This window comes from Paroedura picta, chromosome 1 (assembly GCF_049243985.1).
Source record: "Paroedura picta isolate Pp20150507F chromosome 1, Ppicta_v3.0, whole genome shotgun sequence".
Classification (NCBI taxonomy): Eukaryota; Metazoa; Chordata; class Lepidosauria; order Squamata; family Gekkonidae; genus Paroedura; species Paroedura picta.
This window is the reverse complement of record NC_135369.1, coordinates 139,500,703-139,643,158: the sequence shown is the minus strand read 5'-3', so window position 1 is coordinate 139,643,158 and position 142,456 is coordinate 139,500,703. Positions and strand designations below refer to the sequence as shown.

General features: G+C 41.3%; 1 protein-coding gene across 4 annotated transcripts; it reads left to right on the top strand.

Annotated features, from left to right (window-relative positions):
* Positions 1-20,979: 20,979 nt before the first annotated feature.
* BCKDHB (branched chain keto acid dehydrogenase E1 subunit beta) lies at positions 20,980-93,454 on the top strand. 4 transcript variants are annotated; one of them, XM_077305988.1, is made up of 11 exons: positions 20,980-21,192; positions 22,481-22,558; positions 32,087-32,155; positions 33,711-33,844; positions 36,429-36,584; positions 39,725-39,833; positions 46,237-46,334; positions 47,246-47,356; positions 58,267-58,353; positions 85,184-85,332; positions 93,172-93,454. In XM_077305988.1, the coding sequence occupies exons 1-10, from the start codon at positions 21,036-21,038 to the stop codon at positions 85,322-85,324; spliced, it is 1,140 nt and encodes a 379-aa protein (XP_077162103.1). In that variant the 5' UTR covers positions 20,980-21,035; the 3' UTR covers positions 85,325-85,332; positions 93,172-93,454. The 4 variants fall into 4 exon arrangements, with proteins under 4 accessions (XP_077162103.1, XP_077162095.1, XP_077162123.1 ...); XM_077305980.1 differs by lacking the exon at positions 93,172-93,454 and adding an exon at positions 86,729-88,213; XM_077305997.1 differs by lacking the exon at positions 93,172-93,454 and adding an exon at positions 86,729-88,213 and having other exon boundaries at positions 21,060-21,286.
* Positions 93,455-142,456: the final 49,002 nt, after the last annotated feature.

Here is a 142,456-nt window from a genome sequence, read left to right as displayed (position 1 = left end):
GCCAGGATGGGTTGCGACGACTATACTCTTTTCACTAGCTACAACTTACATACTCCTGACTCTGAGATTTTAACTTCACTACATAGAAAATCCTTCAAAGATAGAAAGCATAACCTCTCAGGTCTTAAGTTGGCCCAATTGGTATATAGATTGGACCTAATTATTCTGAATGGTTCAGTAATAACAAATTACCCAGCAGAATTTACCTTCTGGTCGGGAGACAGAATGAGTACCATTGACTATATAATAATATCTAAAAACATGATGCAGAGCTCAGTAGAATTTGAGGTATCCTTTTTCTATGACAGTGACCATTTTCTACTTATAGTGTGCTGTCCCATCCCTACTAAACAACTCCGCTTATTACATCGATATGAAGGCATGTCTAACCAGGAAAACTGCATTCCTAAAATTAAGTGGAATATGAAGACAGATAAATTTATCAGCAATCTGTTAGGTTCTCAGTCCTTCATTAACAGGACAGAAGAGTCCCTATTAAGCAAGGAAATTTCATGTCCGTAGGTGCCTTTGATACCCTTGTAGAGAGCATTCAGTAGACTCTAAGAGGCATAAAAACAGAATTAAGCAAGCACGCACATGGCCATTCTAAAATCTGGTTTGATCAGGAGTGCAGGTCCCTCAAAAAAACACTGAGAGGTCTTCTCAACTGTTATAGGGTTAACCCTACAGGGACTCTAATAACAGAGATCAAACAACTGAAACAAATATACAAAAATATTATACTTATCAAAAAGAAAAAGGCCATGGTGGAAACCTGGGAGCAAATTAGACAAGCGGTTCTTCATAGGGATCCCTCTCAGTTTTGGAAATTGGTGGCAGATTGTCCAAAAAAACCTTATATAGTCTCAACAATCCCATCTGAAATATGGGAAGAACACTATAGGTCACTATACTCTGCGCTGGAATTGAATATTCCTCAGTCAATGGATATTGAAGTGGAAGCCAATCTGCCTGACTGGCCACAAGTTGGCCAGTCAGAAATAATGAAGCTGATAGGAACTTTGAAATCAGGTAAAGCTCCTGGCTATGATCTAGTACCCCCTGATTTAATAAAGAGAAACACTGATTGGTGGACACCAGTACTAGCCAAGCTCTTCACAGTAATTGACAGATCAGGCAGAATTCCTAAAGGGTGGGTGGTCGCAGTGGTGGTTCCAATCTACAAAAAAGGTGACAGGAATGACCCACAGAACTATAGGCCTATAAGTTTATTGAGTACTGTAAGCAAATTATATGCAAGGCATTTAAGTTGGAAATTCCAAGACTGGCTAGAGGAAGAAAACCTGCTCATAGTCCAAAAGACAAGGAGGCTTTAGAAAAGGAAGGTCAACGCTGGGCCACTGTATGTTAGTTGACCACCTGATAGCTAAATATTCATCTAAAACAGTGTCCTCCCTTTATATTGCCTTCATTGATTTTAAATCTGCATTTGATTCTATCTCTAGAAATTTGCTATGGGCCGAATTAGAAAGGACATCCATTGACAGACGTCTACTTTTCTTAATTAAAACCTTATACAAAAACACAGCTATTAGAGTTAAGTGTACTCCCCAAGGTCATCTAACTAATATAATTAACTCTGGAAAGGGAGTTAAGCAGGGCTGTATGTTAGCCCTTCTCCTTTTCAATTTCTTTATAAACGATATTGGCCACTCTCTGAAGAAACCAAATTTCCACCCACCAAAAGTTGCGGATGACTTATACGCTGATGACTTAGCCATATTTCCAGAACCCCTGTAGGACTGAGAAGAGCCTTAAGAGCACTAAACTCCTACTGTCAATTGAATAGCCTGGTAATTAACCAGGTAATTAAGACCAAGATCATGGTATGTGGTAAGAGACCCAAATCTCATATCTGGAGACTAAATGGCGCCTTAATAGAACAAGACCAACATTACAAATATCTTGGCGTTATTTTCCAGGCAACCTATTCAGGATCTGCCCATATTAATAACATCTCTTTAAATGCACAGAAAAGTGCAGGTGCAATTAAAAAATTCTTCTGGCAGAAAGGAGGCCGCTACATTCCAGCAGCAATCAACATCTTCAAGGCTAAGGCTCTTGCTCAGCTAACATATGCGGCTCCAATTAGTTTAACAGGCAGATTGGGCAGTCTAGAAAAGGTCCAGTCTAAATTTCTGAGGGCAATTCTGGCTATACCAAACAACATCTCAAATGTAGCAATTAGGATTGAGACAGATATGGTCAATGGTCAGTCCAGGCTATGGATAGCTACCTTTAAAGGTAAAGGTAAAGGTATCCCCTGTGCAAGCACCGGGTCATGTCTGACCCTTGGGGTGACACCCTCTAGCGTTTTCTTGGCAGACTCAATACAGGGTGGTTTGCCAGTGCCTTCCCCAGTCATTACCGTTTACCCCCCAGCAAGCTGGGTACTCATTTTACCGACCTCGGAAGAATGGAAGGCTGAGTCAACCTTGATCCGGCTGCTAGGATTGAACTCCCAGCCTCATAGGCAGAGCTTTCAGACTGCATGTCTGCTGCCTTACCACTCTGCGCCACAAGAGGCTCTTAGCTACCTTTACATTCTGGCTAAAACTACTTTTCCAGCAGGGTCTTGCAAGTCTAATAGTGATCGACACATTCGTTGCACCTTGGCAAATTGCACTCACTAAAAAGTTGTGCTACTATGGTCTCACATATCAATTGTTTTTTTCTATGGGTTATGACAAGGCTATAGATCTTGTTAAGACAAGAGTGATAGAAGTAGAGAGGCAACATGATCTCAACAATATTCAGGACCCACTCTTTAGGAAAGATCTCCTAAACAGGAACACCCAGATGCAATATCTATGAAAAGTGGTAAACCCTGAGCAAAGGAGATCCTTTACCCTCCTTCGTCACAATGCCCTACCCTCTTACTTGAGTGGGAAATTTGATGGACTCCCTCTCAAGGAGCGACTGTATCTGCAATGAGGGTCAAGTAGAGAACACAGAACACATCTTATTTGAGTGCAAGCTGTATAATCATATTCGCACAGGTGTATTAGTACCAATGCTTATAGAATGCCCTCACGACCTGAGAAAGCATCACCTGCAATTATTGCTATCAGATACAGATATTTTGTTAACTAGCCAAGTAGCAAAATGTGCATGGCTAGCTTTAAGAATTAGGAAAGATGTATAGCCATAATAGGTTCACAGAACTTCTTATGTTCTTTGGTTAGTAGATATATCGCACGTCTCTTAATCTTGTCTTTTGTTTTATATTTTAACAGCTTTATCAGTTTTATTGCTTTTATGGCTCATTTTATCCTTGAAAAATAGTTAACGACATTTAATGCTTCTAAATGTTGGCTTTTATGGTGGAGAAGTTTTAAGTTTTATCGTTGATGCATTTTTAACCTTTTAATGTATTACCTTCCACTTTACAAACTGCTTCTAAAATTTTGGTCTAAATGACCGTAAATAAATGAGCAGAGCACCTATATTTCCAAGAACTTTAACAAGATCAATAGGAACTGGGACATCTTGAAGCGGCAGCAATACAGTTAGCCTTATCTACCTGGCGGCACTGGCTGGAGGGGTCTCCTGTTTTTAATCTGTTGACGTTTGGCTTATGGTGAGGCTTAGAGGCTGTGACTGGGTGGATCCAATAGAACCTCCTAAAGCTTAACCCTGTGAAGCAACCTTTCTCAACTTTTTTACCATTGAGTAGCCCCTGAAACATTCTTCAGGCTTTGAGAACCTCCAGAAGTCATGCAATTATGCAGAATATGGTTGGGAAGCATAGCTGTATACAAATCCATCCGGGGCCCCTAACTGGCTACTTTGGAAGGGTTGGGCAGGTCAACATGACTATATATGGTATTGTCATCCAACAAATCTTTAACACATTTTTTAAAAATATAAAAAAAAATTAACTTCCAACCATTTAGAAAACCCTTCCAGGACAATCAAGAAACCCCAGGGTTTCACAAATTCCTGGCTGAAAATGCCTGTTGTGAAGACAGAGGCTCTGTGGCTACGGAAGAAAGGACTGGATGAGGAAGTGCATCTCCCCTGTCTTGGCAGTGTGCAGTTAAAAACTTTGCTCACCATCAGGTGTGACCTTCAATGCCTCTATTTCTACTTAGTATAGGTCACCAGGCACATTGCCATCTTGACCAGATGAAGCTACTAGCACCCTATCTAGCCACAGTTATCCATGCAACAGTCACCTCCAGATTTGAGTATTGTAACTTGCTCTATGCAAGTGTCACAGCCCGCCCCCCACCAGTGATGACAGTTCATCTAATGAAGTTGTTAAGCTCCCCTTTCAGGAAGCTGAAAGAGCTTTGAGCTTTGATGAAGGAATGCAATCTCAGCCAGCTTTATTAACAAAGGTTGAGCTGTCACAGCCCCAGCCAGAAACAGAGCCAGTTAGTTGACAAAAACTAAGGGTCATGTTGCATGAGAGGAGATGCTCGACATGCTTATTGACACACCGGTGTGCAAAAGATCCTGATGACAGTGAGTGATTACAGGATGACTTCCATGCAGACTGCTAAACCTAATTTAAGCAACTGCCATAAGGAATGCAGTGTGGGTATAATGTGCTTAGTTTCTGATGAAGCCTGACTCCATACTCCTCCTGTACTTCCTGATGACCCTGGACTGGTATCCCAACCTCAACACTGGACATTTTCTGTTGGCATCTTGACTTCTCAGCTTTGACTCTCTGGTTTGTTTTGGACTTTCTTTGATCTTGTAACTCTGTCTTTTGACTCTTGGTTTGTTTATGACCATGACCTTGGCCATTCCTTTCAGTGCAGACCCCTAGGCTGCACTCCAGCTTCAGTTCAGACTGTGTTGATCTCCAGGCTTCCTTTCTCTCCACTAATTCCTCACAAGCACCCAGCTTCTTGTTCTTGTTTGTATTTTATATCTAGAATTACTTTTAAGAAAGGATTACAGGAACACATTTCCAAGGCTATTTGTACTTCCAAGTCTATTGTAATTCTCTGGCTTGCTTCAGACATTTCTCCATCCTTATTTTCTTGGTAACCAAATTTTGTTTCCTACACATTAAAAATTTTTTTTGTTCATGGGGAAATCTATGCAAATGTCTCAGGTCTAGGCATCGCTCCAGTATTTTGACACCTTTATATCTTGTCTTTTGTACAAATCTTCAGTATCCTTCTGTGACCTGTATTTGACATGGTGAAGTCAACTCGAGTAGTAAACTGTTCATTGGCTGTTTCACCATGACACAAAATTGCCAACAAAGATTATGTGTTAACACACCACTTGGAGATGTGATGAAACAACCTCACACTCCATTTGTCATGTGACTTTGCCCTATTCAAAGTTAACTAAAAATGATCATTCAACTCTGACCTCAATTTACCTACATTGGGCAAATTTATTAATCCTCTCTCCAGCCTCAGTGGGAATCCATGGACCATTTCACAGATGTGACTCTAAAAATACAATTAGGTGCTTGTCCACTCTGAAGTTAGTCCCAAAAGAAGAAGAAGAGTTGGTCTTATAAGCCACTTTTCTCTACATGAAGGATGGTCAAAGTGGCTTACAGTCGCCTTTCCTTTCACAACAGACACCAGCTTTATCAGTGCTGTGGTGAGCCCAAGGTCACCCAGCTGGCTGCATGTGGGGGAGTGCAGAATTGAACCCAGCTTGCCAGATTAGAAGTCTGCAATCCTAACCACTACACCAAACTTGCTCTCCTTCTGTATAGGAAGCTTTCACCTTCTGTCTAATGGTTGACTGACAGGGAGGCTACAGGAACAGCCCTTCTCACTTACAATACTGCAGTACCTGGTCTTGCTACTGGAGGGGAGACACAGCCATACCATGCATGTCACTTCTCTACCACTCTATGAATGTTTGAGGCCTACCATACAGGGTTGTTGTGCAGATGAAATTGGATTATGTTGCAGGGTTTCTCTACCCCCCCCCCCCGTTTCATCTGCACAACAACCCTGTGCAATAGGTCTCAAGTGTTTCTTCTCCACAACAACCTGTATGGGTGGCCTTAAATGTTTCATCTGCACAACAACCTTGTCCACCTTCCAAAGCAGCTGATCTTTATAGTCTGGAGATGAGCTGTAATTCCAGATTTCCAGGCCCCACTTGGAGATTAGCTATCCATGGGTTGGTAATATTTCTTGAGGTTTGAAGGTGAAGCTTCAAAATGGTACAATGCCTCAGAGTTCGTCCTCCAAAGCAGCCATTTTCGCCCAGGGAGCTGATCTTTATAGTTTATTTATTTATCTATCTATCTATTTATTTATTTATTTATAGTTGGATTCATATACCGCCGTTCGCCAAAAGGTCTCACGACGGTTCACAATAAAATATAAAATCACAGTAAAATCACATAAAACCCCATAAATACCCCATTATTAAAATTAAAAGATGGCATTCTATTCTATAACTCTCCCCACTTTGCCCGCTTGTTCAGAGAGAGGTCAGATGTTAATTCTGTAAGAGAGAGAGGAGAGAAAAACTGGCTGATTGATTAGGGGTCTTGGATGGAATCCGGGCTCTGCCCTGGCCTCAACCATACGCCTGACGGAAGAGCTCTGTCTTACAGGCCATGCGCAAAGATGGTAGTTCCGACAGGGCCCTTAGCTCCTCCGGGAGCTCATTCCACCAGGTTAGGGCCAGGACCGAAAAGGCCCTGGCCCTGGTCGAGGCCAGGCAAATGTCCTGGGGGCCCAGGACAGTAGATTCATACCTGCAGAGCGGACAGCCCTGAGGGGGGCATAAGCAACCAAACGGTCCTGCAGGTAAGTCGGACCCAAGCCGCATATGGCCTTAAAGGTTAATACCAACACCTTAAACTTGATCCAGAAACAGACTGGTAACCAATGGAGATGACAGAGTACCAGCTGAATATGGGCCCTCCAAGGTGCCCTAGCTGCCACATTTTGTACCAGCTGTAACTTCTGGATCAGAGTCAAGGGTAGGCCTGCATAGAGTGTGTTGCAGTAGTCTAGTCTGGAAGTGACTGTTGCATGGATCACAGTGGCTAGGTTTTCCGAGGACAGGTAGGGTGCTAGTAGCCGGGCCTGGTGAAGATGAAAAAAAGCCGTCTGGGCTACTTTCGTGACCTGATCCTCCATAGACAGGAAGGCATCAAAAGTCACTCCCAAGTTCCTGACCACTGGTGTAGATGTTAATTGTACACCATACAGGCATGGGAGGCATACTTCCTGGTCCTGCCCTCTTCTGCCCAGCCACAGGACCTCCGTCTTGGAGGGGTTCAGTTTCAGGCGACTCTGCCTGAACCATCCAGCTACTGCTTCCAAACAACTAGCGAATGTATCTGGGGGGGAGTCCGGCCGGCCGTCCTTTAGGAGATAGAGCTGGGTGTCATCCGCATATTGGTGGCACCCTAGCCCATAACCCCGAACCAACTGGGCCAGAGGGCGCATGTAGATGTTGAACAATGTGGGGGAAAGTACTGCCCCCTGCGGAACCCCTCAGGGGAGCTCGCTTTATCAGATAGTTCACCGCCCACTGCCCCCTCTGTGTCCGGTTCTGGAGGAAGGAGGCCAGCCATTGGAGCATAGTCCCCCTAATTCTGGTCCCAGAGAGGTGGTGAACCAATAGCTCGTGTTTGACCACATCAAATGCATCCAACAGATCTAATAACAAAGAGAATGGCAGACCCGCCTCGTTTTAGCTGGCGTCAGACCAGCGCGGTCTCCATCCCATGGCCAGGATGGAAACCAGAATATTCCTCCAAGAAAACTAGGAGCTGGTCTGTTGTGGCCCGCTCTACTACCTTCCCTAAAAATGCAAGATGCGAGACAGTGCGGTAGCTGACGGGGTCCCGCATGTCCAGTGATGTTTTTTTTCAGCAGAGAGCGAACCACGGCTTCCTTAAGCTCCTCGGGGTACTCTCCAGACATCAAAGAGAGGTTAATAATCTCCCTCAAGGGGCCTCCTATCTGTTGGTCACCCTGTTTAAGCAACCAGGACGGACAGGGGTCCAAGGGGCACGTGGTAGCCCTCACTGATCCTAGTAATTTGCCTAAAGCCATCAAACACTAACCCCCTCGGTGGCCACGGAGCTCCCAGTTCGCTAACTGTGTCAGTAGTGGCAGGTAGGTCGCGGCAGAGTGACAGAACCCTATCAGCAAAATAGCTCGAAAATGCCACACAGCTCAGATCCAATTCCCTTAATTTTTGGCGCCCTTATTCGAGGGCGGTAAGTGACCTAATCACTCTAAACAGTTGTGCCAGGCAGGAGCTTGTGGACGTGATTTCTGCAGCATAGAAGTCTCGTTTTGCCGCTTTCACCGCGTTCTCATACGCCTTCATAAGTGTGCGATGAGTTGTCCTTGTCACTTCATCGCGAGTCTTCCTCCACACTCGCTTGAGCCATCTCACTTTCTTCTTCCTCTCCCGGAGCTCCTGGGAAAACCACAGAGCCTGTTTGAGGTGAAGGCGGAGAGGGCGCCTAGGAACAATCTTGTTGATAGCGGCCATCAGGCGGGACTGCCAGTCCTCCACCAAAGCTGACAACGAGTTGCCGGAGGGCATCGAGTCCTGCAGGGCATTTAGGAATCTCTGGGATTCCATAAGTCTCTGCGAGGATGTTGAAGTCCCCCAGGACCAGAAGTCTTGGGTACTGCAACGTCCAGTCAGCCACCGCCTCCAGCAGGTCTGACAAGGGAGTCCAGCGGGGCAGTGGGTGCTCGGTACACCAACCGGATCGCCACGTTCTCGACCGATTCCCACTCTAGGCTGATACACTCAATCCCCGAGATGGAAGGAGCAGGGAGGGCCCTGAAGGAGAAGGACTCTCTGACCAAGATTGCCACCCCCCATCCCCTCCCATGGAGTTGGGGTTGATGTAGGACCGAAAAGCCGGGTGGCGTGAGTTCTTTCAAGGTGACTGTCTCGCCTTTGTGCACCCAGCTTTCGGTCACACAAGCCAGGTCCGCCTCATGCTTTGCAAAATATTCCTGCAAGGTAGAGGACTTGTTAATTGACCTGGCATTGCATAAGATCAACACCGGTTCCACCCTAGCCCTCTCCCCCACAAACCTGCGGATGGGATGGAGATTTGAAGGGCAGTGTCCGTATCGACCAGGCCAATGGCCTTTGTGGACTTACATACGTCGCTGCCCCCCTTTTATTGAATCTGCTCCCACCACTTTGGTTGCCTTGGCCCAGAATCACTGGAATCCTAGTCCCGGACTGGATCCCTGGCTCAGCATCCCCTCTCTCTTCCATAGATCTCATCTCGGTAGAGCAGCTCCTAGCTAGACTGACTAATAACCCTAGCTGACTATATTACCCTCCCAACCACATCCCACCCAACTCCAAAAAGAAAAGAATCCCACCTTCAACCCACCCCTAACTATAGCTAATACCATCCCAAGGGAGTAGGGATTATGCTGAAGATCCAGCTGGGTCCTCCAGCTGCTCTTTCAGCTCTTCCTCCTCCCTATCTAACTATTAAAAATCTTTAAAATCCCCCTCTCTGGCTAATAGTCCTGCGAGAGATGTTCTCTCTTTGGCCTGGAGGTGGCGCTGGGTGGCAATATCTTCCACTCACAACAGAGCTCCAATACCTGGAAGCTGTGCTTAGTCTTAACGGGAATGCTAGCACCATTCAATCGGCACAGGATAAATGTGCCAACTCCAGTCCACCTGGCTCCACTGTTGCCAACGTGAACTGGGTCAGTCACATAAGATCTTAAGGAGACTGTTGAGCTTCCAGCCCTTTGAGCCAGAAAAGGGCTGCTTTTAAACCTCCGTGTGCTCGTCTGACAAAATAGACAAGCACAGTTGGCAGGGTAAGAGCTCGGCTGTGCATTCCCGTGCCAAGTCCGGCAGAGAAAAGAAAGAGGGGGGGAGGAGGGGGAAAGGAAGTCAAATCGTGCTGCAGTGATCCAGCTGCAGAGCATTCTCCCGTCGCAGGTGTGATTGAGCTGGTGCTATCTCCGTAGCTCACAGCCGCTGATTCCCCACACCTGGATCTCAGCTAGCTGTTAGTCTTTGCTTAGTCTTCACCAGGGGTGATCACTGTTCCAGTCAGTGACCCACGGAGCATTTTCAGGCACCAAGCCCCTCGAGATTAGTGCTTTACTCAGTTCAGAATTTCACTTTCAGTTGCTTTACTCTCCCCGTGTATCTCTGCCGGGCTCTGCTCACCGCTCTGGTCTTCTCTCGCCTCCGTTGTTTAACTTCTATTGTTCAGCTTCTCCTTTCTCTCCGTTCTCACACATGCCTCATTCCACTCCAGCTCCAATATTTCACAGTCCAGATCAAATGGACTCCCCACTGCAAGGTAGTTTGTCAGGAGGGAAATCTCTGCTCTACCCCTGTTGAGTATTTGGGTTGAACAAGCACTATTTCTCTAGCCTTTTTCAGGTCATGAAAACATTGCAGAGTGGAGGTAAGTTTGCCAGATAGTTGTAGGTCCGTGTTCTAGAATTTCACGTTTTCTAGTTGTGCATGAACCTGACTTAGAAAATCATAGAATTATAAGTTGGAAGGGGCCATACAGGCCATCTAGTCCTACCCCCTGCTCAACGCAGGATCAGCCCTAAGCATCCTAAAGCATCCAAGAAAAGTGTGTATCCAACCTTTGCTTGAAGACTGCCAGTGAGGGGGAGTTCACCACCTCCTTAGGCAGCCTATTCCACTGCTAAACTACTCTGACTGTGAAAATGTTTTTCCAGATATCTAGCCTTCTTGTGTGAATTAGGCCACAGACACCAAAATGTCCCCCTGCCCTAATACACATGGGGTAGTCACAGTACACAGATGTCCACCCTGCTCCCTTCTGTCTCCATTTTTTCACTGTTGATAAAATGTTATGTACCCACATGCTTCTTTCATGGTTGCTCCTTAGAAGAATGGATTTTTGTACACTGTTTACTACCCAAAGGAGTCTCAAAGCAGTTTACAAACACCTTTTCCATTCGTCTACCCACAATAGTCAACCTGTGAGGTATGTGGGGCTGTGAGAAGTCTGAGAGAACTGGGAATGGGCTGAAGTGACCCAGCAGGCCTTAGGTGTCTCAAAGCATTTTCCAATCATCTTCCCTTTCTCTCCCCATAGCAGACTCCCCATGAGGGAGGTGGGGTAGAGAACCTCACAGGGAAGCTGGCAACCCTAAGAGGAAGACTCTCTGTGCACAGCAGTCTTGACCTTAGTAAGGTTTTTTATACTGTTTTTTTACTTGCCAGGCCAAGCTTGAAAAAAATCACGTGTCTTCAGCCATTTACTTGTTCACTATTTACAGTTTCAGGCTGTAAATATTTATTTAGATCTTCCTGCACTTTCCAGACTCACAGGACTGATGCTGGTCTGCCTGTCTGCCCCCCAGAATATAAACAGTTGCTGGTAAGGACTGGCCATAACCCATAGGCCAGGAGGGACACACCTGCACCACTTCCTCCCAACTGCAGGCAGAAATTGCTCCTTTGAAGGCTGGACTCTGACGCATTGTACGATTATGAAGTCCCACCCCTAAATATCCAGGATTATTTCCAACCCAGGGGTAGCCAACCTCCAGGTGGGGCCTGGAGAGCTCCTGGAATTACAGCTCATCTTCATAGTATAAAGATCAGCTTCCCAGGCAGAGAGGGCTACTTTGGACAGGGTTGTGGTAGAGAAGAAACATTTAAGGCCTTCCACACAGGTTGTTGTTGAATTGAAAGACTTGAGGCCTACTGCACAGGGTTGATGTACAGATAAAACAGAAGACAAAAAAAAAGTTTCATCTGTAGAATAATGCTATGAAGTAGGCCTCAAATCTGTAGAGAGTTGCAAAGAAGAAAGACACATGGCTTGGCTGTGTCTAACCCCTGGCCAGAGCAGTATTTTAAGTGAGAAGGGGCTTTTCTGTGGCCTCCCTGTCAGCCAACTGTTTGGCAGAAGGGGAAAGTTCCCTGCCCTCAAAAGGAAGGCCCTCAGGCTCCCCTGCGCTACTCTTGGAAACGCCTCCCTCCCCTCAGTCTGGGCCTGTCACCAGCAGGCGTGAAGGGAGGGAGGGGGAGGGAGCTCCTGCCAGCTCTGTCAGGGTTCTGAGGCAATTTGCAGTTGGACATGACAGTTAGGACAGCCTTGGGGCAAAAAGGGCTGGCACAGCCTGTCCAAGCCTCTGTTCTCATCCCCCTTGGCAGCCCCACTGACCTCCTCTCCCTGCGGTGGTCAGGAGCAGACTGGCAGCCGTGTCTCCTGACTCCCTCTGGCTGGGCTGACTGGATGGAATTTTAGTGTGTGCTTTGCACCTTCCAATTAGCCCCTCCGCTTGTCAGTCCAGGGGCATGGGACCAATTGCTGCCCTCCCCCCATCCCGGACTGAGCCCACCCCAACACCCCTTACTGTTTTATTAACAGGGAACAGATTTTTATCTGACTGAGGGAAAGCATTGTTTGTTTGGCTTTTCTTCTTGGGGTCGTGTTGCTTTTTACAGTTGATTTTTAAAATTCTTTCAGTGTTGTTTTTGCAGTGGGGGTAACCTACCTTGGGGCAGGTAGCCTGCTGCCCTGCTGTTGTCGTTGCTGCTGTTGTGGTCTTGGATGGTTGTTGTGGATGGTTCTGTGGTGCTTCTGTTGTTAGAGTTTTAATCCATTATCCCAGTTTGGTTGCTGTTGTAGTTGCTGATGTTGTGGGTCGCCCTTTAGTGGTTAAAGCCTCTGACCTGTAGAGCCAGGTTTGATTCTTCCTAAGCCAAGGAGATCTGAAGTGGCTTCTTCCAAAGCCGAAGCAGTCCAGATGTTTTGCTTAGTGCACATGCCTATCTACTCTCCACAGCAGATATTTCTGGCTGTAGATCTGATCTTTATAGTCTAGAGATAAGCTGTAATTTCAGGCGATCTCCAGGATCTACCTGGAGGTTGGATACCTGGGTTGGATATATTCCTTGAGGTTTGGAGGTGGGGCCTCAGAGGCCATCCTCAAAATCAGCAATTTTTACCTGTAGAGCTGATCTTTATAGTCTAGAGATGAGCAGCAATAGTACAGATAATTCTTGAAGTATCTTTTCCCAGTAACAGTTTGTATTTTTGGTGCAAACACAGACAGACCAACTGGATAGTAGAGACAATGCAGAGGCTTGCAGGTTGAGGTAGAGTGGTGCAGGTGTATCCTACCTGGGCTATGGGCCCTGGCCAGCTCTTACCAGCAACAGTTTTTATTTTTTGGCACAAACTGACAGACAGACCAGCAATGGTCCTGTGAGTCTGGAAAATGCAGGATGATCTAAGGAAGTTCACATACAAAGGGTTTACAGGAAAGTAAACAGTGAAACTTTGTGGGAACTAGGTTTTTCAGTTTTATTAGGCAACAATTTGGCTTTGCGTACAACAGAAACTGCAGTTGCAGTTGCCAATAGTATGCTTCAGGCTTCAGAAAGGCAGACATCACCAGCCAAGCTACAGACTATGCTAGCTAAGCCCAGTGAAAGCGAGGTTTGCAACTGGGGCTTTGTAAAAGTACAATGCCCGAGTCCACCCTCCAGAGTAGCCATTTCTGCCTGCGGAGCTGATCTTTATAGTCTGGAGATGAGCTGTAATTTCAGGAGATCTCCAGGCCCCACCTGGAGGTTGGCTACCCCTAGGATGGATATATTCCTTGAGGTTTGAAAGTGGGGCCTCAAAGGGGTATAATGCCTCTGCAGCCACTCAACCAACCATATAGTGCCCCTGGCCTATTTCAGGTCAAGAAAACATTGCAGAGAGGAGGTAAGGTCGCCAGATAGATGTAGATTCATGTTCTAGAATTCCACACTTCCTAGGTGTGCTTGAACCTGACTTAGGTCAGGACTGTTGTGCACAGAGAGACCACCTCTTAGGGTTGCCAGGTTCCAAGTGAGGTACAAAACTCGCACCAAACCATGAACTAGTGCCCATCGCATTACAGCACACAATGGGCTTTACTGCTAGTCTTACATAAACTCAGTCTAATTATAGTTTTTGTCTTCCTTTCTATAGCACAAGAAACTATTCTATTTGAAACAATGGCAGCTAAATTGATGTACCTGCCAATAAGAGATTCGGCACTTAGTGGGGGTTTTTAGACTATGCCTTTATCGTGTTTGTTGAACTAGCCCGAGAAGACATTTTTCACAACAGAAATCTGAATAAGATTTGCCAGAGGGTGGAGTAGTCATGACTGTTAGGAAGTACTTTTCCTTCTAGAAATCCAGGCTACAAAGGAGGGCATGCTCTTCATTTGTAGTATCTCCTCAGCCATTTTCCCTGCATTTTTGCACTCCACTCAAGTGACAGGGAGTTTTGTTTTATGGAGCAACTGCAGCATAAAAGTCCTACTGAAGAGGGGAAGGGAAGAACCATAGTGGTTGTTTGGAATGCTCCAGTGCATCCCAAGGAACGAGAAGACAAGCCATCAAACAGTCAGTGGGGTACCCTCCAATGGTTCTCTTTTATGGAAGACCTTCTGGGTCCACTCCATTTATTTCAGACAATGCATATTCTAAAAATTAAAAAGTTCTTAAATTACTGCATGTAATTTACTCTTATCATAGAATCATAGAGTTGGAGGAGCCATACAGGCCATCTAGTCCAACCCCCTGCTCAACGCAGGATTAGCCCTAAGCATCCTAAAGCATCCAAGAAAAGTGTGTATCCAACCTTTGCTTGAAGACTTCCAGTGAGGGGGAGCTCACCACCTCCTTAGGCAGCCTATTCCACTGCTGAACTACTCTGACTGTGAAAAACTTTTTCCTGATATCTAGCCTATATTGTTGTACTTGAAGTTTAAACCCATGACTGCGTGTCCTCTCCTCTGCAGCCAGCAGAAACAGCATCCTGCCCTCCTCCAAGTGACAACCTTTCAAATACTTAAAGAGGGCTATCATGTCCCCTCTCAACCTCCTTTTCTCCAGGCTGAACATTCCCAAGTCCCTCAACCTATCTTCATAGGGCTTGGTCCCTTGGCCCCAGATCATCTTCGTCGCTCTCCTCTGTTTCAATTTTATCGACGTCCTTTCAATTTTATCTATGTCCTTCTTGAAGTGAGGCCTCCAGAACTGCACACAGTACTCCAGGTGTGGTCTGACCAGTGCCGTATACAATGGGACTATGACATCTTGAGGCGGTACATGTATATTTTGAGGCAGCACATGTATATTTTGTTTGGTGGATAGGTTGGCAATTTGAGAAATGGTCTGGAGAAAGCGTTGATAGGAAGCTTAATTTGAACAGTGCGGTGTAGTGATTAGAGCAAGGATTCCCAATCAGTGTTCTAGGGAACCTTGGAGTCACATGAGAGCTCCCCAGGGGTTCTGAAGCCTTTCTCATGCATTCAGGTGGCCTGCGATGACACTTGAGCTAGAATTTATCATGCCTGTTTTGCTTGGGTAAGACCCACTATACAGGCACATGCAAGCTTTGCCTCCAATTCACCCCCAAGGCTTGCTCAGACAGAGCAGCTTGTCTGATGGTTATGGGGGAAAGCCTTTGTATGCTCAAGCAACCCAGCAGGAAAATCATCTGCCTAGACAGAGCAATATCAGTTGTAGCCTGCAGTGAAAGCTGACAACCTGAAGCCTTTCAGCATCTTGGTTCCATCAGTTTTGGGGACAAAACCCACTTGCTGAGTCTGATCACATTTGTATCTGGGATGCTGGAAAAAAAAATTCCAAAAAATCATGGAAACCTTTGGGATTAATTGGAAATATCAGGAGACAGCATTGTAAGGCTTCCAGGGCCATTTTTTCTTTCGTTGTCTGGTGTGTGTGTCTTCCTGAGGCTTATTAACTTTTATTCTGTCCTTTCAAATTGGTTTTGTTGGTCTTGCAATGCTCTATTCCTTGTATGAGTGGTCTTGTGTTGTATTTGCTGTTTGTTGAGGAATCCCAGGTTTGACATTACTTTTGATTTTTGGGTTTTATATTGGCCCATATTCTGAGATTATTACATTTGTTTGGGCTTGCAACAGCTGTCATGTTTGGTTTGGCTTAGATGATTCTCTGGTTTGACACAGAGCTGGATTCTCAGGCTATACATTTATTGTGTTAGGCTTGCCACATTGTCCCATGGTTCTGCTGGGATTCCCTGGTTCTTCATTGGTTCTTTGCATTTGGTGATTCTGTTTGCTTTGAGGAGCTATTGGCCAAGAACTCCATTGCTTGCACTTGTGTCTTCAGCTCTCTTAGCAAAAAAAAAAAAAAGGATGTTTGGGGTCAGCTTGTTTAGGAGTGCATAGTATTAGACCTCTTGGTTTAATTTATTTGAAATGTGGGGGTTATTTAAAGCATGGGCACCAGCAGCTCTGCTGCAATTTTGGTGCAATTTGCTCAAAAGAACAACAACAGCAAATAAACAGCCCCTCCAGAAAGATTCCCCATATTGAATAACAGAAACAATACTAGAATCCCCCCAAACAAACAAACATGGAGCTGAATACCAAACTAGTGTTTTGAACCCAGATAGGGGCTCCCAGATAGTGGGATCTGAAAATATGACTTGTTTAGCTGCACATCCCTACATTTTAGTAGGCCTAAAAGATGATTCTTCAGGCATTAGAGAAAGCTCTGAATTTAAGAATGATTTAGTTTGCAAGACCTGAGTAAAGTTGTTAATGATAGGATGTTTTGAAGGTCATTCGATCACAGAGTTGCCATAAGCTGGACATTACACACATCCAATTCAAGCATATGAGGTGTGTGATTCACAAAGGCTTATGTCATGATAAATGAATTCATCTACAAAGTACCACTTTGTCATTTGGGCTGCAACAGACGAACACAGCTTTTCCTCCAGAGTTTATACATTCATCTTTGAATATGGAATCACTTTATTGCAGCTGTTCCAGCATGATAAATGCAGCTGCCTATTCATTCCAGATGGATAGCCATGTGAGTCTGTTGCAGCAGAATAAAGCAGGAGTCAAGTGGCCTACCATAAAAACTAACACAATTTATCCCAGCATAAGCTTCATGAATTAAAATTTACTTCACTAGATGCATGGGAATGCATGGGAAATCAGAATAATTTAAATATACAATGGAAATGGAGCATGGGAGTAATACAAGGAGAGAAGCCTGTTCAAAAGAGAGACAGAGAAAGTACCAATTCAAATAATAATCAGTTCACACAGAATTGGTGTGAAACACTTCTAACTATTGTTTGTTAGGCAAAACACTAAAACTAGTACAGGATGAAACAATTATTAAAAAGCGCAGAGATATAGGTGAAATAATTAACAAATAATTAACAATTAACATAGGTGAAATAATTAACAGGAGATGGAATATACAGGATAATAGGAGCTGTAATTATTTAAGAGTCCTAGAAAATGTGCAACCCTTACAGGTCCATAAGAGAAACTATAAGAGATGGGTCCATAAAAGAAACTATCCAGGATAGGGTATGTAGATTTGAGTTACAAGCCCTATACTAGTAGTATTTTGTTGTTTTTTTCTTTTGAACTGGCAGACTGTACTTCATCATAGTGACCATATCATCCCTCTCTTGGCTCATCTAGCCTAGTACCCAACATGTTTTCAGACCCAATTCAAGATACCTGTTGTGATCTTTAAAACTCCTATATATTTCAAGAGCAAGCATATGGATCTACTCAGCTTCTACAGTCATCTTCTGAAGTACTGCGTTGAGTGTATCCTCTTTCTGCAATTGGGCAGCAGGTGGCAGCCCCAGAGAAGATCTTGTCATTGTAGCACCAGAGCTATGGAACTTTCTCCCGAAAATATTTGTCAGCTTTGGTTTATCCCAATTTCTGCATGCATTTGTGTGCCTTTAGTTTTCACTGCATTTTCTGCCCTCATTTCCCCTTGGACACTCACCCTCCCTTTCTTTTGAGACAACTTTTATGCTGATTTTTGTTCTGAAAGCTGATTTTAAGTCAAGCCTCATGTGTAATGTTTGTGTCAGTTTTCTTTGTCCCACCAATTCCCACCCATGTCCAGCCCACTTTTTGATGATTGGACTGTTGGAATCAAATTACTCCCTCTCCCCTTGAAGAGTGGCTTTTTTAAAGGCACTAAAATATCAACATAAGACTAAAACACTTGTTAGCAGATTTTCTGAATTTCCTGCTTTGTGTTTTAAAAAGCAAGTCTATCTTATCCTCTTCCATTGCACAGATGTGCCCTTTTCCTTTTAGCTCTGTGAGGTAAAGGGCTGGACAGAGACTTACCTTTTTAAAAAGGAAAACTGTTAATTCAGAGAACCTGCGAATAATACAGTGCTGATTTGCAGTGCTCTAGTGATCTAGCAACACTTTAGTGCCTTTTTTAAACAAGGGAGGGTACAGTGATGACACTTATGGTACCACCAATGATGATAGCACCCTTCCTGGAAAACCCTCATTATTGAAGGAATCTGCAGAAAAAAAATAAACTGGCTCTATGACTGTGAAAATGGCGGAAGAGCAGATGTGTGGGAGAACAGCACCCTATCTGAATGTTTGTGGATCAACTGCTAAGAAAAACAGGAATAAGTAGAGCAATTAGAAAAGCCCTTTATAACACCCCTTGGCCCGTCTTTCCATTGCAGATTTGAAGCTTCATCCTTATTTTTCTTCATTTCCCCGTTCTTCTCGTACCAGTTCCTCCCATTTTTTTAAATTTTAGAAGTGGCATGATTCTACAGAGGCCTGTTTTTTTTAAAAATTCTGAAAAGTCTGTGCTGTTTCATGGAATAACATACAACTGACCCAGAAATGGTGAGATGAGTGGTGATTATTTTGTTGTTGGTGTAGTGGTTAAGAGTGGCAGCTTCTAATCTGGTGAGTTGGGTTTTATTCCCTGCTTCCCCACTTACAGAGAGCTGGGTGGCCCTGGGCTTTCCACAGCACTGATAAAGCTGTTCTGACCAAGCAGCAATATCAGGGCTCTCTCAGCCTCACCTATCTCACAGGGTGTCTGTTGTGGGGAGAGAAAAGGGAGAGTGATTGTAAGAAAGCAGTATATAAAAACCAACTCATCTTCTTTAATGAATTTGCATCCCAGTGCCTCTCCACCACAATGTAATTAATAATTTAGAAGAGGAGCCGGTGTCTTTCTTCTGTTCTGTTTTTATATCTGTACAAACCCCAGGTATGCTGTGAGCAGCCAAACTGCAATGTTGTCTCTTCATTTTAGTGTACTAAGGAAAATGCAAATCAGTGTGCTACACACACACACACACACACACACACACATCTGTCTTTAAGTTTCCTACTGAAATTAATAACATCTTGAAGCAGGTCTGTAAGCTGGGAGAGGGGAACATACACAGCTTGAATGGGGGACAGGGGAGAAAGGTAGGCTAAGCAAGTGCCTTTCTTTACCAACTCTACTTCCTAGAAGTACCACTTTTTAAGGCTGATATACTTCCCACCCACCCCTAGTGAACTGAGTCTCTCTAACACAAAATGACATTTACTCAGCTAAACATCAAAGAGCATCTCTACATACACTCAGGCAAGAAACTCATAATTTCAATGTGCTGGTGGTAGATTGGCTTATAAGGCTTTCATTACTTAGAAGGCAGAGCAATGGGGTGAGATGAAAAGCTCTGGCACTACAAGAATAGAGGATTCTTCTGTCTGGAAAAGCAAAATGGGAAGAGCGATAAGCAAGTGGCTGCCCAAGGAGCCCTTTCAGGGCTGGTGAGAGGAGACTGCAGCCCCACCTAGTCTATGCTGGCCCAAAACAATGTGTTCTCTTTCCTTTATAAACATAATTCTTTATTGATAGCAGAAAAGGGCCAGTGTAAGGATACTTAGAAGAACTAATGACAATTTTCCAAAGAATGGTTCCCTTAGTCCTACAAACAGTCGTATAATCACAGTGATTCTGAATTCTTTACCTACTGTCCACATTTTAAAAAGGGGAAGAAAAGCAGCATAGCCAATCAAAACCACTAGTTTTATGAAGGAAATCAGCTAACCAATCAAATGGACAGACACATAGGCAAGGTATAATTCACTGGTAGGATCTGTGAGCAGTAACTGCATACGCTAGCTTGGTGTAGTGGTTAAGAGTGGTCGATTCAGATCTGGCGAGCCAGGTTTGATTCTTCGCTTTTCCACATGCAGCCAGCTGGGTGACCTTGGGCTAGTCACAGCCTGATAGAGCTGTTTTGACTTAGCAGTGCCTGTTGTGGGGAGAGGAAGGAAAGGTGTTTTGAAACTCCTTTGGGCAGTGAAAAGCAGGATATAAAAACCAATTCATCTTCTTACCCAATAGGGACATTACATTGTCAAAAATAAAGCAAAATCCAAACTACAAAATAATTTGCTTATGTGCAATACTATTTCCCCCTCACCTGTGTACCAAAAGTGTCAACTGTTTATAAGAAAAAAAATGAAGGCCAGGACTGATCTGAAATGTATTATTACTCTGTGTTAATGATTTCCTCTCCGTGACAATTTAAAAATGTGCAGCCAATCCATGGTAGTGCCAGGAACACTGTGACAGTGACCTTCACTCACATCCTTGCAATGTACTTTAGTAAACATCCAAATGTACAACAGCAGTCCAGTGTTGTTTTTAATAACAAAGTTTATATGCTTTAGAACAAGTACATATCCCTTAGATGCACTCCCATGGCACAATCCAGTGTAGCAAACAGCATTTAAAAAAAATGCTGCAATAGGAATTAAACAACGTGCTCCGCTTCTACCTTCTATTTGTGGTCACTTTGGATTTTCCAGGGATTGGAAATACCAAATACAAAACTGACACCCTATTGTAACCCTCATCCACATCTCAACGGGGAATGAATTTTGCCGTGCACTTCCATGCAGTCGCGCAGTGCTCTGCAGACCCTGCCTCGCACCGTCAACCGGTGAGCCAGCTGGCAAACGAAGCGCTTATGGCATTCTAACCCTTACCTGCACGCACCGCCCGATTTTGCAGCCAACCCTCACCTGACACGCATGCGCACAAGAGCCTTCTACTCAAGCCCCCCCCCAGCCTCCCTCCCCGCGCCTTAGTAGAGAACTGCTTCTGATTGGCCCACTCTTGCCCTCCGCCGCCACCAATGAAAATGCCTGTCGAGGTCCACGCCTCCTGACGGCCGCGCCCGGCGTGTTTTCACTTTGGCTGCCGACATGGCGCTGGCTGGGCTGGCGGCGCGTCGGGTTGTGTTGCCGGCAGCTGGTGGCCTGAGCAGGCCGAGGAGGCCGCCGCGTTTCGCCCCGGTGCACGTGCCTGGCAGGCACGCGGCCCATTTCACTTTCCTGCCAGACCAGGAGCCTGCCCAGCATGGTGAGCCCCTCGGCCCTCCTTCGCCCGCATTCCTGTGAGGAGGAGGAGGAGGAGAACTTGGCTTGGTTGGGTTTAGCGGAAGCCCTACCCGCAGGTGGGGATTGTGGTGCGCCAACTCCTGACCTTGTCCAGGTTTCGTTCTTTGGTGCCGTGGATTGTACGATGAATGAGTGACGAGAGGGAAAGGTGTCTGCCCTTTAACAGAAGTGGCAATTGTGGGAGTTCGCGGTGTCAAAAAGTTGCACCTGGCCCCAGGCACCTGACATTTTTTCTTCTTGCTGTTAGTCCCCCCCCCCCCCCCCAGTTTCTGTTACCCCATCATGACCCTCTAAATGAGTTTCATTGGACTTAGTAAAGTTTTCTTTCAAGAAAAGAGATTTACGGGGCGGTGGTCAGCATGGAGCTGTAATCGCTTGTTATAAGGTGTGTTTTCTGAAATGTTTGGATGCTGGGAAATGAGAGAGGATACTGAAAAAAAAGGTGGGAGACGTTGAAATAAGTGGTCTTTGCTTCATACACACATGCATGTTGTGTGTGTATATCATCCAGACTAGTAATGTGATTTTTGTACTTCTCTCATGGCATCTACCTGCCCTGTGCAAAAGGATCAAATACATTTTTTTGGATTCTTAACTTTTGTGGCTTCATTTATGCCACACTAACATAAATGGAATGATCAATTTAAATGAAAGTATTTTGGTGAATGTCAATTAACTAGATTCAAGTGGATAGCTGTGCTGGTCTGCAGTAGTACAACAAAATTTGAGTCCAATGGGATCTTTGAGACCAACAAAGATTTATTCAAGGCATGAGCTTTCTTATGCATGTACTCTTCCTTAATTTTGCCAATTAATTAATAATTCAATATATAAGAAGACTTAAAAAACCACATTGAATTTCTTGAAGACTTTCTTCAAAGGTTTTAAAAGTCAAAGTAAAATTCTTTACTTGCAGTGTTAAGACTCTTAATTTGGTATAGGCTATATGTTTTAATCAATGTGAATAGGGAAACCATACACTGGATGCATGGTCAGTGCTGCATATTTACATAGTGAAAACATTCATTCGGGGTAGCACAGCAGTAATGTCTAACTGGAAAGTTAATCTTGATCTGGCCAGGTGGTGATGCATCTGTATGGCATAGAAGAATTGTGAATAGCTAAAGGGGTATTTTTAATGGTATTGTGTACTTCAAATAATTCTGAATTGACCATGTTATCTATGCAGACTAAAGGTTAGTATTGTAAACAATAGTATTTGTGTTTCACTATGTGTTTTCTTTGTACAGGCCAGACACAAAAAATGAATCTTTTCCAGTCTATAACAAGTGCCTTGGATAATGTTTTGTCGAAAGACCCAACTGCAGGTATGGTATCACTACATCTAATAGCCAGGAACTGACTCCAAAATGATGGTCAGATCTGTGCAATGGTGTTCAGCTGTGGATGTCAGTTAAGGTTCTGCAAACTTGCTGAAAACTGTAAAAAGCTACCATATATACTTTCCTATAAGCCGACCCGCATATAAGCTGAGGCACTTAATTTTACCACAAAATCTGGGCAAACATATTGACTCGCATATAAACCAAGAGTAGTATGATAGACGTACCTTTCCTCATCAAGTTGACAGGTCCCGGAAATGCCTGTGCAGCTGTTTGTGTAGATAAGAATAGCTTCGCTGTAGCCCGTGTGCTTATCTGGCGAGTGTGTTTTGATATGATTCTTGTTAATTTCAAAGTACCAGCCCCCATGCTCTTGATACACAGATCCTGATGAGTGTATACAGCCAGCACTTTGAGAGCCTCTGAGCAATTTTTCCTGCTTCAAATATGAGGTTTTCAGGAATCCTTTTTGCACAGCTCCTAGCCTGGCCCCCAACTAACATCCTCCCCTCCACGGCTAACATATTAAAGGATGTGCAGAGACCTAATGGTGTGCGGCTGAATTTGGGCTGCCCCCCTCTTCCCCTGAAATGGCTGTGCGCAGATGTTTGTGTAGAATAGATAACGTTGCTTTCCTGTAGCCTGCTTGTTTGTCCGGCAAGTGTGTTTTGATGCGATGGGGAGCCGAGTAGTATTTTTTATTGTGAAAGGATATCGGTAGATTCATGAAAAAAGAATATAGGAATTTCTGACTGCCCCCTCTTAAAACTGATCAAATAAAAACATACAAACAAAACAGTGGAGGGAGTCTCCCATCAGAATCACTTAGGTCAGCAGATTGTCCATGGTTGGCACTTAAGCAATGGCTGTATTTTTTACCCTTGTTAATTTCAAAGTAGCATAGCCGGAGTGCTGATAGCCATATAGTCAGCGATGTAAGAGCCTCTGAGATGCTTGATATTATTTTTGGAGGGTGGGAATCGATGGGATGACCCTCTCCCCTCCCCCCTTCCTGCTTCAAACAGAGGCTGTCTGGAATCCTTTTACACAGCTCCCAGCCTGGCCCTCCACCCATCCAACACATATTAAAATGATGTGCAGAGACCACACTGTGTGGATGAATTTTTAATGGTTTTATGCTATGCTAGACACAGAATATTTTAAATCATTTTTTAAATTATTATTCACCCACTTTGAATCTATCTCCCTCTCCCACTAGTTTTATGTCAATAAGGGTATCATTATTAAAGGTAAAGGTATCCCCTGTGCAAGCACCGGCTCATGTCTGACCCTTGGGGTGACGCCCTCTAGCGTTTTCATGGCAGACTCAATACAGGGTGGTTTGTCAATGCCTTCCCCAGTCATTACCGTTTACCCCCCAGCAAGCTGGGTACTCATTTTACCAACCTCGGAAGGATGGAAGGCTGAGTCAACCCTGAGCCGGCTGCTGGGATTGAACTCCCAACCTCGTGGGCAGACAGCTTCAGACAGCATGTTGCTGCCTTACCACAAGAGGCTCTTCATTATTACCAGCATGTAAAAAAGCAGCTACTCTACACTCAGCATCCAACCATGGCTTGAGTAAAATAACAAAATGAATTAATTTTGGATCTTTGATGCTAAAAGCCAGCCCTGCAGAGTGGCCTGTTGTACAGATTTACACATAGGGAGTGCTCTGGGGCTCCAAAGGGTTCTTTGTGTGGCTGGAATATCTTCTAGAATAACAGAATCTTAAAGTCTGCGCTTTAAGACTCATTAATTTCATTTTAGGGGATTAGCAATATGTTCCCCTTAACCCCTGCTTTGTTCTAAAGAAACCCAAAGTGCTATTGATAAGCAAGCATTTTGCTTTTAATTTTTTCTCCACGACTGCATTCAGAGCGGTGTTTCCAAGATCAGTGTCTAGCACTCTGACCTTTATACCAAACTGACTGACTAAGTTGTCTCTATCTGTACAAACTGCTGTTCAGATTGTTGACAGCAGGCTTTCAGAATGTGTAGGAATATTGCTGTTATCGGGTATAACTTTGTTTAAACATTGAATAAAAATCCAAATAAATAAAATTCTTGATTAAACACTCCGTGTTGAGAATATTTTTGGGGGAGGTGGAGGGGTCCGTTCTCTTTTACACTCTGTCTATGTCGTGGTATTTATTATTTTGTGAGTTTTCAGCAGTACGAGTTGTGACATTAACACAAGACTATAAAAGTATGGGAGAGGAGGGGGGAGCCTGCTTTTGTAGGGTGGCAAGAGATGTCCCAGGAATAGCATCTAGGAAAACAGACACAGAGCAGAAAATTGAGCATGTAATTTGGCCCTAGATAGAAGTTGAGTGTATGTGTGACTAGATTGATGTTGTGGTAATGAGGAACTTTCTCCATCTGTTATTTACCCCATTGGAAATTTTCCTCCCTTCCCTAGGTCCATTAAGTCCTGGTATAGAAAAAAGTCAGGCATTTGTATTATGCCCATCTTTTCCCCCTACACAGGCTTGGGGAAGGCCATTTTTTGATTGGTGAAACGACTTTGGGACAAAAGTTAATCGCTTCCCCTTTCTCCATTTCCACGGCTCCAGTCCACATCAAATCTCCTTTAGCTGCTTTTGAGACCCGAAATTATTGAGTTGGTGTTCCAATCACAAGATCTCCCCTAGAATGTAGATCTAATTCTCAGTGAGATGGTGATCCTCCATGCGGCTTACCATGGCAGATTGCAAGTGAGAGCCCAGACAACTGAAGGCTTCCTTGTACACAAAAATACCACTGCATAGAAAATCTCAGCCCTGGAATTAAGATCACTGGGAGAGGCCTGCCTGCCTGTCCCAGTAAGCAAAGAAGGCCATTTGGTGGTTGCATGAAAAAAGGGCCTTTTCAGCAGCAGCCCCATACTTGTGGAACAATCTCCTCTGGGTTGTACAACCGAACCTCGTGCTTTCGGTCCTTACTAAGCAGCTTGTCAGCTTTACTTAGGATTGCATCGGATTAAAGTAGTCCTACATTGTGGTTTTAAAATTTGCTTCTGTATGTATTTTATGTGATATATTTTATGTATTTTCTTTATATTGTGAATCTTCTTGGGCACCCACTCTCCAAAAATAAACCAGTCAACTTGGATACTCTCACATCGTTGACTCTATACAGCTAGCTGCTTTTCAGGCTCTGTGTATCAGGGGGCAAAGGCCTGCTACTTGGAAATTAACAAGAATAAAAAATTCACGTTGATCAGTTTTAAGAGTCCACAACAGAAGAAAAAACCATTACTCGTACCCCACCCTTCTACTAATCACCCTGAAACACACTCGCTGGACAGCCAAGCTACAGCATACCACGATCACACTCCCTGCTGTTTCGGGAGGGGGGGGTCTAACCAGTCTTTTCCCTTCTGACATATGTGAGCTATTCAGTAGGCAAGCTGGCTGAGCAATTCCTTAGAAAGCCAGATCATACAGGCTGAGAGCTATGCGTTTGAACTGAAATATATATTCATCCTGACTCTACAGTAGATAGGCTGGTGTGGTTTCCATGGGGCAGAGGGTCCTGCAGCAGGATGCCTCCCCCTTTCTCCCTTTTGAAAGGCAGTTTCCAGCCAGAGCCCCCTACACTCATTGGCACGTTTAAATGTTGGTAGCATGCGCACTCCTGGAGTTCCAAAAACTCTTCTACCATCCCTTCCATACTCTCTGAGACTTATTCCAGTCACACAGGGAACCCTTTGGAGCCCCAGAGCACTCCCTATGTGTAAATCTGTATAACAGGCCACTCTGCAGGGCTGGCTTTTAGCATCAAAGATCCAAAATTAATTCATTTTGTTATTTTAATCAAGCCACGGAGTGTAGAGGGAATAAATGCAGAGGTGCTTTTTTACATGCACTCACCTGTGCGCCCCCCCAAAAAAACTCCCAGCCCAGTGGGCAGAGTTATCAGACTGCATTTCTGCTGCCTAAAATGATTTTAAAATAATCTGTGTCTAAAATCAAGCATCTCAGAGGCTCTTACATCGCTGACTATATGGCTATCAGCACTCCGGCTATGCTACTTTGAAATTAACAAGGGTAAAAAATACAGCCATTGCTTAAGTGCCAACCATGGACAATCTGCTGACCTAAGTGATTCTGATGGGAGACTCCCTCCACTGTTTTGTTTGTATGTTTTTATTTGATCAGTTTTAAGAGGGAGCAGTCAGAAATTCCTATATTCTTTTTTCATGAATCTACCGATATCCTTTCACAATTAAAAATACTACTCGGCTCCCCATCGCATCAAAACACACTTGCCGGACAAACAAGCAGGCTACAGGAAAGCAACGTTATCTATTCTACACAAACATCTGCGCACAGCCATTTCAGGGGAAGAGGGGGGCAGCCCAAATTCAGCCGCACACCATTAGGTCTCTGCACATCCTTTAATATGTTAGCCGAGGAGGGGAGGATGTTAGTCGGAGGCCAGGCTGGGAGCTGTGCAAAAAGGATTCCTGAAAACCTCATATTTGAAGCAGGAAAAATTGCTCAGAGGCTCTCAAAGTGCTGGCTGTATACACTCATCAGGATTTGTGTATCAAGAGCATGGGGGCTGGTACTTTGAAATTAACAAGAATAAAAAAACAGTGCTTAAGTGCCAACCATGGACATTCTGTTGACCTAAGTGATTCTGATGCAAGACTCCCTCCACGGTTTGTATTTTTTTAATTGATCAGTTTTAAGAGGGGGGGGGCAGTCAGAAATTCCTATATATATATATATTAAATTCCTATATTCCTATATATATATATATATTAAATTTACAGGGTGGCCTAAGCGCTTAATCCATGCTCAATCATTACAGGCTTTCCGATCCAGCCTCCGAACAAATACAGAAAAGTCAAGAGGATGAATAGCTGCTGGTTTTTGTACCCTGCTTTTCACTAATCAAAGGAGTCCCCAAGTGGCTTACAATTGCCTTCCTTTCCTCTCTTGACGCCAGACACCCTGAGAGAGCACTGACAGAACTACTCTGTGAGAACAGCTCTTGCAGGAGAACCAAACCTTGCTCCCGGGCCAGCAAACCAGAGAAGAATAGTACCCAAAGTTGGCAACCTACTACAACAAGTACATCAGCTACCAAAATGGGGGCTACTGTGCCCCCCAGAACAAAACACTGAAAGAAAGAACTGTAAAACTGAAAACTGAAAGAACTGTAAAAATCAACTTTTAAATGAAACACAACCCCAAGAAGAAAAGGCAAACAATGCTGCCTCAGATAAAAGAAGAAACACTGAAAAAACAGTAAATCCCAAAGCACCCCCAAAACCCACCCCACCCCCAGAAACCAAAAGAATAGTTTGGAAGAAGTGATTAGGAAAAGAAGGGAAAAAAATATCAGAATCCCTCAGTCAAACCATTGATGTCCTACAAGCTGCCAGAGTAAGCTTTCAAGATCTTTGCAGAAGGCAAAGGTTAACTGGAAGCCACTAACTCACTTGCAAAGAGCCTAGGTTTCAAATGCAATGCTGCGATTGGCTGGCTGGGGGCAGGCTGTTAATCTATTACCCGCGTATAAGCCAAGGAGGTCTTTTAAGTGCTAAAAACAGTGCTGGAAACTCTACTTATATGCGGGTATATATGGTAATTTTGGGGAATTTCTCTAAGTTAGTAACAGTGTCTATAATAATAATAATAATAATAATAATAATAATAATAATAATAATCTTATATCCTGCTATTCTCTGATCAGCTAAGGGTGAGTAACATCAACATTAAACAATTACAAATAAATGTAAACAATGCATTAAATAATACATTAAACATTTTCAAAGCTGCTCTTATAATTTAAGATCTTGCAGGGGGGTGGGCTAATCAAGCATTGGTTGGCAGATGGATTCTCAAGGTAAGGTTGGCCAGCATCATCTTAATGTTCTCTCTAGGCCTCAACCATGGGGTGTTGGAGATCAGGTATGTTTGGGTTTGTTATGGCAAACCGAAATATCATACAAGCAGTGGCAGTAGCCCAGAAGAGGAGGCATTGGTGACTGAAGTGGCTGGCAGGAGGAAAAGTCTGGAAGTTGTTGGTGGTGAGGAGGGCACTAAGGCTAGAACTGGTAATGACAGGAAGGCTAACAGTTAGTATGGACAAGAGGAAAATGATATTTCCCCTTCTTACAAATTCTTACGTTTCTCCCTCTTGTTAGATTATTAACGTCTATGGAGATCCTTTTGTTTGCTTCCTGTCCCATTTAATAGAGAAACAGTGTGAAACTATTATGTGAAAAGCCTCTTTCTATAGTAGTTTTTTTTTCAAAGTATGTGTTTTTTACTTGTTAATGTCAATATGGGCTAGTTCTTAAGTTTGGGTAAAGGTGTTACTGATATAGCATGGTACAGGAATTCTCAGACACACAGTATTGTACTGCTTGGCCTGCCTTATATGTTAAAGGCCCAGTGTGCAAAACACATCCCTTACCTTTTTGAGGAAAATAAAAACAGTTTCTGTATGAACTGGGGGTTGGTGCTCTTTCAGGATAGAGTTTAGAGGTTTTCTGAATTGCCTCATAGTAAATCAGCCCATTAGTCTATTGTGGTTAACATTGCTGTTTAGTAGTAGTAGGAGAAGAGTTGGTTCTTATATGCCACTTTTCTCTACCAGAAGGAGTCTGAAAGCAGCTTACAATCATCTTTCCTTCTCCCTCCTACAACGGACACCCTGTGAGGTAGGTGAGGCTGAGAGAGCCTTATATTACTGTTAGGTCAGAACAGCTTTATCAGTGCTGTGTCACCCAGCTGGCTGCCTGTGAGGGAGTGGGGTATCAAACCCGGCTCACCAGTTTAGTAGCTGGCGGTCCTAACCACTACATCAAGCTGGGATTTATCGGTTATGGAGTTAATATTATAGAATTAATTTTATTTATGTTATTTATGGTCCACCTTTTTCATGGAGACTCAAAAGCAGATCACACATAGTGAGTCAGTATGGTCAACAAAATGAGTCATTCACTAACCAATGCATGAGGATTTTAGAAGTGAAAGAAAGAACTGACGCATAGCGTGTTAACATAACCCTATCTGTGGGACCGCTTGTCTCCGTATGCCCCCTGCAAGGCACTTCACTCTGTGGGTATGAATCTGCGAGGCCCCCACCGGCCACTCCACGCTCTCGGCCCACTAGTTGAGGGTTCCGGACCCCCGGGAAGCACGCCTGGCCTCGACAGGGTCAGGGCCTTTTCAGTCCTGGCCCCTACCTGGTGGAATGAGCTTCTGGAAGAGCTAAGGGCCCCATCGGAGATCTCTGGGTTCCACAGGGCCTGCAAGATGGAGCTCTTCTGCAAGGCTTTTGGTTGAGGCTGGGCTAGATACTGGATGATAAGAGCGGGTCCTTCCCCACCCTTGTATAATTTGGACCCCCCCTCCCGGGAAGGGGCCTACCATCATCCCCAGATTTACATCTGATCTACACCTGACTGACATAGTTGGGAACAGATGAATTGAGGAATTTGGGCCTAATGAGGGATTGTGTGATCACCATCTTTGCTGTCTCTGCTGTTTTTGCTGTTCTTATCTGTATTTTATGGGTTTTTAATGCTTTTACTATGTTGTGAGCCACCATGAGTCAGCTTGTCTGTGAGTGGTGGGGTAAAAGTCTAATAAATAAATGAATGAATGAGCAGTTCAAAAATTACATTATAAGCTATAAACAACAGTATAGACTGCAGTTCCTAATCATTTATCAAATTTTTAAGACCATTTTGTATTGTGAAACCCTATTACCTGCACAGAAAAATCCTCTTGAATTATACAGTCTTGCATAAGACCAGGATCCCTGCTAGCTCAGACCAACGGGCCATCTAGTCCAGCATCCTGTCTCACACAGTGGCCTGTGGCAGGCTTTTTGAACCAGGGTTTCATGTAACCCTGTGTTTCTTGATGGACCTGGAAGAAGGGTTTCCTGAGTGGGTGAGAGTTAATTAGTTCTTAATGTATTTTTTAAAATTTGTTAAATACTTATTGAGTGATATGACTATATATAGACATGTGGACCCCCCCTCCCCAAATGGCCAGTGATGGGCCTGGAGGAGGTGGGAAGGAAAGGGACCCCTGACCAGTACTGGGGATGCTAGTCTCTGGCTGGGAACTGGAGATCTTAGTTCTGGGGTTTCTCAAAGCCTTAAGAATATTTCAGGGGTTTCTCAATGGTAAAATAGTTTGTGAAAAGCTGACATAGAAAAGCTGACAATTGAAAAACCTTCTGTAGGTTCTTTTCCAACCAATGTTTTCATATTTGATTGAAACATACAACTGTTTTTGATTTACTCTGATATTGAACTGAACTGAAGAACGTACTGTCTGAAAGGTGTTCAGTTCTTTAAGCAAATGTTGCTATTGATTATGTTTTCATTGAAGGAAGTTTTTAACTGCTCACAGTTGTTTCCCACCTGGAACCCTCACCTCCATGGGATCCAAACTGATCTTTGCTTCCTGGAAATGACTTGCAATTCCAGCAAATCCCCAGGTCCCAACCTCTCCCATCCTGCAGCCTCCCTGCCACCAAGTTGCCCCCTCTCAAGCAATCCCTTTCATCTCCAGGAGATGATTCGTCACCACAAAGTCCCCCCTCCAAAACAGCCATTTTCCTCTGGGGAGCAGATCTCTGTAGTCCAATTCCAGGAGATTTCCAGGCCACAGCTGGAGGTTGGTGACCCCTGGGTCAGGTATGTTCCTTGAGGTTTGGATATGGAACCTCAAGAGTCCAAGGGTCAGCAAAAGCTTTTGCCATGTAGCCAGCCCTCAAGGCTACAGTGCAGGTGTGCATCCTAGCACCTGTTGTATTCCTGGGTACAATGGGCTTTGCCTCTCGTTCCCTTATAAAGCTGTTTCTTCCTGTGGCCATCACTACATTGTCTGGTAGCAAATTCCACGTTTTTGATTTCATTCAGAATCTACTGCCCATCAGCCTCATTGGATGCTCTCGAGTTCTAATATTTTGGGAGAGAGAGAAAACTTCCCTTTTGTCAAATCTCTATCACGTCCTCCCTCCCCCCCTTAGTCATCTCTTAGTCATGGACTCCTCACCCTTTCCTCGTAGGGAAGGTGGTCCAGCCCCATAATCAACTTTGCCACTCTCCTTTGTACTTTGCCCAGTTCTATGATGTCTATTTTTAGGTACTGTGATGAGAATTGTACACAGTATTCCACATGAGGCTGCTCCATACAGGAGCATTATAATACTGGCCATTTTATATTTTGCAGAAAGCCAGGAGTTTGGCTCCATAAGTTTGAGGTCACAATGGAGAAAATATATGTCTGAGTAGTGGAGGAACTGTAAATCATAAACAGTGTGAGACCTCTATGTGAACTTATATATTACAACATGTTGGTTTTTTAAAGCACAGCCGATGTTCTTTTTCTCCTGGGAGGCATTTGATAATGCCAGTTCTTGATTTGTTAGAGGTGTCTCTAATATAATTTCATGTAGGCTGGTTAATTTTTTATTCTTGATGATAATAGTGAGGGAAGATTTATTTTCTTCTCTGTTTTACTTATGCAGTAATATTTGGTGAAGATGTAGCCTTTGGTGGAGTCTTCCGGTGCACCGTAGGCTTGAGGGACAAATATGGTGAGTTAATAGCTTATAGTCTTAATCCGTGTTTTGTGTGCACTGACTTAAAATGAGCAGCTTTAATTGTTCAAGTTATGTCCTGGGCTGTTATTTGTTTAGAATATTCTTGTTATCAGTATTTGATGATTAGGAAGGATTTAGAAGAAGGAATTTGAGGATTGTGTTGATTGTTATCCTGCTTTAAAGCAGGTTTTATTATCAGTTATATCTGTGGCACCACAGATCAGTTTTAGGTGGGTGGCTGTGATGGTCTGAAGCAATAGAACAAAGTTTCTGCCCAGTGGCACCCTTAAGACCAATCCATTCTGGGTAGAAGTTATTGTGTACACATCTTAATTTGGATACCTTGTACATAATAGGAAGTCAAAAAAATTGGAACACAAGGAAGCATGAGATTACTAGCCCAGCAGTATCTGTTATTGCAAAGAGAAAAACCGTATTCCAGAGAAAACCATATTCAGTGGATTTATTTAAATTGTTCCGAGTCAAAACTTGGAATTGTAGTACAATCCTAAACATTTTTAGGCCGAATTAAATCTCATGATTTCCATTGGATGCAGACTTTGTACTGTTCTGAGGTGTCATAATCAACACTCTCTTGACCTCCCTATTGGTCGGTACATGCAGCAATTTTGAAGGTTGTTGCATATCTGGACTTTAAAAAAACCTTGTTTATTTTTTACTTTAGCATGATTATTTTGATCAGTACTAAAAGTACCATGCGTTTGTGCATAGTTGGTCAAACAATCAAGGTTATATTGTGCATAGAGATTTCCTGTCTTTGCTCGTTATTGTTTCAAAGAATCTGCTTTAGAAAACAAAATAATCTAACTCCTGAAAGGAGTCCTTTTACATCTGGTGTAACTGCAACAAGGCTGGGCACTGTAGAAGATGGGAATTCCTTCCCTTTGGGCCCTTGTCTCATTTAATTCCTTCTTTCTCTTGAGCTTTCCTCATCTGAGTTGTGTACAGACCAATCTATTCTCTCCCCCCCCACCCCAAAGTAGGTCCTGATGATTTTCATGGGATTTACTGTGAAATAAAGATGCTGTATTATTGCATCTTTGACTCTTCTGATTATGTTGCTATCACTAAATTGATCTGTCTTTTGTCCAGGTGAACAGCAGTCCATTGTAGACAGCAAGCAAAACAAAACTACTTGTTCACCAATTTTTAAAATCTAATGGTTTAGCATTTGAGGTATCTTATATACTTGTAATACATTTCAAATCCTTAAAATAGCAAAGTTCAGATTATTCTAATATATTACATATCTCCCTTTTCTGTGTTTGTAACAAGTTAAAACTTGGGGAGGGAGGAAATCTGAATCTCCATTCTTTTACTTCCATGTGTTTAATGTTTTTTTTAAAAAATTCTATAGCTCCATCCCACCATTTGTAACCTGCAAATTATTGGTGATAAATCCTATTGTAAACCTTGTGCCTCTTTGCTTATGTAATAAAAATAAGGGCTGCTTATATTATTGTAATGTTATGGTTAATGTTATGTATATATTTTAAAAACAAATTAGGAAAGTCTTTTCTCCTCCTAGGTAAAGACAGAGTTTTCAATACACCCTTATGTGAACAGGGAATTGTAGGATTTGGCATTGGACTTGCAGTTGCCGGGGCTACAGCTATTGCAGAAATTCAGTTTGCAGATTACATTTTCCCTGCCTTTGATCAGGTTAGTATTTAATGCAAGTTGTTGATTATTTGTATAGTTTACTGTTTTCAAGCAGATATTTTTATAGTAATGATGATAATATGGTTAGAAATTTGATGAGGAAGGCTGAATTGACAGTATAGTTCAACTCCAGAGGCATTCTGCATGTTATGAGACTTACAAATAATATGCTTCGTATTAATATTAAAATGATACAATTCACATCTCTTCCATGCAGATGAAGGCCCTCTGTGGGAAATGTTTTCACTTGTGCATTGCAAAAAGTGGTGAACAGTATAGTCATATATTTGCTTGTTTTTTAGATCTTGAAATATGTGGACGGTTTGAGTAGAGTAACAGTATATCATTTTCGGTACAATTTTAATTTATATATGGGCAAAGCAATTCTGAGGTGTCCCTGCGTAGCAGCAGCTGGCTGTGGTGTAATTATGGCCCAGCTAGTCCATGCATTGTAGGGCTTGATTATGTGGTGGCCAGATGTTGATTATGCCTGCTGCATGGACTTGTCTTCAGATGCTGGCCCCAATGACTCAGAGATTCCCAGTTCCAGTTGGACAATAGTTTGATAGATTTCCCTCCTCCTGCAGCATATTCAATCTTCTCTCTAATCCCGGACTTTCTTCTCTAGCAGAGCCACTAATTTACACTTGCTGCATTTGTACAAACTGTCCCACAGATGGTACATGTCACTACCTGAACTTTTTCAGTCTTCATGCCACTTTGATTCATCTGAAATATTTTCAAACAGTCCTATACTTCACTCAATCCTACACTTCACTCAGTCCTGCTTCACAGGACTGTGCTTCTGCAAGTGAATGAATGAAAGGATTGGGTAGTTATCCACTCCACTCAGCATGGGCAGAGGTGGTACACTGTCCAGGGGGAGCCCAGCAACTGACTGAGTTTACAGTTCAGTGCAGAGCTGAAAGATTGAGCCTCCTTCCCCAGCAGATTTTCTGGCCCAGGCTTCAACCACCAAATCCTGTTGTGCACAGAGTCAGTGGTAATGATGCCCCTGCTGTCTGCCAGGCTCTACCATGGATGAGGGAGGAGGTTGAAGGAACAGTCCTTTCTCAGTGCATGGCCAACCGTTTGGGTATTTGCTGAGGAGATGGAGTATCTGGGTTTAGAACTGAGAGATGTCAGCCACAGAGTTTGGACTCTACCCTCCATGTTGGGCATTGGCAGAAGGTGTTCACCTAGTAGCGATAAGTGCTTTTTCTGTCACAAAAGTGCTTTGGCTTTTGATCTAAGTTTGCTTGGCTGAGAGTTGTCAGGCAATATCCCATGCCACATACTTTACCTCATGAGCTGTGGGGCATCATGGTTGCAGTTTTTATATGACTGAGGAGGCTGCAATTGAACCATTGAATCATAGAGTTGGAAGGGACCTTCACAGTCATCTAGTCCAACCCCCTGCGCTATGGAGGAACTCACAACTACCTGCCCACCTACAGTGACCCCAATTTCATGCCCCAGTGATCCCCCCACCAAAAATCTCCAGAATTGTCTGGAGGAAATTCACTTACTATCTGGGTTCTGGGGAGGGCGGCTGGCCACCACAGGGGAGGCAGGTGATTGGTTGCACCCTTAGTTGGTATCTTGAGCTGCTTGGGGCCTCATGGATGTGGCTGCAGTAGGGTATTTGTTTTATACTGCCCTTTGGCCACCTATGGGCCACCTCTTTTGGTTTTTGTAATTAACACTTTGGACAAAAACGTTATATTTCACACTAGTGCCTGAAACTAGGAGGATTAGGCACAGTGTGAGTTTCTTTGTGGCAGCAGGTTTCATTAGTAGGGTGCTTACTTCCACCTCTCTGCTGCAGGTGCTGCACATGGGAGGACATTTCTAGTCCTTAGATTTTAATTGCTAGGTAGAAATATATCGGAGAAACTAATCCCTGGAGCGTCTGGATTCCAGAGTGTTTAGAGCTTAAATTGAATCCAGAGGTAAATAGAAAAACCAATGCAAGTCTGCAGAATTGGCATGATTTGCTCTGTATAGCCAGCACCACTAATCTGACTGGAGAAATTTTTACAGTTGAAGCTTCTGCATAATTTCCAAGCCCCCCCCTCCCCCCAGTACATTGCTGTAATCTGTTTTGTTAGGTTTTCCACCTTGCTGACAGCATATATTGGGCCACTGTGGAAACAATGAAGTCTGAGTGATGCCAGTTAAGGAGCCACTGGCATGGATGTTGAATTCTCAGAAGAATAACAGACTTGGAGAACTAACTATGCAGCTGTCGGCATCACTCAGCACTAGGTATGCAGGCCAAAACTGGAGCTCTGCTTCCACCTAGTGGGTGCATTCTGATAGACCACTACAGTTCATTCTCCTGGACCACTGAGCCTCAGTTAATGTTGCACCAAGAATTCCGGAGAGCAGATCTGCATCCCCAGCTCATCTGGTCAGGCCTTGGCAACATATTAACATTATATCAGAAAACTGATGTATAGAAATGACTCTGAGATTTGTCCTAACTGAGCTTGATCTTTTGCAGGAGAGTTAACTAAAAATATAACATCATGTCTACATATGGTGAAAGCTCCATTTTTGAAACTTTTCCCCCTTCCTGCAGATTGTTAACGAGGCAGCAAAGTATCGGTATCGGTCTGGAGATCTCTTCAACTGTGGAAGTCTCACAATAAGAGCACCTTGGGGTTGTGTGGGCCATGGCGCATTATATCACTCTCAAAGCCCAGAAGCCTTTTTTGCCCATTGCCCAGGGCTAAAGGTATAGCAATTTATGTAGATTAATTTTTTAAAAGTTAGTTTGGATTCCCAGTGATGGTACTTATTATTCATGAGAACCCTTCTGTGCTCTCGGGAGTTCTTATATTAACCTTGTGCATGGCGATTATTGATCTTTTCAGTGTGTAACTTCTTTATTCCCATGGGGCTATACTGCATAAGTGATCTCAATGCAAACGTTTTAAAATTAGGAGAAATCACTGCCGCCTCAAAATTAAGTGTGTGGTGTATAAAAGTGTTTTAGTACGCGGCGGTCAGTTCTCCCATCCCCCTTATCTGAATGCACTTGTATATGTGATAAGGGAGTGGTTGAGGACCTTGTGCACTATGTAATGGATTGCCCCCTTTATGATGAACCAAGAGGCAAGTTTATTAAAATAATGCTTCCTACTACTCAGGTCTATCCCAAACAGAAAGTCTGATATTTCTATTATTAGACAATGAGAACACTCAATATGCCAGCAAATTTGGAAAACTCAACAATGGCCACAGGATTGGAAAAGGTCAGTTTACATTCCAATCCCAAAGAAGGGCAATGCCAAAGAATGTTCAAACTACCGCACCATTGCACTAATTTCTCATGCTAGCAAAGTTATGCTCAAAATCCTACAAGCTAGGCTCCAGCAGTATGTGGACCGAGAACTTCCAGAAGTACAGGCAGGATTTCGAAGAGGCAGAGGAACTAGAGATCAAATTGCCAACATACGCTGGATCATGGAGAAAGCTAGGGAGTACCAGAAGAACGTCTACTTCTGCTTCATTGACTATGCTAAAGCCTTTGATTGTGTGGAACACAACAAATTGTGGCAAGTTCTTAAAGAGATGGGAATACCAGAGCATCTTATTTGTCTCTTGAGAAATTTATATGCAGGTCAAGAAGCAACAGTGAGAACTGAACATGGAATCACTGACTGGTTCAAAATTGAGAAAGGAGTTCGGCAAGGCTGTATACTGTCGCCTTGCCTATTTAACTTGTATGCAGAGCACATCATGAGAAATGCGGGATTAGAGGAGTCACAAATTGGGATCAAGATTGCAGGGAGAAATATCAACAACCTCAGATATGCAGATGATACCACTCTAATGGCAGAAAGTGAAGAGGAACTAAAGAGCCTGTTGATGCAGGTGAAGGAGGAGAGTGCAAAAGTTGGCATGAAACTCAACATCAAGAAAACAAAGATCATGGCATCCGGCCCTCTCAATTCCTGGCAAATAGAAGGGGAAGAAATGGAGATAGTGACAGATTTTATTTTCCTGGGCTCCAAGATCACTGCAGATGGGGACTGCAGCAAAGAAATTAAAAGACGCTTGCTCCTGGGGAGGAAAGCTATGGCAAATCTAGACAGCATCCTAAAAAGCAGAGACATCACCCTGCCAACAAAAGTGCGTTTAGTCAAGGCTATGGTCTTCCCAGTTGCAATGTATGGCTGCGAAAGTTGGACCATAAGGAAGGCCGAGCGTCAAAGAATTGAGGCTTTTGAACTCTGGTGCTGGAGAAGACTCTTGCGAGTCCCTTGGACTGCAAGGCGAACAAACCGGTCAGTCCTAGAGGAGATCAGCCCTGACTGCTCTTTAGAAGGCCAGATCCTGAAGATGAAACTCAAATATTTTGGCCACCTCATGAGAAGGAAGGACTCCCTGGAGAAGAGCCTAATGCTGGGAGCAATCGAGGGCAAAAGAAGAAGGGGACGACAGAGAATGAGGTGGCTGGATGGAGTCACTGAAGCAGTAGGTGCAAACTTAAATGGACTCCAGGGAATGGTAGAGGACAGGAAGGCCTGGAGGATCATTGTCCATGGGGTCGCGATTGGTCGGACACGACTTCGCACATAACAACAACAACAACAAGACAATGAGACCTATATCACCAACAGAGTTGCATTGTCTGCCCTTGACACCAGAAAGATAAGATTGAAACTTCATGATTGGGTTGGAAATTTAATTATTATTATTGGCTACACTATTGATATTACCAAGTAGGAATGTATTTGATGATGATTATACCTCTTTAAGAGCCTCTTGTGGCGCAGGGTGGTAAGGCAGCTGTCTGAAACTCTAAGCATGAGGCTGGGAGCCGGCTCAAGGTTGACTCAGCCTTCCATCCTTCCGAGGTCGGTAAAATGAGTACCCAGCTTGCTGGGGGGTAAACGGTCATGACTGGGGAAGGCACTGGCAAACCACCCCGTATTGAGTCTGCCATGAAAACGCTGGAGGGCGTCACCCCAAGGGTCAGGCATGACTCGATGCTTGCACAGGGGATACCTTTACACCTCTTTATGATTTCATGTGTTTTATCTTCAAATCTTGATTGTATGCATTTTACATTTGATTGAAACGGCCTATGGCTGATCAGTAAACTGAATAAGAATGTTTTGCTGGGATAATGAGTGCTGTGCCATCAGACCCATCAGCAGATTCCTCTTCATCTTGCAAGTCTTTGCTGTTCAGCCCTGCAAGAAGAGAATGATTCCAATAATAGCAGTCACATTAACTTTAGTTCCATCTAAATGACATTTCACATACATATATTTTGGTTACTTTACACAAGGTGTGAATAGTCTAGAGTCTTATACAGGTCCTCAGTGAACACTCACCCTGTGCTGCTAGCCTCTGTTCATTGCTTACTGGGCTAAACCAATTAGTTCCTGAGAGTTAACATTGAACAGAAAGCTTTAAATATCTAGAAAGCTTTAATTTGCTTTTAGATATCTTATAATCTTTTGATTAACAGGAAGTATTCATATATTATGGACTATAGAGTAATTGACTCTGCATGTATTTCTTTTTTTTTTTTTTTTGCTTTCTGAGCCTGGCATATTGCATGAGTGACAATATTATTCTTGAGCTGGACTTCGCCCCTGGGACGGATGTTGGCTTGGATCCTATACCTTTGCTGTGATGTGCTGTGATCCAGTGCTGCAGAGGTGTGTGTTCTTATGCTAGGCATTTTGTCGTTCTTTGGAAAATGTTGGCTTAACACAAGCAGAAGTTCCTAGGGCCAGGGGACTGAGCTCCACAGCACCCAAAGAGAAGCACAAGGACTGCAAGGGTATAGAATCCAAGTCCTGGAAATTATTCCGCATTTAGCTCTTTAAAATAACATTTTGGCTTATTTGTTTACAGGTTGTTATTCCAAGAAGTCCTTTTGAAGCCAAGGGATTATTACTATCATGCATAGAAGATAAAAACCCTTGCATATTCTTTGAACCTAAAATATTGTACAGAGCAGCAGGTAAAAAGCTTTTCTCTGGGGGTAGTATAATAATAATAATAAATAAAGATGGCATTCTTTATATGAGCATCTAGAAGTGTGCTTTATGAAACATTCATTTTCTCATGCTGCAACTAATAAAGTGGTTTGATTAATGTTAGATCGAATACAAAGAAACAGATACCTTAATTGTATGGTTGTCAAAAATAGATGCAACAGTTCTCGTGTGTGTTTGATACAAAGCTACTGCTTTCTTCTTCGGTGGCAGTGTATTTGCCTTCCTCCTACATCTGCAAATTGTGAAGCCTTGGAGAAAGAATATGTTTCTCCTACTTCTATGGAAAGACGGAATTGTTAGGAGAAATTGAAACACACGCAGTTCTATTTCTTATTGAATCTAAGCTTATTTTTCTGCTATATAATCATTTATTTTATAACTAACATAAAATTATATTAGTTGGTATATTTATGAAGTATGTGCCTTAAAGTGCAATCCTATCCTAAACTCATTAATATTATACAGTGAATTTTCTACAAGCAAAAGTGTTTGTGTATTCAGTAGTATAAGGTGTTGCAGATTGTGATGTGCCCTATGGTCTTTAGTGCATGAATCTCAGTTTTCTGCTGTTGAGTAAGGAAATAAAGCATAAAAATTACAGATAGACAAAAATTGTAAAAAGTATAACACAATAAAACTAGCAGTAGATCTGAATATAGTTCAAAGTAATAACATCAAACTCCCTTAAGCTATTTAACCATACATAAATATTGTAACAAATCAAATTGCCACAAATTGTGGCAAAATAGTCATGTATACAATAAACATAATTAAAACTGCATTGTATATATTTTTAAGTCCATATAGGAGTGGCCACATGTACCTCTCTCAAGGATGAAATAGCCATCACATTTTAATTTGAAGAGAATAGTTTGTGTTCTGGCTCATACAGGAGAAATGGTTATTGTTGAAGTTTATCACTAAGAATTTGGATTTGTAGCTCTTCAGCTGAGATTATTTATGCTTACTAGGGATGGGCACTGCCCTTAAAAATCCAGTTTGGTTTGGGGTGACCTCTAAACAGAATCCCGAACTGAACCCAAAATTCCCCGAACTGATCACCTCAGACCCCTTTTCAGCCATGACCAAGAGGGGATTGCCTAGGAAGGGTTAAATGGCTGCCTGTTGGCTCTCTTGCCTGCACTGTGGTGCCTGGAGGGCTTAGGACCATGGAGGTGGAAAGGGCCATATAAGCCATCTAATCCAATCCCCCCGCTCAATGCAGGATCTGCAGAAAGCATCCATGATAAATATCTGTCCAGCCACTCCTTAAATACAGCTAATGAGGGGGAGCTCACCACCTCCTTAAGCAGCATATTCCACTGCTGAACTACTCTAGTGTGAAATCCCCCCCCCAAAATATCTAGCCAGTAGTTTTCTACATGTAGTCTAAAGCCATTTCTGCAGGTCCTGTTCTCTGCTGCCAACAGGAACTGCTCCCTGACCTCCAGGTGACAACCTTTCAAATACTTAAGGACAGCAATCATATCCCCTCTCAACCTCCTCTTCTCCAGGCTAAATATTCTCAAGTCTCTCAGTCTCATAGGGCTTTGTGCCCAGGTCCCAGGTAATCCACGTAATTTTCCTCTACACCCTCTAAATTTTGCTCACTTCTTTTTGAAGTGAGGCCTCCAGATTTGCACACAGTATTCCAGGTGTGCAGGACTGTGGTATTGTGCAGGACTGTGATATCTTGCAATTTTGATGTGATACCTCCGTTGATACAGCCTTAGACTGTATTCACCTTTTTAAACACGGCATCACACTGTCTGCTCATATTTAGCTTACAGTCCACAAGTACCTCAAGATCTCATTTACATACATAACTACCCAAAAGTGTATCTCCCATCCAGTATGCATGCTTCTCATTTTGTGACCCAGATGCAGAACTCTGAACCCCTCCTTATTGAATTGCATCTTGTTCTCATTTGCCCATTTTTCTAGCGTGTTCTGATCTTGTTGAATGCTATCCCTATTTTCTGGGCTTGCCTGCTTGGCATTATTTATGTACATGGCAACATCGGGCAAAGCATTAGGGCCACAAGCAGACCTGTCCTGTGCAGCTATTAAGTGGCTAGAACAGCTAAAATGAACTAGCCTTCCCCAAACATTAGTTCAGGAGTTCTGAATGGGGCCATGTTCATGCTGAATTTTGGCTTGTGAACCAGATATTCAGGTACATTTATTTTGGTCAGTGACCAGTACAAAATACAAAACAGTAAAACACAATATAAGATTGGTTAAAAGTTCCAAAATACTTCATATGTTCAATAGATCCATCCTAACCCTTGTACGTATTTAGCCAGGCACTTCGACATTTAATTGCTAATCTTGCATATTTGGCAATAATATAGGATAAATTCTTATTTTTATCCGAAAGGAGTTCCTTTAATTTGACTTGTCTTGAAGTAGCCCTTAAGTCATAGAAGATGGAATACAGCAATTACTGACACAATTGGTTGTAAATCACGTTTGGTGTTCTCGATGTTATCATCCTGGCATATGCAAGTATGTTCCTGAGGTGGAAGCTTATTATATTTTCCCTCTACCCATGCTGAAGGGAGAGCATTATAGCACAATAATATAAATGCCCTTCTAAATTAAGAGTTGTCAATATTAGAAAGATAGGGCATAAAAGATAATCTATTTAGAAGAGGTGTCATACAGTGGATTGTTGATTCTATTCAAATCATATTGTCTTTCCACATCCTGTTTTCTTAGCTTTACCAATTCTTTGGCACGGTCAAAACTCAAAGAGAGCAGAAATTGTTGGGATAGACCATAAACTCCTAACTTCCTGTTGATGACCTGTACCCATGGAGCAGTAAATGAGTCAAATAATATTTAATAGGTTAGACCCCTGGGAAAGAAGATCAGCCTTAGCCAATACAATATTGCAGCTGACCATAAACTTGTCTCAACTAGGGTCAAACCTGACTTCACATGCAGTGCAGCATTAGAGCCAATTGTGGGGAGCTGCAGAAGATTTCTCAAAAATTCAGTTTGCACTCCAGGTGAATTGTATTGGCAGTGATGCTCCATATAACATTTGCACCAGGGGTTTAGTTTGTATATTTTAAGAGCTGTTGGGACATTCCTACCACCTTTGTTCCAGTAGAATTTTAGTATAGCTGCACTTTTTTGCGCATTCAAAGCAATATGGGCTACATGAGAGTTCATGGATCCTGAAGCTTGAAATAAGACATCTAGATATTTATATAACTGAAGTTGTTCAATACAAGTAGCATTTAGGCACCACAAGTGTTTCTTGAATTTTTTTGAAAAGACAACTTTTTTCCTTCTTGGAATGATTTACTTCAAGGCAGTTTTCATTATGGTAATCCATGAGGGCTCACAATGCCCATTTTAGTCCAGTAGGGGTCCATGATAAAAGGACAAAGACAAGTTATTAGCTAGTTTTGGTGGATGGATGGCTTGTGAACTAGTTCTTGCCCATCCCTAAAGTTAAAATAATTGTAGAATAGACAGGAGTAGTACATACTGTTCTTTCTTGGAGTAGAGAGAGCTGAATCTTTCATATTTTCCCAACTACTGTAAAAAAGTAGTATTTTCTGTTCCAGTAGTGGAAGGGTTTGCACCAGATGCTGTCACTCCATACAACTAGCTCTTTCCCTTGACTTCTGAGATGCCACACTATTTGCAATGATACAAAAAATTGTATCTGTTTATACATTTGATTAGTAAGTTTTTTACTCAGTGAATAAAAACTTGCTCTGTGGACTTGTAGCAATCTAGGTAAACAGGGAAGGAATATAGGAGTGCTGTTTTAAAGACAGGATTAGTTTTGAATATGTACATTTTAAACACTTCTCCAATGGTTTTATTTAAAATAGCAAGCATTTTGACAAAAATATCCACATGGAAATACAGGATTAAATGTTTAAATCCATTCTGTGAAAAACACTTAATGGTAATTCAAAGGAAAAATGAGTCATTTCAACATTATCAGGTTGGACTGTCCTTTGGAGAGTCTCTCCGTATGTCTTATGACCTTTTCATTTAATTTACTATAGATGACATCAGTGGAGCAGAAATAAATTATTTGCATCAGTGGTTGTTATAGTGACCAGTAAAATGAAACCTGTTTTTCATCAGTACTGAAAGTGCTCAGTCGTATAGGTTTCCTAGTGAAGTTAATATATCAAAAGTATATAGGAAGGAACTACCCCATCCCTTGCTTCTGAACAGCGTAAGATGCTGTTATTCTGACCTCTGGCTAATTTTTCACTATGATCCAACCCTTGCTCACTTCTCCCATCAACCCTGTAGCTTATTTCTTTTTATAAAATTTTATTATATAATTTTATATCCAGGCTCATCCCTTGCACACTCCATGGGCCAACTCAGAAGCTTGCATTTAGCATCTTCCACTGCAATAAGTATTTTCAGGATGTTTTGATAGACAAAAAATTCTAACTTTTCTGTAAAAAATAAATCAGAACACAGATATTAAAAATGTACAGCATTTGGATTTTAATTTTTATTAAGGAATAAATATGCATTTTTGGCATAAGACAATATTGATATATCTAACAATATATTTATGTACCAGCAATTTTACATTTGTGTATATGATACAGAATTACAATTAGCTAATTACAAACACACAATACTAACATAATGTAGTTACAAATATTAACATAATGGATAACTGGAACTGGGGGAGCAAGTGCATAAGCTTCCTTATATACTACATTCATTGCCCTACAAAACTAAACAGTTAAGTTCTGTCTTTTGTTCCTGAGCATCATACATAAAACTGCTTGTATACAAAGCAGGGGCTATGCAAATCAAGGTTATTCTATCAGATTCTCGTATCCATTGCATGGCTTCTGGAATTTTAGAGCTCTAACTGCTGCTTTGGTCATTCTGTCTAACACTCTGGTCTTTGTGTAGCTGTAGGTAGACCTTTGGCAATCCCAAAAGTTTCCCTTCTCCCTGCTTTTTGCTTCTGGTGCCTCTGCTGCTCTTCTTGCCATTGTTTTCCTCTTCCTTTCTAATGTACTTCTTGTTGAAATTATTATTATGTATAATAAAGTTCTAAATGTAGATCTAATTAAAAGTATCCCAGTGCAAAATGTTTTAGAATTTTGCAATTAACTTCGATGCCTTTTGAACATGCCTGTCATAATTAACAAATTGAAAAGAGATATGTGGGAACCAACCATATATTGTTCGAGGGTGTTTTGTAACCTGTGGATACTAATAATCTAGTAAATTATACAAAATAGACAAAGTATAGCACAATTTTGGTAAATTCTGTTTATCTTTTAAACATTTCATTGTGACCTATTTGGTTAGTATTTCTCATAGTAATTTCTGTTAGTGTTTTTTGTCCTCTTTGGACTTATTTTGACTATCCTCTTAAATTGTTCTAGCTTCATTTTATATTGTTAGGAAAATGTCTTTGTTAGTAATGTGTTTAGTTCTATGGTTTTTCTGGCTTGGGACAGTTGTCAAGGGTTTTGTTATTAACAGTAGGAATATTTTTGGGCACTCTCTTTGTTGCCTGAGAGAATGGTTCCTCTTGAAATGTAATGCGTGCACTCTCCCCCACTCCCGCCAAACATAAGCTGAAGGTACTTGTAGTCTTTGTCAGTTGTTGTGAAGGCACAGGATACTGGCTGCTTTGAATACTGTTTATTTAAGTAGGTACTAGGTATCCCATGCTCAACTGATCTCGTCAGATTTTGGGAATTAATAGGATCAACCCTGGTTTGTACTTGGATGGGGGATTAGGAAGGAAGTCTAGGTTTGCTATGCAGATGCAGGTAATAGCAAGCCCCCTCTGTTTGTCTTTTGCCTTAAAACCCCGAGGGGGTCACTATAAAAATATAGAAGTCACAGACTGATAAATGTTCCAACAAAAATCTCTGCAATATCGGAATGATATGTGATTTGGCAAGGGGATGAGAAGGGATAGGGTCCCCCTCCTCTCTTTGTGTGTGTGCGCCTGAGAATTAGGCAATGTCCTCACATTAATCGAAGTGCCTTCCATTTGTACAAGGAGATCTACAGGTCCAAGCCTGGCCCTTAAAGTGCTGTTCCAGCCACAGCTGTTGCTTTGAAAGAAAATTGTTGCCACTGTAGTACATAAACATCACATATCTCCTGAACGTCTTCCTAAGAGAAAGCAATACAAATTATAGTACGACCAACCAATCACTAATAAGAGAGGTGTTAGATTGCTGAGGCCTGAGACAAGAAGTATAGGATTATCGCCTCCATATTAAATTGCGGGTTTAGCTCAGATCTGTGATTTTGGGCATCTGTTTTTGTTCAGATACTCTTGGGACTAAATATTTTAGATTGAGAGTACATAAATCTCTATTAAAATTCATTTAGTGGAACAAGTTCCTGTGGAGCCATACTACATTCCACTTTCTCAAGCAGAAGTGCTGCGGAGCGGAAGTGATGTTACTTTGGTGGCTTGGGGCACACAGGTTAGTATGATTTTCTTGAGATATTCTTGGAGTTGTATTGCATGTTGCACAACTACAAAAAAACCCTGAAATGCAAACATAGGGCTGAAAATAATTTTATGACATGGTTGAAATGTCTCATCCGAACTGCCTACACTGGTGCAAACTTATGGAATATGGATTTTGAATTTGTTTTCAAGATTGGCGGATAGTGCCAGATTCTGATTATAGCTGAAAAATACGTCTTAGTTTCCTTTGATTGGTGCTTCATATGTACTGGAGGACTTAGTTATTTGAAAAATATTTCACAGGGGAGAGTAATACAGGCCAAGGAGGTTCACTTAAAAAATTATGTTATTAACTTCCTTGGTATGTTTTTAGGAAATAAAAGTAGGAATTTAAAAGTAGGAATTTAAACCAGTGTTGTAGGCTGTGTACGATCAAAAGTTGGTGTGAATAGAAGGAGCTCATGCAGGCAGATCATCTTCTCTAATCACTAGCGAGACTCTTAAACTAACTGAAAATAAACAAGATGCTTCCAGCATTGGAAGTAGAAATAAGGAGAAGAATACTGGGTAAAATGTCCTCCTGCCTCACTGTTCCATTGACAGTGTGGTAATTTGGCTGGATTCAAATCCTCCGTCAACTATGAAATACATTGTTCAGTCATCCTGTGAGCTTCAGCTTAAATTACCTCATAGTGTGACTGGATAAAAAGGAAAACAGGCAAAAACATATGCTGCTATGGGTTCTTCAGAGGAAGGATATAAATTGTGGGGTTCTGTATTTTTATTGTTTGTATTGGGTCTTTTACTGTTGTTAGCTGCCACGAGCCAACAGGTGGGGAGCACCAGGCCTAAAATGATAACAAAAAATAAACTTAAAAAAGAAAAATTTCTCTGACATACTTCATGCTTTGACCAAATATTTAGGTTCATGTTATCAAAGAGGTAGCCGTTATGGCTCAAGAAAAACTTGGTGTATCCTGTGAAGTAATTGATCTGAAGACAATTCTGCCTTGGGATGCAGATACTGTATGCAAGGTAGGTATATTATTATATAAAATGTATAGAGGGGAAATTGAAAAAGATTTATTTCCTGAGCTCTTCCTTGAAGTTTTTAAGAACCAAGCTCCTAGAGAGTTAAATTGCAACTCATAGTTTTGGTTGCAACTTGGATTGTATTTATTAACTTGTTTAATTTGTAGCTTGCAATAAGTGTTTGAACACTTTTTAAATTAAATGAGTTTTTCTGGGTTATGTTATCTTAATTCTTGGTATGCTGGGCATATTATAGCTGGAATACTGTTGATTGCACTGTTAAGAAATGCACAAAACATCTATTACTTAAACTTTTTCTAGAAGCTTAAGTTAAATACCCTTCTGTGTATTTAGTTTGAATCCCCATCTTGCTATGTAGCTCAGCAGATGATTTTGGGCCAGTTGTGTACTTTCAGACTAACTTACATTACAGGGTTGTTGTGCAGATAAAAAGGAGAGGAGTAATGCTGGCTGCTTTGTTCTTCATTGAATAAAGGTGGGGTATAAATGAAGTAAATAAAGAAGCAATATAGCTGAAAATAGGTGGCAGATAAAAGATAGGCTTGTGAATAGCCGAGAAGTAGAGACGAAAGAAGGGAAAGGGAAAAAGAAATGTCAGGAGGAGGGAAAGAGGAAATAGTGAGGGGAGGGGGATACAGGGGAAATTGAGGTGCTCTCCCCACCCCAGAAGTCCTTCACAAAGGGGTCTGGACCAGTGGCCAGCATCACAAAATTGGGCCACAGTTTTCTTAGATAGCAGCTGCTGGCAGGGGGAATTAAGACAGAGGGGCAGATAAATGCAGGATGGCTGTTGAGTGGGATGGAGATAGGGTAAACTCAAGGTTTGGAAATACCTGGAAATTTGGAGGGGGGGGGAGGTGGAGCTTGAAACCGTGGGATTTGAGAAGAGGAGGGAACTCAGAAGGGTATAATGCCTTAAACCACCCTCCAAAGCAGCCATTTCCTCCATGGTAACTAGGATTACCAATCTCCAGGGATATGTGTGTGTGTATCACTCAAAATTACAATTGTTTCCCAAATGACAGAGATCAGCTTCCCTGTAAACAGTGGCTGCTTTGCAGAGTGGGCTTTGTGGATTATACCTCTTTGAAGTCACTTCTCTCTTCAAATATTGCCCTCCAAAGGCCCTAAATCTCCAGGAATTTCTGGTGCTGGCAACCCTAAGGGGAGCTGATCGCTATAGTTGGGAGATCTCCAGGCCCCCTGGAAGTTGCAACTCAAAAGGAAGCAGGAAAGGAAGAGGCTACGGGGGCTTTCAGTAAAGGGAAAGAGGGAATAGTGGAGGAAGGGGAAATAAGATGCCTCTTGCATGTCCTTGCAGGTTCCCACTTGTGTAATACATGAAATTGAAGATTGAGTGGGGAAAGTAAAGGTTGGTTAGTGAGTAGACAGAGAATGAAGCAGGGGAAGAGGAGAGAATATAAGCTGTTAGGAGGAGGGAATGAAAAAAATAGCGTATGGAAGGGGATATAGGAAAAATGAAGTGAGCTCAGCAAATCTGGTTCCCCTCCCCCTTGTCCTAGAGCTTGACAGTGGGAAGAGGAAGGGGAGGAGTTGTCCAGTCTGTAAGGGCATGGGGTTGAATGTGTGTGTTGTGTGGAAGGTTGTGGTGGCGTGGTGATGGGCATGGGTGTGGAGATATGGATGTCAAGAACCTGTAGTTTGGAATGTTCATTGAGCATGGGAGAGGACTGACCTTTGGGAATTATGGCATAGTGGTTACAGATGAGCTTGCCAGAGCCATGTCTTCAGATATGTGAAGGGAAAATCAGACTGGACACTCTTCTTAGGGGGAGATTACATGGCAACCAATTCCTCCCAGTTCTGCATCATTTCCCTTCTCAGACACTGAAATATCCCCCTGCCCTAATACACATGGGGTAGTCATAGTACACAGATGCCCACCCTGCTCGTTCTGTCTCCATTTTTTCACTGGTGATAAAATGTTATGTGCCCACATGCTTCTTTCGTGGTTGCTCAAGAACTGTTTTTTTTTGTACCCTGTTGTTTACTATCCAAAGGAGTCTCAAAGCGGTTTACGATGACCTTTTCCCTTCGTCTCCCCTCAATAGACAATCTATGAGGGATATGGGGCTGTGAGAGGTCTGAGAGAACTGGGAATGGGCCGCAGTAATCCCAGCAGGCCTCAGGTGTCTCGAAGCAGTTTCCAATCATCTTCCCTTCCTCTCCCCATAGCAGACACCCCATGATAGAGATAGGGTAGAGAGCCTCGCATGGAAGCTGGCAACCCTAAGAGGACGTCTCTCTGTGCACAGCAGTCTTGACCTTAATAAGATTTTGTATACTGTTTCTTATTTGCCGGGCCAAGCTTGAAAAAAGTCACCTCAGTTCCCATGTCTCTCCAGCCATTTACTTGTTCATTATTTACAGTTTCAGGCTGTAAGTATTTATTTAGATCTTCCTGTACTTTCCAGACTCACAGGACTGATGCTGGTCTGTCTGTCTGCACCCCAGAATACAAACAGTTGCTGGTAAGGGCTGGCCATAGCCCATAGCCCAGGAGGGACGCACCCGCACCACTCCTTCCCAATTGTAGGCAAAAATGGCTCCTTTGAAGGCTGGACTCTGAGGCATTGTGCGATTCTGAAGTCCCATCTCCAAACCTGCAGGAATATTTCCAACCCAGGGGTAGCCAACCTCCAGATGGGGCCTGGAGAGCTCCTAGAATTACAGCTCATCTGCAGAGTATAAAGATCAGCTCCCCAGGCAGAAAGGGCTACTTTGGACAGGGTTGTGGTAGGCCTCCCACACAGGTTGTTGTTGAATTGAAAGACTTGAGGCCTACTGCACAGGATTGTTGTACAGATAAAACAGGAGACAAAAGAACCAGTTTCATCTGCAGAATAACACTGTGCAGTAAGCCTCAAATCTGCAGAGAGTTGCAAAGAAGAAATACACATTGCTTTGCTGTGTCGAACCCCTGGCCAGACCAGTATTTTAAGTGAGAAGGAGCTTTTCTGTGGCCTCCCTGTCAGCCAGCTGTCTGGCAGAAGGGGAAAGTTCCCCCCTCAAAAGGAAGGCCCTAAGACTCCCCTGTGTTGCTCTTGGAAACACCTCCCTCCCCTCAGTCAGTGGCTGTTAAAGGCTCCTTCCCAACAGGCCTGAAAGGAGGGGGGGCACTCACCAGCCTCCTTCCAGCTCTGTCAGGGTTATGAGGCAAAGTTACAGTTGGACATGACAGCATTGGGGCAAAAAGGGCTGGCACAGCCTGTCCAAGACTCCGTTCTCATCCCCCTTGGCAGCCCTACTGACCTCCTCTCCCTGTGGTGGTCAGGGGCAGACTGGCAGCAATGTCTCCAGATTGCCCCTCGCTGGGCTTAGGTAGCCAGGCCCTTTCATAACTTTGGCCCTGTCAGAACTTTGGCTTTGCGCTTCATGACTGGCTGGAACTCTTGTCTGTCCTGGTGAGGGCCCAATGGGAAGGTGCTTCGCGCTTTCCGATTGGGCCCTCATCCGGACTGGTCCCGCCCACTCTCCGCCCACTTAGGCCTTAGCCTTTTATGTTTATACAGCGGCAGCTGTATAAAGATAATGCTGTCTTCATTTGCAAGCTTCATCTAGTTTAAAGTGCAGCATGAAGATAATGCTGATACTTAAATATCAGCAGTGGTTGGCTGTTTGGTAGTTTCTAGTCCCAGTTTAGTGAGCATGTAGATAAAAGTCTTACATTATTTGGAACTAGTTTACTTAGTCTCAGTAATTTTGCCTGGGAACTACATTTATTATCACCTTCAAAAGTAAGGTGGTTGGTTACAAGCAATGGTGACCCCTGCACTTTGGACTATCCTCCTGCTTTCTCTTTTGAAAACGTTCAGTGCTCTTCCCCTTTAGTTTTGTCTTTGGCCTGATGGTCCCCTGTTACGGTCATGGATAGAGATAGCTAATCTGGTTTTATCTGCTGTTAAAGTGCTTGATTGATTTTATTGGAGGTGGATGATCTTGTTTTTATATTTTTTCATATTTTTATTTTCGAAAACAAAATAGTAGTATAGAGAGGATGCAGAAAAGAAAGGAGGAGTTATAGAACATAATTGTGTATATCAATGATAATTATATACACAGGGTATCTAAATTAAAAAAATTGTCCCCAACATCCTCTTATACTTTTTAAGCCATTATCTATAAAATACAGTGGTCATTTCAATTGAGGTACATTTTTATTCAGCACTTTATCTTGCTTTTATATTGATTGTACACCATCTCATTCCTTGTGTAAGGAAGAGGCAGCATGTAAAAGATTAAAATAGAGTAAGATAAATATCCTACTTGAATCTCTTTGTTTCTAGAATTTTAGATCATATATATAGGGAAATAATTAAGGCCACAATCCGGTAAGGGATTAGGTAAGGATTAGTGCAGTAATTTCAAAATCAAAACCAAGAAACAGTGAACAGAATTCATATTTGGTTAATCTGATTTTTAAAATGCGATTACTATAGTTCTTTTTCCTTGCAGTATTATTAAGACAGCCCCCACCCCAATTTCACACATCAGTACACATTGAACACCACTAGAGGCCTCTGTTAGCTCAAAGTAAACTGATTTTTGCTTTTCCTTCACTGTCTATTGCAGGAATACACTAAATCTTTATTTTTGCATGTACATGAGTGTTAATATTTGATTTACTGATGGAGGTTAATGTTGATTAGTTGTTTCTGATTAGCTGGCATCTGTCGCTTGGCTAGTTCTTCTGGATTTCTTACAAGTTTACAAGGATTTCTGAAAGAAGCCTTCAGTCCTTCTCCTATTTGATCTGTAGAAGGAAAGTACGATTCAGTGAGACAACTATGCATCACTTTTTTATACCTGCCATTAAATTCTTTAGTTGTGGAAGATTTTTTTCAAAATGGAAACAAATAATTCATCAGACATCTACTTGTAAAGCACCAAGACTATACAGAAACTCTATGGCCAAATTAGTGGGCCTGGCTTCAGCTATAAGCAGGATCTGCAAGTAGACTGTGGGTTCACGTGTTCAGTGGACATGTTATTTGAGGAGGGCTTTCACTATTGCTTCAAGTAAACTTTCTCAGAACATTAATCAGCATTCATCTGAACCATACTTTCCTCAGTTTCAAAGCAGTCTTTGACTCCAGTGTGGTATCTCAGCCACCTCAGGTATCTCAGTCCTCAGGAAACATGTATCAGTTGGACCTCACTAGACAGGATCGTTTGGTCCTTAAGATTATCAGAGTAGGATCTGGTGACTCTCTCAATCATCTCAGACTTCAAAATTGCCATCTCTGTGGTTGTTATTATGAAGGAAATTAACAAATTGACATTAAAAATCTCATAGAAATCCGATTCTTTTGCTACTTTTCTTTTGGACAATTAAAGACCTATGAGGCATCACTGTTATCATAGCTCTCAAACTACTGTGACTAAATTCTCTATCCACTACTCGGTCACTCCTATTCAAGCTATTAATAAATATCAAGGATGCATATTTTTAGTCAGTCAGCTTCAGCACAGTTATGTGCTTTCATGCCATCAGACACTAACGTTTTCCATGCAAGGTCCTTACATTCAGATTTTTGTCAGCACCCAGAGTCATTACCAAAAGTATGACTGCCATGGCAGCACATTTCCATAGATGAGGAGTTCTGATTCATCTGTACATAGACTATCAATTTTTAGACATGTCTTTGAGCACTCTCCTTGAAAGCGTCAGTGTACCTCATGTCTGCTTTCCATCATAGGGCTCTGGGTGTTTGCAAAAAAATCCCATTCTTCTCCTTCAGTTTACTGGAGCTGTTCTGGATTCTCTGGTAGGCAAGCCTCAGATAAGAGAGCTAGTAACTTCCTGTCTCTTGTCAAAATTGTGATGCAACATCAGATTCAGTCTGCTTTCTATAGTCCAAAGACTTCTAGGTCTTATGGTATCTGCCTTAGCTGTTAACATCCTTTGCCAGACAGCATATGTACCCTCTACAGCTGCAATGTTCTACCAAAGCAGTAACATCAGTTGACAGTCCAGTGCATACCTCACTGTAGGCTGGTGTCGTGAATGGTATGTGAGCTGCATCAATTTGATGAGGAACTCCCCTATTCATACAGCAAGCACCAGAAACAGTACTGAGCACAGATATGCTCCAACAAGGGCAGTTTTATGAGCCAGCCTTGATATACAACAGTCAGCAGCTCATGTCAGCATTGTGGAACTCTGGCAGTCTTAAAGGCTGTTTGCATATTCTGTTATGTAATGCATAACAGATTGGTCACAATCACTGCAGGCACTATATCAGTGATAACTAGCAGAATTGCATGGGTTCCACAATGTTGTGCAGTGGAACAGAGCACATCAATTACACATTTATTTAACTGAAGTTCATTTATCCAGTAAGCAGAATGTACTGACTAGGTTGTGAACAGACAAGCTTGCACAGGTCACAAGTGGTCTTTAGATTGCCCAATTTTCTGTTGACTCTTCAGAGTTTGGGCTTTCCAAAATAGGCATGTCCTCCTCAGCAGGTGTGTATTCTATTTTTTAAAAAATAATAGAGGTGGAGTTTGTTGGGGTTCATAGGGGGAGATAGGTAGTTAACCTTTTCCCACCACTTTCTGTCATTCTCAGGGTTTTACTTCACATCCAAATGGACAGGAGAAATAGCATTCTAATTGCATCATTCATTCTGTTGTGCTTGTCTGTGTGTCCCAGATTTGTTTTGTATATCTTCCTTGAGCCAAACTTCTGTTAGTCCAGGGTGGAAACAAAATGCTGCATCAGAATGCACATCTTGGCATGAAAAACTATTTGGTCTTGAGCACCAGAGAAGTGCTGTAATCATGTTTTTGCTTCTTTGCCTTACAGTACCAAGTTTGAACTGATTCTTTTTTTTTTAATTTGGCTAGTTAAGCATTGAGAGTTCATTTACTGCCCTTTTCTGCTTCATAGCTGCTACACAGTTTTCCAATTTTTTCCCCTTGAACCATTAGTCAAATAGTTTTTTAAAGGCCTGCTTAAGCTATATCCTCATATTCGAAGACTGGTTCCCTCTGGAGATCTACAGGTTTTGTTTTTTAAATGTTGATGAAATAATGTTTTGAATGCATGGCGACATGTCATTTGAAGTTACTATCCATCAAGACCACTATGACTTCAGCAAGAAGAGCAAACTAGTTCTGTCCATTGTTATCAGATCCAGTTTACCTCTCTTCCTAATATGTGATCTTGAAATTGCTAGAAGAAAAAGTAGAATGCCACAATGAAGAGAATCTTGCAGGTGCTCTCTTTTATAATTAGTTTGCAGTTCATTGTGAAACTATAGATAGTAAATTAGAAAAAAGAAGCAGTCTGGCTCATCAGTTGCTGATGGTTACATTTTTCTACTTTTACAACATTTATAACCTACATGTCTGCCTTCATAAGGGCCACCTAGGTAGATAACAAATTAAAAACACACATAATAAAACCACATTTTAAAACCTGAGCCTTATAGGAAGGGTTGGTTAATTGGTCCCATAGTAATAGTAATAAACCAGCAAAAGGGGCTAAAGCACAATGCAAATTAAAAATTGGGCAGAAAGGAGGAATCACTGAGAAGATGCCAAACAAAATTTAAAATAAGCTTCCACTGGCAAAAGGTGGAGCAGATGAATCTCTCTCAGGAGAGTGCTGTGGAGTAGAAGACGCTCTCTCTCAGGTTTCCACCTGCCTAATCTCAGAAGACAAAGGCAACTGAACCAACCCTTGGAAGATGACCGACAACAGTGGTTGGTGTCAGGGTCTTAACTGACATTGAAACAGAAGTACCGTGGTGTGAAACTTGACTAGTATTATCTATCCCAGTCCTCCATTGACAGACTTACCCAAGTAGCTTGTGACTGTAATAAGCTCAGCATGTGTGAGGGATACAGGAAGAGAACAGTAACTTATTTACCCCCAGAGATGAGAAATAATATGGTTTAGAAAAGACAAATTATTTATGTATATAATAAAGTCTTACCCATTCATTTATAAGATTACAGTTAATAATTTTGGGGGGGGGGGTGCAGAGAGCAGTTAGTAGCCATGTATTCCCCTGAAACTAGTCCACTAGATTTTTTTTTAAAGTAGTCCAAAAGATTTTTCAGCCAATTCCTTTGGTGGTTAAATATGGATCTCCACCCCTTTTTTTTTACCTGTTGCTTTTCTGCAGTGACTAAAAACTTTGCTGCAGCACCCATAAGGTTCAACGTAATTTCATTACTTTCATGCTAAATTCTCCTGATTCAGGCACAGTGCCAAATGTGCTCCCTGTTTGCTGAATTCTGAGAAAATGCAAGTCCCCCCCCCCCTTGACCAGGAGGGAATTCACAGTAACTTAAAGTGAAAGCTTGAAAGTGGCATTGGCTTCCTCCACTGGTTCCTGCCTCAAAATGATGACTTTTGAAATCTGACCAATACACTCCCCACTGTACTCTTTTTTTAGATTTTGAACCAGATTGCATTAAAATGCAGTTCCAAAGTTGCAGAAGCACAACACGCACTGCCTCCCCATCTCCCCCTCCAGCAAGATTGAACGTTCCATAGAACACTCTTCTGCAATTTCATGAAGGGAAAGGGAGCTGTGGTTAGTTTCAGGCAAACAGGCACCATTTTTCCCAAGCTGTCTTTTAATTTGCATTGCTCATTAGAAGGCTTGGGGGAGGGAATGAGCTACACAACATTTGGACAAGGGGAGCACTTGGAGGGAGGTGAGAGGCTGGTGATGAGAGCAAGACATGAGAACAAGTGGAGGAGTTATGCCATTACTTTATTGTTCATGTTTGGATTTTTTTTAATGGAAAGGGAGGCAAGACAGGAGCTAGGAAAGTCTACTCTCCAAACCAAAGTGTAAAATACAAGCCATGAACAAACTCCTGGATAGCGCTGGAGAATCCCACAGGTGCAAAATTGGCATCCAGAAGTCATCCAGGAATCAATGCAAAATTGCACCAGCGAATAACAACTGTAGAAAAATCCCTGTTCTCACCCAAAAGGCAGGCTCTAAGACTTTTGATATCTCAGATAGGACCTCTCCAAATGATCACTTTGATGTCACAAGTGCTATTTAACTAAAAACGGAGTCTTCTCTCCCTCCCCTCCAAATAATCTGGCTCAACTGTCATTCTGAGGAATCCTGATGGGCTGCTAGCTGCTCTGCTAATACACCACACAGGAATAAAGGAGATTGGTGTGTTATTTTCCCAGAGAAGGCTGGACTTTTCCAGTCCCTAACAATTGACTAGGTTCATAAATGAGTAAGCAGGATTTCAAGTATGTTGGTCTGAAACCAGGACTTTCGAAGTTGGACCTCAACAGGGATTTAAAGAAGTGAGCTTCCTTTAGCCCAATCCCCCTAGAATATTTCGCTCAGCCAATTCCACCCAGTCCCAGTCCCCCAAAATGTATGGCTAACCAGGGCAAGGGCCTTTTTGTCCTGGCTCCAGCCTGGTTGAATGAGCTCCTGGAAGATCTGCGGGCCCTTCAGAAGCTCTCACAGTTCTGAAGGACCTGCAAAAGAGGCTCTTCCATCAGAAATTTGGTTGGAGCCAATGAATGAATGATCTGCAATATAACATCTAACTGGCCTCCTTCCATAAAACCCCAATCCATAAATAGTGATTTTGAAAACATGTTATTGCTCAAAAAACCACACCTACAGGGCCAGATCTATAAACTTCTTTTGAAATACGAGACTGAGTCAGAACAAGTAAAGAATTGTATGATTAAATGGATGCAAAACCTGGGCTCCATAATTGTTATGGAGGAATGGGAACGAGTTTGGACCAAAATTCCTAAACAAACCAACAGCCAAATTTTAAGGGAAAACTGGTATAAGATGTTTTATAGATGGTATATTACTCCAAAGGTCATTGCAAAAATCTCAGATAGGTTTGATAATAAATGTTGGAAATGTCATAAAGCAATAGGTTCTTTTTATCACATGTGGTGGAATTGTGAGAAAGCAAAAAAGTATTGGGCTAAAATACATATGATGTTACAGGAAATATTTAAAATGCGATACCCAATGAAGCCTGAATCTATGTTGCTAAGCTTCCACCCAAGTGCTTTACCAACTTCCTCTAGAATCCTCTTCTTCCATGCAACTACGGCGGCACGGTTGGTGTGGGCGAAGCACTGGAAGGCGACTGAGACTCCAACTATTTCTACATGGCTTGACAAATTAGCGGACTTAGCAAAAATGGCAAGACTCACTAACATGGTTAAGAAGAGATCTCCGGAAGAATATGATGAACAGTGGAGTGATTATTTGGACTTTCTTAAGACAGCAGTAACAGATTAGGACCAATATGTAATGGGAACTGACTATATATCTCTTGAGATAATATCAAACTACATTAAGTATGATATACGTGTATTGACGATACTTATCAGCTGGTTGCTTTTTTGTTTTTTTTCCTGTAAATGCTTTTTATAAGAACAAATAATAATAAAAAAATGATAATTAAAAAAAAAAGAGAAAAATAGCTATAATTCTACATTTTAAGGAATAAAGTCATAAGGGAAATCTATTGAATGAATGCTCTGCTGGAAATATGGGTCATTTTGCTTATTGACAAGCAGTGTTATATTCAGTTAACTGTGAGAGCACCAATTAAAAAGAATCATTTAGAATCTTTGTCTGAATAACTGGATTGCCTCAGTTAAAAAAAACCTGTATTCATGTCCTTTTAAAAGTATGCAAGTAATACATTTAGGCTATGTTCCATTAAGTTCTTGTAACAATTGCATATGTTTTAAATTCTATTAATAAATTTTGGATGCTATCCTGTGGAAAATGAGAATGTGGTTTTAAAAATACTTCACTATTTTGAACGCAGAAAGTCATTATTTTATTTGCAAAGTGTATTTTTATGAAAGTGTGTCTTTTTCCCCTCCTTTTCAGTCCGTGGCAAAGACCGGACGGTTACTAATCAGCCATGAAGCCCCTCTTACAGGAGGTTTTGCATCTGAGATTAGCTCTACAGTTCAGGTACTCTGCAATTTTTCTTGCTGGGATATTTGAATATTTTTAGAAGACATTTCTCACTGTGGGTAATTAATTGGTCATCTTGGGAAAAAGAAGGTTTAAAAAATCTGATGCATTTACTTTAAGTCACTTTAATTCAGCACCGTGTTTTTATTTAGAATGTGTAATAATTATGGAGTAATGAAATATTTTAAATTCTTAATTTTTATTGTAATCTATCTCTAAAGCATATTAGTATGGAAGTTTTTAAAATTTTCTGGGGTATCTTTGGAGAGCAGATACTTCATATATATATTTTTTCTAATGGCTGTTAGTTTGAATAAATCTTTCCAGCTGAAACAGGAATGTGCAACATGTGCTACTCAAAGTAGAAAATAGGCTCGAAGTATATTGTTTCTGGATTCCACGCTTGACAGATTTATTTTCATGACTCTCAAAGGGTTTATTCCCTAAATAAACACATTGGGAAAATCAGAGTTGAGCAGTTCTAAGTCTCATTGGTTATGGCTGAGAGAATGAAGTACATGGCTAATCATTTCCTTGTAATACAGTACTCTAGTATTCAACTAAAAGTGCTGAATTTATGAAGACTCTCCATTGTGAGACAAGCCATAAAATATCTGTCCATTGGTCCCAAAAGTCTCCATAGAAAGCTATTGCAGCTTTGTGGGGTGCACTTTATATCATGATTTATGATTTTAAACTTGAGTTGAAAAGTCATCCACTTTTATTGGGCACATTCAAAAGTGTCTTTTGCTATTGTATTTCATATAATTGTTGATACATTTCTTTCTTCTGCAAATTGATATATTTATAATTAAAGATCTGTTTCACATGAATTATTCCAGATGTATTCTCTAAGGCAGCGGTCCCCAACCCACGGGCCGCGACCCTGTGCCGGGCTGCGAAGGCCATGGCGCCGGGCCGCAGCTCCCTCTCCTCGCTCCCCCCCCCCGCAGTAAAAAACTTCCCAGGCCGCAAGCTTGTAGCCCAGGAAGCTTCTTACTGCGAGAGAAGGGAGAGGGAATCAGGGCCGCGCCCGCGCATTGCGCAAGCGCGGCCGAAATCGTGCATGTCCAGCACTTTCGCCCTGCCGGTCCCCAGTTGCCCTGCTGGTCCCCAGCCTCAAAAAGGTTGGGGACCACTGCTCTAAGGCAATGGTCCCCAATCTTTTTATCACCAAGGACCGGTCAACACTTGACAATGGTACCATTTGGTACTGAAGCATTGGAGTTTTCAAAATGGTAACTGAGGAAAGCCCTCCTACACTGTGCTTGCTGTTTCAGCTCCTTGGCTTTTTTGACTTTCTTCCTTATTTGGGCAGGCAAGTTGACCCGCCCCCTACCAAAGTAGCCAATGATGGGCCTGGAAGGGGTGGGAAAGGGAGGAGCCCCAGCCATTCAAACATTGGCTGGCTCCTCTCTCATTTTTTGGTGGTGGCTGGAGCCAGAGTCAAGGTGAGTCCTTCTCCCAGCTTCATGTCATTTGTAGTCAGACATGTGAGGCTGGGCAGCCTCACTGGCTCCTAATAGCCCACCAGTTGCAGGTAGGTAGGTTGCTGACAGAAATGGCTTACCTGAGACCCACCATTGCAGTAATTGCAGTAATATGTGACAGTCAAATGAGTGATGCCATTTCCGGTTGCATGCCTCTTCTGGGGTTGTGACAGGGAGGCATAGCCAGCTGTCACCACTTCCTGGTATCTCAAAGTCTGAAAAATACTTTAGCGGTAACTCCATGGTCAAAAAGTTGAAAAAGTCTGGGTTAATGTGTAAAACTGGTCTGAGTACCTTGATTGACAGGGCGGTTTCAAATGGAAGTCTGCAGTTGAGAGTGACAGTTAAGAGTATCAGTTGAGATTGGCAATTAGAACTGTTAAGAATTGAGGAGGGAAGTGGGACAAGTAATCCTTTCCTGAGGGAAATAGCTCCCAGTAAGAGGAGGGGAAGGGACTCCCTATCAAGTGATGAAGAAGGAAAATGGGAACGTGTGTGTGTGTTCTTGCTTTCACTGACTTGGTTAATTTTGTGGAAAATCCTGTTTACCTAAGAAGTTGCAGCCAACTGATCTCTATGAACAGTTAAAGACCTGTTTGTAAAACAAAACAGGTGTGATAAACTATCTGCTGTTTCCCTTGTTCCTCTTGTCTGTTCACCTGCCAAGTTTAAAAACTTAAATCTGCCAGTTTGATTCACTCATTTTCCCATTCAGGTAAATAAGACACATTTATTTGTTTTGAATTACTCTCAGCCTTTCTTGTGCTATAATCTGGCATATAAAATGAAGGATTTTTTGATTCCTCAGAATCCCAAACTGGGTCAAAATATATCTCTATGTTTAGACAATTGGATGGGAGAACCATAGGAACAAAGAATAAAAACAGGGACTGCTCAGCCAAGAAAAAGGAAAAGGGAAGCGGGAAATCATTATAGTACTACACCACTTCCACAACTCAGCTGACACTTTCTACTCTGTAAACAGCTGCACAGAGGGGAAGCATATATTATTAGGTAGATAGGTGTGCTGCTAAATGAAGCAATTTGTGAATCACGGGTAGAGACTTTTATTGGACTAACGGGCTTCTCAGAGATGCTTTACAGAAAGCGGCCATTAAACCAAACACAAGCCCGCATGTATATTTATGCTAGTGTACTGAGTACCCAGCTTGCTGGGGAGTAAACGATAATGACTGGGGAAGGCACTGGCAAACCACCCCGTATTGAGTTTGCCATGAAAACGCTAGAGGGCGTCACCCCAAGGGTCAGACATGACCTGGTGCTTGCACAGGGGATACCTTTACCTTACTAGAACTATAATACATGATGTTCCTGTATATATTAATTTTACTTAGTATCTGGAGACTGCATTTGTGGCCCTTCCAATAAAACTTACAAACAGCCATTGTTTAGGCTGTGGGAACTTTATGGATTATTAATCAACATAATTATAGGTAATGTTAAGTTATGTAAGTGGGTTTTCTTACAGTGGCTCTTTGATCAGTCACTCTGAATTTTGACTCAGTTTGGTTCTCTAATTATAAAAGATTCTGAAATCTTGATCTAGTATATGTGACATTTGAAAGTATACCTGTCTATATTTTCTACAATCAAAATCCACATCACTCTTTTTGGTCTGTTGTATATACAAGTGCATGCTTGTTGCAATATTTTATGAAATAGGGAAGACCTTTCTATGCAGAGAAGTTTGGTTTTCAAACAACTAAAGGGTAGTGACAAAACAAAAATTATACTAGAAGCAGTTCGTTTAAAAAACTTCAAAGGCAGTAATACAGTACAATATCTAAGCATAAGTGTATCATAGGTTTTTTTCTATAAGTGTATTTTACCCTCAGTTGGTTTAATAAAATTTGCATCTGTATATATGTATATTGCCCGAGGAACAGAGATCTGGGCTTTAATTAGACTGTAAGAGAAAAAAGATATTTGTAAAAGCTTAGGGTTGGTAGAGGGTGGTGTGTGTGAGAATGGGTGAGTTCACATGAAGGGAAAATTGTATAAAGGAAAGGATCTAGGAAAAGATGAAACTGACTTTGTGTGATCCTGGAAAAAAGGCTGATATTCCAGTGATCTGATGGTAGATTGACAACTTTGAGGGAGAGGGCAGAACTAAAAGGAGGGAAAAACCAGCCTTCAACTGATCTTTGTATGCTCTTTCTGGTCATCTGATTATGAGGTGAGAAATACCACATCTCTAGCTACTCTAGAGTTACAGGAGATGCTTTCTTCATTGTTTGAAAGTGCTTTCATATTCCCTTACTGTGCTTTTTTCCAAGATCATTCTTTTCATGCTATATCAAAAGTTTTATAGCAAATTTCTGGTGCTTTGTTAAAATGGATTAATTTTACAATTATACATTTTAAAGACGTTTTGGATTGATGCCGTATCAAATAATTCATTCCTCTCAGGAAATGCATCCCCTCTGCCACCCCAAAAATCTGGGGTTCTACTTCTCAGCCGTATGGCTCTTGTGTGTATGTAGGTTCAAGAAGTGGCTTGGGATGACAGTTTCTCTCCAGATGACTGAGATCAGCTCCCCTGGAGAAAAGAGTACACAATGCTTGAAAGGCAGCATAACATTATTGCACTCAATGCTGTTCTAGGGCATGTATCCTAATGTTTGCCATCATAGGAAAGATAGAAGTTGAAATTAGAAAAAATACTTGAAGTAAGCAAAAGGGAGCGTATAAGTTACACTATAACCTGATGAGAAACAGTCTCATATACTTACAATAGGTCTATCAGCATATTTGGATATTGAAACACCTTTATTTTATGCATATTACTAGTAGAAAAGCCGGCTGCAGTCTTGAATGCAGTGGGCACTAGTGGGGCAATGGTTGGGGGGGAGCCAGTGGGCGTGTGGAGCGCCAGGGCTGGGGAAGCGCAGAGCCGGCCTCCCTTCTCTCCCTCTCACCTTCACCCAGTAAAGGTGGTGGGGCGGGTGCATGGTGTCTGAGAGGCTGCCAGTCCTGGTCCAGACTGATGGTGGGTGGTTCCACTCATATGCTGCTGGCTCTGCCGCTCCTCCGCTGCTAGCTTTGTAACACCTAAGTCACTACTCTGGTGGCGGCTCTGCCATTTCTCCAGTGGTGGCTCAGCAACGTCCCCATGGCCTCCAACGGATCTCTACTGCCGCCTTGCTGCCACAGCTTCTCTGGTGCCATATCGCTGCCATCTCTGCCACTGAATTGCTGGTGCTTCTCAGGCGGTGGCACTGCTGCTGCTGGCCAGGTGGAGCAGTGTGCTGGTCAGGGGTCGGCAGCTGGTGGGGAGCGTGTGGGCGTGAGGCTGGGCATACGCCTTGCATCCTGGGGTCTTGGTACTGAAACACCATAAATAGATCTGTCTGTCTCCTCCTAGAATCATTGAGTTGGAAGGGACCTACCCACTCACTGTGACCCCAATTTCATGCCCAAATGATCTCCCCCCAAATGTCCATAATCCATGCTGGCCTGGAGAAAATTCACCTACCATCCCACAGCAGCAATTAGTAATTTCCTGAGTAAGCAAAGAAGAGACAAGCGCTAGCACTTCCCTTCCTGCCCACCCACTCACAATCTGCCTAAGTTCATAAAATCAACATTTATGTCAGATGACTATCTAGCCATTGCTTAAAAGCTTCCAAAGAAGGAGAATTCACCATCTCTGGAGGAAGCCTGTTCCACTGAGGAACCGTAACTGTCAGGAACTTCTTCCACATGTTTAGTTGGAAATTCTTTTTAACCCATTTCAACCTATTGGTTCTGGTCCGATCCTCTGGGGCAACAGAAGACAATTCTGCTTCATATTCTATATGACAACCCTTCAAGTATTTGAAGATGGTTATCATATAATCTCTTAGTCGTCTTCTCTCCAGGCTAAACAGACCAAGCTCCTTCAGCCTTTCCTCATACATCTTGGTCTCCAAACCCCTCACCATCTTTGTTGCCCTCCTCTGGACATGCTCCAGTTTCTCTACATCTTTCTTCAGTTGTGGTGCCCAAAACTGAATACAGTACTCCAAGTGAGGTCTTACCAGAGCAGAGTAAAGTGTTAACATCACCTCACGTGATCTGGATACTCTACTTTTTAAAATACAACCCAAAATCCCATTTGCCTTTTTGGCTACTGAGTCACACTGCTGACTCATATTCACTGTATGGTCTACTAAGATCTACCAGATCCTTTCACATGTACTACTGCGAAGACAAGTCTCACCCATCCTATAATGATGCATTTAGTTTTTCCCACCTAAATGTAGAACTTTACATTTTTTGCTAATAAAATTCATTTTATTCACATTAGCCCAGTTATCCAGCCTATCAAGATCATCCTGTATTCTGATTCTGTCTTCCGGTGTATTTGCTACCCCTCCGAGTTTCGTGTCATCTGCAAATTTAACACGCACCTCCTCTATTCCTTCATCCAAATAATTTATGAATATGTTGAATAACACAGGACCCAGGACAGATCCCTGAGGCACTCCACTCATCATTCCTATCCAAGAAGATGACACACCATTTATAAACACCCTTTGGATGCGATCTGCAAACCTGTTCTCAATCCACCTAACAGTAATAGGATCCATTTTACCAACTTGCCAATAAGAATGTGATGCAGAACCCTATCAAAAGCCTTACTGAAATTAAGGTAAACAATGTCCACTGCATTCTCCTAACCTAGCAAGGTAGTAAATTTCTCAAAAAAGAGCTAATTATATGGCATATAAGAATGCCATATATTATATGGCATATAAGAAACAACTCTTCTTCTTCATCATCATCACATGAAATGATTTTGCCATGTTGAGCATCATTCCCCTCTGAAGACAAGACTGAGGAGAAGTAGGAATTGAGCAATTCAGCCCTCTCTTCATCACCCGTTACAATGTCACTTTCTGGTCCCAGCAATAGTCCTGCCATGTCCCTATTCTTTTTCTTACTTTGAATAAAACTAAATAACCCTTTCTTGTTTTTAGCATTTCTTGCTAGATTAAGCTCGTACTGAGCTTTAGGTTTGCTAATACTTTTCCTATAAGCATTGGTTATTTGTTTATATTCCTCCTTGGTTGTAAGATTCTCCTTCCATTTCTAAATGAGCCTTTTTTATTATTAAATTCATTTGAAGCTGTTTATGGAGTGATCCTAGTTTCTTTAGGTTCCTCCCAGTTTTCCTTCTCGATGGAATTGTTTGCAATTGTGCCTTCAGTATTTCGCTTTTGAGAAATTCCCAACCTTCTTGGATTTCCATCTCCTTAATTTTTTTCTGACCATGGGATTCTACCCAATATAAGTTTAAATTTGTGTGACTGTGTACAGCTTTTCTCTTCTCCAAGATCATAAAGTGCAAAATCACATGGTCATTACTACCAAGTGCACCCACAACTTTTACCTCGTCAACCAGTGCCTCCTTATTAGTAAGAATAAAGTCTAAACAAGCAGACCCCCTGGTTGCCCCTTCCGCTTTCTGGGAAGAGAAGCTGTCAGCAAGACATGTCCTATCAAAAATGCATAGAATAATGCTAACATAACATGAATGATGTCCTGGGTTCAAGTCCTGCATGTCGCGAGTTACCTGACAATTATGGATGACAACTAAGACACATGTAAGATTTATAAACCCAGATCCAATCACTGGGAATGGCACAGTGATGCTGACTGACTCTCTAGACTTTTTGCTCAGCATCTTCCAGTGTAATCATACTTTTGCTGTCTTCCAGATGTTCATTATCAGCACTGCTGCCCATAAACCCTTATTCCCCTCAAACCTTCAGAAGCGAGAGAGTTGTTCCACTATGTGAAATCATTAATTGTCCATATTTGCAATTATTCTGTGCTGCTCATTGTTCAAAGGCATTTTTAATACATAAACGATTCTTTGATTTGAAAGCATTACTTCTTTAATTCATTACTGCCTTTAGTAAATATACATTTGGTAGACAGTTTATTACACCTGTTTTTCCTTTTAATATTGGTAGCTTTGTCATTTGCATTTGTATAATATATCACCATTCATTATCTGATTATAAAATTATTCAGTTCTATAATTAGAGCCTTTAAGAAATAAAATAAAATAGAGGTACTTGATGTAATTAATCAAATGTATTTAGGACAATGATTTTATTTTTAAATTTAAAAAATTAAAATGTAGACAAGCAGGAAAAAAATGGTTCTACATAGCAATTTTAGAACTATTATACATTATGTAGCGTAATAAAAAGATTGATAAGCATCTCGATTTCCCCCTTTCTTCTTCATTAGATTAACATAGTTCTCCCTGTCTCTTTCTCATCTCAGTCTTAACAATATTTGATATTTAACAAAGTTTACTGCTATTTTACTGCTATGGTAATGCTTTCATTAATAATGCTTATTCCATTATACATCTTATTATCTCTGCAAATCCACATTAACATTAGAACAAAATCATTTTCATAATTCAGAGGACAAGTATTTTTGTAAGCATACAAAAAATAAGGTTTATTGTTAATTTTAACACATATTCACTTTGTGTGAAAGTAAAGTTTGCCTGTTTGACATGTCTATGCCGTGAAATTAAAAACTACAATTCATTTTTGCTGGATACAGTACATATTAAGAAGGCCAAAAATCTCAGGCATAGTAATTGGCTTTTACTTTTTGCAGATGGAAGTAATAAAACTTAAATAAAAGAGTGTCCAGTTGGACTAGATGGTAAATTTCCATTTCCATATCATTATTTCATCCTTCCTGTGAGGTCTATAAAGTTCTGAATTACACTGTACAGATTATCATGTGACATTTAATTGATATAGTGACACTATTAATAAACATTTTTGTAACCGGTGATGTAATCTATAGACAGGAGCTGAAAGTTGTTCTTCATATTCATGAAGTTTGCCTGCTAATGCCTTCTTGTTTGAGCCTTTGCAGATGTTTGAGAAGTATCTCATTGGTACAGATTTTATTTTGGGACTGATATTAAAAAAAGATTCCAAATATTTCTTTAGCGTTAATTTTTAGTTGAGAGCATTGTGCCTCAATTTAGCCAACTAGTCTTATTTTTTTACAGGTAGTGAAATTAATTTGAGAAAACATCATTGTGAATTTACAAAAGTGAGTCTACAACTTCTTGTCTTAGTCATTTTTCTCTTACCCTGCTACAAATCATACCTGTAAAATATAGGTTTTATAGAACAAGTCAGCTTGTTTGCTAAGTTTTAACAAAGGTAGAAATTAACAGAAGTCATAACAAAGATGACAGTGTAAATGCATGATACAAGGTGGAATAAGCACATGCTAAAAAATGCCTTACATAGTGATCTAGTATGTCTCAAATTTTAAAATGTCTATAATATAATTTCACCCTTTAGATACTTTTGAAGGAATGGGGATCCTTCAAAAGGATTTATCTCTCACTGAATTGGCCAGATTTTATATGATATATATAAGTGGTTAATTTTGCTCAGATGTATCATTTGCTTTTGATGTAGGTTAATTTGTTGCCAATAATTCTTAGTAAAACCTCAGTCTACCATGCTATCAAATACCTCACAATTTGTTTTTGAATCTTTCCTGTCTTGTTCTTCGCTGTTTTGCAGTTTAGCGGTCTCAAGTTCTAAAGCATTGTCATTGGCCCATAGATCGCATATGAGATAGTATCCTTGAGCTGGCTGGCAAAATTAAAGCAGCAGAGTGAAATAAAATAGGCTTGTAGCCTAGGATTGCCAAGTACAAATGAAGGAAGGAAAAATGAGCAGGGGGAGACAGTGACTTAGGTGATGATAACCCCACAAATCCAAGCTGTATGAAAAATGGTTAATTAAACTAAAATGCTGGCTTCAATGTAGATATTCTAAACATAAAGGACTATTTTGAGTTCAGTAACCATAAAATTCCTGAGACCTGCAAATTCAAAATTACCTACTGAGACAAACAGCTGATATTTTTCTTAGTGTAGTATGTTTTGCTAGTATTGAATTGACTCTCTATCTTAGCTATGAAATGCTCTCCCAATAACCTAGTTATTTTTTGTTAGCATGGAAATAAAACAAACCGGTCCCCAAAGCAAGAACCATATGGCTACTTTCGTATATGTGTGGGTTTATTCCACAACAAAGTATTCATGTACGTGGGAGATTTCAGAACTTAAAAAGCAAAAATTATGAATATACTCTTTTACAATAAGTAGATGACATCCTGGAAAAGACAAGTTGTATGGAGAAAATTCGGATACATACAATTTAAAGCATTATATAAAAGAAGTATGATGTCAGTAGACCTTGAAATATGATGCCTTTAAAACTCTTTCTTAAGGCTTTTTGTTTACAAAATAGGAAGCATTTAAAAACTAGTTTCTTCCTGAAAGATGATGGTGCTTGAATAGCAAAAATTATATAGGTGAGCAGCGTTCTATAGCCTTTTCCTTGCAACATAGAATTCTTGGCTTGGAAAACATAGAAAGATTCTTAAACATTCTTGTACCAAAAGTTATGCAAAGCAGCAGTGTGTGTTACTAGGCTCAATCTATCATTGGGTATTTCGTAGTTGTTGAAGGTTATACAGGTGAAAAGTCTTCATCCTTTTCAGATTTGAAACTGACCTTTGTCCTCCCTTTTAAATATTTGGTTCTACTTTTCATTTATTTGCTGTGTGTTTTGCCTTTTGTCCTTAGAGTTAAATATGTTTGGGCTTCAGTGGTTTCAAAATTATATGGAAGTCAGAATGTTGACAAGTACTGCTTCTCATGCACTGATAATATAAAAATAAAAGATCTTTGTTCTTTTTGAATCATGCACCTTTTCTTCCTAATTTTAAGGTTTAGAAAAGAATAACGTTGCTAGCATAAGCCATCAGTTGTAAACAAATGACATAGACTGACCTGGTTTTGAAATGTTTTTTGTTGTTGAATCCTATGATCCTGGTTTCCTAGTTTTTATCTCAGCCATATCCTCAATGGGGACAATGTCACCAATCCTTCCTTAGTGCTTTCCTCCTGTTCGAACTGGCGTGTCTGCAGCATGCTTTATCAGCAGTTTCTATTATAGATAGAGGCAAAATAGCATGTTTTTTGTCCCTTATATCCTGTTTCTGCTATTTGCTATGTACTAGTTGCCAAGGATGCCTGTTTTTAAGAATAAAACAGCTTGCAATTTTGCATAACTGAGGCAAATCTGGAGGTATTTAAAGTCAGTAATATTTGGTTTTAGTCCCATTTAAAACCCACTGAATATCAAGGTGCATTTTTCTAAAAAGGAACTTTTTGTTTGCTCCAGCATCATGATTCTATTTGTATGACCAGACTAAGGTGTGATATGGATCAATGTGCAGTGACACCAAATGAATGACCTCAAGTGAAAAGACGAAGTTGGTGATGACACTAGATTCTGTTGCCAACTCAGATAGAGAAATTGTGCTAACAGAAATTTGTAACATCGCTGCAATCAACATCCGTACTAGAAAATGTAATCAGTCTCTGTTGGAGACACTATATTAGATCACACCAAAGCTCTATTTATGCTCTTGAGTCTGCTTTTAGTAATTAATAAACATATTAATATGTTGGCAAGGGTCATAATTCCAAACTTGAATATATAAACATGAGTTTTACAGTGCCGAATTCTTCTCTGGCTGAGACTGAATAGCTGAGCCAAAAAAACATAAATGTTCTCTCATGTACTTTTGCTGTGACTGCTCTGGGGTGACCCACAAAATAGAAAATCTTTGTGTAGTCTTGAGGTGATGTATCATGAGGACTTACATTTCTGAGGGTTCACCAGCATATAGTACCTCATACACTGTTGAATTAATGTCCAGAATGTCAAAGAAGTCTCCCACCTGTCAGCCTGCCTGGCTTTCTGTTTAGGGAGACAACTCTTGCCTCGGCTTACTTTGGAAGCCTACATTCAGTCCCCCCCCCCCCTTGGCTTTATGTTTAGCATAGTGCTGTAGTAGCAGCACCTGTGATATAGCTGTTTTGGGGAGAGTGGGAGAGAGAAGGTTATGGCAGAGTTGGTTTGTGAATACAGAATAAACAAGTATTTGCATATGTTGGACTCTATTCTGGGCAAGTTAAAGAGTGGCAGGGCATTACATCTCTTACTTCCTCCAGTGCATTTCTTCAGGCTAGAGTTAATGGAGTTGACAGGATACAGGTGTATGCACTGGATTTGCAGGTGTCATCTTTTTATGGTTCATTAGTCATTGCTGCAGTATATCTTCTCGGCTTCACATTCATTGGTACTTTTATCGTTCTCTGTCCAGGTAATATAAAATTGAAGGTTCATGTGACTTTATGAACTCACTGTCAGCATGATGGCAAAGTGATGAGAGAATTTGTTTCCTTGTTTTTTGGCAGCATCTCTAAGGGTCCTAGAACCTCTGCCATGAAAAAAACAGCAGTCCAAACTGTGCTTTATTCCTTTCTTTTCCTTTCATGAATTGTCTCACCCCTCAATATTTTATTTCCAAACCTCACATACTGCTTTTCATAGTGTATCAAAGTGAGTAGCAGGAATAAAAACGTACTAATATAAAATTATGAAATTACAATGGGAAAAGATAAAATTACATTGTAAAACAATGCAGCATAATAAAGCAAAGAAATTGGCTGTTCTTGAACTTCATTGCTTCATCCCTGTATTTTTACTTCTTCCCATTATTCTGTTACTTCCTTGCTCTTTTTCTTATGGAAAAGCTTGCTTTCCAGTCCTAAAATAAGAACAATTTGTCTGGGATTTATAATTGTAAGATAGGATTTAAGATTTACAATTTATAATTGTAAGATAGGACTTCTTTTTCTTTAGCTTTAAAATCTGCTATAATCTATGATTTTCTTCCGAAATGTTCTTGTATACTCCAGTAACCAACATAAATGTGATTTGTAGTACTTCTTCCTTTTGTGAATCCAGCTTGAAAACATAGCATTTCTTGTTCCCTGTGGTATCTGTCTTTGTAAGATTTTGAGCTTCACTCTCCTCACATAAGAAATCAATGTGTTGGTACTATAGTTGCTGCAGTTTGTCAACCTTTCACCAGTTCTGTATAGTTCTTCAGTGTTGTTCCTGTTGTTAATGTGCCTTGTTCAGTTAATGTGTTTCCATGTTTATTTTTCAGCATACCTAACAGTGCCTTAAATTTCCCATTGATTTCTTGTTTCTTGTATCATGTAGAATAAGAACATCTCTTGTTCTTCCTTTTTTGCACGTTATTCCTTGACAAGCATTAAAGCCTGTTGTGTGTGAATACAATGGACTCTAGGTAGTGCTTGGTGTGAAGTGCTGCTCAGGGCCCATTGCCCAGAAGGCACACAATGGCGCTGCTCTGTCCATGCGTTGGCTGGGAGGCCACTTTTCATTACCACTATTGCTGCTCAACTCCAGGCTATAAAGATTAATTCCCCAGGTGCAAGTGACTTGCTTTGGTGGGGGGGACTCTGTGGCAGTGTATCCTTTTGAGGCCCTGCCTCCAAACCTTAAGGAATATTTCCAATCCTGGGATTGTCTCTAGGAGGAGCCTGCAGATCTCCTGGAATCACAGTTTATCTCTAGACTAGATCAGCTCCCCAGGTGAAAATGGCTGCTTTGGAGGGAAGACTGTGGCATTTTATCTGACTGAGTAGGGATGCCAGCCTCCAGCATCTCTAGGCAACAAAGATCAGTTTCCCTGGAGAAAAGGGGTTTTCCCCAGCTCTGTGCAGCTGACCATTAATCTGAAGGGGAAAGCCGACTCCCCTCACATACAACCCTTTAAAAGGAATGTGGGTGTGCACCAACAGACCCCCTACATCACTCTTGGAAGACCGGAGGTAATGGCCACCTCTCAGTGCGACAGACAGACAGAGGGATGGATGCATTCCTCACCTCAATCAGTTGCTGTTAGAGGCTGAAGGGATGTGTGTAATCCATAGCAAGAAAGATGATTGACCCTGAGTGGAGGATATTCCACTAATAGGAAAAAGGCAGTCTGTTTTCATCAGTGATTGCGGAGCAGATCCCCTGGACTGCTGTTTTCCTATTGCTGGGATATCTCCCACCCAGGACCAATTACCTCCTTCTTTAAAAAGTGAGTTGTCACCATCAAGGCTTATATACATTGCTGGCTGCACCCTGATTGGCCCTATTCCAACTTGGACAGCCGAACACGTTCCACCCCCTAGGCTGTTTCACAAATGTATAGAGGAACCATGGATACAGGGGAACCATGCATAAGGATGGACTGGTGATCATGACAGTAATCTCTATGATTTCAAGCTATAGTTCTTCCAGTTCCCATTCACTTGAACTTAGTAATGCAAATCTGTTCTTTCCATTGTGTTTAAACTCTTCAGGAATGTTGTTTAGGTTGTACCTTGGCACTACGAACGTTTGGGTGATTTTTCTTCACCTTTATTCTAGGTTTTGATATTAACAATTCATGGTCTTTATCACAATGAGCGCCTGGTCTTGTTGTTGCAGAAAGAATAGAGCTTCTCCATCTTCTGCTTCCAGTTACACAGTCTGTTTGATTTCTATATTGACTGTCTGGTGATGTCTACACATCTGTGTGGTTGCTTGAAACATGTGTTTGCAATGAAGAAATTGTTGCCTTTTCTGAATTTATGAGTCTCCTGCTTCATTTTGTGCTCCTAGCACAATCTTCCCATTATATTCGAGTCTACTCTGTTTCCTGCTTTTGTGTTCCAATCACGTATGATTATCAGCTCATCTTCTTTAGGTGTGTGATCAGTTTCTTCCTGGAATCTTGCATAAAATCTTTCAATTGCTTCTTCAGCATCTATAGTTTGGGGTGTAAACTTGAGTGATTGTTATGTTGATGGGCTGTCCATGAACTGATATAATTTGGTCAGTCTTTGCCTTATAGCCCCTGAGTGTCGGTGTTACCTTTTGCCTCACAATTTTACTCCTAGGATTGCAATATTTAAACACTCTGTTTCTCATTTTGTGATTTTAAACTTACCTTGATTCATACTTCTCATTAGCATTGCTTGTACTTGTCCTGTGCCCTTCCTCAGTTGCTGATGGAGAGTTATCTGATCTGAGGAGTGTGTCTTCCCACACTGTCTATTTTTGTTTTTGTTTTGGGTTGTCTCATCTTGGAGTAGTCAATGATCAGGAGGCCTTCTTCTGCAGTACTAAACAGGGCTAGCTGAAGTATCACTGCCAGTGCCTAGAGGCCTGTGTCACCTTCATTACTGCTGCCCAGTAGCAAGAGTTCATCTTCACCATCACCGTTGGAATTGTCTGTTCTCTTCTGCTCATGTGGTCTTTGATTCTTGAATCTTAGTCTGGTGTCTCACCTGTGATCATTCTGCCTTGAATGACTGCTGGTTCAGCATCTTGAGAGTCTAAATTCCTTGCAGTATTGCTGTCAGCTTTGCTGACACACACAAAGCCGTTCATCACTTTAACGCGGGTGTCCATAAGGATGCTATTTGACTACTCCTTTGGAAGTATTGGAGTAGAGGTGATTTCAGCAGCGGTCAGGAATATGTTTGAAAATGTGATAAAAACCACACAGGATGAAGGAGTAGTAATTCCACATTCACCCATGCAAACAGCTGCTCAGGAAAGACAGCTTCCACCGATAGAAAAAAGTATGAGTGTTTGCAGAAAGCAAACTGTATTTTTCAAGTATTGATGTATTGTAGGAATTATTATCTAGTGGTAATGCTCTTCTAGAACTGTGTTAATGTTAATGCATATTTTTGTAAGACATTTAAATCTGAAGTTATATAGAATTAATATTTCCTGTCCCTGTCACTAATATTACTATCTTTCAATAACTCCTAATTATGTTAGATTTAAGTTAAGATGCGAAAAGGTGTTGAACAGAATCTATTCATATGAAGATTTGGACCTTACCTTGTGCAGTATTGAGAATTTAGCATACATTGTAAGACATTAAATTAAATTACATCTATTTGCATGCGTATATTCAGCATACTGAGCTCTGTAATTTCAAGACACAGTTGGCTTGGAAAAAACATATCTAGCCTTATCTAAATTAGTATATATATTGTAAATAAAATGTTACTGATGTCCGTGGTACATGAGTCTATTACTTCAGATCGGCTAGAGCTGTATTACAAGAATAGAGATTAAAGTTCATTTGGGAGCAAAGTAGATTAAACCAAATAGGTATAATCAGAGTAAGGCTACTTTGTGCTCTAAAAATAGCTGTGTTTCTTTTCATGAGTTTTTCTTGTTCTTTCATGTGGTTTATTTTGCACATGTGCTGGACCATGCAGCTAATGGAATGTGTTTCACAGGATTTTTTAAAACAAGAAAACCTTTTTACTAAATCTTCCAAGTAGCTGTCTTGATAATTTTTCATTTATATTTAACGTTAACGTTAATGTTTACAGTTCATTAAAAATATATATATGCACATCTTTCATGTACAAAGGTTAAGAGATACTTGATTAGATTAGCCCATGTACTACAACACTTTAACTCTTTCAAATATATTAAACTAATAGCTGTTAACTACTTTCCAGTCGATTCCCCTCCCTCAGTGCTTTGTAATCATTGTTACCAATCATTTTCAAAGGATTCACATAACGTCTCTTTCTAAAGATTATTGGTAACTTAATTAAATTTAGACATGTACTACAACAGTCGCTGTTTCAATATTCTCTCTGTGCTGAGCAGAAATATGTTCTGGAATTATTATCAGTATAGCGGAGATATTATGCTTAGCTAATTTATATTCTTTTATCTGTTTTCCTGTATGCAGTTTTTAGGGTTTTTTCTATCTCTTGCTTTTAGAATACAGATTCAAGTCTTGTGGATTTCAACACATACATTGTGGGAAGAATTTTTCACAGTTCACAATTCTAGCCTTTGCAAAAACCCAAAGAAACTAGATTATTTCTTGGGCGTGCTCAGAGGCGTTGATCAGGCTGTCTCTTGCAGGTGTGAAATCTACTTTCCTGTTTTAACGGTCAGTTTTAGCAATACAGTGTTCTGGCTTTGCTCATGCTGAGGTGCTAAAATACAAGGTAATATTAAGCAAATGCATTAAGGTGGTAAAAAGTGTCATATGTGGTGAGGTATAGTGAACTAATCAATGTCACTATAAATCAAGTAAAGTAAACACCTTTTAGGGTTGAGTGTGCTTATAGGTAGGTATGCTGTAAAGATATGTTTCAGCTGCACAGTTGTTATTTTTGTACTTTATTTCACATTTGAAAATTTTTGGCGGATCTGAGTTTCCAGACTTTTTGTTTGGCAGGTTTTTGGCACAGATGCTTTCAGCTGCACTGAAGTAGCTCCGTTTGATCTATATCATGCTGCTTTAATATACCATAACTTACTGATTTACCTCTGTCATACATTTTGGGTTATATAAACCACTGTACAATATCTACTGTTATAATAATCTTGCATGCATATCACAAATGGTACAGGCTTATTACTGGTATTTTTTCTAATTTCATTTACTTTGTTATTCATTCTGCCTTGCCTAACTTTAACGTGTTACTTTAAGTGTCTGCAAAATGTGGATTTTTTCCCTGCACAAAAAGAGATTGGGACGAAAATAATGTATTACTCAACATTTCAAGCAAAATATTTAGATCTCTAAGTTGTCAGAAGCAACTTTTTGCCAGCATACTTTCATGAGATCTAGTTAGTTTGAAACTCAATTTTCAAAGCATTCAAAATACCTTCTAAAACAATGTTCCAAAGTATTGTTCAGATGTTTCAGGAAGGCGTTCAGGAAGGCATAAAATTAGTCCACTTAAAACTGAATTCATAGGTTCATTTCTGCATCTTTAGTCTTTCTGAGTTTCAGTGTAGTGTAAAAGGCATACGAGATTTGACTCTGGGAATTTTATTTTGTTAAAACGTACAGAAAAAGTGAGTTTCTGGTTTCACAACAAAAATAGAGCCCAATAGCACTTTATTTGTTGTACTACTTCAGAACAATACGGCTACCCACTTAAGTCTATCCCTGGTTTCAGTAAGGTTAATAAAATTCTAATTCAGCTGTTAACTGCTCATATAGGCTACCTCTTTGTTTTGCCTAGCATTAAAAAGCTATTTCTTCACTGACCTATTGCAGTCTTAACATTATCTAAAGGTTGAGAATATGTTGGCATTTTAATGTAACGTGCTTTCTCCTGTTCAAGTTACTCTTCCCAATTGTGTCACAATATATAGTTTTCAGAATTTAAAAGCTATTTGGATTTAAATATGACATGTTTTATATAAACAGTATTGATATAACCAACTTCTACTGACTTTATTGTCTTTTTATCTAAAAATCAAGAATTAAGATCAGAGTGTAGTTGGAGTAGTATTCCATGTTTGTGAATACATGTGTCTGCACAGAACTATTCAGAGCTGTGCAGAAGATTCAGTAGATTGACATCTGAAATGCTTATTCTCAGAGAAAGAAAATTTGATCAAAGCATTAAATAAAATATATAGAACAGAAATCTGGCTTCCATAAACAATTCTTTTGATGTGAGACCTTAAAGTTTTCCAGGAGAAAATAATTAAAACATACGGAAATTGGTTTCCAGATTTTCCTTATATAACCCAACTGATTAAAGGTTTATTTCATTGTTATTGTTTTTGTCATTCAAAATCTTGGCTACAATTCATTGATAAATAATATAAATTACCCAACACTGAATATAAATTGAGGAATATCCAAATAACTCTTCCATGAAATACATTGTATCATGGGTAATACAATAAACAATAGCTGATGCAATTCATTAGAATGGTATTATGTGCATGTAATGTGTGCCATTATGCTTCTTAAAAATATTGATCTCGGCAGTTTTGAGGTACCTAAAAGTTAGTGGTTTTGAACTTTTTGCTTATAAATATCACCTTAATTCAAGTCGGAAGTCTTATAATTTATTGCAGCAGGGCTGTTAAAGGCCAACACCAGCGAAATCTGAAAGGAATACAAGAAATAGCTTGCACATGTGAGTCCAAGGACAACTTACATGGTGAACTTGAAAAATAAAATCACTTGAAAGTTCTGTGCTTTTATTGGAAAGCTGAAATGTATGAATCCTAAAGTGTTTAAAGATTGGCTGTGCATCCACATGCAGCTAAATTTTTACTGTGCTCTTGTCACACAAAGGAGCTATCTGCAGGCCCAAGTTTCTACAATTAAATCCTGGAAGGCCCCTTGGGTGGCTAGCACTGAATGGTGTATTACTAGAGAGGCTAGTATCACATTTCATTTCATTTCAAAATGCCATAAGTATAGTTGTGTGTAAAACTTTCCCCTACTGAAAGGCTCGGTGTCAAACTTCATACAATTTCTAGCCAATTAGAGATGGACACAAACCTAAAAATGATGGTTTGGGGTGGCCCCTGAACCAAAAAACAAACTAAGTCACAGTTTCCTCAAACCAAACAGGCGAGTTTGGATCCCCCTTTCTCCTGGCTGTGGTTTGCTGCACTTGGGAGAGAGGGGAGATTGCCCGGGAAGGGTTAAATGGCTGCCAGCCCTTAGATACTTATCCCGTGCTGTAAACTATCAAATATGTTCAGATTATAGTATGGTATACAAGCTCTAGTTTTTCAAATACTTGCTAGCTATTTAAATGGTTGATTTTCTGCTTGATAAAATTGATGACTAATGCAAGAGACAGGCAGCAGTTTATGATTAACTTACAGCTACAGCTTTTATATGAGTTGAATACTGCTGTTGTAGATCTTGCCATGTAGAAGACTTCTTGTTGTTGTTAGGTGCGAAGTCGTGTCCGACCCATCGCGACCCCATGGACAATGATCCTCCAGGCCTTCCTGTCCTCTACCATTAATTATAACTTTTTAAATGAAGGAAGGCATCTTGGATGCTTTTGTTTACTGCATGTGAAACAATTGCAAATTTTACCATGAACCTTTCTGTGCATTCCCAGTACTTCCGCTTCTTTTAATTAAATTTGTTTATGGAGCTTTTATTTATTTATTTATTTGTTTGTTTGTTTGTTTGTTTATTTATTTATTTGCCTATCGCCCTCCCTGAAGGCTCAGAGCAGTTTACATGAAACAACAAAATAGTATAGGTAACATCATTCTGGTAACAGTAAGGTGGTAACAACAATAACATTAACATAATAACAATAACATTGAAGTGGAACTACTGCTAGACTAGGTGAGATTGACTCTTCCATGCTGCCACACACCCATCCCATCTGGAAGCTAAGTGAGTTCCCAATTTTGTCTTCTGTTTTGACCATCTGCTGTTGTAAGATTTCTGCCTAGTGACCATTACAAATATTCCTTTCAAGGACTGACTATTATTATTTGTGTGCTATTTATCCTAGGAATGCTAGAGATAGCAGAACTATACTAGCTCAAGTACACCTATATATTTCTCCAACAGTTGGAAGGAATATAATGCAGATGTTCTGCTCTTTTAAACATGTTGAAAGAAAAAATCATAAAGGAAAGAAAGTTAGTTACTGGGATGCAAAATGTGTTTCTGTTCCAGCAGTCCTTTTATTTCAGGTGGGATGGGATCTCCATGTCATTGCATGTTTTCTATGGGATTGTGGTCTCTGTTTATAACTTCTTTCTGCAAAGTGTTGAATTTGTGTAATTTGTCTGTGCAATGGTGGACACTAACTCTTTTAAAACATGTTTTGTAGAGGTATAATTTTGCAATATGAATTAGCTGAAGTTGTGAAAGTTCAAGGGCCATTTACTTTCTTGGAAATAAGAATGCAAACAGGTATATTTGCAAAAGAAAAGGAGTCTTAATTGTAGAATAGTTTTTATAAAAGAACAGGAAAGGTAGAGCAGTGACTTGGAACAGATCAAGTGGGAGAGGGGAGAGACACTGGAACACATGTGGTAGTTATGTTTATATAAGTGATAGCAATGTCCAATGAAATCAATTAATTTACTATTTTAATGGCTTACTGTGGCTTGGGACAACAATGTTTTACATTTGTGTTTATATAAATCATGTACAATATATGCGTATTTATATATTGTACAGAATAAAGACAGGATAATTTAGCCTTCTTTAAAAACAGCACCCAGTAAGTGGATAAACTGCAGAGTAAACTGTAGAGTGCAGCAGCCTCCTGTGATTTTTCCCCAGCAGTAAATCCCACAGAAATGAGCTTGTACAGCTTTAACACTTATAGAAATGACAGTGATTACTTGCTTCCTGTCTGGACTGTAGCATGTCATAAGTTACTTTATTGTCTACCAGTTAATCATATATTGTACAACTGGCATCAGGCATTAGGTTGGAAAATAGTCTGTGGTGGAACAGCCTTTGAGTTACTATAATGAAATATGGTACATCTAGATGACACAGAGTAGAAGGTTACAAGCCATTTTTAAGACAGGCATTGAGTTTTGAAAAATAGGCTTCTTCTCATTTTAGACTTTTCTACATTTCTGCTTGTAGAAATGTTTCATATAAATTAGTTTTCAGATATTTTCCACTGTTAGTCTATCTATATGGCTTCCAGTTTACTTCCAGGCACAATTCATGTTGCTAGTGTTTATGTTTAAAGCCCTATATCGTTTGGGATCAACTTACCAGAAAAACCACAGGAGCAAAGCTTTACCATAGCATGCTGGAACAGGAGTAGTCTGGGAAGACAGGCAGGGTAACGTATGCGATGTCACCATGAAGGTCCTCGTCTCAAGGTCCTTCTGGGTGGAAACTGGGTGGAGCGGCCTTCATCGGTGGATGTCAGTGCACGTGGGCCCCGTCAACCCTGACAGCGCGCTGATCTTCTGACAGCTGTCAGGGTAGATGCCTCCTCCGATGCTGCTGCTCGGGGCTTGCTGGAGACCACATGGGTCATTTAGTCCAACTAGTCATCTAGTCATGTGAGAAGAGACATAAGCTTTGATTTCTATTTTAACTTTGGATTCTTAAAAAATTGTATTGTATGTATTTGTTGCTTTCTTCTCTCTGTCCCTGTTTTCAGATAAATCAAACATTTAGTTTCATGCAGATCTTAAAGAAAATCACCTGGAAAACAATGATAACTTTGGAATGGCCAAACTTATCCAGTACTGTATTAGCAGTGGAATCTGCTCATTATCGTTAGTTCTATGAAACAGTGAATCTTTAGCAATTGAATCTTTCTGCAAATAAAGCACTGGAAAAAATGTCTACCTTGCATCTCTGTGCACCAGGGATTCGTTTTGTGACATATTTTATTTTCTGCCTGTCATGCTTTGGTTTTTAGCCTTGTAGAGTAAATGTTTTTCTAAAAGAAAAACTCCTGCTGGAGTTACCTATCTGAAATCTTGCCATAATGCAGTACTATTCATATCACTCGGTCTGTTAGTTTTTTCCTCAGATATTAGGTAGAAGTATTCAGTCAGAAAAATGTATTGTGTTCAGTACAATGTATTTATTTTATAAACGCCCTTTCTCACAGACATTCAGAGTGGATTCTGGAACAGAAATGCAATGGAGTCGGGCAGTGTAAAATATCCAATAAACAGTTCAAAAGGTCTAAGATTACAAAATTAGAAAACAAGTGCAAATAAAAATGAACCAGAGTAGAGACATATTAGAATGGTGAAGTCATGGAGGCTTGGTGGAATGTGCTGTGGCTGCATGAATAAGCGACCTCAAAAAGTGAACTGATCTGGATCAAACCATGACCAGCTGCAGAGAAAAGATTCTGGGAAATTTCACTGGGAAATTCCAAGTTTAATTTATAGTGCTTATCTAGGGGACTGTATGCTTATCTAGAGAACTATAAACATACTTGAGTGAGGTAACTCCCTTCCCCAAAATTCTGACTTTGCAGTCTTCTGCTGAGCTACAGTGAGTCTGAGAAATATTCAACTAATATTCAACTAATCTGTCCTTGTTGCTCATGGCAGATCTAGTGAAAAGGCTTATAATAGAGATGTTCAAGAATAAGACACTGAAATGGGGTGATCTTGTGTTCTAAAGAGTAGACTTGAAGTTGACAAAGGGGCAATTTTTTTCTTTTGTCAGACCCCATCTGTTGAGGGGGGAAATCTCATTTTTTTTTTCCATTTTTAATACATATGTACACTGCTTTTCTTTACATTCTCTTCTTTTTTTCATCAGATCTGTTCTGTGAGGTAGGTTAAGCTGAGAATGACTTCTCACCCACCCAAGTTTGGAGCAGCTCAGCAAGGCCAACCCAGCCTCATGCTACTATCCACAGCACAGGTCAAAATCTAGCCTGCAGCAGTGGCAAATGGCATAAGGCTGGAGTAGGCCTCTTGTCCATCTTCCTTCCTACCTGCCCAGGTCCAGAGCAGCCAGCAAGGACGCTCCAGCCTCATGCTACTGGCTGTGGCATAGGCTGAAATCCTGGCCATGGCCGTGACAAGTAGCGTGACACTGGAGTAGGCCTCTCACCTACCCACCCACTGGAGAAGGACGCACCACTCAACTCCAGCTACCACAAATGAAAAAAAGGAACAAGAGAATAGGAGCTGACTAAGGTTTGAATCACCATGGCCTCTCCACTTCCCCCATCCAAGCCCATCACTGGCCACTTTGGGAGAAAGGAAGTCAACATTGATTGATTGGAAATGCCAAGCACAAGGTGGCAGGGCTCTCCCTGGCCACGTTGTTGTGCCACTGAGGAGATGTGACAGTTGGGAAACCCTGCTCTAGGCATTCTGAACCAGTGCTTTACTGGTAGGTTTAAATTTTAAAGAGGTGAAAAGCTGAAACGGCATCCAGACAAGAACGAGGTCTTGAGGGGCACTATGCTTCCCACTGTTGATCTGATCCTATCCTTGCTTGCTGGCTCAGTTGAGCCTAGGGGTTATTCCACATCTGTTCCATGATTCACTCAGAGGCAACTGCTCAGTACTATTCAACAGCAGACAGTAGGGTTGTGCCTGCGTGTGTGCACCAAGTTATGCACCGGTGCTCGTGCTCCCCACCCACACAGCATGGTGCTGCGTCGGCCTGGAACGGCCAGTTCGGATGACGCTGCACACAACTCTAGCAGACACCACATGAAAGCAGTGTGGTGTAGTGGTGAGAGTTTCAGAGTAGAATCTGGGAGAGCCAGGTTTAAATTCCCTAATGTGCCATGATATTTGCTGAGTAATCTCAGTTGAGTCACACATTTCAGGTGGGCATGGTAGGGAGGCGTGGTCAAGTGACATCACTTCCTGGTACCTCAAAGCCTGAAGAATATCTCAGTGATACCTCCATCTTCAAAAAGTTGACAAAGACTGCTTTAAACACATTTGATTCTAACTGTTATGGCAATGATTCTGGCTCTCTTTTGAGGGCTGTGACATTACCTAGGGCAGGGGTAATCAATCTGTGGTCCTGCATTTTCTGGCAGGGGTTCATGGGAATTGTAGTCCATGAAAATCTGGAGGACCACAGGTTGACTACCCCTGACCTAGGGGACAGGTGGATGTAGAATAGGCTTGGCTATTGCTAGTAAATTGAATTAGATAGTATTTAGTATATAGGGAAGTCTTTGTACTGGTAAAACCCCTTTGGACCTAATGGGTGTTTTTATCTTTTCAAGCCAAATTAGAAGGTTAGCATACAATCATTTAATGTTAGCATTAGGAGGGTGTTGGAGAGGAAGTCTAAAGAAATCCCAACAATGCAGGGTTATTGTGTCTGTTACTGGTTCTTTAAGCACATGACACATCAGGCATTCCCTTCCTCTCTGTGAGGTTCTCCCTATCGACATCAATCACTGTCTTCCTTTTGAAGCTATTGCTGGCTCCAACAGAACCTGTACGGAAGCCAAAGACTCTATCTCTGTCCACTCATCCATCAATTGCCTCCCTCCTTCAATGGTGAGATATTTGAGATTTTGGTTCCTTCAGATGGCACTGACCTAGACAGGCCTAAAGTCCCAGAGGGACATTCATCCGGCCATCCCTTGTCTAGTTTCCCATAAGGATTTCAGTATGCACCTGCTTCCCTTGGTGTACTATCCTATGGAGTCATTAGTTGTTATCCCACATATTTTAATTCCCTGTGAAGCAGATTGATAAGGTTATATCTTTTGCTATCTCCTTTCTTCCTTCGTCATGTTATGCTATTTCTTTCTCCTTTCCTGTCAATATTGGTTTGTTCCATCTCTTCTTTTAATGTTTCTCTTTTCTGGGGGTCATATAGCCTCCTTTCTTTCCATCTCCAATTTCAGTAAGTGCTATCTTAAAGCCAGAGAACAGAGAGAATCAGTTTTCTATGAGTTTAACAGAAACCCCAGCACATAATATATTTTTAAAATGGGTTTAGTCTCTCCTCCTATATTCTGTCCCACACTAAGTACCTTGAAAGAGAAGTAGAGATTTCTGGATTTATCAGTCACTTTAATAATAACACATGAGAAGACATTTACTACAAACAGATTAGATTCACAGCTGAGGATGTGTACGTAAGATCTATTTGGTAAGACCTGTTTAGTTTTATAGATAGAAGATAGAATTGTACGATAGCTTCTGGGTGTACTTGTGTCATCAAGAACGATAAACTCTATGCTTTATTTAACCAGTTCAGAAGGGAAATGATTGCCATGTAACTAAAAAATTCTCAGCAACTGCTTGTTTTATTCATTTCAAATGTTAGTTCATCTTCTATACAGTTTTCAGGTTAAGTACCTTTTCTTGATATGAGACATTTACAGGATACAGTATTCATGTACTGTTTGATTTCCACTTTTTGTTTGAATGTATCATGAAAGTGTTAACTCCATTGATATTTCTGTAAGGCTACTGTTTGTGCAAAGTAAGTAATCCTGCAAACAATTTACTGTGATGCAGATTTAAGGATAAGAGTATATGAATTGCCTTGCTGGGTCAGACACAACTCCATCTAGATCAGCATTCTGTCTCCAACAAAAGTCCAATGGATTTTGAGAAATTAGAGAAATTATCAAAGAGAACATTATGGCAATAACCATCCTTCTGCTTGGCCTTTGCTCCAGATAACCAGAAAGCTGCATGTTCTGTTTTAGATATTGAATAGTCATCTTGAATAGTCATCTCAGTTGATAGGTACTGGTCATTCTTTTTTAATATATATGTTTTCATTGCATTTTAAGAATTAAGAATAAACAAGAAAAGAAAAAGAAAGAATAGCTCAGATTTAGTGAGCTACATACCCTCAACTCTTAGAGGGTTATTCTCTGGCAACTGTTGATATCATTTTGTATCAACATAAACTCTAATAAAAGACAATTCCAGTTTTTGTCTGATACTCTGTAAAATAGTTGCAATGTTCTCCAAATGTTTCTGAGGATTCTCTTTGTATTAAGCTTTTTAATTGTGGCGCAGAGTGGTAAGGCAGCCGACATGCAGTCTGAAGCTCTGCCCATGTGACTGGGAGTTCAATCCCAGCAGCTGGCTCAAGGTTGACTCAGCCTTCCATCCTTCCGAGGTCGGTAAAATGAGTACCCAGCTTGCTGGGGGGTAAATGGTAATGACTGGGAAGGCACTGGCAAACCAACCCCGTATTGAGTCTGCCATGAAAACGCTGGAGGGAGTCACCCCAAGGTTCAGACATGACCCAGTGCTTGCACAGGGGGATACCTTTACCTTTATAAATTCTCCAATTTTATTTAACCATATGGCCATTCCTGGTAGTTCTTGTTTCTTCCACCTTTACGCCACCATAAATCTTACTGCTGCTGTTGCATAAAAGAAGAGTTCCTTCAACTGCTTTGGTAGGTCTGTTAGAAAAATGCTTAACAACATATATTTGACATACATTGGAAACTTAGGTTTCAAATTTTTTTTGCTACAAATCATATTTATATTTATTTATTTATAATTTAATTTATATCCCACCTCTCCTGACTAAGTCATCTCAAAGCTGCTTATCATAAAATATTACAAAATATTGTCATATAAATCCCCAGATGGCGGTAAAAACCAGCCGTTGCTGGTAAGCTGTAACTCTGCCTGTTCTAAAATCACCAGTTAGGCTCAGATCTACCATGCCAGATGTGCAGCGCTCAGCGTTGGGTGGGACCCCAGTTCGTAGCTCCAGGTACTCCCCCAACCTCAACCAAACTCCTGAATCTTAACCCAATTCTTTTGTACCACCTCACAGGAACACCACATATGATAAAAAGAGCCTACTGCTTTCTGACATCTCCAACATTTACCATCTGTTTGATTTGACATTCCTTTAGGAGGAGCATACCATCTATAAAATATCTTCTACCAGTTTTCTCTCATTGACATTTAGTTAATTTAATATTCTTATTCCATAGTTGCTCCTAGTACTGGTCATTCTTATGTTCTCTAATACTGTTTGTAAACTGTGTGGATGAAATACCGAGATTCTCACATTTGAATAGTTCAGCAAGTATTAAAATATGAAATATGTTATCTGAAAACATTGTCTTTCCATGTTTTTTTCATCAACAGGAGGAGTGTTTCTTGAATTTAGAGGCTCCTATTTCAAGGGTCTGTGGTTATGATACTCCATTTCCTCACATTTTCGAACCATTCTATATCCCAGACAAATGGAAATGCTATGACGCTCTTCGGAAAATGATAAATTATTGATTAAACAGGTGAGGTACCTTGTTGATAATAGGGAATTTTGGGATGATTTGCAGGTAAAAATGAAAGGAGGCAAGTGATTGTAAAATGCATTTGTTCAGTGTAAACTATTTGTGGTTAGGTATAAAAGACTTATTGGAATGGTTACTGATCCAGATTTCCAGGCAAAGATTTGGATCCACTGATGCACTATTGCAAAAACACGACATATCTTTCCCACTTGCATCCTCATCCCAGCAGTCCCTTCTGACCCTGCATAATTTGTTTCCTGGGATTGTGGCATCTGCACATGTGGTAACTATTGTGTAGGTTGATTTTATTTATTGATTTAGATTTAGATTTATCCCCACCACTCTTGAAACCAGTCCAGCTCATGGCAGTTCACAGTAAAAGGGAAAAAAAGTACAGTACACTCTGATAAAAATACAATATAACCTCGTAAATGAAAACAACAATCAAGAACAATCATCCTCAATGGTGGGAAAACTATCTAAAAATCCACCCACCCCCAAACAATCCCCAATATCCACCATCATCCTTGGGAGAAAAGCTATGCCCAGGGGCCTATATAAGGAAGGGACCCGATCTTCCTGGCTTGGCCTCAACCAAATGCCTGGCGGAAGAGCTTCATCTTGCAGGCCCTGCAGAAAATTGACATTTCCGTCAGGGTCCTCAGCTCTTCAGGAGCTCATTCCACCAGATAGGGCCAGGACCAAAAAGGCCCTCACCCTGGTTGAGGCCAGTTGAGTCTCCCTGGGGCCAGGGACCATCAGTTAATTCATACCTGCAGAGTGAAGTGCCCTGCAGGGGGCATAAGGACACGAGTGGTCCCCCAGATAAGCAGGTCCCAGGCCGCATATGGACTTAAAGGCAAGAACCAAAACCTTGAACCTGGTCCAGAAGCCAATTGGCAACAATTATAGCTGCTTCAGCATAGGCTAAACATACACCCTCCAAGATGATCTTATGAGGACCCTAGCAGCCACATTTTGTACCAACTGCAATTTCTGAGTCAGAGACAGGGAGGCCCGTGTAGAGCAAGTTACAGAGGTCTAATCTGGAAGTGACCATTGCATGGATCACTGTGGCCAAATGTTCCGTGGACAGGTAATAGCCTAGCTTGGCGAAGATGGTAAAATGATGTTTGGGCTACCTTCATGAGTAGATAAGGAGGCATCAAAGATCACCCCCAAATTCCTGGCTGCAGGCACAGCTGTAAGCTGTATTCATCCAGGGAGGATATATGCACTTCCTGAGTAGGAGGAAGGGGGCAAAAGAGCACCATTTTTTTTTATCTGACTTCCACTGAAGAGGAAGAAGCAAGTTCTCTGAAAAAGGAGGCAGGAAAGTCAGTTTTTCCCTTTCCCTTTGCAACTCACTGACATGCATGGCTATTTCTCCATACAGGTCCCAGAACACAGGATAAATTTCTTGTGATTGGAAATAACTACTGGGAAAAGGGAAAGCAGAAAAGATCTGGCACCATCCACAACTTCTACTGAGATGGCATTGGCAAGAATTGCATTGTTGGAAAAAAAAGTTTTGCTGAGAGAGTGACTGGCCCGAGATTAACCAGTGAACTTAATGGCTGAATAGAGTTCTGAACCCAGGTCCACTAGCTTGTAAAATTGACAGTTGTAGGCTAACTAATATGAATGTAAAAATACCCATTCACAGGTGAGGCTTTGGTAGATGGGCAGGTTATGTACAGAACAATCTCTGTTGTTGTTTTTTAAAAGCTCCCAACTAAGGAGAATTTCTTCAATCCCAGCAGATTGCAAGAATGAGTTAAAACCATTGACAATGAGGGAAGGAAGGAAATGAAATATAAAGGTTCCAGACAGCCAGTTTGCCCATCACCATTCAATTTCTGTGACTGCAAGGGTAGGTTCAGCCATAATATCAGGCCTAAAACCTTTCCCCCATTAATATATTGCTGCAGCTGGCTTTGTGGGGGTAAATCACTTTTCCTCAGCTATATTGCTGACTCTGGGAGTTGCATTTGCCATTTTCTTACCACTCCCCTCCCACACACACAAATGTTTTAGATGATAAGTAATGTTATTCCATTGCTGCCCCACCACTCAACAATAAGAGACAGTTTTAATAGCAAAGGGATAAAATAACAGTTGGTCCTGGCATAGCCAGTGGAAAGGGCATCACTGTCTCTCCTCATCCTTTAGGAATAATGTAATTTCTTACATGGGAAAGTGCCTAAAGGTTCTGTCTGAGTTCAAATCAGATTGCCTTGACAACTGATGAAACCCATTCACTCCTTAATATATCAGAACTTAAAGCTAAAGTATTTATCATTTCAAGGAATAGTGTTCATGCCACACATTCACGTTTGTACTGGTTTCATTTTTTTAAGTTCTTTGTTGTTTTTGTTCAATATGATTTAGATTTTGTTCTGAGTAGAAAATCTATAGATTGCTTCTTTTCAAGGCCCTTTCATTAAGTGAATAAACCTTCCTTTGGTCGGATATAGCCCTTTCTCTTCTAGGTGAAGTGTCTTATAGGATCTAAACCTGTGTAAATGCTATTTCAGAGTGCTACTGTGAAATTAGCAAATTGAATTATCATTTCCACTACAGTACTTTGTTTCTTTGGTATAACTACACCAATCTCTTTTTCCAAAGAAATAATACCTGTGATTTGTTTTTAGTTTTTGCATATTTAAAGTAGTGCACAAGCCATGTATAAATAACATTTAGCCATAGAACTTGTCAGTTTCTGTGCTGATGAATACTTTAACGTGTTTTTAGGGGGTGTAGATTTATGCAGAATGAAAGATTCATTGACAAGTGTATGTAAGTTCAGTTGCATTCCTTGTTTAAGCTGAAAAATCTGTCAAGAAGCTGTACATTCTATAAAGATTTTTACTGGTGCCAATTTTTGCATTGTCAGTTGTAGTCTTTGTCAACCTTCATTTCAGATTGATATTCTGACATTTATCTTCTGCACTGCATCCTTATAGAGCAGTATAAAAATATTATGACTCTTTCTTTAAAAAGAACTTAGGATGGCTTACTTGTTTGTTTAAAACATTTTATAGTACTTCTCCACTGAGAATGCCTGCGGCTGTTCAGAACAATAAAATCAAATTAAAACATCCCATATAACAAACAAATAATCCAAAGTATAGTGCACACCTGTCGTATCAACTAAAAACTAATTACAAACTGAAAACACTAGCAAGCAGTAAAAAACAAGAGCCAGTTAAGGTCATGAAAGCCAAGAGCAGAACAAGGTGGAAACCATAAATCACTCAGTACTCAAGTAAAGAGCCAGTTGAGATAGTCTGGTGCTGAAAGATGCTCAGAGATGGTGCCAGGTACAAGGGAAAGGCAAGAGTATTCCAAAATGCTGCAGGAGGCTCACTGAATGGGCCTATCATGGCAACATAGCTACTTATCAAAAGGGAGTGATGATATAAAGAACATAATATCTGGGTTGGATGAATAGGGCCAGGTGGTCCTTCTAAGTATTTATATTTATAAAGCTCATGTAAGCCTTTATAGGTCTAATTTGGACCTTGAGTTCACCTCAAATACCCCCCCCCAAAAAAAAAAAATTATTATTTGTATTGAGTTTTTACCTGATGTTAACTGTACTGAGTCAACCAGAGAAGGGCAGACTATAAAAATATTTTTATCATTATTATTATTGGCAGCAAAGGAAACTCTTTCAATGATGGAGTGGTCTGCTGCTGGTAGCCTCTTTGTACTGCTGTTTAGAACTTGTTTTTTATACTTGTTCTGTTCTTCCTAATCAGAACCCAAAATAGATCTCAGCTGGTCTAGCTAGCATTCCTGTATTTGCATTGTGGGCCAACTGAATCTCCCAAACTGTCTTTAAGGACAGCCCCCTATATAACACATTACAGTAATCAAGATCATTAGTGGTAAAAGTTTGGACAACTGCCTGTGACCAGACATGCTTCCTGAAAAAGGATTACTGGTGACAAACTAGTTGAAGCTAGTTAAAAGTACTTGCACAGATGAAGTCTGATCATCCAGCTTTAGATCTGGATTGAACAGTATCTCAAGCTGCCGACCTACTCCTTCGAGGGCAATACAGCCCCATCCAGAACCGGTTGTCTTCCAGTTCCATGATCAGCATCAACAAGCAGCATCTTTGCCTGTGTTGACTTGAGTCTATTGGCTCATTGTTTTGCATCACATAATCAGATTTGCATGTCATCTGCCTATTGCTGATGATTTGTTCCATATTTCTTGATGCAGTCTCCTAGTGGTTTTGTGTACCATTGACCATGTCATGTTATATTGTTGAACAAGATAAGCCCCATGAGCATGTCATGGAAAGAGCTAAATGTTTTAGCATATGTGGTAGATTTTAATGATCAATCTTTATACAGCTGTCGCTGTATAGACATAAAAGGCTAAGGGGTAAGTGGGCGGAGAGTGGGCAGGGCCCCTTACCAGGACAGTCAATAGTTCGCACCTTACGATTGGGCCCTCACCAGCATAAGCCAGAGCTTTGCCCAGAAGCCGAACTGACCACCCACACAGAACCACTCCTCTTTCTACCCCCTTTAGGTCTATCATTGCTCATTTGTGTGTGTGTGTGGGGGGGGGGCAGGCCAACAACAACACTATTTACAGTCATTTAAACCAGTACAATAAATTATGGGGGGGGGCATAAAATGTTTAACCATTTTTTAAAAAAATTAAAAATTAATTAACTCACACCTATTCAAGAAACCCTTCCGGGGCTATTAAAAATCACCAGGGTTTCAAGAAACCCTGGTTGAGAAAGCCTGGCTTAAGGTATGCATTGCCTCAGCCTGATTCACTAAAGCTGCCATCCTTCTGTAAGAGTGGGACCAGTTTTCCATTGCCTGTGGCACCCTCTGGCACTGTAGGAGGCCTTGGCATCTGCTGGAACTGATTGGCTATCCTGGAGGCTGATGGCCAGTTTGCCTCCAGCGCCAGTCCTTGTTTTGCTGCTTACAGAGGAAGTGTAGAGGCATGGTTTTTGCTGCTCTCCTCCAGACAAATTGGACAAAATAATAACATCTAGCTAGGAAGCAGCAAAACTACGGCTGACTTCAACTCTGTTAAAATAATTCCAGGATTAAACAATACACAGCAAAGACAAATCTATTTAAAGATCAAGGAATCCCGCTGAGATAATGCAGCCAGAAAATTATTATCTTTTTTCCCCTTTCTGCCTCTTCCACTTTCTCTCAAGATGATGGTGAATGATTCAGGCAAAATTGAGGAACATGGGAAAACGGCTTTGACAAAGACACACAAAACCCGAAAAAAACTTGGGATGACAATTAAAGAAGAGGAGGTCATGTAAAAAGTTACAGAATGTGAGCAACAATGAGAAAAAGAAGAAAAATTCTATACTTCATATATTCCTGTTCTTTCTCCCTCATGGAGGTCCCGTGCAGTTTTCATTACTTTTCCTCCATTTTGTGGGAGGTTAGCCTGAGACAGTATGATTAATCTAAAGCCTTCCAACAAGTTTTCATGGCAGAGTGGGGTTCAAATTGTGGTCTCCCAGATCCTATTCTAATACTGTAACCACTATGCCACACTATGAAACAAAGTAGCAGATAAATGAAAAAAAAAAGACTTTAACCAAAGATGGAGCAAGGGGGGGGGGAGGAATCTGCATTTTGAATTTGTGCCGTCTGGCTACTGTTGGGATTGAAACCCAAACTGTTCAAGATCCATGAAGAAAGTGCAGTTGAGAGATGACTCATGGCCAAGCAGGAAAAGAATGATAATATCAGAGAGATGTGAGAAGGATTAAACAAAAAAATGCTAGAACAAATTTAGAAGAAACAGTAGCATGAACAACACATTCTAGCAACAGGAGAAAGAAATAGAACAGGAAGCGATACAGGGCCAAGGACTAAAACTCCCTGAATGGTATGAGGAGAGTAGATAAAGAATCAGAATTGAATAAAAGAAACTAAATGATCATAAAGACAGAACATTGACAAGTGAATATGAAGAAAGAACTAAATCATGAATATAGAGAAGGATACGAATAATAGTGAAGGAAATAGAGGACAAGCAAAAGAATATAAAATGAAAGCTATAAATACCTGAATCGGATGTTTGATCAAATGATAAAGTTTAATTTGCCATATATATAGTATGTTAAAATACAAGAAAAAGAATGGAAACCATACTTGAAAGGGGAAGTGTAGAATGACAAAAAATGGTGGATAACACAGATAAATATTTGCAATAGTACAGACATTTTTTACAGGACGTTAATTAATAAAACACTAGTGAGAGATACAACAAAAAGAGACAAACAACATTTTGGTAAACGAAGAAGGTGCACCTACCACCACTTCTTGACTCTAAAGCAGACGACTAGGTAGCCAGTGGGGTCAGGGCTAGAGTAAACATATATTTGGGGGGTGGGGTTGCCTCCTGGTGTTGATATATCTTTTTGTTCCTGTACAATCCTCTTCATCAATGCTATCCACCTGTTGCATCCTTCCTTTTGTCCAGTCATTCAAGGAATCAGGAATGGGGCCATTATGGGCAGTGGAGATGATTCCACCACTTCTGTCACCTGTAATAGAGCTGTATTGTGGTATGCTGTGATAGTCTTATTCATTTCACTGAGATAAAGTGTATGTATGTATGTATGTATGTATGTGTGTGATTTATATCCCACCACTTCCATGCCAATGGCTCGTGGTGGGTCAAAAATCCTCAGTAAAAACCCATTAATCCCCATTAAAAGGACATTCCAAATACAATAAACACAGTAAGAGCATAGCAAACAAAGCGATAAAACAACTTGATCTCCCCCACCCAGCGATCTAATAACCCACTATAGGGGAGGCTGACAACAACCCAGGTGCTGGCACTAGCTCTGGGGAAGAGGGGGCATGATCTTCCTCACTGCCCTGGCCTCAATCACAAACCTGGCAGAAGAGCTGCATTTTGCAGGCCCCGTGGAAACCAGAAAGCTCCTGTAGGGCCCGCAGCTTAGCTGGGAGCTCATTCCACCAGGTCATTGTTGCCCTGTATTGGTAGAGCATTCTCAGAGACATCAAATGATGGATGGTATCCAATGTGGTATATATAGATAGAGCTACGAATAAGGTTCCCAGTCTACCATTTCCAGCAGCAGGGATAAACAGGTTCTTAACATGGTGTCTCCAGATACAGCAGGGAATATTTCAGATAAGATAGTGCTGTTTTAATGAGTCCCTGAAGGGGAGAAAGTCAGTTTTACACAGTTAGAGCACTGGACTAGTATGAGGGAAAAGCAGATTTGAAAACCTTTTGTTCCATGGTAGCTGGTGAGTGACCTTGGGCCAGTCATACACTTTCAGCCTAACCTATCTTTTGTTATGCAGATAAAGTGGAGGAGGTGAGAGCAATTTAAGTCATGTCCCCCTTGTGGAGAAGGGAAGGGTATAAATGAAGTAAAATTAAAAATATACTCTCTCAACCTTTCCTACCCATAAGGTTGTGGGTAAAATAGAAACAGGGAGTTTGACTATGGAAGTGTTTTGGGGGTCTCCATTGGGGAGAAATATGAGGTATAAATATCTAAATAAAAAAATGGCCAATGGAGCAGTAGTAAGTATAGCCACCCCTGTTATAAGTGCAGATTATACCTGGTGCTCAACCATAAAATTATGGCCTGGAAGTGAGGACTGAATTTAATGTATGCATATTTTAAATTTTATTTATTTTTATATTGTGTTCTGTTAAACTTTTATGTACTGCAAGCAGTGGTGTATAAAAAGTGTGAGATATCTTGCCTTAAACTATATATGTTGAGATGATACATAAATGTTTTCACCTTGTTTGGTAATTCCATTTTCTTTTTCTGCAAAGGTGGGAAAAAGAAGAAAACACAATACCTGCCTACTGACCTATTTGCATTAAAATGCACATTCTGTATTTGAGGGGAAAGAGCTACGTTATATTCTCAAGTTTATTATTCTGGCTATTCATCTTGGCTTTCACTAAAAAGGCTCAAAATCACTGCCAGCTGGGAAATCAAGAATGGACAACTAATTGCTGTAAAGTATAGTTGATCTTAATAATGCTGCACATAATTAGACTGCTAAAATTGTTGCCATATAATTTAATTCAATAAAGTTGTTATAATCTAGAAGCCTTTAGCCTGCAGTTTTGGTTTAATTGATAATTTTATATTTACAGTAGTCTTGCAATAGGCATAGCATTGTGTAAAACTGAAATGGCAGCATTTGTACACTTCAGATTCCAGTTTCTTCTGCTCACCCTGAAGTACTTCCAACCAGTGTGTTTTTTGTTATTCTCCCTCCTGTTGCAGACTCCTACTTCACCCCCTGTGCTGATCCGCAGGTGCCCAGAATCCCTGGGTCAAAATCTGGGGGGGCACAAGTAGCTGTGATAGAAGGAGAGAGATAGGGAGTGTTTCCATTATCTGGTACAGATCCACTTACATTAGGATCCACTCCTTTGTCATTAAGAACCTGTTATGAGGTCAATGGCAAACTAGTCAGTTATTTATAGGGGGCTTTTTGCACGGCTTCAAAATAGCACAATGGTTGCTAATTGAAAACGCTACTAATTTGCCTTAACGCACGACGTCGTAGACAATCTGCAACACTCCTGAAACCAATCAGCAAAAAGCGCTTCGTTGTAGCACTTTTAGGGGAATCCCAAAAAGTGGATTCACCCTCCGGAAAGCGATACACTCCTGCAACCAATCTGCAACAGTAGCGAAAAAGACCTGTGCGTTCCCATTGTTGCGGTTTCTTCAAAGTCCCTCCTCCTGAGCCTGTCCTCCAAACTTCCGGCGAAGCGATCGCCATTTTTTTTTCCCCGAGCGAGTGGAGATCAACGCACCGGCGAGCCTCCGTTTAGCCAGTGAGGCTTCCCAGGCTGCAGTCCCTCCTCAGAGCTGTTTACAGTCACAAGAAGCCTGCAGAAGCCCGTTTGCTGATGTATTTTCCCTTTATTTTTCACACTGTTTCGGCTGAAAATCGCGCCCGTGAGGGGGGGGGAGGGGGGATTTTTTTTCCACTCCGAGGCAGCGTGGCCACGATCAAATGACAGCTCAAACAGAGGCTTCCCGGCTTCAGTCCCTCCCCTTCAGTCACTAAGCATACACATTTCACACACACATTTCACACACACATTTCACACATTCCATTCAGCCGAAAATCGGGCCCGTGAGAGGGGGGGGGGATTTTTTTTTTTTCACTCTGAGGCAGCGTGTTAACGATCAACCGATCAAACGATAGCTCAAACACCCCAGGCAGCTGGATGGGTCTCTCCGTTGCAACGAATCTACCCAGATTCGTTACAATGGGTCTGTTTTTTTTTTTTTTTTAAACCTTCCTTAAAGGGAAAGGGGCTGTTTGGGAGCATGCTAACGGCTGCCCATTGGCTGCTTGACGGCCAGGGGCGGGACGAGCTTGGCAATAGCGCTTCCTTTCTAGCGATTTCTGGCGAGACCGGAAGCCTGTGGGAAACGCTAAAAAACGCAACTGATTCCACTACAAAGGCAGGTATGCATAACGACGAATTCCACTATTTTATATGGCGATTTTTCATTCCGCAAACAATTTGCAACAAAGATCCCCGTGCAAAAAGGCCCTAGGTGTTTGTAAATTAGAAGTAGAAGATGATGTATCGTGTCATCTGTATCATAATGCATAGTAAAATGCACTCCGCTCCCAGTTTCTACATTTTGAAGTCCTTTCAAATGGTGAGAGGTGAGACAACCAAGAGAGGTTCACATAAACATAATAATGGACACACAGTATGACGTGTGAGGTAGCAGCACACACTCTTACTTATGTGCTGACGTATTAGAGACCTAGGAGCCCTATGCTCCTGTTGAACTTCCACATTTGATCAATACAGAGGAGGGCTAGTCCATTTGCTCTGCTCCCTCCCTTTGTTGGCTCATGAGCATTATGAGCATCTGCACCCAAAGGAAGTATATTAGTGTAGGAGCCCCTCCCTGTGATTGGGAATGTGCTTGTTAGAATTATCCCTATTACAGGGATAGAGCCTATGTGTGTCCTTTGCACTTAGGACACTGTGTTTATCAGCCAACAGTCATGGAAATGTGGCAGGCAGGGATGAACCTATATAGCTGTTGTACAGTAGTAGAACCTCTTGCAGATTTCTTGCTATCTGCACATATGTGATGAAATATAAAATACTATTTTGAAGACATCTGAGGAAAGGACCCTGGCAATATTCTCTTTTGAGATTATAGATAATTAATTATAGCATTTTTCAGCACTTCAAAACATGTTTTGAGTTTTCCACTCTTACATCTAATCCTTGCTGACCATAATAGTAGTTATTGAGAAAGGAAGAAATCACTTTCTGGTAGCCAGCTGTGAAATATCTCATTTTGAAGGGCTTTTAGAGATGTCAAGCAATCAGCTGTGAGTAAGATTTAAGTACAATGTGAAAATGGCTTTCCATAAGTTTTCTGGTGTACAGTAAGAATGTCGGGAGCAGTCAATTATGAAATTTATCTATGACATGTATAGATTTGGAAGCACTTCAGCTAATTCTTCCATCTATTACGATACTTCTTCAAGTACAAATGGCTAATGAAACACTTGATTTTTCTTTAAGTCTCAGGGCTTTTTGCTGGCAGATAAGTTGTGGTTAACAACACCATCTCTGAGAGGAGCAGTATACAAATGGCATAAACAAACAAACAAATAAATAAATAGGAGTGTCCTAGCATGTAAGATCAAATCAATGATGCCTTTTTTAAAACCATGCTTTCGTTCTAAGCATAACATTTAAAAGTTACATTGTACAGCAAAGACTAAAGAAAAATATGCATTTTTAAAAATGGATTATCTCTGTTTGTTTGTTTGTTTCTTCCATGGTGGAAGAAACGCTCAAGGAGGTATAGGGGATGGTGTAGTCAGGGTACCTTATCTAAACCTAGGGCATCTAAACAGCTGCAGAATCCATTCCCTTCCTAAAGGGGATGGCAGGTGCAGGTACTGGAACCTGACTCAGCATGCTTGCCAGGTGAGGCATATAATAGGAAGCTGTATATAAGCAGACTATAAAAAGAAGAAGAGGAAGCAGTGTGTTGGCAATTGTTGTTGCTAAGGAGCCACCCCCACCCCTGGTGCTGCAACTGAAGGGATTTGAGGCTCTTTACCTTGTTTGTTTTATGTTCTGCAGTTAAAGAATCTTTGTCTCACAGTGCCTTGCCTGGCTTTTATTCTTTGGCACAAACTCTTTTAGAAAGAGCCCTTGCCTCAGGCACAGCACCTTACACACAAAATAGTGTATTTTTACTTAAAATGGAATTACTTAAAATGGCATTCTACATTTCCTTCTGCATTTCAAAATACAAATAGATCTTCAGAGCACTGATATTTGCAAATTATTTAAATTATTATGCTGATCTCAAATCCTTGTCTAGGTGGCAGTGTGCACCTATTCAACCTGTCCTTTTAAATGTGGTTTCTGTGCAAAAGATAATACTTCGGATGCTAAAAATGTATAGCACATCATAATGAAACTCTCAATTAGGAAGCAAAATATAATATCTGAATGTTTTGTGCTCCTAAATGCTTTGGAAGATAAGATCTTAAGTGAGTCTAACATATAGTGATTTTAACTTTCAATGCAAAATAAAACATGCTGATATATATCATGCTAGCTTGTGCATTTTCATTTCTAAACTGTATTATGAATCTTTTGTTTGGGATATAGTCTGGATAACATAGTATAATGCAAGAAATAATCAGTTCCTGAAAACAGATGTGCAGAGAAAGGACTAATCAACTATACAAAGCCTTTGTAACCTGGCTGTAGTATTAGTACAAATATTCCTTCCTCCCTAATCAAGCTTAGGCCTGTTATGAAGGCAGGTTCAATAAGACATTATCTTCTGTGCGTGTTTGTAGGAATCTGAACTACATAATTGTAGGAATCCAAACTATTGTTTTTGTGAGTTTGGACCTGGATGGCCTGGTCCAGCTCAATCTCATCAGATTTCAGATTCTAAACAGGGTTGGCCATGGTTAATACTTGGATGGGAGACCATCAAGAAATCAGGGCTGTTGCTCAAGTGACTGGCAATGTTATAAAATACTTTAGTACGGAGCAAAGACTGCTTCCCAGAAAAGTTGTAAAAAGACGACTAAAAATGACATTTTATTTCTTAACTATGCATCTGTGAGTGGCTCTGCTGCACAAAACCCATCATATAATTTTTGGTTTTGCATTGTAAACACTGCCTGTTGTGCCTTCAGCGTATTATCACCACGACTTCTGAAACTTGCTTTTCACCAACTTTTCCTGTGTCACAGTACTGATGACACTCCTTTTGTGATGCATAAATATCTCCCCTTTTCTGCTCACAGTCCTTCATCTACCAATGGGAGCTCGAGCACCCTGCATTTGTCAGTGATCATATGAACATGCCATTTGCCCTAGCAACTGAGCCATATTTCTATGTAAATTAGTTGAAATTATCCTGTGGTATTTATGGCAGTGGAATGCTCCTGAAACTACAAAGCTCTACCGCTGATCAGTGACCATGGGGGGGGGGCATGAGGCACCTACTGCTGATTACTGGTTCCTCCATTGTCAGCGGTCATGTGAACATGCAATTTGATTCAGTCTCCACTAATAGCTCTTTTTGCCTGTTATCTCTGACTTTAGCGTGATTTTCCCCAGAAACCAGTCCTTAACTTGATTTCTGAAGACCAAGGCTCTCTGTCTTAAAGATTCTGGTTTGAATTGAAGTGCTAATGGCGGGGCTTAGTTGCCTGGCAATGTCATTCCCTCTCTCACAGTTACCAGTGACCAGTGACAAGGGTGCCTGAATTACAAGGGTGGGACTAAGAAGATTCAGCGTCTCAAAATGCAGAAGAATATATGATGTTTTTTTCTGTGAGTGCCGTCAAACGTGCATAACAGCGAATGTTTTAAGAATGAGCAGCTTAAAGGGTGGGGTAAATTAAAACAGTATTTAGTGTTGCATGCATTATAGGCCCTGGTGACACTTTCATTTATGAAAATAACTATAAATGCCGATAAAGGTACTCTAAATCTGAATCTAGCTATAAATCAACTTCAGAAGATATTGTATTGGGAATAATAATGAAACATATTCAACAACAACTAACAAGTACAGTCAGTATACCTTTAATGGCATTAAAAAGAGCAATGAAACTTACAGCAAGTAACCTTCATGACAGAAAAATGTACAGTTGAAGCAGGTACAATGAGATAGGTATAGGTCTAATAACAAGAAGGTAATCTGGGGACCTTTATCTTTTAGACCCTAAGCAACAAAACTGTAGATAAAAACTCCACTACCTGCTCAGTAACAGAACAGTCAAATTCTTTACCTACAATGTATATGTATATGGTTATCATGCTTCTGAGGGCTTCTCCCTGCGGCTTCAGGCCCTCCATCCCTCTGGGGAAACTATATCTTTTCTTCCTTATTAGGAATATCCCAACTCTTTCACTCCCTCTAGTGGATACAGATGCATTTTTTTCTTGGTTGTTAATTTGATTACAATCCAAGACTGCACCTAATCCAGAATCAAGTGTGAACAAGAGGCACAGAAGAACACATCAGGTTGTTAACTGTATCCCAAAAAAATGCCAAGTACTTTTGTTGCAACCAAACACCCAAAAGTAGCAAACTAAAAGAAAAATATCAAAATAAAAAGTGTTCTCATATAATAAACACAGCAAGCAAGAAATCATCTCACTTTTCTATCAACAGAACATAAATAAATCAAATAAGTAAATAATATGCAAGATATTTGGACTTTTCAGACAAGCTTCAGGAATGGAATGAGACGTGGCTCAAGGAACTATAGTGGGAACAGTGGTGGAAACTGCCTCACCATCTCCTGCCAGGTCTGTGCAAAATCAGGATTCCATTGTACCTGGGCTCAGACCTCACTGGGGACATCTTCTCTGAGAGCCTTTTCATTATATTTAGTTGGCATTGGCTTTGAGTTTCCTTGAGAACCAAAGCCAGCATGGAAACCATACAAGACCTTGATGAAGATGTAGCAAAGGAGGGGAAATAATTCCTTCAGATCTGAAACACACAACAGTTAGGTTAATGTAATCTGTGAGCTGCAGGGACCTATTTGGTCAACTTGTCAGTTGTAGGAAATCTTGTCTATTGCATGATATATAATCTAAATTATAGGCCTCTTGTTTTTAAGGATGGCTAAATAGTAATTACAGGACTTCACCCAGCTATGGTTACCACTTGATACTTTCCCTTTAGAATGTAGCATACATTAAGACTCTCTTCAATTTTTTTCAAAGTTCATGTTTAATGGAATCGTCAGTTTAAAATGCAGCCAAATATGATGTAAAGTGATTGTGGCAATGTTATAGGGTTTAATATTTTAGTCATGCTACATGGTGTTCCTTCTGTTTTTAGAGAATATATGTGTAACATTCTATTTTTATTCTATGGACCATATAATTAAGACTGGAAATGAACAGGGCCATTTTAAGCAAAGGAAACTTCAGCAGAGAATTTCACAGAACAAAACTAGCCATGAGAGAGACTTTCAGTGCCATCTCAAACAGTGTCACACCCTCCTAAGTCCATTAAAATCAGTAGTTTTCATTGAAAGCAATGGTCTTGGGAGAGTGCAGTTCTGTTTAGGACTGCCACTGTTTATCTGCTAAACAAAAGGTCATGGTGCATTGTGGGAAGTGCGACTTCAGGTTTTTGTGCAACAAAAAGTATCTTCATTTTTTTTTAAATTGCAAAGACAAAAGAGTGAGAACAGAATGTGAAGAAGGAATATTGATAGTTGTGGGATACAGCTGTGGAGCAGCTGAGGTTACTGTATTTAGCCTCCCATAACCAAAAGCAGTTCCAAAATACTTTCCCATTTTCTCCTGTGCCTGTCAGGTAGCAAAGAAATGCTGGAATTCTTCTCCTCAATATCTCTTTGCTTCATTTACTGCTTGTTATCTTTATTTCTTATGTCATTCTATGAGACATATGAGAATACACTCAGGCTGAGAGAGGGCTTCCATAAGAATTTCCCGACCTTTTGAAGACCCAAATAGAATCCACCCCCTCCCGCGGGTCTGCCTGCCATCTCTGTTAAGGATTGGGAAAGGCTTGCCTCTGTAAAAGCTGGCTGCCTCTGGCTTTGCAAAATAATTTTATTGTTACAGTTTCTCCACTGATGGTAAGCCCTTTCCCCTCTATCTGATTATATTATCACATAAGCACATTGATACTTGCCCTCTAAGAACAAGCGAAACCAGTTCTTACAGTTTGCAAAAGTAAACTATTTGTTCTGGATCCAGGGCTTCTGCAGCTCCAGAAAGATCAAACACTTGAGCATTTTGTGGAAGATCGCCTGTGTAAGTATGTCCTACAGGAGACTGCAAATTAGTGTTGTAAGGTAAACATGGTCAATTAAAAAAAATACAGCGGGGAGGGGAGGAGGGCGGGTGGGGACACAGCATTGGTTGGATCTCAAACATCATCATTTTGAGGCAGGAAACAGTGGAGGAAGCCAATGCAACTTTTGAGCTTCACATTCAGTTACTGCAAATTCCATTCCCGAAGGGGGAGGGGAATTGCATTTTCTCGGGATACACAAAATGCATGGAAAACAGGGAGTACATTTGGCGCTGCCCCTGAATCAGGAGATTTTAGTGTGAAAATAATGAAATTTTGCAGAGCTTTATAGGTGCTGCTGCAAAGTGTTTAATCACTGCGGAAAACCAGTGTGTTTTTGTGTGTGTGTGTGGAGTGCTATCAAATTGCAGCTGATTTATGGCAATTCCTGCAACAGATTTTCAAAGCAGGACAAGACCATGAAGGCTTTAAAGCTAAGGATGAGGAGTTTGTGCTAGATCTCAGACTGAGCACTAAAAGAACATAAGGATTTAAGGACAGACAGGTGAGTGATTTTGCTAATAAAATATTGGATGGATGTGAGGAAGCCAAAATATGACATTGGAAGACTATAGGAGAGAAAGTTCCAGTAGTCAGTGCAAGAGATTCCAGAGCTTGAACCAGAGGGCATGAAAATGAAGGGCTCAGCTCTGATGGCTGGAATTCCATTCCCAGGTCAAGTCTCCCTACATCTGGTCTGCGTTTTTTATGCATCTTTTATTTGCTGTAATATATTTCAATGGCATCCATGCAAGTCAGATGTCATTTCTGACTCCTATTATATCCAGTGGTCCTTTACGTACATCTCATTGTTCCCAATGGGCATTCTTTTATTTAATTTTTGATTTGCCCCCTTAAAACAAACAAAAACTCAGGGGCTTTTTGCATGCCTTCAAAATAGCACAATGGTTGCCAATTGAAAACGCTACTGATTTGCTGTTTTGCACAACGTCGTCGACAATCTGCCACACATCTGAAACCAATCTGCAAAAAGCGCTTCCTTGTAGCGCTTTCAGGGGAATCCCCAAAAGTGGATTCACCCTCCAGAAAGCGCTACACTCCTGCAACCAATCTGCAACACTAGCGAAAAAGACCTGTGCGTTAACATTGTTGCGGTTTCTTCAAAGTCCCTCCTCCTGAGCCTGTCCTCCAAACTTCCGGCGAACTGTTCGCCATTTTTTTTTTCTCCGAGCAAGCGGGGATAACGCACCAGCGAGCCTCTTTCAGTTTAGAGGCTTCCCCGGCTTCAGTCCCTCCCCTTCAGTCACTAAGCACACACATTTCACACAGTCATTCAGCCGAAAATCGGGCCCGTGAGAGGGGGGGAGGGGGGGATTTTTTTTTTCACTCGGAGGCAGCGTGGCCACGATCAAATGACAGCTCAAACAGAGGCTTCCCCGGCTTCAGTCCCTCCCCTTCAGTCACTAAGCACACACATTTCACACAGTCATTCAGCCGAAAATCGGGCCCGTGAGAGGGGGGGGAGGGGGGATTTTTTTTTTCCACTCGGAGGCAGCGTGGCCACGATCAAATGACAGCTCAAACAGAGGCTTCCCCGGCTTCAGTCCCTCCCCTTCAGTCACTAAGCACACACATTTCACACAGTCATTCAGCCGAAAATCGGGCCCGTGAGAGGGGGGGAGGGGGGATTTTTTTTTTCCACTCGGAGGCAGCGTGTTAACGATCAAACGATCAAACGACAGCTCAAACACCCCAGGCAGCTGGATGGGTCTCTCCGTTGCAACGAATCTACACAGATTCGTTACAATGGGTGTGTGTTTTTTTTTTTTAAAAAACCTTCCTTAAAGGGAAAGGGGCTGTTTGGGAGCATGCTAACGGCTGCCCATTGGCTGCTTGACGGCCAGGGGCGGGATGAGCTCGGCAATAGCGCTTCCTTTCTAGCGATTTCTGCCGAGACCGGAAGCCTGTGGGAAACGCTACAAAACGCAACTGGATTCCACTACAAAGGCAGGTATGCATAACGACGAATTCCACTATTTTAAATGGCGATTTTTCATTCAGTGACCAATTTGCTACAAAGATCCCGGTGCGTAAAGCCCCTCACAGACCCGCAAAAAAAAAAGAAAAGAGAAAAAGGGCTGGGGAAAAGCACTTAAAATCCAGCAACTAAATAAGAGATTTTTTAAAAGCACAAAAAAAAGAAGAAAAAAAGATTTACATAAGGATAATACAAAATAGAACAGTGGTAGTGGTAGTGGATCTATATATAAGTTTCAATAAGTAGTTTCCAAAATATCTAAATATAAGTCCTGAGCCTCAGCAGAGGGCAGTATAGAAATGTAAGAAACAAACAAACAATATGCAATTGCCTTCTGTATGCCATCTGTTCAAATGCTGATAGAAGTCTTGTTGGCAGACATCCAGCCTTGACTTGTTACCGTGGTCATTCATGTCTTTGGTTTTTGGCTCAAAGGGGAGATTATATAAATGTAATAAATATTTATTATTATTTATTATTTATTATTAATTAGTATTCTTGTGGTTATCTATATATTATGGAAAATCTATGTTCCTTGTATTGTTTCTACATTTTATGTAAACTGGGCTGAGCCTCAGGGGAGAGGTATATAACTATAATAAATAAATTAAAATAAACAGGAATCTACTGTTGCATTAAAGATTGACAAAGTGTCATCAGGCTCCTATTCATTTTCTTGCAATAAGAATATAACAGAAACCATCTTGGATCAGGCCAATGGCCCACCCAGTCCAACATTCTGTGTCACACAGTGGCCAAAACTCAGATGCCATCAGGAGATCTACCAGCAGGGGCAGCACTCCAGAAGCCCTCCCACTGTTGTCCCCCAAGCTCCAAAAGTCAAGAACACCACTGCCCCTGGAAAGAGCATTCCATATACTGAGACTTCTGTTCTATATGTTTATCAAATCCACTCTTGAAACTGTCCATGTAGCTGCCATCACTTCTTGCAGCAGTTTTTGTTTTGTGAAAAAGAGAGAAAAATATCCCTTGCATCACTTTGCAAACTTTTATCATGTCACCCCTCAGTCATTGTTTCTTCAAGCTAAAGAGCCCCATCTCTTTAATCTTTCTTCATAGGGAAGGTATTCCACACCATTTTAGTTGCCCTATTCTGCACTTTTTCCAGTGCTATAACATCTTTTTTGAGGTGCAGTGATCAGAAATGTACACAATATTCCAAATGAGGCCGCACCATGGATTTATACAGCGGTATCATACTGACTGACCGTTTTCAGTCCTCTTCCTAATAACCCCCATCATAACATTTGCCTTTTATTGTTGCAGTTGCACACTGAGTTGACAACTTCAATGACTTATCTATCACAATTCCAAGATCTCTCTCCTGCTCAGTTATGCCAGTTTGGACCCCTCTCTATATATTTATAGTTATTATTCTTGGCTCTAATGTGCATCACTTTGAACTTGCCCTTGTTGAAACCCATTTCCTATGCTAATACCGACTTGCCCAGCATCTGAGCTTCCTTCCTTCCCCCCCATAAAACATGATAAAACCCCATTCTATCACAAAACAACAAAATATCAATAAAAGAGGATAAAACAAAATTGGTGGTAAAATCCCTCCCCCATCCTTGCAGCCACCCACCCACCAGGGTGGGGTACACTGGGTGTTATTGTGTAACCCGAGGAGGGTCCCCATTGTTCTTGGTTCTTACCTCATCCAAAGACCTGGTGGAAGAGCTCCAATTTGCAGGCCCTGTGGAATTCTGATAGATCTGTTAGAGCCCTCATCTGTCCTGGGAGCTCATTTCACCAGGTCAGAGACAAGACCAAAAAGGCCCTGGCTCATCTCGAGGCCAGGCATGCATCTTTGGGGTCAGGGACCTCCAGTAGATTAGCACTCGCAGAGCAAAGTGCCCTGCGGGGGGCATAAGGAGACAAGCGGTTCGTCAGATAGGCAGAGCCCAAACTGCAGATAGCCTTAAAGGTTAACAACAAAACCTTGAACCTGATCCATGTCAGCCCAGTCAACCAATGCAGCTGCCTCAGCACAGGCTGGATATGGGCCCTCCAAGGTGTGCTGGTAAGGACCAGCTTGAGTTTCCGGGTCAAGAACAAGAGTAGGCCTGCATAGAGTGAGTTACAGAAATCCAGCCTAGAGGTGACTGTTGCATGGATCAGTATGGCTAGACAGTCTGGAGGAAGATAGGATGCTAATAGACTCTCCTGGTGAAAATAGTAAAATGCCATGCAGGCTACCCTTGTGACCTGGGCCTCCCAAAAAAGGGAGGTATCCAGAATCACCCCCAGATTCCTGCCTGAGGATGAGATGTTAAATTGAACCCCAGCCAGGGTGGGTAGGTGCGGTTCCTGGTCTTCCACCTTTCTGCCCAGCCACAGGACCTCCATCTTGGAGGGGTTGAGTTTCAGGTGACTCTGCTTTAACCATCCAGCAGTGGCTTCCAAACATCTGGCAAACGTATGGGGGGGGGAATGGATCAGTTTCCTTGTTCCCACCACCCTGAACAACTTAGTGTCATCTGCAAACTTAGCCACTTCACTGCTTAGTCTCAACTCCAAATTATTAATGAACAAGTTTAAAAGCTCCAGACCTAGTACCCAGCCCTGGGGAACCCCACTGCTTGTTACCTGCCACTATGAAAATTGCCCATTTATAGTCACTTTCTGTTTCCTATTAATTAACCAGTTTTTAAATTCACAATAGATCGACTAAACTGGCTAAACCAACTGGTATAACCAACAGCGATTGAAGGGCCCCTGCTCTCCCCCACCCCCCAGAACTCCACCAGAGCGCTCTGGACCCATTGCACTGTTGCATTGTTGTACTGTTATATTATATTGTTATACTGTTACAACTACTGTTATTAATATTATTGCATGATTATTAATGCAGATTGTTTCATGTATTGTTCATAAGTTCAATGTAAACCGCCCTGAGCCTCCGGGGAGGGCGGCATATAAACAAACAAACAAACAAACAAACCACTCCAATTATTTCTGGTTCTCATTTTACCTCTGTTTTATGCACAAAGATATGTCTGCTAACTGATCTTTATGTGACTTTCTAAAATTTTTCAATAGTCCTGTCACCCATTTTTATAAGAGTGCCTCTTACCTTCCGAAGATGGCTGTTTCCTGAAGGGAAAAAATAAGTTTATTTTTAAGAGTTCTATGCTTTTTAAAAAGAGTCCTCTGCTCTTTGGTATCTAAAATTGTTTCTGCCAAGACACTTCCTCTACAGGAGGAGATTGAGAGAATGAGCAACTTTGCCTGGATGTATGCCTTGTTGTAAACAGGAAGAAAAAGTGAGACTCTGTATTTAAGGCCTCTTCTGAACAAAAAAACTACAGAGACAGACAGACAGACAGCAGTAGGAACAGCTTGAGTCGAGTTCAGTAGCACCATTGAGACCAAACAGATTTTGGGGATATGTGCTTTTGAGAATCAGGGAATTTATTCCCTGAGAATCTCTTTGGTTTCTGTTGGACTTGAAAAAGCTGCTCTACCTTTGCCCAGCACAACTACTCTCTGAAACAGCAGCAGGAAGAAGATTAAATGCTTAAAATTTCTTGATGAACTTAAGCATTGTGGCAGTAGGGTTTATAATTGTATAGTATCTCTTTATATATTAGCAGACACCTGGAAAAGTATAGAAGTGGTAATGTAGTCAGCATGAAAAGTCTGGAGGAGGGCAAATTTCTCAAACCTTGATACACACAATAGTAATTGTTTAGGGGCACTACAAAAATGTTTACCTACCTTTGCCTCTAAAGGTTTTCTTATTAAGCGTAATGGTATCCAGAAGCACTGTTTCATACTCTGTTGGCTTTATGATGCCATTGTATAGTCAGAGGATTGGCCACATAAGGTCATTAAATCTGTGATTGCCCATTGGCTGATGTCACATTTCACAGAGAAAAGGGTCAGGGTTGGTTTATCCATGTAGCACATGTAGCATGTGTAACAGGCCCTCCTCGTCCAGGAGCCCTGTGTGGTGCCTTCCTCCCCATGGATTAGGGCCATTGCTTCTCTGTTTTCCCCTCTTTAAGGACACTCAGAGACCGTTTACGCACTGGAGGTTTCATGCTGGGCTGCAGGCTGGAGTTTTAGTCGTGGCTGGTCGCCCCACCTCTTCCTGAACCCACATGGGGGAGCATTTGGTCTGTTGTACCTCATCTGTCCCCGCTTTCTGCTCCTGCACGGGAGCTGGGGCAGTGAAGTTCCCAGTGCATAATTGGGCAGAGTGACACCCTTTTCTACTCTGTTCCCAGTCTGGCTGCTCCTGCCATAATTGTACTCTGTCGGGGCCTCACAAATCCTTAAATTGACCCAGGTGCTATGAGCCCTACAAATCCTTAAACCCCTCCTGAAAAGGGGGCATGGGAATTGTGTCAGTAGTACTGAGGTGAGCCAGGGTAAGAGAATTATGAATGTCCCCTTACAAATACAAATTTTCCCCATGAATATTAAAGCAGCCAGAATAACAAATCATCATCATTATCATCATTGCATTTTTTTCTTACCCTCTCTCTTTAGATAAAACAAAAATAAAAATATGTAAATGCAGTATGCAATAAATAATTAAAGTCTAAAAGATCTAAAACAATTCCAACCCTAGATGCCTGTTTCTAAAATCACAAATCAAATATAGAATCATAGATTCCTCAATATGAACTCAGAAGGAATCACAAAGCAAGATAATGTAATAGTCCTCTCTGTATTATTAGTAAAAGTCCAAATAATGATAAAGAGTCAACCAAAACGGGATCTTAGGTAAATAGCCTGCTTTCTGTGTATCATCATTTACTCTGGTTGCTCTGCAGAGTAAATAAACAAGTTGAAAATATATCCATATATGCTTTCAAAAAACCATAATTCATAATTTTACAAAAGTACAATAAGACATACCTTCCAATGTAGTTACATTATAGTAATATGTATCACATTGGCAAATGCTCATCACAGTGTGGGGATTTCATAAAGTGACCATGAAGGCTACCTTCAATTAACATTTATAGAGAACATGGCAGTTACAGGTGTAGTCAATTAGTTAAAGGGGCCAGATCCATTACAGCAAATAACCAAAACTGATTTTTTACAAAAAACAATTGTAATCAATGTTAACATTAAGACCCCATGGCATCACGGTATTCAGATGATGAATGAAAAAACTTTCCTGTTGTTGAAGGTGGATAAGAATGTTGTCCTTAGCATACAGTGAAGATTGAAGTTGCTCCAGTCCTAAGAATGTAAATTCTTCTAAGCTCCAACCAATGTGGGACGAGGGGAGCACCTTTGATCTTGTTTCTCAGTTGGCTCCTGTGTTCTGATATTTGAACTTTAAGAGGTCTAGTGGACATTCCCACATAACAAAATTTACATTTGCATATAATCATGTATACTATGTTACTGGATTCACAATTAATAAATTGTTTAATATGTACCTTAAAGCCATTGGTATGCTGATACTCCTTAATTTCCAGCATATATTTACATACCATGCATTTGCCACAACGATGATTGCCCAGTGGTAAATTGTTAATCAGTTTTGGTTATTTGGTTATTTTCTCATATACCAGTGGTCCCCAACCTTCATCTGGTCGGGGACCGCCTCCGGGGGTGGGGAAGAGCCAGCGGCCCGGCTGCCGTAGTTGCTCATAAACGCGCATGCCCAATTGCTGCGCATGCGCGTTTTGGCCACCAGGTGGCGCTAACACACATGCGCAGAGTTGCCACGCATGCACGTTTTGGCCACCAGGGGCGCAAACGTGCATGCCCGGCAGTTCTGCGCGTGCGCGTTAGAGTCGCTGCCGCGCCGGCTGCCGCGCCGGCTGCCGCGCCGGCTGCCGCGCCGGCTGCCGCGCCGGCTGCCGCGCCGGCTGCCGCGCCGGCTGCCGCGCCGGCTGCCGCGCCGGCTGCCGCGCCGGCTGCCGCGCCGGCTGCCGCGCCGGCTGCCGCGCCGGCTGCCGCGCCGGCTGCCGCGCCGGCTGCCGCGCCGGCTGCCGCGCCGGCTGCCGCGCCGGCTGCCGCGCCGGCTGCCGCGCCGGCTGCCGCGCCGGCTGCCGCGCCGGCTGCCGCGCCGGCTGCCGCGCCGGCTGCCGCGCCGGCTGCCGCGCCGGCTGCCACGCTGGCTGCCGCGCCGGTTGCCGTGCTGGCCTCTTTCCCCCCCTCTCGCTGCAGGGGGGGAGGCAGGCGTGGCTGCTGGCGGCCCGGTATGATGGCCTTTGCGGCCCGGTACCGGACCGGGGGTTGGGGACCCCTGTCATATACGACTTCAAGATGTGAACCACCTAGGACTTCCATACTCCAGGATCATTTCTACACTGGAAATTAGCCCTGCCTTATCTCTTGGAGAAGAAGAAGAAGAAGAAGAAAAAGAAAGAAGAAGAGTTGGTTCTTATATGCCGCTTTTCTCTACCCGAAGGAGGCTCAAAGTGGCTTACAGTCGCCTTCCCTTTCCTCTCCCCATAGGCGACACCCCATGAGGGAGGAGAGGCTGAGAGAGCTCTGATATCATTGGCTGCATGTGGGTGAGTGCAGAATCGAATCTTGTCTGGTGGTGGGGAAAATTCCTGGTTCTGCTTGACATTGGTGTTAACTCAGGGCCGTCCCAGGTGTGGCCCAACTCAGGCCCTCCATTGCCCTACAGCAAGGAAATGCAGATATATTTGTGTTCCCTTTTTTTGCCACAAGCAGCCATGGGGCCTAGTTTGGGGTGGGCCCATGTGGCAGTGGGAGAATTGGGCCATCTTGGCCCATCTCCTTCTCTGACTATGGCATTCCAGAAGGGACAAAAAATACCTCAGGTGGTTCTGCAGCACTGGGCTGTGCCGCAGAGCTACCTGGGGCATTTTTAAAATAATGTATAAGAATGTGGTATTGCAGTGGACTGCAATACCACATTCATAAACATTTTTTTAAACTCAGGCCCATGTCACCCCACAGCATGACAGAACCTTGCTGCCCTGACTCCCATGTGGGGCACAAACTTGGAAGTTGGCAATTACACTTCTCCAGGAGGAAAATGGCTGCTCTGGACAGTCAAATCTGTGACAACACACGTGTCTGAGGTCCCTCCTGTCCTCAAATCCTACCTTTCCCAGAATCCACCCCTCAAATCTCCAGGAATTGCAGTCTCTGAGGAAGCCAACCTACCTTCATCTGCACCTCTGCCTTCAGCTTTCCATCTCCCTTTCCCTTCTACTGAGGAAAAATAATGGTCTTTCTTCACATTGGGAACCAAGGTAGCTTACATTATTCTTGCCTCCCTTTTATCGACATAACAATCCCATGGGACTGAAAGTATGTGAGTGGCCCAAAATCACCCAGTCAAATTCCAGAACAAGATGGGATTTGACTTTAGTCTCACAGTCTCTGAGAGCTCTAGGTGGATCTCAGACTGGTATTCTCATTGTAGCTCTTATTTATCTATTGCATGGCACATGTAATATAGCCAGGATATCTGCTTGGCAGCCAGGCAAGAGACATTCGGGGGTGGTTTGCCCCTGCATCACAACCCTGATATTCCTTGGGGGTATCCCTTCCAAGGGCTAGCCAGGAGCAACCATGCTTAGCTTCCAAGAGCTGATGGGGTCAGACATGCCTGGTCTATCCAGGTCAGGCTATCTCATAGGTCTTATCTAAAATACATTTTCAAAGTTTCCTTGCTGTTAACTTCAGGTGGCTAGCTGTGTTGGTCTGCAGGAGCAGAACAAAGTTTGAGTCCAGCGGCACCTTGAAGACCAATGATGTTTAATTGAAGTATAAGCTTTTGTGTGCTTGCGCACTGTTTATTTTGCCTCTTTACAGTCTGGTCAGAAGTCCAAAGGCCCAATGTGGCCACCCAACAGGCCTATTGTTGAGTTATTAATGTTTAGTTTTATTGCAAGTGAAACAGCCCTCTTTATAACAACGCACATTTATAGAAGAAACCTTTGTGTCTGTTCTGCCTTAACTTTGAAGCAGTAATCTACAAAGTCACTGTAATTCAGGGAGATGCAGGCCTATGATTGCTGCCGAGCCTTTGTTTAATGGAGGAAATGAGTTTTGCACAAGACATGGATGCTAATGTTAATTCAAATTGCCTCTGGACATAGGCATTTAATGAGGAGTTGCTGATGGGTCTCCTAGTTACACAATTAGTGTTTCTCTTTCAACAAAGCTCTGTAGGCAGCCAAAGGGAAATGTCTAATTACCCTGCTAAGCATCCAACAGACACCCACATCCAACATTTATACTAATGAACACATTCTCAACATTCATCCATTACACTGTTTGTTTGAATTAAAGGTTAAAGATCCTCCCGAGGACCATTAGCAAGAGATAAAGATGAAACTGATGAAAAACACCTTTATTTACATCAAAATAGAAAATTAAAAATTACAGAGTTTCTGTAGGAAACATCAATTAAACAGAGAAGATAATTGTTCTGGGCATTCAACTAGAGAAAGATGTTAGAACCTATAGGAATCAGAGAATTGAAACAAGGCCCAGCAGGAGTTCAGAGAAAATGGTACATTGGAGTAGTCCCTGCCCCGGTTTTACTCATACACTAATTGAGTCTGGTGACTCTCCAGGGGTTATGATGGATCTCTCAGTGGAAATGTTGACTCCGTAGGCAGCAGGCCACTGTGTAAAGAAGGATGCCGGAAGATAGACCTTTGATCTAGCAGGTGTGTTTAAGACATCACAACAAGCCAGAAAGGAGGGAAGTCCCGAGAATAGGTAGAGAAGAGAGAGACCCATCTGACCAAACTAGCATGAAGTAGTAGGTTGTTAATCAGCATTCATAGGTAGTTGAGGCCATACCGACCTCCCCTTTGTATTTCTGAGGAGGGAACAGATACAAGCTCCCAGAACGGGTGCCACTATGATAGCTTCTGCTGTTACTTGGACCATCTCTCTTCAGGAGCTTGTTCTGGTTGGGGCAGAGGGTCTTGCTGTTGTGGTGCTCTGGGAGAGAGAGGCTGCAACCCATGCCTTCTAAGAAAGATGATTACAATGATACAATGCACTCCAGCAACCCCTCTCCTCCCATTTTCCTCCTTCACCCCCACATCAATAGAAGAGGTACAATATCCATTTCTTACTGTCTGTACCAAAGAGTGGGTACTTTATGGTCAGCACATTTCCTCCAAAAGTGTCTATTTCTGCTGTAACCTATTTAAGTTGATAGGATCTGAGGAAACTAACAGCAGAACTGCAGCCCTGAAGGTCTTAACACTTCTTCCCATCCTGTGCCATTTTTAAATGTTCTAAAGAAATAACAAGGTTTCAGATTCCAGACATTGTACTACTTAAAGCTTATGCCTTGAATGAAACTTTGTTGGTCATAAAGATGCTGCTGGACTCAAACTTTGTTCCACTGAAAGCAAAGTTACTATGACACACTGAGACAGTGAAACTGGGACCTGTGGGAAACTCATGGGGGAGGGGGAATTCTGCTCATTCACTCACTCACTGCCCCCCCCTCCTGCCACTCTGCCTAACTACTTGCCTGACCTATCATTGCCTACTGCAGTGCCTCCGTCTCATTGGTGGAGATGGGTTTTCTCTTCCCCCATCCACCTTGGTGGTGGTAGGACAGTGGTAGCTCCCATTCTTCCTTCCCTTCCCTACTGCAGTATTGCTGCCTCAGCAGTGACTGTTCAGGGAGTTGGGTCAGCTCCTGCTTCTTCTCCACTTCCTCCCTTGCCTGCTACAGTGCTTGCGACTTCGTTGCCTATGCTTGCACTAACAACTGTTGTCCACATTGGGCTGTTTTTCTTTTTTCGTAACACCCCTTTTTAGTGTACTCCTTTAAATCTGAGTCATGATGAATTCCATGCCCCCACATTGCTCTATAGTCATAAAACAGGCAGCAAAGGGGGGGGGAGAGATCATCGTGTTGGATAAAATGGATTATAACAAGGCGATTTTGAAGACAAGGAGTTATACAAACCTATCCCATGGAGTTTTGGGGATGATTTAATGAGACTAATAAGAATAGTAGTTCATCAAGATTTAAGGCAAAATTTTATCACAAAGAATTAAGCAGTATTTTTTTGTAAATGCTGATTAGCTCTAGCCTTTATTTAGTTTAAGAAAGTAACAGAAAAAAGAGAACAAAAGATTATAGTTCCATAACAAGTCAGTTCACCCTACTAACATATTTGTTTATGTGTATATATACCTATACCTATACCTATACCTATACCTATACCTATACCTATACCTATCTGGCTAAATATTGTGAGAAATACCCCCAATGTTCTTCAAATTCTTCTGCTGGTCTTCCATTAACTAGATTAGTAATCTTTGCCATTTTGGTCAGTTCTCCCAACTTTTCTATCTAGTCTGTTATTTTTGGTATATCTTCATGTCTCTTGCGAACACCATCCTTGCTGCAGTCGTCTCATGGAAGAAAAAAACACCTGCTTTACAAGGAAGATTGTCCAGGGGCACACTCAACAACATATATTGAGGACATTTAGTGTTTAACATTTTTTCTAATACATCTTGTACTTTTGCCAAAAATAGTTGCATATTTTTACATTGGCACCACATATGAAAAAGAGCCTACTTTATCTTTACATTTCCAACATTTAATATCGTAATTTTTTGAAACATGACCCAAACACTTCGGTGTTACATACCACATATAAAACAGTTTGAACCAATTCTCTTTTAATTGCTGGCTCTTTGTATGTTTTGCTGAATTTTTCCACATTGATTCCCACTCCTCCATTGAAATATTTCAACCCAGATTCAACATCCATTTCACCATACAATTTTTAACCTGTTCAGATTCATTGTCAAATTTCAATAATAATCTATATATCTGGCCTTGTAAATGCACTTTCATTGAGGACAAAATTTTTTCAAATTCTGACAAAGTCAGGTCAGTACCGATCTGATACTGAAATTCAGACATGTATCTAGACAAAAGTTGCTGAAGTTCCACCCAATCTATATTAACCCCTTGTTTGCAAAGTGAGTCCAGATTCTTAAATCTTCCTGCAGTGTTTAACAAATCTTTATATCTAAGGCATCCTATATGTAATTGTCGAGGTTTGTCAAAGTATGCCTCTACTGAGGACTTTAGCAAGGAAGATTTTGAGGTTATTTTTGATTTGTATTTTTTCCATATAATCATTGGATTTTCGCCCAAAAATTTAATTCAGTCTTTTGTAAAGTATTTTTGATCAATAGGTTTCCAGTCACCCCTCAGTTTTACACTTTACCTAAGGTGCATAAAAACTGAATTAATCCTCCAGGGAGACCTATCATTTCTCAACATGGCTCTGCTTTAGAACCACTGGTCAAAGTGATAGATTTTTTCCTACAACAAGTCATTCCAAAATGTCCAGGACTACTAAAAGACTCCACCCATTTTATTGACTGGATTGGAAGCAAAGAGTTCCCTTTAGAGGTGGCACTGGTAACCCTTGATGTGGGAGTGTTATATACTAACATACCTCAGGAAGAAGCATGGGAAATCGCTAATCAAGTTTTTAAGCTCCCAGAGGCCCAATGTTCCACCCACTCATTTTCTTTTGGACTTCCTAGACATTATTTTGGAGAGTTGTTTTTTGTTTGGTGACCAACTTTATTTACAGCTTAATGAACTCACGATGGGGAGCCCAGTGGCCTCCAGTTTGGCAGACCTTTTCATATATGATTTTGAAACCAAATGGCTACGTAACACTCAAGTTGATCCTTTTACACAAGAAGTGTTATTTCATATTTGGTTCTTGATGACATTTTAATGGTATTTAGAACTGGATCCAATCTTAATGATTTTTGGAGTGGTCAAATTTGATTTATAGTTCAATTAAATTTGAATGCAATAGGGACTTTGACAGTATCCCATTTTGGACACATTGGTCAAAAAGAAACCAGGTGGTAAAATAATGGTGGCTTCTTTTTAAAAACCCACAGACAGAAACACACTGTTACATTTTTCTGAGGGAAAATCTCCTTTTGAGCAATCTTTAGGACACAAAAGGATTAACATAGATCCCAGCGATCCTGAGAGAGCAAGCAATGGTTAACTAGTGCTTTAAGAGATGGGGTTACCCAGACATTATCTTTCAAACTAAAGAAAGAGTGGCTAACATTCCCAGAACAACTCTATTAAAATATAAAGAAAGAACCAGTAATCAGGGAATAGTGTGTTCCTTAGAATTTTCTCCACAACCACACCTCATAAGAAATACAATATTACAGCACTGGCACTTGTTGTCACATATCAAAAGGTGTGAACAGCAACCACAATTTGCCTGGAGAAAAGGGAGAAACTTGAGAGAATTTTCAACATCTTCCAGAGGAGTGAGCTCACGTAGAACTAAAGTTTTGCCATTGGGTTGTTTTAAATGTGGTGGCTGTGCAACTTGTGATGGTAGAAATGAAAATATTTGAACAGCTAGGATCAATTTTAAATCCACATTAAATCTTTTATTAACTTGAACACAAAAAATGCAATCCATTGTGCAAGATGTTCATGTGGATTACTTTACATGGGAATTTCAACATGCCCTTTAAAAGTAAGAATGCTAGAGCACTTCTCCAAAATCAGAAATGGCATACTTGAACCCATCCTCATGGCTCACTTCATGGAGTTCCATCACAAGCCAGAAAATTTGAGATTCTGGGGTTTGGAGCATTTTGAGGAACAGATAAATACCAAGACTAACATGATGCAAAGGCTGTTGGGGTGTGAATCAGAGCTGATTTTCAGAATGGGGACACTGATACCAAGTGGTCTGAACCAATCTCTTGATTGCTTTTATAAACAATCAGTGCTTCTTGTAGTAGTTTTAGGATGATTATTCAAGAGACTTGTTAACAAGACCCACACTTGGAATAATTTAGTTTGTATAAATTTTGGTAGCAATTTAGTCAGTTGGGAACGTATCAATACAGACCGGTATCCCCATACCTATGTGAGCCTGTGGCCAGTATTATACTATTAATATATATAAGGTAAGGTATGATATGAATCACCAGTATAATCTATTTTAGACTTAAGGTTAATAATGATTTATATACTACTTGTAGTATACTTGCATGTTTAAATTCTCAAAACTTATTGATAAATATACTGAAGACTCAGAGATAGGGAGCTCTCTTTACTTATTGCATTTATTGTTATTTCTTTTGATATTGTAATAATAATTCTTATTTAATGTTCAGGACTTGTCACTGATGAAAGAATCTCACTGAAAACGGATATTACCTGGTTTCCATTTTGACAGAAGTCCTAAAGAATAAAGAAACAAGGAAAACTACAAAAATAGGACATTATTCTTTCTTTTATGAATATATTTATCATATTGCCAGTGGATAGGTCTGTTTCTCTCTGTTGGCTTTTATAAACTAGACATTGTTTCTTTAAAACTGAATTATTTATCATTAATTAATCAATGAGGCTTATTATTTAGGATAGGGTGTTTTGTAGCTAATCTTATGACTTGATCTCCATATGATTTATAACAGTGGTCTACAAACTTTTTCCAGTTGTGGACCACTGTCAAGGGGTGGGGGGAGAGGGCGACTCGGGTCCCGTGCAAACGCGCGTGCACGGACCTGCCACGCATTCGCATTTGCATCTGCTATGTGTGCATGTTTGCCCCCCATCGGGCGCAGCAGGTCCACGCATGCACATTTGTGCCACCGGCATCCCGGCAGCCACACTTCCCTCTCTCCCCCCCCCACAGCAAGAAGCTTGCCGGGCCACAAGATAATCGGCTGCTTTGGTGGCCGATTTGCTCGCTGCCTGGCGAGCTTCTCGCTGCGGGGGGGGCAGGGAAAGGGAGCCGTGGCCTGCTACTGAGGCTCTCGCAGCCCGGCACCGGGCCGCTGACCGGGTGTTGGGGACCACTGATTTACAAGATGAACCAATGTTGTCAATATAATATTGTGAGGTAGTTTTATTTATATTAATTCGTACAGAAATTAAATGTATATATTTGACTTTTGAAGATTCATATAATGTTGAATAAGAGTAGTGTCAATTTGTTTCTTACAGACAGTTAGAGTAGAGAACAACAGAGCAAGTTTGTAGATTCATTAACAATAGACTTGTTAGACAGCAATGGGTGAAACTTAAATAAATGTATAATTCATGAATATGCATACATAAATTAATAATGAAGGATATCATGTTAATATGAGTTATTTATATGTTGCCCAGGGCTTGTTCTGGCTCTGGTTCAAGATTTTTGGATACATTCATTTGACGGGTGTGCTATTGTCAGCTTGTCATCTTTCCTTCCTGGTTCTTCAGCTGATGGGTCTTGCAACTTTCTTGTTCTACAGAGGCCTGACCTTATCCTTGCTCTGGAAACTGGAACTGGTCCAGAATTACAGTAGCCAGGCTCCTGGATGAATTCCAGATTAAGTTTAAGGTATTGGTACCCATAAGGCCATTTGCAGCCTGGGGCCCGCATATCTGAGAGACCGTCTTTCTATCTACCCCCTGAAGAGCACTCTACTCCAACTTGCTGGTGGTCCCTGGCCCCGAAGAAACATGTCTGGCCTCAACCAGGGTCAGGATATTCTTTATCCTTGCCCCTCCCTGGTGAAATGAGCTCCCAGAGCAGATCTGGACCCTGACAGAGCTAGCACTGTTCTGCAGGGCCTGCAAGACAGAGCTCTTCTGCCAGGCTTATGATTGGGGCCAGTGAAATGCTAACATCTATTTTTCTCCCCCAGCAAAGATGCCCCCTGACCAGAGTTTAACTCTGGGAGATCTGATGACGTTCCAACCTGGGACTGCTGACGTTGATGCTGCTGTTGTTTCTAACTTAAATGCTGCTTCAACATGATTCTAAATATAATTTTGAAATGTTAAATTTTTAGAAATTTTAATTTTATTAACTATTTATGATGTTTTATTATGGTGCTTTTATTTATCCTAGTTTTATGGATTGTTTATGTTCTATGTTTTATATTCATATATGGTTTTATAATTTTCTTAATGTATTTATATTGTATTTTAAATATGTTGTTAGCTGCCCCAAGATGCAGAATGAGGGCAGGATATAGATCAAATTATTATTATTATTACTATTATCAGCAGCAGCAGCAGCAATAACAACAACAACACTCTGAGCCAGCCTGCTGGGAGGGAGTATAGAAATTTAATAAAATAATAATAATAATAATAATAATAATAATAATAATAATAATAATAATAATAATAATAATAATAATAATAATAATAATAATAATAATAATAATAATAAAATGTATTCCCCGCCACTCCCTGGCTGGCTCGTGGCATCCTATAAAATCCCCATTAAAACACCCATTAAAAACATAAAACCTCAACATGACGGGAAACCCATTCTCAACCCCCACTACTAGCGGGACAGAGAAGGAGGTCTAATGATATACTACTCAAACCCTGGGGGTGTGTCAATCTACTTTGCTAGCCCCAGCCTCAACCATAGACCTGGTAGAAGAGCTCCATCTTACAGGCTCTGCGGAATGCACTGGTGATTGAGAGCTGGGCAAAAGCAGAGGTATATATGGAGATATTTTTATTGAAATATAAAAATTGAATTGTATAATTTAATCTCCATCTATTTTACAGAGTGGTGGCCTCTGGATGTATATATTTTAAATGGTGGGCTCCAAATTAGATATTAGATTTTTATATTAGAAAATTTATATTAGAAAGACTAGTTGGAGCAGCACCAATAGTAAGTTATCACCACGTTTATATAAATTAAATGTATAAATTAAAAATATATGATTACATTAGACACATTTAAAATACATGCCCATTATAACATTTTTCGAAAATTTATTTTTTCAGGATTTTTCTTTGCCGCTCAGCAAGCCCTTTGATTTTATGCATGAGTGCATTTCTCATAACAAATTGACCACTGAGGAAGACTCCTCATGAACAAGGTACATTTGGTTCATTCCGTGTTGGTCTATTCGATGTGTAGTTAGAATTATGATACTTTAAAATTATGTTGGCTCTGTGATTTATAGATGTTTTAAACATTTTTAATTAGTGTACTTTATGTAATAAATATTTGCAAAAAAATTAAACATTATTTTTGCAGCTTAACCTTTGGGTTCCTCACGTTTTTTCCTCCCTGTGCTACAAAATGTATGTCATCAGTTCTGGATGGTGCCCCATCTGTGATCTTGTGGTTAGGAGTGCAATTTGGCCACCGTTTCCTATGCCCTGATCATATCCAGGCTTGATTTCTAAAGGGCTGTTTATGGAGAGTTGCTAAACACAATTTAGGAATTGCAATTGATATAGAATGCAGCAGTCAGATTGCTGACAGGCATCTCTTACCAGCAACACATTATGTTTACCTTGAAACAGCTGTACCAACTATCAGTTTGCTTCTGAGTCCCATTCAGGGCTGTTTTTGACATTTATATGACATTTACATGACCGGGTGCCAGGAGACCTGAGGAGCTGTATGCTCCCATATATGCATTGTGTTAGAATTAAGATCATTTCAGTAGGTCTTTCTTGATCTTTCATTTGGAACAGAATAAAGGCCAATTGCTACAAAAAGCAGGGCCTTGCCAGCTCTGGCACCTTCTTCCCAGATACTAGCTTGGCATACCGTTCATTAATCTTCTCAAGTCAGACCAAGATATTCTTGTTTTCCTGGGCTTTGACTAAATGGATAAATGATTTACTTCGTTGGTTGCACAAACTCTTCCAAGTCCATAGCATTTTTTCCCAAATAAAAAAAACCCTTGCTAATTCCACAATGATCCCATCTCTAATATCTTCATCAGATCATTCTGGTTGATCACAAATTTTCAGAATTCTCTCTCTCATATACACTATATTAAAATTATCTACTTTGTTTCTTAAGACTTTATTTACAACTACAGTCCCGATTTCCAAATTTTGATTTTTCTCCCTAGTTTCACTCAACTGTCCTTTTGTTTTCAGAATAGAAATGTCAAAATTCTGGAATCCTTGTATAAATTCCTTAATAATCCTTTGTTTTAGATAATTCATTTCACTTTTCATTTCTAAAAATCCTTCTTCTATAGTCCTCGGTATTCCATCAAACATTTCTTGAAGCAGATCCATTGTAATCAATTATGGCTGATCCATTGAATGCATTTTAGCCTTTCCAACTTTTGAGGGGATAGACCATCAAGCTTGGTAATTTGTAAATCCTATGTTGCCATTGTATAAATACAAAATTAAAGAAGGAAAATCACAATCTACATCCAAATGCCATATGAGTTTGTTTCAAATCAGTTTCACAGTCCAGTAATTCAGTCAGAGTTACCACTCTCTTGTTGTTAGGCACTCCTGTTGCTAAACAATTTCCAAGGTAACACAACTTCTATAAATTTTATCCTACTTTGGAATTCCAGGAATGTAAACAAAAAGCAACTCAATATCTCTTCATTATGCAACTATACATTCATCAATCAGAAAAAAAACCTTTTGAAGGATATTTTTAGAAAAGTCCAAACACAACGCAACAAAATAATCTCTTAGAAAAATGAGAGTCTCAAAAGTTGCAAATCCTTTACACCTCTATCTGCTTTCCATGGAATTAGTCTAATTTTTTAAGCGGTGATGGACTTATTATTATGACTTCAAGAGAAAAAAAATTCTGACTATAGGAATCTGTTCTCATCATAGATAAAACGTATGTCCATCAGTTAAGTTCATTGTTAGTCAATCATATAGGAAATGTATGTGAGCCAACTTAAAAATGGAAGTACAAAGTGGAGCAAAGATAAAATCTGACCTGCATACCCAACTCTGGTTGAAGCAGCAAAAAGCTTCCACTTTTCACTAGTCAGAAAGGGGAAAACAAACAAGCATCAGGCGCATGCATGGTTTATCTCTTGATTTCTCTTTTAGCTAGGGAAATCAACTGGGAGAACCACCTGGCTGTTCTGCTGAAGTGAGAAATGTTCAGTCAGCCATGTAGGTCACACCATATGTCATGTTGTGAGCCATTCTCAGAGCCTTGAAGTTAAAGGGCAGGATATAATTTTTAATAAATAAATACATCTTTCTGTTTTGCCAGACATATTTAGCAATGGAAGAGAAAAGGACTACTTGGGAGAGGGTACTCTCTGGCTTTGGATCCCATGGAAGTGCAGGGATGCTAGGCTCCAGCTGGAAAACAAAGAAATGTTGTGTGGCAGTAATTACTAATAATAAAGGTAAAGGTATCCCCTGTGCAAGCACCGAGTCATGTCTGACCCTTGGGGTGACGCCCTCCAGCGTTTTCATGGCAGACTCAATACGGGGCGGTTTGCCAGTGCCTTCCCCAGTCATTACCGTTTACCCCCCAGCAAGCTGGGTACTCATTTTACCTACCTTGGAAGGATGGAAGGCTGAGTCGACCTTGAGCTGGCTGCTGGGATTGAACTCCCAACCTTATGGGCAGAGCTTTCAGACAGCATTTCTGCTGCCTTACCACTCTGTACCACAAGAGGCTCACTAATAATAATAAACATCCATAAACTTGTCACAGTTTCTTCCTTCAATGAAAATATCTAATTGATTGCATAATTTGCTTGAAGAACCTGAAAACCTTTCAGTCTGTATGTTCTTCAGTTCAGTTCAATATCAAAATAAATAAAAAACATTTGTATGTTAAAAACAAACATGAAAATATTGGCTGGCAAAGAACTTACAGTGGGTTTCTCAATTACTTGCCTCTATGTTAACTTTTCTCAACTTTTTACCATTGAGAAAACCCTGAAACATTCTTCAGGTTTCAAGAAACACCAGATATCCAGTTCTCAGCTGGAGGTTGGAATCCTTGCCCCTGTTCAGGGCAGCGTCAGCCTCCCAGTGAGACATGGAGAACCCCCAGAATCAAAGCTCCTCTCCAGACTGCAGAGATCAGTTCCCCTGGAGGAAAGGGAGGATCAAGGATGCCAGCTTCCAGCTGGGATTTGGAGATCCCCAGGAATGACCGTTTCTCTCCAGACTGCAAAGATCAGGGGCTTTCCGGTCTCTCTGTCTGTCTCTCTCACAGAGGGAGGGAGGAAGGAAGGAAAAGGAAAAGAATCCCATAACAGTCAGTAAGCAAGTAAAAAAAGACTTACACCATCCTCCTACAACAGCTTCTTCTGCCAGTGTTCTAGCTACATCTCTTTAATGCAATGACAATTTGTACACCTTGGTGTAGTGGTTAAGAGCAGCAGCTTCTAATGTGGTGAGCTGGAATTGAATCCCTCCTCCACATGCTGGGTGACCTTGGGCCAGTCACAGTCCTGTTAGAAGCTGTTCTCACAGAGCAGTTCCTCTCAGAGTTCTCTCAGCCTCACCAACCTCACGGGCTGTCTGTTTTGGGGAGAGGAAGGGATTATAAGAAATTTGAGACTCCTTTGGGCTGTGAAAAGCAACTCTTCTTCTACCAGGAAGGTGCTACTAAGAAGTTGTTAGCCAAAGTCAGTTCTGGAGGTGACCTTTATATGGATTACCATGGCCAGGTGTTATGTGGTGCTAGTAGCTTTGCCTGGCCTAGATAGAAGAACACCTGACAGCTACTCTTGTGACCTATGCCTCCAGAGAAAGAAAGGCATCAAGGATCACCCCCAGATTCCTAGCACAGGATGCAGTGTTAAATTGCACCCTGACTAGGTAAGGCAAACATACTTTGTGGCCTATCTCCTTCCTTCCTAGCCACAGGACCTCCATTTTGGAGGGCTTGAGTTTCAGGCAACTCTTCTTGAGGCACCTAGCTAAAGCATCCAAACATCTGGTGAATGGTTCCAGGAGGGAGTCTGGGTGGCCATTGATAAGGATATACAGCTGGGTGTCATCTGCATACTGATGACAGCCTGTCCAACACTTCAAACCAGTTGGGCTAGAGGGCGCATAAAGATGTTAAAAAGCCCGGAGAAGAGGACTGCCTCTTGTGGCACTCCATATGGGAGCTGGAAGGGGTGTGATAACTTTTCCCCCTCTGTAACCTTTTTTGTCTGATTCTACAGGAAGGAGAGCAGCCAATGAACGGCTGTCCCATGTATTTCAGTCCTGGTGAGGAAGTGGGCCAAGAGCTTTTGGTCACCCACATCAAAAGTGGCCAACAAAAATAACTGAACCAATATGCTTCCAAGCTGTACTGTGTTTCAATGCACTAGGACAGCAGTTCTCAACAGCTGTAACACTGCGACCCCAAAGGTGGGGGCGCACAACAATCTCGAAGTGGCATGGAGGTGGTGGCAGCTGGGGGGAGGAAGCAAGGCACCCTTGTTGGGCCCTTGGGAGGTGGGCGCCAGCAGAAGCCTTGGCAGGAGGACTCGGGCGACGGCGGCTCATACTTCTTGGGCATGGTCACGGCCTTCTCAGCCCCGTGGCCCCACATCGCCCCAGTCCCCCAGTGCTGCTGCAGAGCCCTCCATGACTCTTGCTGTAGGGGGTGGCCAGTCTCACTCCACCGCTGCTGCCACCTATTTGTGACTGGAGCCCCCTGTGCAGAGACCTTCTCCTGCAAGCAGCTGCTGCGGCTCCACTGCCTGTTGGCACATGGCACCAATAATGTGGCCCATGGCTCCGCCGCCGCCGCCACCAACCTGGCGACCCCACGGAAAGGGCCAGGCAACCACAATTGGGGTCGTGACCTCTAGGTTGAGAACCACTGCACTAGAATAACAAGAAATAGAAACAGGTACTTAGAATGGTGGGGCTGGCCTACGCAAAATAAATAATATCTATCGATGGACAGACAGCAAAAGAACAGTAGTGGGACCAATGGAGAAGAGCTAGGGAGGATAAAATGGAGGAGAAGAAAATGGCATAAGTTGCTTTGGGTCCCCATTAGGGAGAAAGGTAGAATATAAATGAAGTAAAGGATAAAATTAAAATGGTAATTCTTGTGACTTCGTATTTAATAACTTACAAACACATGAAGATTTCTATTTCCATTAGCCTTCGGAACAGTTCAATGCCAGTTCAGTGTAAAAGTTGGATTAGATGATTCACCAGACATACAATACAATTACTTTTTAACAGTTTTTATTTATTTAGATTTTTATCCAAGGACTCGTTACTCTTTACAGAATGCTTCAAGGACAAAGTTGAGCTTTGAATTTCTGACACACAGAAATGATACAACCAGATCTGTCCCGTTAAAAAAGAGTCTGGTGGAGATTTTTTAAAAAAAAAAACTTGAGTGTCACCGAAGAGAAGTGCACACAATTCACAATGCATTTGGAAAATCCTAGGAGTGTAGAAAATGGGCTGTTTTGGCTATTCCAGTGGGCATGACGATGTCATCAGGAAAGAAGGTTACCTCGGAAGCCAAGCTATGATTGCAGTAAAATTCCTATAAATATATTTAAAGTTTTACTGGGCCTGATGGTTTAGAGATCTCGCCTGAGGAATTCCACAGTACCTTGCCATTGTTTTATATACATTCTGCCCAGTAGTTTCAGGAGCAAAAAAGTAGGCTACTGTAAAGTAACTTCGCAGGCATAGTACAAAGGAGTCTGTTTTCACCGTGACCTCATAAACAGCAATCAGTGGAATGCATTTATGAGCAGAGGAACACGTAAAAGGCAGTAAAGTGACTAAATGTTTATATAAAACTGAGGAAAACGAAGCAGCTTTCAAACCAGACGGCATCATAAAAATACATTCAGAAATAATAATGGGTATACTTTCTTTAAAGGAGTCTTGTAGCGACAAATAAAATGTACTGTAGTAGATCCTATCTACTGCCCCTGGGGCTGATCCCTCCTTTTGTTCCATTTATATTACGCCAGTGTCCATGATGCATTCTACACATTATCCCATTTGCCATTTTCATTATTTAGTACTCGAATTCATGAGATAGGTTAATTTGCCAAATTAAGAAGTTTGTAGTGGGGGAAGGGGCAAGCTGTGTGTAGGGAAAGAGTTGAGCAGTGCTTCCTCACTGCTTCTACAGTCTAAAATTCTCTTATCCCAAAGTTGCTCTTCTATTTTGAGAATGCCTAGGAGTTCTAATATACATTCTTGTGTAAAATATGAAATGAACTTTATGGAAATAAAATGGAACAGGATGAGGATAGTCTTTTGTGTCTCCTACATGTTGGTCCACAACATTACAAAAAATAATCTTTTGAGCACACTGTAATGCCATTTCATTTACATCAAGAAGAGGCATGGGGCCCTAGTTGGAATGGTAAAGCTTTTAAAAAGATTCAATTACATTTATGGTTGATTTTAAATAGGCAATTACAATTTTAGCACAAGTTTCATATATAAAACTACCATAATATTGTCTTATTTCTATTGTTAGCCTGATGAGGACTATAACATTATTAGTTTCCTCTGTCAGGAATATCATAATCTCTGAAATGAGTGTAGCATCCTCTTCACCAAACTAACTACTTTGAGAGAAGAACATAGTCCTCTCAGCAGAACATATTTATTTAAATATCCATATCCTTTCTTTCCTCAAGGTGGCTTACAGGTCATAGTTAAAATGTTGCATTTTCAAACCAATAAAATAAAAGCTCCAATACCCCATCCCGAGCAGTCCTACAGTCTATAGCCTGTGCCTGTTAAAAGCCCTGGGGAAGAATCATAGAATCATCGAGATGTAAGGGGCTGTACAGATCATCCAGTCCAACCCCCTGCTCACTGCAGGATCAGCCTAAATCATTCATAAAAAAATATGTGTCCAGCTGCTGCTTGGAGAGTGCTGATTGTTCTTGCAGAGCCTCCTGAAGTTTTCCAATGACAGTTTTTCCTTAGTTCCTCAGGGCACCCCATTCCACAGAGAGAGGTACAGTGAACTGATTAAATGGAGGCAAAGCCAGTTGGTGGCAGTATGAAGACTGTAGTTAGTACACAGGGGCATATGGGAGGAGATGGCCCTTTAGATATGTGGGACTTAAACTATGAAGGACCTTAAAAGCACTTTAAATTGGACTCAAGTTAGCAACCAGCATTGCTCTTGATCATATGTGGGCTAGCTCCTGACAATAACTGAGCTGCTTCTCAAGCCTGGAACTTGCCCCACAAATAAGAATTCTTCTTCCCTGATTACCACTTGTATTGTATGAAGGTCAGCTGCCAGGTCAGCAGTTATGACTAGCATATAAAACTGCTATTTTTTCTTTGTTGTGTCTTCTTCCCCTTTAATTCTTTGGGGAAATAAAACAAAAGAACAACCATATGTTTTCTAGGCACCAAAGAAAAATAAATCTATCTAGTTAGTTGCAGGTGAAATAACTCACTTTGTTTGTCTTTATTCTTATGGTTTGCCGTTACATGGATTTATAGACATGCAGGTGGCAAACTTCACTTTGAAATACATTCAACAGTTCCAAAATGACAGCAAAGGGTACATATTTCCTCACAGGTTGAAGTAGTTCTAAAAATGAATACTGTATTTTATGGCTTTTTATATAGCTAGAAGGATTCTGCTTCTGAGTAGAAGAAAATATTTGGACAGAAGTTTACGTATATTTATTTTTATCCTTATGACAACATTGTGGGGTGATGTAGTAATAATATTTAACAAAACAATCAGATCGGTCATAATGCTAATATAGGTATAATAGCAATAACACTCATAGAGGTTTGGTAAAAAATCTTAACAAAGCAGATGAGCTTCAGCTAGAATTTGGATAGCATTGTTGGCTGCTGATGTCATGCTAACTTGTTTTCCAAGCAACAAGGATGGATCCAATAAGACTTCCAAACTCAAAATGTAGTCTGTCAGCACAAGATAACTTAAAGCAAAGTATTTTCTTTTCTTTTTTATTTCTTTGATTTTGTAACCCACCCCCGCTGCCGAGGCAGACTTAGCTCAGTCTCTTTTATCTCATCATTCACTTGACCACTACAGAGATGGTTGTTCCTGGAGCTGATTCAAAGAGAAGTACAGTTGGATGTCATCAGCACATTAATGACACAAATTCCAGAGTTTCAAATGATTTCAATCAATAGTCTCCCATAAATATTGAAAAATATGGGTGATGGTAACAGAACCCACAGGCTAAATACCATGCTATGAATTTAAAGCCACTCACAGCAATCCACTGTACTGGGTCAAAAAAACTTTAACCACTTATTCCCTAGATCTTTTTGGAGGTCAACCATATTGAAGATGGATAAAAAAAGAGCAAAACTGACAGAGATATATTTTCTATATTAGTCTGCAAATAAAGATTGTCTGCAAGAATAACAAAGGCCTTTTCATCTCTTAAGCAGGCCCAAATCCTGCTTGAAACCATTCAAGGGTATTTGAGATGATTTATCAAAGCAGCCGTGAAGTTACTCTGCCACCACCTATTCAATTACTTTCCTTTAAAAAAATTGGAAACTGGAATACAATTAAAATGATTAATGCTACAGATTAATTAGTGCATTTAATGAATGTAATTAAACAAATAACAATGAATTGAGTCTAAGGAACTAAGTGAAGAAGCGAAATTAAATCTAAGCATACCTAACATCCTGCATTTCTTAGGAAATACAACTTTTGGTGAGGTTTCACCAAAAGCCAAAAGGTTACACCAAAAATCATCAGCTATCAGCTACAATAAAAATTAAAGTATGCAAAATCATTGCAGTTCTATCATATTAGTATTAGTATCATGTTGGGGTTATTGTTGTAGTGTTATTGCTGTTGCCACATGTGTTACCTCATGTTATCTGTATCTGTTTCCTGTTCCCTGTAAACCGCCCTGAGCCTTCAGGAGAGGGTGGTATATAAGTAAGTAAGTAAGTAAGTAAGTAAGTAAGTAAGTAAGTAAGTAAGTAAGTAAGTAAAGTCAATTAAAATATCAACTGAGCACCAACAGAAGATTTATTTATTTACTAACAGGGCCCCCAAGTGGGTCTACATTGTTCTCCTCTCCTCCATCTGTGAGGTAGGCTGGGAGTGTGTGATGGGCTCATGGTCACCCGGCAAGCTTCCAGGGCAGAGTGGGGATTTGAACCTGGATCTCCCAGATCTTAGTCTGATACTCTGGCCACTATAAAATATTTTGTCTCTAATTGAGTAATAATTTATTTTTTTAAAATTATTTACACTATTTATAGTCTACCTTTCTTATGTAGACTCAAGGTGGAGGACCAAAGGGAACATTCAATAAACATTCAATAAACAATGCATTTGGATTTTGTAGGTCTGGAACCACTAGAAAGATTATAAGTAAAGAACTGAAGTAATATAAGTATTGATATGACACATTAAAGGTAAAGGTAAAGGTATCCCCTGTGCAAGCACCGAGTCATATCTGACCCTTGGGGTGACGCCCTCTAGCGTTTTCATGGCAGACTCAATACGGGGTGGTTTGCCAGTGCCTTCCCCAGTCATGACCGTTTACCCCCCAGCAAGCTGGGTACTCATTTTACCGACCTCGGAAGGATGGAAGGCTGAGTCAACCTTGAGCCGGCTGCTGGGATTGAACTCCCAGCCTCATGGGCAAAGCTTTCAGACGGCTGCCTTACCACTCTGCGCCACAAGAGGCTCTTTAATGACACATTAAGCAATGCAAAATTACATAATAGGATTCTATTTATAGTAAGTTATACACAACAGTTTCTAATAATTTCTAATAATAATTTCCAATAATAATTTCTAATAATAATTTCTAATAATTTCCCAAGAAAGTTTATAAACAATTTTGTCCAGTGCAATTCTATTACCTTTGTAGAAAAACCCTAATCAATAATTCCACTTTGCATAGTCTTCAGAAAGCTAGGAGTATGGGAACCTTCCTGACCTCTGCAGACAGACCATTCCATAAGGTGGGAGCCACAACAGGGAAATCATGTGTATGGGCATGTATCTCCCTGGGGACATCATAGCTGACTTCCATATATATCAGAGACTCAGAGACTCAGAGATACAATGGTATTCCTTAACTGCCTCTTTATTGGATTTAGCAAAGTCCATACAGGCTTCCTCATGAGCAATGCTCCTTTCCCTCACACATATCTGCCCCTTCAAAACCTGAGGGTGCTGAGCTGTGCTCTGCCTTGGGCTAGTAGTTCTACCAGGTGTGTTCTGGTTTGCCAGCCTTATCTGGCCCCAGATCCTCCTTTGAATTTTTAGGGGAGACCAATTTATAATACAGTAGCTTGGTCTTGATGTGGCTGCAGCATGGATCCGGGTTGCAGATCAGCCTTATCAGCCTCATCAAAGTGAGTTGGTAGAAAGTGAACTCCATGAACAGTGGAGGAGTTTCCTCCAACTCCTTCACTTGCCCACTCAGTACTACCTCTGTCTTTTCAAGATTTCATTCCAATTTGTTAACTTGTAGCTAGATAATGATAGCAGTCCAGAAACTATTTAGGATTTCATCACATCACAAGGAAATTTGGGTAAGGGTATATAGAGCTGGGGATCACCAGCATATTGATGTCAACCAATCCCCAAAATGCAAATTATTTGACCTAAGTGATTTTGCAAAGCATGAGGGATAGAATTTTGCCTTGTGAAACCCCACCTATGTGAGGAACCCACAAGATATGTCCCCTGCTGATAACAACTGGCTTTTAACAGCAACCCTTTGAGTCTGATCCATGAGGAATGATTTGAACCCATTCAAATAAAACAGCAGATAAAACCAGTTACACATTAAATCAATAGTGGGCTGTATACAGTGACTCTGTTCTACTGATTGCGGAATTTTCCACTGGCATAAATTTTGTACTGGCTTCCACCGGAGGAATGTCCTGCCATCAGTGATCCAGAGTCATTGGATATAATTCAGTATCATCAAAATATTTATTACTGCAGAGAAATTTTGTCGATATTATGCATTATGCTACTGCTGTGATTTGCTTTTGTTGTCTTATTCCATGTATGATTTGGCATGCATCAAGGGACATTTCTTATATACAGCAATACCAAATTATAGTAGAGAGACTGTTAATGATATGGTTGGTATGGTATATACTTCCAGATTTTCATAAAACTATCATTAATTCTTTCTATGCAACTACAAATTTACCTGAGGGCAGAAATCAAGGCAGCAGTTCATACAGAGCTTCATGCTGCTTTGATTGTTACATAAAATTGGTTCCAACTTCCAACTGTCTTTTCTGCAAGTGAAAAAAAAAAGGAAGGCGGCATCCTTTTTGACCACCCAAAAATGCTGTGCTGAGAATAATGGAATCTGTATTTACAAAATTCAGATGTTATGAAGGAAGTAATATGGGGACAAAACACTCTTTAACATCTATATGCGCCCTCTAGCCCAGCTGATCCGGGGCTTTGGACTGGGATGTCATCAATATGCAGATGACACCCAGCTCTACCTTCTGTTGGACAGCCAGCCGGACTCCCCCCGGATACATTTGCCAGCTGTTTGGAAGCAGTGGCTGGATAGCTCAGATAGAGTCATCTCTATGCTTTGGAAGAGTTCCCAGATGGGCACCTGGGCTGTGGGGGGTGTTGTTTGTCTAAGGCAGATGAAAACTTGCATTGGCAGGAAAGTGAAAGAACTATAACTTGTACCCTGGGTGGCATTTTCGGCTATGTAAGTCCTGGAAAAGCTGCTTCGAATAAACACTTTTAAAAAACAAAATAAGTATTTCAAGTCTGTCATCCTGACATTGTCTGCCTATGCCCCCTGCAGGGTGCTTCGCTCTGTGGGTATGAATCTCCTGGTGGTCCTGGGCCCCCAGGATGTCTGCCTGGCCTCGACCGGGGCTGGGGCCTTTTCAGCTCTGGCCCCTGCCTGGTGGAACAAGCTCCTGGAAGAGCTGACGGCTCTGACAGAGCTATCAGCGTTCCGCAGGGCCTGCAAGACAGAGCTCTTCCGCCAGGCTTTTGGTTGAGGCCGGGGGGAGACCCTGGGGTGATCAATCTGTAGGTCCCGTCCTATGTTAATTTGCCAAGCTTAAGATGCTGGCCAGTACATCTGACTGCCTGATGGTACATTGCACGCTGTGTTGGTGGGATATGGGAGGCAGGATGGGTATTGGAGAATATTTTCTGATTTTTGTCCAACATGTTGTTGCTGTTCTGTGGTTTTAATGCTGTTTTATGTTTAATTGGGGGCTTTTACTGTTGCTTTTACTGTTTTATTGTATAGGGCTGTTATGCCTTTTTTTTGTAAGCCGTCCCAAGCTGACATTTCAGGAAGGATGGGGTATAAATTCAGTAAATAAATAAATAAATAAATAAATAAATAAAATTGAAGAAGAGGAAGAAGAGCTGTTTTTATACCCTGTTGTTGTTGTTGTTGTTGTTGTTAGGTGCGAAGTCGTGACCCCATGGACAATGATCCTCCAGGTCTTCCTGTCCTCTACCATTCCCCGGAGTCCATTTAAGTTCGCACTGGCTGCTTCAGTGACTCCATCCAGCCACCTCATTCTCTGTCGTCCCCTTCTTCTTTTGCCCTCAATCGCTCCCAGCATTAGGCTCTTCTCCAGGGAGTCCTTCCTTCTCATGAGGTGGCCAAAGTATTTCAGTTTCATCTTCAGGATCTGGCCTTCTAAGGAGCAGGGAGGGCGGATCTCCTCTAGGACTGACCGGTTTGTTCGCCTTGCAGTCCAAGGGATTCGCAAGAGTCTTCTCCAGCACCAGAGTTCAAAAGCCTCAATTCTTTGATGCTCAGCCTTCCTTATGGTCCAACTTTCACAGCCATACATTGCAACTGGGAATACCATAGCCTTGAATAGACGTACTCTTGTTGGCAGGGTGATGTCTCTGCTTTTTAGGATGCTGTCTAGATTTGCCATAGCTTTCCTCCCCAGGAGCAAGCGTCTTTTAATTTCTTTGCTGCAGTCCCCATCTGCAGTGATCTTGGAGCCCAGGAAAATAAAATCTGGCAGTACCTCCATTTCTTCCCCATCTATTTGCCAGGAATCCAGAGGGCCAGATGCCATGATCTTCGTTTTCTTGATGTTGAGTTTCAAGCCAACTTTTGCACTCTCCTCCTTCACCCACATCAAGAGGCTCTTTAGTTCCTCTTCACTTTCTGCCTTTAGAGTGGTATCATCTGCATATCTGAGGTTGTTGATATTTCTCCCTGCAACCTTGATTCCAATTTGTGATTCATCTTACCCCGCCTTTCTCATGATATGCTCTGCATACAAGTTAAATAGGCAAGGAGACAGTATACAGCCTTGCCAAACTCCTTTCTCAATTATGAACCAATCAGTGATTCCATGCCCGGTTCTCACTGTTGCTTCTTGACCTGCATATAGGTTTCTCAAGAGACTGATAAGATGTTCTGGTATTCCCATCTCTTTAAGAACTTGCCACAATTTGTTGTGCTCCACACAATCAAAGGCTTTAGCATAGTCAATGAAGCAGAAGTAGATGTTCTTCTTGAACTCCCTAGCTTTCTCCATGATCCAGCGTACGTTGGCAATGTGATCTCTAATTCCTCTGCCTCTTCGAAATCCTGCCTGTACTTCTGGAAGTTCACAGTCCACATATTGCTGAAGCCTAGCTTGTAGGATTTTGAGCATAACTTTGTTAGCATGAGAAATGAGTGCAATGGTGCGGTAGATTGGTAGTTTTATACCCTGTTGTGTACCATCTGAAGGAGTCTCAAAATGGCTTACAATTGCCTTCCCTTCCTCTCCCCACAACAGACACTCTGTGAGTAGGTGAGGCTGAGAGAGCTCTGAGAACTGTGAGTGGTTCAAGGTCACCCAACTGGCTGCATGTGCAGGAATGGAGAATCAGATCAGCTGCATTTGACATGGTCATCCATGAGCTGTTAGCCTGCCATCTCTCTATGGCCAGGATTCGGAGGACAGCCGTAAAGTGACTGTGCTCCTTTCTCCAGAATCAGACATGGAGGGTGGCTGTGTGGGAGGAGTTGTCACATCCCTATCAATTCTGATGTGGGTTTCCTCAGGGTGCAGTGCTCTCGTCTACTTTATTTAACATCTTTATGCACCTTCTGGCCCAGCTGGTTTGAAGTTATGGACTGGGCTGTCGGCAGTATGTGGATGACATCCATTCTCTCTCCTGATGGACAGCTGCCTGGACTCCCCCCTGGATACATTTGCCAGCTGTTTGGAAGATGTAGCTGGATGGTTGGGTCACTTGAAACAGCCCATTCAAGATGGAGGTCCTGTGGCTGGGCAAGAAGGTGACAGACCAAGAAGTGTACCTACCCATGTTGTCAGGGGTGCAGCTCCAAATCTTGCCCTCAGCCAGAAATTTGGGTGTGATCTTGTATGCCTCCTTTTTGATGGAGGCCCAGATCATTGGAATAGCTTGCATGGCATTTTCCCCATCTGTGCCAAGTGAGGCTACTAGCGCTCTACCTGTAGACTGCTACAGTCATCCATGCAATGGTAACCTCCAGACTGGACTTCTGTAACTCACTCTACATGGGCCTACCCTTGTCTCTGATCCTGAAATTGCAGCTGGTGCAGAATGCAGCTGCTTGGGTCCTTACAGGAACAGCTTGGATAGTCTGTGATGAGTCAACTGCATTGGTTGTCAGTTGTAGACCAGATCAGGTTCAAGATTCTGGTGCTAACCTTTAAAGCCATCTGCGGCTTGGGCCTCACATATCTGTGGGACCACCTGTAACCGTACGCCCTCTGCAGGACATTTCATTCTGCAGGTGTGAATCTGTTGGCTGTCCCTGGCCTGCGGGGGATTCCCTTGGCCTTGATGAGGGCCAGGGCTGGGGAGCTGAGGCCCCTGATGGCACTAGCTTAGTTCTAAAGGGCCTGCAAGAGAGAGCTATTCTGTCAGGTATTTCATAGAGGCCAGAGTAAGGTAGACCTGGGCCCCTCCCAGAGCCAGCCATGTCCATCTGGCCATCCTGTTTCCCTCTGAGGCATTTTTAAAGTGTCTGTTGAGTGAGAGATGATTTGGTGTCATCTAGGGTGGATTTAATGGAGTTTTAGTCTGTTTAATGGGATTTTATTATTAGGATGAATTTTACCTGCCACGAGCCACTAAGTAGGTGTGGCAGGATACACATTGAAAAACAAACAAGCAAATAAATAAATACACAAACACAAACAAACAAAATCTGTTCTCTAGACTACAAGCCACTGCTTTTAACTACATAATGGTTCTCCATTTGGTGAAACTGGGTTAAAAGGCTGGATAGATCCAATATGTTGTTAGTACAAAACACAGGAAGGTTGTTGTTTGTTCATTTATTTATATGTCTTTCATTTGGGCTCAGGTTTGAATTTTTTTCTCCAATCCAAGGAAACTTCTTCCAACTTGCACTTAAGGAAGGCTCTTTAGGCTGGCAGTTACCTATTTGGAAGATGGTTAGATCCACCTTAGTACTTAATGTCTACTTCCATCAGTTCCTGCTTTTCTGAGTCCCAACTCATAATTTGAATACAGACTAGTATTTTCATAAGTGCAGACTCCAGTCCCCTGAGTAAACATTCTGTCTACAGCTGCCCCAAATGCCCCAAAATCTTGCTCAGGGAGTTGTCCTCTGTCCTCCAGGACCAGAATTTTCATGGACGTTTTAGGCTTGTTTTGGATGGAGGAAGGTGGGTAAATCCTGCTCTGTAGATGGAAGTGCTTGTCCCCATGGAAGTCTGGATCCAAACTTAGGGTTCCAGTCCCAGAAGCAGAACTAAATGCAACAAGATCTTTTTCATTAACACTTTTTCCCCTTGAGATTAGTGAGAAGATATGAGGGTTTTCATTTTTTATGTTAATTTATGATCGTTTATATATGTCCAAATAAAATAAATGTATAAGGATAGTCTTATTTTTTACAGCCTGTTTTTCTTAAGAGTAATGATTTTATGCTAGTTCTTTTTTTTTTTGTAAAATTTTTGAGTAAAATGCCACTCATACTTTGCAACAATAGATTTTGTGGTCCACGCTATGGTGAAGTATACATTTCATGGAGCCAGTAGTATAATTTTTACTTTAAAAAATTGAGTCACATGTAGTCTTTCCTAGGTTTGCTAATTTTTAATTTTTTTTTAAACCCACTCTGGGTGTGGGCAGCTCCAAAGGAGACTGTTCAGGCTATACTTTTATGAGTAGCTTGGAATTAAAATCCCTTATATAAACATCTACTTAACTCATAACCTTTCCTTGTCATAATTACATGCCACTACTTGTATTAATTTTTTTATGACAGTATTGCAGAAGCATTGCTCTAATATGACTATTAAGCCCAAGGGACCTTGAGAAAGTGTTTTCCTAAGAAGTGTCTATGGGGCAATACATTTTTTTGAGAAATAGCCATTCTATTTTCTGAATCTGGGCTGTAATCACTGGCTAGGAAGGAACTCCACAGAAGCCATCATTTTGAACATCAATAATAAGAAACCAGTGGCTGTTCTAATTGGTATAAGAAGAGTAAAAATATTTTGAATGCTTTTTTCGTCTTTCCTCATCACACCAGGCACATTCCGTTCCAATTTTCAGCAGTATAATTCATTTTACTTTGCTTTCACATATTGGATGATGCTATTTTCATTGGCCTATTTCCAGTAAGAAATTACCCAAGACGTTTTGATGCTTGATGAAGAAAGTCCAGATCTTCTTCACCCATTGGGATAAAATAAAATAAATAACATGTTTCCCAAACATGCTATCTTGTGCATGTTTGGGGGAAAATATCAGTTATTTATTATGTTTTATATTATATTTATTATATTTTATGCTACCTTGTACAGGCTCTGGTTATATGAATCTAGACCATTATAGAAATAGTGAAACCATTATGCTGTGTAATCTGGAGCAGTTTAAAGAAGCTGAAGACAGCTTATTCAATAGCTGTCATAGGATGGGTACATATTAGTCTTCTGTCTGGTCAACAGACATAATCAGAGACAGATGACTCCTTGTCTGTTTCTGCACTCTTGGTATTACTGGGATGAGGCGGGTAGATGTGGTATACATTGATAGATTAGTTCTAAGCAACTTAATTCCCTTTCTTTGTTATATTGCATGAATAAAATAATGTGACTTGCTCCAGTCTGGCTAGTGGACTGGTCATAAACATGGTCTCTGAATATGTTTTTTAGTTCAATTTGCACATAGAATGGTTCTTCTACTAATGGAATGTTTGTTATTTTACATAGCAGAGGAACATTATGTTAAGACAAGTTCATCATATACAAAGTGGTGCTTCCACTGCCACAAGGCTTTCCTCTAGATATAGCACAAGCAAGTCCCAGTTTTGTACAAAGATGCACACAAGAGTTTGTGGAAGAACATTGCGTTGTTATGACATTCTGCTGACAGTTCACAGGATCTAAGCCAATGTGTACCGAAACAAACAGAAGGACATAAATATGCCCCAGAATAGTTAGTATGTTTCTATTTATTTTGTGCTAAACAGCAATCTTCTGCTTTATTGCTGATTCTTTGATTTTGATTGCTGATTGCTTTGATTTATTTACTTAATTCTAGGAAAAATTTATTTATTCATTATTTCACATAACTACAAATCTTTCTAATTTTCTTTTGTTGATATTTTCTGAATGACACCTTCTGATCAAAACCTTGTTGCTACCATTTTCAGCAGCTGAAAGTGGTATTTTCCTTTCTACACATATTATTTATTACATGGAAAATAGCTTTGTGGTTCCTGGTTTTCAAGCAATTTCCCTCATATTGTTCATTAGAGAATAACAAACTTCATGTATCTAGCAGAGCAAACACTGCAAAACTGGACTTTCAAAAATGTAGTGGTGTAGATGGAACTTTAAGTGCAGCTTATAGATGAACTTTTTGCCAAGCATAGCTTCAGGTCATTACATTAGGGTAGCTAGCATGTCTGACTAGGACCTGCGAGTCACATGTTCCTTTTTAGTCTAACCTGGGTGTTGTGAAGGAAAAAAGGTCCTTCTAATAACGGATGTATAAACTAATAGATGTTTATCTTTCTGTTATTGTCTTTTACCAACATTGTTACATAAAGGCCAGTCTAGCCTAGGCAGGGTCTCCAAATGAGGCCTGGAGATCTCTTCAGACTACAGAAGCCCTTTCCAAACTTTTGATCATGGAGTAATCCCTGAAATATTCTCCAAGTTTTGAGTAATCCAGTAATCCCAGAAGTGATTCCAACTGGTCATGCCTTCCTGTCACATTCCCAGAAGACACAGGTTTACAGGTAGCATAACATCACTAATAAAATAAAATGCTTGTTAAATAAGAAGTTAGTTTCATTTTTGTGTGTGCATACCTTGTCTGAGCAAAACAAGGAAGCATTTATCTCTGCTGACATGACGCCCACCATGCCAAGCAGCAGTTCCCTTCAGGGTAAAGGATCTGTGTGATTTGGAGATCACTTGTAACTTTGGGATATCTCCAGGCACTAGCAGGAGGTTGGTAATCCTAACAAGACCTGAAAATATATTTTCCCAGAGTCAGAAATGGCTGCCAGGAGAAGAGAAACTTGGGAAAAAGGAATACTTGAGGAGGCTGTGCACCATCCTTGCACTGGATCCAGGTCTAATAAGCTCTTGGCTAGGGATGCCAGCCTTCAGGTAGGATCCGGGGATCCCGTGGATTTGTAGCTCATCTCCAGACTACAGAGATCAATATCTTCGGAGGGTAGACTTTGTGGCATTGGGCACAGCCCTCTCTTGCTTGGATATCTGAATCCCTTTGCTTGCAATAGTATTTCTCCAGCCATTTTCTGCTGGTAGGGCTCTGAAAAGAAATTCTGAAAGGGCGGAAATGGGAGGACCCATTTAGGGAGAGTGTGTGGCCTACAGATAACAGACCCATGGAAAAAATTGCTGCTTTGAAGTATGGATTCTCCAGCATCACGTCCCTTCTGAAGTCCCTCTTCAGGCCTCATACTCCTCAAGCATGGCTCCCAAATAATCAGGAATTTAATTCTGGGGGCCCTGGGACCTGCATGAAGAATAGTTATGATAGATGGGAGTTGCAGTGTGGAAAAGAATCTGATTTGATCCATGTTATGTCTTGGTTAGCCATGTTTTTCATTTTTGCTTTCAGCTGTGTGGAGCCTTTTTAAATTAAAAAAATACTATTTGAGCACCCTCAGACTATACAGCTCTGCAACTACATCGGCAGGTTGATATCCCAACAATCACATCTAATAATTTTTGAGAAATATATCAGATACATCAAATATATTATATTTCACTGCCCCCAGGTGATTGAAACACCTTGCTATCTGCAGTTCATGCTGTCCATAGACATGTTAATCCTACAACATGAGAAATGAAAAATAGCTAATAAAGTATCTTTGATTTGTTTAGCTACATGGCAAACTGGGAAATTCGTGACAACTGTTATATTTGGACAGTGGACAGACAAATGTTATATTTGTCTCAGTATCACCTGAAAAGTCAGAAATTCAATCAGAATGTTCATTTCCTCATTGTGGGGGGCTAAAGATTGATACATATTTTTGATGTGGAACATCTACTGGTACAGTCCCTATAATGGAATTGATAATGGATGTGACGTCCATTATCCCTCCTTAGGGAGCATGCCAATAGATGGCCTGCAGCAGTGGTGGCAGCATCAGAACAGTGAGGCCCAGCACTGAGGCCCGCTCATTGCTTTGGCACCACAGCCAGTCTTCTGAGGTCACTCACGCCCTCCAGTGAGCAGGAGTGGCTTCGGAAGACACTCGGCAATGGCACCAGAGCAACGAGTGGGCCTCATTGCTGGGGTTCACTGCTCTGGTGCCACTGCTACCAATCTTCTGGAGAGCAGGAACAGCCTCGCAAGACTGACAGAGCTCGCAGAGACAAGTGGACCTTAGTGGGGGCCCGGGCCACAGAGGCTGGGGCAGCCTCAGCGACACAGGCTGGCCAAGGCACAGAGGCAATGCCCACAGAGGCCGGGCCAGCCATGGAGGCACTGCCCATGGAGGCCAGTCCAGCCAAGTTACCTAAGAGCCCCAAAGGTAAGGAAGGAAAAGGAGTAGGGAGCGTGTGTGTGTGTGTGTGTGTGGGGGAGTCTGGCGGTGTGTTTATGAGAGGGGGGAGTGGGCAGGGGACAAGGATTCTTGCCCCTTATGTAGATGTTCCACATAAAGGATGAGAATCCTTGTCGGTAGATTTTTATCAATATCATATTGATATGAGCAATTTTACAACTGTTCACTTTTAAAAATATTTTCACTATTTGCTTGAGGCACTTAGGGAACAAAGATGGATAATCAAGGCGGGGAGAGTAAATGCAGCAGAGAGACTCAAGAGGGTAAGCCCTGAAGGAATATGAGAAGTGTGGAGCAAAGTGAACTTTTTGCAGAGTGCAGCAGATCTTATGTTCACACTCTGGCTAGAGTTCTAATTTTTTCAAGTCTAAACCCCAAACAGACTTGCTTTCCTTCTTTGGTTCAAGCTTTCAGCCTTTTTCTTTTCCACATCTGTATTTTCTGTAAAACCCTTTCTTTAATCTGCTTGCAGTTGTTTCCATGCACTCAGCCTACTTTTGTTCTGGTGCTTGAAACTTTCCCCATCTTTTTCATCCTGGTAGTCCAACATAAACAGTTCCCTTTCAACACACACTCTCTAGACGGCTATTTATTTAAGATTGAAATAAGGCAAAGAGGTTATTGTTCTACACCTACTTTAGAGCAGGCTTCATATCCTGTGGCACCCTGAAGTTCACTGTTTGCCAGGGCAAACAGTCAATGGAATGCTGGTAGTCTCACATATGAATAATCAGGCCAATTTTCTTTGATAAAACCAGCTTTGATGAAGGCATTGTTACCATAATCAGAAGCTTGAGAGACCACAGTGCTGCAAGGGTCTTCCAAATGCAAGAAGGAAGGTTATTTTGACAATTTTGTGTTGGCATGAGCCTTATTTTCACCCAAGAGAGAAGGAAGTTCCAACACAAGAAATGAAAGGAAAAGATGGAGGGACATGGCAGCTGGGGATTGGTGATTAAATGACCTTCTTTGCTTATATCAAAATCCATGAACTCAATGACTCCAAATTAATTTAATATGCCAAAACAAGAGCAATGTGATAAAGGAGCTTATCCCACCATCTTCTGAGAATCCTTCCTCCAACTAAAGTGGCTTTTCTGAAGGGATATTTAAGTTAGAGGAAGACTTAAAGCTTTGCTCAATGGAGTGGTAGGGTAGGGCAGCTCCTGCTTCATTGCCCTTTGATTACAGCATCATCCTTCAGCATCAGAAATGACAGGGAAATGTCCTTGCATGTTTATAAAGAATTAAAAATGCCTTATAAAGAATTAAAAATGCTTAAGACTTAAAACACAGTTAAAAGCACATCCCCATTTAATGAAACACTGCAGATGTGATGAAGTCACTTTATGACAGCTAATTTCCATGTGCATTTCCTTAGTTGGAGTTGAATGTGTGAACTGACTACACTGCACAGAACTCAGTGTGGATGGTATGTTTGATTTATACCTCATTCACACAAGCTCCCTACTACTTATCAAATAATGCTGGGCAAGCTTGAATTGGTCTTGCAGTTCTAAATCTCCTTCATACTGACAAATGAAATGAAATGAAATGAAATGAAATGAAGTAGCTGATGTATACTAACGCCTGAAGCATGGGCAATAAAAAGGAAGAGCTGGAACTTCTCATGCTGATGGAAAAGTATGATCTAGTAGGCATCACAGAAACTTGGTGAAATGATTCTCATGACTGGAATGTAATGGTGGATGGATATGAACTATTCAGAAAAAACAGAATAGATCGAAGAGGTGGAGGAGTGGCACTGTATGTGAGGAAAGGGCTTACCTGTCAGGAAATTCTAGTGAAGGAGAGCATATCTACAGTGGAAAGCATCTGGGTGAAAATAAGCGAGGGGAAAACAAACAGTGTGGTGGTTGGTGTCTGCTACCGACCGCCTGACCAACGAGAGGATGTGGATGCTGCACTTTGTGAGCAGCTTGAGAAAATATCCAAACGGCAGGACTTTGTCATCATGGGTGACTTCAATTTCCCAGATGTGTGCTGGGAAACAAACTCTGCGAAGCGTCCTCAGTCATGCAAGTTTCTGACCTGCCTGGCTGACAATTTCATTTATCAAATGGTAGATGAACCCACAAGAGGTTCAGCCATACTGGACTTAATACTGACCAACAGGCAAGAGTTGGTGGATGAGGTGAAGGAGGTGGGGACCCTAGGGGGAAGTGACCATGTCCTCATAGAATTCCTTTTGAGATGGGGAGCCAAGGAAGCTTGTAGCCAGACGCGGATGTTGGATTTTCGTAGGGCAAACTTTAATAAACTCAGAGACATGATGAGTGTCATACCATGGACGAGAATGCTGGAAGGGAAGGGAGCATGTGAAGGGTGGGCGCTACTCAAACAAGAGCTATTGCATGCTCAATCAATGACTATTCCAGAAATACGAAAACACTGCAGGAGCTCTAAGAAGCCTATTTGGATGAACAGAGAACTTCAAGAGGAAATAAGAAAGAAAAGGAAAATGTTCAGGAAATGGAGGGAAGGACAGAGCTCTAAAGAAGAGTACCTACAGGTTACTAGGCACTGTAGATCAATCATCAGAAAGGCCAAAGCTGAGAGTGAGCTAAGATTGGCCAGGGAAGCCCACTGTAATAAGAAAAGATTTTTCAGTTACGTGAGGAGCAAACGTAAAGTAAAGGAGGCAATAGGCCCGCTGTTGGGTGCGGATGGACAAACTCTAACGAAAGATGCAGAGAAAGCAGAAAGGCTTAGTGCCTATTTTACATCTGTTTTTTCCCACAGGTCAAAGTGTTTAGGCACGTCTAGAGATGGCTGTAGCCAAAGGACAGTGTCTGGGTGGCAGGTTAACATGGATAGAGAGGTTGTCGAGAGGCATTTAGCTGCACTGGATGAGTTCAAATCCCCTGGTCCAGATGAAATGCACCCGAGAGTACTCAAAGAACTTTCCAGAGAACTTGCACAGCCCTTGTCCATCATCTTCGGAACCTCTTTAAGGACTGGAGATGTCCCGGAGGACTGGAAAAGAGCAAACGTTATTCCGATCTTCAAAAAAGGGAGGAAGAATGACCCGGGAAACTACAGACCAGTGAGTCTGACCTCTGTTGTGGGGAAGATAATGGAGCAGATATTAAAGGGAGCGATCTGCAAACATCTGGAGGACAATTTGGTGATCCAAGGAAGTCAGCATGGATTTGTCTCCAACAGGTCCTGCCAGACCAACCTAGTTTCCTTTTTTGACCAAGTAACAGGTTTGCTAGATCGGGGAAATTTGGTTGATGTCATTTACTTGGATTTTAGTAAAGCTTTTGACAAGGTTCCCCATGATGTTCTGATGGATAAGTTGAAGGACTGCAATCTGGATTTTCAGATCGTTAGGTGGATAGGGAATTGGTTAGAGAACCGCACTCAAAGAGTTGTTGTCAATGGTGTTTCATCAGACTGGAGAGAGGTGAGTAGCGGGGTACCTCAGGGTTCGGTGCTCGGCCTGGTACTTTTTAACATATTTATTAATGATCTAGATGAGGGGGTGGAGGGACTACTCATCAAGTTTGCAGATGACACCAAATTGGGAGGACTGGCAAATACTCCGGAAGATAGAGACAGAGTTCAACGAGATCTGAACACAATGGAAAAATGGGCAAATGAGAACAAGATGCAATTTAATAAAGATAAGTGTAAAGTTCTGCATCTGGGTCAGAAAAATGAAAAGCATGCCTACTGGATGGGGGATACGCTTCTAGGTAGCACTGTGTGTGAACGAGACCTTGGGGTACTTGTGGATTGTAAACTAAACATGAGCAGGCAGTGTGATGCAGCAGTAAAAAAGGCAAATGCCATTTTGGGCTGTATCAACAGAGGCATCACATCAAAATCACAAGATGTCATAGTCCCATTGTATACGGCACTGGTCAGACCACACCTGGAGTACTGTGTGCAGTTCTGGAGGCCTCACTTCAAGAAGGACA

Coding starts and splice junctions, on each gene's coding strand:
- BCKDHB (XM_077305988.1), top strand. CDS start 21,036: ATGGCGCTGGCTGGGCTGGCGGCGCGTCGGGTTGTGTTGCCGGCAGCT. Junction 22,559..32,086: donor GTCGAAAGACCCAACTGCAG/GTATGGTATCAC, acceptor TTACTTATGCAG/TAATATTTGGTGAAGATGTA. Junction 32,156..33,710: donor AGGCTTGAGGGACAAATATG/GTGAGTTAATAG, acceptor TTCTCCTCCTAG/GTAAAGACAGAGTTTTCAAT.